The 144,179-nt window shown below is 42.0% G+C and overlaps 2 protein-coding genes across 58 annotated transcripts in view; one reads left to right on the forward strand and one right to left on the reverse strand.

Moving 5' to 3' along the window:
* Window positions 1-14,256: 14,256 nt before the first annotated feature.
* Zmynd11 (zinc finger, MYND-type containing 11) lies at window positions 14,257-102,243 on the forward strand. 53 transcript variants are annotated; one of them, XM_087590159.1, is made up of 16 exons: window positions 14,257-14,528; window positions 48,534-48,668; window positions 67,345-67,504; window positions 75,792-75,836; window positions 78,419-78,580; window positions 89,109-89,186; window positions 89,689-89,781; window positions 91,466-91,553; window positions 92,062-92,117; window positions 92,926-93,003; window positions 93,681-93,799; window positions 96,128-96,335; window positions 96,722-96,958; window positions 97,564-97,836; window positions 98,041-98,226; window positions 100,079-102,243. In XM_087590159.1, the coding sequence occupies exons 2-16, from the start codon at window positions 48,553-48,555 to the stop codon at window positions 100,199-100,201; spliced, it is 2,022 nt and encodes a 673-aa protein (XP_087446285.1). In that variant the 5' UTR covers window positions 14,257-14,528; window positions 48,534-48,552; the 3' UTR covers window positions 100,202-102,243.
* Window positions 102,244-117,683: 15,440 nt separating this feature from the next.
* Window positions 117,684-144,179, reverse strand: part of Dip2c (Dip2 acetate--CoA ligase C) — a 384,823-nt gene continuing 358,327 nt past the window's right edge. For all 5 annotated transcript variants that reach the window (XM_087590742.1, XM_087590741.1, NM_001415158.1 and 2 more), the window contains 6 exon segments: window positions 137,787-137,848; window positions 131,681-131,738; window positions 129,633-129,707; window positions 126,660-126,834; window positions 124,003-124,126; window positions 117,684-120,854 (listed from right to left, as the gene is read on the reverse strand). In XM_087590742.1, coding sequence (XP_087446868.1) covers window positions 120,602-120,854; window positions 124,003-124,126; window positions 126,660-126,834; window positions 129,633-129,707; window positions 131,681-131,738; window positions 137,787-137,848 — 747 coding nt within the window. In that variant the 3' untranslated portion in view covers window positions 117,684-120,601.

Raw genomic sequence — 144,179 nt, forward strand, 5'->3', positions numbered from 1 at the left:
AACAGTACAAGCCTTCAAAGTCATTGTTCCAACTTGCCTCTCTATAATTTAAGCAGGTAGATCTCTATAATTTCAACGAGAACCTGGTCTACACAGAGAGTTCCAAGTTAGCCAGCTATAGAGTAAGTCCCTGTCTGAAACAAACAAACAAACTAACTAACAAACATGCACACACACACACACACACACAGAAACACAGAAACACACATACTCACACACACACACACAGAAACACACACACACTCAGAGAAACACTCACACACACACACTCATACACACAGAGAAACACTCACACAGACAGATAAACACTCACACACACAGAGAAACACTCACACACACACAGAAATACACACACACACACAGAGAAACACTCACACACACACACACACTCATACACACAGAGAAACACTCACACACAGACAAACACTCACACACACAGAGAAACACTCACACACACACAGAAATACACACACACACAGAGAGAAACACTCACACACACACAGAGAAACACACACACAGAGAAACACTCACATACACACAGAGAGAAACACACACACACACAGAGAAACACTCACACACACACAGAGAAATACACACACACACACTCACACACACTATAGGAAGTTGAGTTTAATAGACTAGAAAAAATTATTGTAATAAATGTGTTTGTTTAATCATCCCAACTGTGTACTAAATTGTTTCTGACTTCACCTTTCTTTTGAAAATTAGCTTATTTCTTTCATTGTCAAGTTTAACAAGTCTTTACGTGTAGAATGTCATGAGAGAAACTGGGCCACTATTTTTGCCGTGAAGGTTGGATATGTCACTAGTCACACATGCAAAAGTGAAAGTAAAATTAGCACTAACAAACATACTTGTATTCCAAATGTAATTGGAAAAAAATGTCACCTAGGAGAAAAAGATTTTGATAAGACAGCTCATGTCACTAGGCATAGTGGCACATGCCTTTAATCTGAGCACTCAGGAAGCAATCTGAGAACTCTTGAGTTTGAGGCCAGCCTGGTCTACAGAGTGAGTTCCACAGCAGCCAGAGTTACACAGAGAAACCCTGTCTTGAAAATCCAAAAATAGGGGTTGGGGATTTAGCTCAGCGGTAGAGCGCTTGCCTAGCGAGCGCAAGGCCCTGGGTTCGGTCCCCAGCTCCGAAAAAAAAAAAAAGAAAAGAAAAAAAAAAAAAGAAATTCCACAAACGAAACCAAACCAAACCAGACAATTCCTGTTAACAGCTGAAGGCCACAACCTCCCAATACTTTATTGTTCCTGCTCCTTGTCTGCACCATCAGCCGCCCTCTCCTCATTAGAATCCAGGCCATTCCGGCTCCTTGAAAAAAATAACAAACAGATCCACCAATGCCCATTTGGGAAGCTGATGGTCCTGAAGAGTAAATGACTGGAAGAGTTATTTTTTGTTTGCTTTTTATTTTCCTTGATTCACATAAATACTGTATATCGATTGAGGTTTTGTTTTTTTAAGGTTTTTGCTCATTTTCACTTGTGTATAAAAGCCTTTATTTTTTATTATATTTTGTTTATTTGGGGGGGGTGCATACTTTTCACAATGTGTGGAAGTCAGAGAACAACTTGCAAGAGTTGGTTCCTTCATTCCACAGTGTGAATAGGAGCGGTGGAGACTGATCCCAGGCTAGGGAGCAGGAACCTTCTCTCCCTGGCCCTCTAAAGACCTTCTTAATGATGTGAATCTTTTACAGACAATTTAAAACATTTTGTTCTAATGAGCGCTTTATTTTGTTTTTTGTTTTTTTTTTATTTATTCATTTAAAGACAGGGTTTTACATATCCCAAGCTGGCCTCAAACTTGGTGTGTAGTTAAGAGGATGGCCTTGAACCCTCCACTCTCCTGCTTCCACAGCCTGAGTGCACCTCGATGACAGAAGGTGCTGAGAATCAAACCTGGGGCCACGAATATGCTAAGCACGCACTCTGCCAACTGAGGTATGTTCCCAGCCCAGAGGAATAGAACCCTTAATACAAAACAGGGAGTGTCCATGTGCATGCGGCATTGAAGTATATTCTTTACAATAATGAGGAATATATCTAAAGGATACTCTAGAGGGAATAGTAAGAGAGGGGAAAAAGTTACCAACTTCCTGGACTCCAAGAGCCAGTCTAAGTTAAGTCATTTGTCACCTCTGGGTTAAGTTAATATTTGTTCGTTCAAATCAGTTTCAAGCCTGGTTTGGTGGAACAGACAATAACCACTTGGGAGACAAGTCAGGGGGGTCAGAAGGTCATCCTTGGACGCATTTGTAAGTTCAAGACCCATCTAAGAGACATGCCTCAAATAAACAAAAAAACAAAACAAACCCTCCAATACCCGCCCTCCAACTCAATCTCTTCAAGAGTGCAAAGCAAGAAAAAGTTCTAGGTTGGCGAGGCTCAAATGAGCTGACCCAGGAAAGGGCAACTGTCTGCTACATAGTGACCAGAGAACATTACTTTATGAATACAGGCTCTAGTTGTGCACGAGATTTAACAAGCCAACCTAACTGATAGAAGAAATAAATAAGGCTTCTTAATGCAACTCTTCACCAACACATAAAAGAATTTATCTTCATGACCTGTATCATGTAATACTGCTGGATCTGCCCATCTCAAACATTGCCCGACTTTGGGACATTGTTTATTTTTGGGGGGTCACATGGACATGGCACAGCAGGCATGTGGAGGTCAGAGGACAACTGGAAGGAGCTCGTTTTCTCCATTCACCATGGGGATCACAGGAACTGAACCCAGGTCTTGGAAGCAAGTGCCTTTACCCACTACCCTGAAAGTTGTGTTTGAGGGAGACGTGTCAATTCAAGCTTGGAAACTAAATGTAGTAGAACCCGTGGATCTCTGGAACTGGAATTCATGACACATGCACACAGATTCTGGATAGTTCCATAGGCAGCAGTGGGAGTCCATACAAGCCAGCTATACTGACTTGCTATGGAGCAGTACAAATTCCTATTCGGGGAACTTTAATTGAATGCTGAGAAAGAACAGAGCCAATGCAACAGGGGCTATATGTGACAAGTAGATGGCAGAGAAAGATGGTAGGAAAAGTATCCCTAAGTCAGTCCTTTGACATACGTCTTATGACTTGGGTGGGTCGAAGTGTAGTGATCTGAGGGTTCCTCATGCTTGCGGCCGAAGGGCACAGATGGCAAGCATTTGCATTCTCAGACTTCCTCAGCACATGCCTGTGTCCTGTTTCCTTCAAGGTGTTCTTTCTGAGGTGAAAAGCTCATCTGATGTCTGCCTGGTGATTTTTATTTTTCACATAATTTATATGAAATGCTATTCTGAGGAATTTCTTCTAATAAGACCCAACATATTCTTAAGTTACCCATTGTCCTACAGAGAACAGCAATAGTTGGTTTCACATTTATTTTATTTAGAGATGGGGTCTCATGTACCCCAGGCTGGTCTTAAATCCACAGTGCTGTGTGCCCGAGAAAGACCTTGAACTTCTGCTTCTCCTGCCTCCCTCTCTGAAGTGCTGAGGTTACAGGTATGCAGGGATCAAACTGACGTGAGACAAGTACCCAGCATCCTAGTGTGGCCCACTCTGCTGTGGGCTACATATCTAGCCCACACTTTTTTCCCTTCTCTGAACCCTTCTTATTTTTCTGGATCACATTCTAGGCGTGTTTCAATATAGAGGTAATAAGATCATTCATTGCGTAGCAGTGTTAGTGAGAAAGTAAGACGGAGTTTCACCATCCAGGGGAAGAACAGAAATACAATCTGAGACTGCTACTGCTGGGATGAACCATGAAAAGCACTATGAGTTCCTCTCTTTAACTCACACAAATGGTTTCAGCTTGACTCTTTCAACCAGAGTGTTGTTGTTCTCATATGAGAATGAATCTGTTCAAAAAATTTTGGATCAGAAATACCTTTTCATGTATTATAGGTTATGGTTGAGGATCATTGAATTACTAAGTGAGTGTAATTTATAGAAGAAGTTTTCTAAAAAAAACCCCAATATTTCATGTTATGGCAAGTTAATATGATTATAAAATGCTTACAGGCTCAAAAAAAGAAGAAGAAAGAGCAAACCACAGTCTTGTTTGCCAGAGGTTAATATATTACATATTTTGTATTACCATCTGTTTTTTTCTAGTTAGTACATATGTACATTTCTATATGGTATAATCATTTTCTATAGTATATATTCTAATTGTTTTTATTCCTAGGGCATTTTAACCTTTATGAGATAATTCTCTGAAGGTTACATAAAACTTACCATGTTAATAAGTGTTAAGTCGTGTGTGTGTGTGTGTGGGGTGTGTGTGTGTGTGTGTGTGTGTGTGTGTGTGTGTGTGTGTGTACATGCATGCCCCTTTGAATCCGAGGAGGTCAGAGAAAAAGTCAGTTCTCCCCCTTCTCCCGTCATGTTGAGCGGCAAGCACCTTTACCTGGTGAACCATCTTGTTGGCCCCTTTGCTGTTACATTTCACCTTGCTGACATGATAAACCACTTAATAAAATATTTCAAGTTGTGTTTTAACTCCTGGCAACTAAACTCCTAGAATAGAAACCCTTGGCTAAGTATTGGTTAGAATTAAATAGAGGTTTTCTTTTGTTTGTCTGTTTCCTGGTTTTGCCTTTCAGTGCCAAGACTTGAAATCAGAGCCTCGCACAGGCTGGGCAGGTACTCTACACTAAGCTACGTTCTCAGCTCCTCGATTGTTTTGATAACTAGCATTCAGAACATTAGTAAGTCCATAGAAAGCTATATAATATCTCTCAATATTTCAACCAAATATATTCAAAGCTCTCCATGTGTTTTTAAAACTATTACAGTCACAAGTCAGCCAGAGAGTGAAGTGGGTACAGGTGCTTGCCACCAAAACCTGATGGGTCAGTTTTATTCCCTGTGTCTGCTTTATAGAAAGATAGATCAGACTCCCTAAATTCCTCTGACCCTCATACATGTGCCATGGCATGTGAACACATGCACATATACAGACATACTAAATAAAATAAAACAGATAAACGATCAGAGCTGGAAAGACGGTTCAAGAAGAGCATTTACTGCTTTGACAGTGGGCCTAAGTTCAGTTCTCAACACTCATATTTGGTGGAACAAAAGCTGCATGAGTTCTAATGTTCTCTCCTGACCTTTGGAAGTATTCCACATATGTGTATGTACCACCACCCCATGTACACAGACATACATAAGAATTGCTAATTAATAAAAATAAAAGAATACTACTGCTAACTTTAAAAGCCAAAACTGTGCTGAGTTTCACTTTTACTTTCGCTTCTTGCCTGGGTGTATTTCCAAACAGAGATAGGAAGATAAATTGGTACAAAGTTAAAAAAATTTAATTGACCCCTAAAAGCCAAGTGTGTAAAATTAACATGACCTTTCCAAGCCAGAGGGAAGAAAAGAAAGGACTTCAACTGCCTGAGGCTGCCCCATAGCTGACGTGGGCCCAGAAGTATCAGGTTTCTTCTCTGGCTGTCGAAGGCACGCAGCTTCCTGTCTTTGAGATCCTTCGAGCAGTCAAATTAAGAAGAAGAAAGTAGGGTTGTCCAGCCTTGCCCTGACATTGTCATCCCGGTAAGACACATTGGTCCGTGAGCGCCGGTACCAAGGGTCTGAGGGAATCCCGAGACTGTAATCGTTCTTTAAGAAAGTACAACACAGCTCTACCTTCCATTAACTGCTTTCCCCTAGACTTTAGTTTCCTGACATTCCACCTAGGCGATCTAACACGTTTAATACATTGTGTTTTCCAAATTTCATCTTACTGTTTACGTGTGTTGCTTATGCACATGTGTGTGGCATGTGAGCGTACATGGTACCTGGACATGGTTGTGCAGATGAATGTGCCTGTGTATGCATCCCAGGCCAGAAGACCATGCTGAAAGTCTCTCTCTCTCTCTCTCTCTCTCTCTCTCTCTCTCTCTCTCTCTCTCTCTGCCTTATGGCCTTGAGACAGGGTATATCTCTGAACTGTACACTTGCTGTTTGGGCATGGCTGTCTCATCAAAGAGCTCTCAGGATCAATTGTCTTTGCTCCATACTCCTGAAGTCTCTCTCTTACACACACACACACACACACACACACACACACACACACACACACACACGACAGAGAGAGAGAGAGAGAGAGAGAGAGAGAGAGAGAGAGAGAGAGAGCAATGCCTCACTTTTTTTTTCCACGTGGGTTTGGAGATTTGAACTTGGGTCCTCATGACTCTTTCTATGACTCCAGCTCCTGTTAGATTTTAGTCTTCACTTTTCATAAAATTAATAAATTAATTTTCATAAAATTAATCACCAGATGAATAATTCCTTTTAAATAATAAAAGGGAAAGCAGAGATGCAGATATATACTATATGCCTGCTTATTTCTAGAGGACGATTGAAAAAGCACTATTTATATTTGCTACCTTCTATTTCCCCATTCCTTTGGGCTTCATGTTTTTTCTCTCTCTCCGTACTTTGGAATTAGAAATCAGCAATGTTCACTGATGGCATCAGTTCTAATTTTCTGTCAAGTATCTGAGTGTAAGAGTCTATGATTAGTTTAAGAGACAGAGAATATCCTTTGAAACAAGAAACGATTCCAAAGGCAGAAAAGGAGAGTTCTCTGGCTGATGTTGTCTTAAATAGGAATTTCTATAGGAAGAAAACTATTGGTCAATTAGCAAATCTCAACTATAGATTTGATGTTCTTTCAAAAGACTTGGGTTTGGTTTTCTGTGCAATGGTAGTTCACAACTGACTATAACTTTAGTTCTGGGAGATCTAACTCCTTCTTCTGTCCTTTGAGAGTATCAGGCCTGCAAGTGGTACATAGATATACATGTAGGCAAAACGCTCATATAACACTAAAGAAAAAGTAATGTCAATTGTCACCAAGCTTGAGGAAGAGAATAACAATGAAATTTTACTACTGTAACAATAACCACAATAGTATGTAGTTTTGTTGGTGGTGGCAGGATTTGAACCCATAGCTTTGTCCACATTAGGCAATCATACTGCTATTGAGCTATATCCATTGGTTTGGGTTTGTTTGTTTATGTGTATGGGTGTTTTGTCTGCCTGTATGTCTGCACATGATGTGTGCCAGAGGGCACCAAAAGAGGATGTGAGATCCCCTGGAACTGGAGTTACCGATAGCTATAAGCCACCATGTAGGTGCTGGGTATTGAAGCCCAGGTCATCTGGAAGAGCAGTATCTTAGTTAGGGTTTTATTGCTGTGAACAGATACCATGACCAAGGCAACTCTTATAAATGGCAACATCTAATTAGGGCTGCCTTACAGGTTCAGAGGTTCAGTCCCTTATCACCAAGGTGGGAGCATGATACAGGAAGACTTGGTAGTTGAGTTCTACATCTTCATCTGAAGGCTGCTAGCAGAATACTGAATTTCAGGCAGTTAGGATGAGTGTCTTAAAGCCCACATACCCACATGACACACCTTCTCCAACAGGACCACATCTCCTAATAGTGCCACTCCCTGGGCTGGACATATGCAAACCATCACAAGCATCAAGTGCTCTTAACACTGAGTCATCTCCCTAGCCCCCTGTAGGGATTTTAAAGGCACAGAGACAGGGATAGTACAGACTGCTAACTTGCTATGTAACCAATTTCTGTAAAATGTTACATTCGCAAGGGCTCCATGTGGTTAGATAGCAATATTGGCTAAATACAGGTGTTCCTCCCTCCCTCTTTCCCCTCCTCCCTCCCTCACTCTCTCATTTTTCTTTTTTTCTTTTTTGGAGGTGGGGACCGAACCCAGGGCCTTGCGCTTGCTAGGCAAGCGCTCTACCACTGAGCTAAATCCCCAACCCCCCCTCTCATTTTTAATTTAAGTGTATGAGCCCCAAGAGAGTCAGCTGTCTAGCTCCCCAGTTTTGGTGTCTTTTATTTTAATGTCCACTCACTACATACAGTCCTTCCTAATGGGACTGTCAGACTAACTTTTCTCCTCCTCAAGCTTGGAAAGGTGTTGAAATGTATCCTGAAGAGGTCACAGCAAGTCTAGAGGAGCACACAGAACAGATCACATGGGGAAAGCACAGGGGAAAGATAGGTGTGTCTTAAATAGAGCCTAATGTCATAGGAATGTGGGCTTATGAGCTGAAGGGAGGTGGCCCACGCTAGGAAGTTTCAGAAAGATGTGCCCAGTCAGGCAGGGCTGTCTTGTCTTCTAGGTAGTCATCACTTGTGACCTAGCTAGGTCAACAGGTATAGAACCCAATCTTTCCTTGTGAAAAGATTGTTCTAGAATCTTTTCTGCAAGTCCAGGACTCTCCTCCCTAACTTAGTACCCAATCAAGAATCATCCAAAGGGCACAGGCAGTAAGCTATTCTCTCAGAATGGAGCTCTGAAAACAAGGATTGACTAACAAATTTTCAGGCTTCACTCTACGTGTGTGTGTGTGTGTGTGTGTGTGTGTGTGTGGACATGCTGGCTAGTGAGCTCTGGAGCTCTTCTTTCTTCCCAGTGCTGTAACTGCAAAGGCACACTACCATAGCAGACACTTTATGTGGGGGTCTAGCAATCTAACCCCGAGTCTTTGTGCTTGTGTGGCACTTGACTTATCACCTGAGTAATCTCTCCTACCCAACAGGGGCTCTCCTTCTCAAGAAGGCTCTGACTGTGGTGACTCAGCATTTTGGACACCCAGGGTAAAGGCATTCAGACTATCTGCCTCTGAAGTCTGTCTTCCTCTGCTGTAAATGTTCCTGTGAAGAATTTCCCAGGATGTGGCAGAGATGTCCAAGTAAAATCTAGTCTAATTCTGGTTGTTTGACAGGAAGGGAACAAAAAAAGAGTTGGAAACCAAGAATGAGTGTAAATGGTTGTTTTAAATGTTATTAAATAACTGTTAGTTATTAATTTGACCCAGTGAGTCCCTTCCCCAATAATTGAGGCAGAATCCTATGAATTTTTTATTATTTATTTATTTATATTTCAAATGTTGGACCCCTTCTCGGTCCCCCTTCTACAAACTCCCAACCCCTCCCCCTCTCCTTTGGCTCTAAGAGGGTGCTCCCCCACGCTCACACCCACTCCCACCTCACCCCTCTAGCATCCCCCTTCTCTGGGACATCAAACCTCCACAGGGGCAAGCATATTCCCTCCCACTGTGTCCAGAAAAGGCAGTCTTCTGCTACATATGTAGCAGGAGCCAAGAGCCAGCCCATGTATGCTTTGGTTGGTGGCTTAGTCCCTGGCAGGTCTGAGGAGGGGGGCTAGTTAGTTGATACTGTTGTTCTTCCTATGGAGTGGAAATCCCCTTAAGCTCCTTCAGTCCTCCACTAATTCTTCAACTGGGGTCCCCAGGCTCATTCCAATGGTTGGTTGTGAGTATCTGCATCTCTCTTAGTCAGGTGCTTCAGGTTCTGCTCTAATTTTTGTCCCTGTATTTGTATGTGTGTCCTTTTTGGTCTGGGTTACCCCACTCAGGATGATATTTTCTAGTTCCATCCATTTGCCTGCAAATTTCATGATGTCCTAGTTTTTAATACTGGGTAGTATTCCACTATGTACATGTACCACATTTTCTGTATCCATTCTTCCACTGATGGATATCTGGGATAGTCTAGCTTCTGGCTATCACAAACAAGACCACTATGAATCATGTGTCTTTGTGACTGGTGGATTCAATGCCATCCCCACCAAAATTCCAACTCAAATTCTTCACAGAGATAGAACAATTCTCAACTTCATATGAAATAAGAAAAATCTCAGGATAGCAAAACCAATTCTCAACAATAAAAGAACTTCTGGGGGAAGCATTATCCCTGACCTCAAGCTGTACTACATAGCAATAGTGATAAAATAGTGATATTGGTACAGAGACAGACAGGTCAATCAAAGGAATAAAAGTGAAGAACAAGAAATAAAGCTACACACTTATAGACCCTTGATCTTTGACAAAGCCAAAAATATACAATGGAAAAGAAAGTATCTTCAATCGATGGTGCTGGTCTAACTGATGGTTTGTATGTAGAAGAATGCAAATTGATTCATTTTTATCTTCTTGTACAAAGCTCAAGACTAAGTGAATCAAGGACCTCCACATAGAACCAGATAGGCTGAATCTAATAGAAGAGAAAGTGAACACATTGACACAGGGGAAATTTCCTGAACAGAACATCAGTGGCTCAGGCTCTAAGATCAACAATTGACAAATGGGACCTCATGAAACTGAAAAGCTTCTGTAAGGCAAAGGACACTGTCAATAGGACAGAACAGCAACCTACAGATTGGGAAAAGATTTTTATTAACCCTATATCAGATAGAGGGCTAATATCCAAAGTATACAAAGAGCTCAAGAAGTTATATTCCAGAAAACCAAATAACACAATAAAAATGGGGCACAGAGCTAAACAGAGAATTCTCACCTGAGGAATCTCGAATGGCCAAGAAGCACCTAAAGAAAGGTTCAATATCCTTAGTCATTGGGGAAATGCAACTCCTATGAATTTTTAAAATCAGTTTTAGCAAATTACTGGGTGAATTACCCCTAGTCTGTTTTTCTATATGCTATAAACGAAGAGAACATGAGTTTGATCCCCAGAACTAACATTTTGTTTACAAATGTTAGCCTGTCGTAGCACATGCTTGCAGTCACAGATCTAGGGAGATAGAGACAGGTAAATCCCTGGGCTTGCTGACTAGTTGAGATAGCCTATTGAGTTCCAGACCAGTAGGAGACATTGTCTTAAAAAGGTGAACTGTACCAGAGGGATGGCACCCAAGATTGAGTGCTGACTTCTACATGTACAATTGTGCATGCATGTGATCAAACATCTACACTCACACTCACCTACACAGCACCACCACCACCACCAAGTATCAGAGCAAACAGCTGAAGAGTTAAGGACCAATGGTTGTGGAACTCTGAAGTTCATAAAAGTCTGTGCTAATGAGAACATAACATGCAATTAGTAACCCTCCTTCAATTACAGAGGGAGCTGACTTGGGGAGAAGTTGCTACTTGCCAAAAGTTATGTAACTAGTTCAAGGTGAAGCCTGCTGAGAATGGAGTTTTGACAGGCATCCCTAAAGGTGTATATGAGGGCTAGAATGGCTCAAGCCCTGTCCTATAGCAATTGACTTAGAGTTAGAGGATCAGAAATCTGCTCTATATCTGGCTGTTAGACAGGAAGGTACTAACAGGAGTTGGAAATATACCTGTGATATTCAGGGAGCAGCCTGTGTCTTCAAGTCTCTTTGACTCAAGTAGGGGATAGAGCAGAGCTTGCTTGGTGTTACATATTTAACAATCCTTAGTTCATTTACTATCCTTAGCTACTAGTTTACACATAATAGTCACAATATATCTACACATAGCACAATCTCTTGACCTTGAAATTGTAATTCGTATACATTAAGAAAAACTACAGGCAGGGAAGGTGGCTCAGTGAATAAAGGGCTCTCTATGTAAGCAATGAGGACCTGAATTTAGATCTCCAGCACCCAGGTGACTGCTGAATGTACATGGCTCTAAGCCCACACTTGGAGTGAGGGGTGGCAGAGACATGGATTAATGGGGTTCTTGGTCAGCCAATCTATTGAAAAGTGCCTCCAGGTTCATTGAGAAACCTTGTCTCAAAAGACTCAGTGGAGAAGCAATTGAGTAAGATATGCTGAGGTCAATCTCTCCCCAGCACAAGCCCATACACCTTCACACACACACACACACACACACACACACACACACACACACCCCACATATACACCACACACACACACGTATGCACTACACACATACGTACACACATGGAAAAAAGAAAAAGTGTAAGACAGAAATGACAGATCTTCTGGCATTATGTTATTAAAAGTATATCTTAACAGGGCTTTTCTTTCCACTGAGACGACCAACCCTCCCTGCAGCATTTTTCATTTAACTGGTGCTGTGTACCTGGATATGTGGCAATGTAGCACAACAAATTAGCTTGTGGTTTGGAGAAGGAAACGGGGAAGATCTCATTAGATTGAGCTCTAGGAAAGTTGCTTTGTAGGAAGTGACGCTTTACACTAGTCACCCTACCACCACAGCCAGATGCTTTCTGTCTACTTGCTCTCCACAGTGCGCTTTTTCTTCTGAGTTTCTGGAGTTCTACACTAGATAGATGGTGCTACACCATGCCCTTGAGTTTACGCTCTTGGAGGAGAGCTATCGAAATGACTCAGGGTTTATGTCATCCACCCTTTAATGCAAAGCAGAGCTATAAAGCCAAGAATAACAGTAAAAGCAAAACAAAAACACTGCACTTCAGTGGCAGGGGTGCCTGAGTTATTAATTACTACAATTAGCAAGAGCTCTCAGAACTCCACAAGAAATACTGAACTTTCCTAAGAAAACAAAAACAAAACTCAGGGGAAAGTACACAAGGAGTAACTTCTCATAAACATATTTTTGAGTGAGACCACACTTGGTTTTGATACAATTTATACACCTTCACAGTCAACTTTATTCGTCTCCGTGTGACTTTCTTTAATACACCCTTCCCTGACCCATTCCTGGAGAATTTTGGACATTTTTTTCTCTACTCAAAATCTCACAAATATGCACCTATATGACTTTTCCTAGTTTTGGAAAATATTTCAGTTTTTCTATGACTTAAGTCATTTGGACTTTGTAAGAAAAAAAAGTATAAAGTAGGAATATAATTCACTTCCTCAACAGACAAAATTCCCACTCTTAATTACTCGAATAGTCTCTGCTTTCTGTATTTCCACAATTTTTCTCAAAGCCGAATGTGAAAGAAGCAACCTGCTGAATAGAAATTTTGTAGCATAGAGTGTATCGGTTGTGGCCAAGGAAGAATGGAGGGCTGTGTGGGAGTCTGCCAAACACATGTAGATTGATGCAAACCACCCCTCAACTCTGTCATTCTTCCTGTCTCCAATTTCTCCCCTCAGAACCTTGACCTTATGCCTTCTTTCACAACCCAGTACATAAATCCAGGCTATGTCACAGGTTGCACGGAAATGACTATATTACTTTGGTCTTCCAGACCTTCTCCCAACCTCTAGCCACTGGCCTTCTGACTCACCCTCATATCTCACACTCACCTACCCAGCAGACAGACAAATGCAGTTAATAGAGCTATTGGGCTGGGAAACTCAAGCAAAGAAATAGGAAATCCTATGGTATATATAAAAATAGAAGTTATTTCTATTCTGTATAACTGGGGTGGGGGTGGAGGAGTTATTTTCTTTCCTAAAAGGTATGATTCTGACTTAAAAAAAAAAAAGTTGGGGCTGGGGATTTAGCTCAGTGGTAGAGCACTTACCTAGGAAGCGCAAGGCCCTGGGTTCGGTCCCCAGCTCCGAAAAAAAAGAACAAAAAAAAAAAAAAAAAAAAGTTGATTCAGTTAAAGAAGTGGTTCCCAGTCCAGCAGGCTAATCAGATACGGCATGATTTTCCCCTGGGCAGCTTTAGCCCATTCATCTAGGTTTAATGATGACTTTTGAAATACACAGTTCTTTCATGCCACCACACAGGTGGGTCCTGGGGCTCTAACTCAGACCTTCAGGCTTGGTGGTGAGTGCCTTTATTTGCTGAGCAATCTTGCTGCCATATTTTATTATTTAAATGAATTATAAATATTTCATGATCTTTGAAGTGGAAAAACAAAAAAGTCAGAAACAAACACCAAAAGACCAAACACTACTTACTCTCTGAGATGCTGGTATCAACGGCAGGGCTGTTAGCAGTTTGAAAGATCACATTTGACTGGTGTACTTCAAAAGTCAACTCAATGCTGCACTAAGTAATTTCTAACTTAGAGATCAGAATTGTAAACAGATGGATAATTTGTTTAAGAACCCTGGATATCTAGGGGCATCTCCAGTGATTTTTCAGGTACATATATCCAATGAGAATAGGGACAGGCAGTCTTGGCTAATGGGTTTTCCCTTTTAAACTCCTAGCAGGCAAAGGTTGTTAGGACTACGTATGACATCTGTATGTGCTTTTATCTCTGCAACTTTTCCCCCAAGACTTTTTAAGCCACATAGCTTAAGGGCTCTCCTCTGATTAGATCTAGAATTGCTCACTAGAAAAGATAACCTAGTTCTCACAGCAATTTGTAATGCTCTAACCAGAGTGATAATGGGTGGTCCATTCTCTCTAAACATCCCATTTGTGCATATTTGGGACTGGGGAACTTTGCAACTCTTTTTTTTTTTTTTTTTTTTTTTTAATCACAGGATTGGGAAGCGTGGGATACTATCTTACCCACTCGGGGCAGTACACCGGCGAGTGCCTGTCCAACACGGAGCCATTAGGAGTCAAGCAAAGTGCGGAGCGGGTCTACACCGCAAGCCGCAACGCAGCCCACCGGGCTTGGCCGGATCCTAACAATGCTACCCTCGCGTCTCGGTGCTCGCCTCCAGCGCGCCTGCACGTACGTAGCTTACACGTGTGTGTTGATATGGAGTTCGTGTGTGGACCCCTTAGAATATGCTGAAACCGATTTCTCAGAGGGGCGCCGGACACAGGTCGAGGGAAGGTAGGAGCGGGTGCGGCGGGCTCTCCCGGCCTCGGGGCGGGGAGGCAGCGCGGGCCGCGCAAGTCCCGCGCCGGCCGCTAGAGCCCCCCGTGCGCGGCTCGGCCCAGGCCCCGCGCTCGCCCGGTCCGGCCCCGCGCGGGGAAACACTCAAGCGCACACAATGAACTCTGAGGAGGCCGCGAGCTGGGCCGGCCGCCGCGCCCGCACCGTGTGAACCGCCTCTTAGTGGGGATGCCAACTTTGCCCCCCGGGCGTCCTCTGCAGCCCCGCAGGCCCCGCGCCGCCGTCGGGCTGAGGAGACGCGGTGAGTGGAGCGAGAAAGCGAGAGAGCGAGCGAGCGAGTGAGGGAGCGCGCGCGGCGGGCCAGGCCTCCAGCCGGCGCGCGACGCCCCGGCCGCCTCGCCCGGCTTCGCCCCGGCGCGCGCTGAGGCGTTTTCTGTAGTGGAAGTCGCCGCCAACATGGCGCCCCTCGAGCCCCGAGCCCTCCGCGCTGAGCCAGCGGGGGGAGCCGAGGAGGAGGGAGGAGATGGCGGGGAGGAGGAGGCGGCGGCCTGCGTCCCCCCCCGCCCCCCGCGCCCGTCGCCGGCTGAGGCCCGAGAGGCGCCGGGCGGCGGGAAGGAGGCGGCTCCGGAGGGAGGGCCGGGCGCGGCGGCGGCGGCGGCGGCGGCGGCGGAGCGGAGCATAATGGTGGGGAAAGCTCGGCGGCGGCGGCGGGGCGACTGGGTGGCTGGGAGGGTGGAGGCACCCTCGGTGGTGGCGCGGCCTGTGCTGTGGCGGCTGCCGGGACCGCAGGCTCCCGGGCGGGCGGCGGCTGACGGGGGCCTCAGGGACAGCCCCGGGCCGGTGAGGCCTGAGGGGTGGGCGCGCTCCCTCTGTCCAGCACCTTTTACCTCAGGCTGCCGTGAGGAGCGGGCCCGGCGTGAAGGCCGCGGACAACCGCGCGCGGCCTGCTGGCGCCGGGAAGCCGCGGAGTCTTGTGAGATCCTCCCGCCGGGTCCCCGCGCCTCCCGCTTGGCCAGGCCCTGGGGCCTTTGCGCGGAACGTGTAGCGGGCGGAGGGGAGCAATGAAAGCGAATGTTCCTGAGACCCGAGACCGGTGTCCGTCGCTCTCCCGGGGCTGCAGGCGAGCGGGTTGCGAGGCCTCAGCTGCCTCAACAGGTCCTCCTGGCCGTCCTAGGGGATCAGCCGCCTTGTGCCCACGCAGAGCTGGGGAGAGAAGCTGATGGGGACGCTGCCAGTGGGGCTGTGGCCCGAACTTTCTCTTGCACGGTCTCCTCTCTTGCCTTTTTTCCTGGGCCGAGCCGAGGGGTCTTTTGCGGTGTGTCCGTGGGACTTCAGTCGTTGGTGATGTGTTTGTGGTGTTCAGTGTTTGCCGTGTGTCCGTGGTACTGACTGTCCTATGTGATTTGTGTGTAGCACTCTGTCACGGGCAGTATGCACACAGTACCCTGTGTCCTCTGATCTGTCTAAACGCCGGCCTCTGCCTCCGTGCAGCTGAACTGTGCACTGTATCCGGAGAGTGGTAAGATGTGTACATAGCATTGTGTGCGGTTGAGTATGCCGTAAGCTTGTATAGAGTATCCAGTGTCATAAAGTGTTACAGAGTATCTGGTGTTAATAGCCTTTGCACGACCAGTGTGACCGGTGTCTTATACTGAATACACACGCAGTACGTGGTTTCCTGTAGAGTTGTGTACACAGCTACTAGTGTCATATATAGTGTTTACGCAGTTACCCATGTTTGGGTATGTAGGGGGCATATACTGTACCCAGTGTCTTATGTGGTGTGTATCCAATTGCTGGTTTCACTTGCTGTATACATAATGACTGGTGTCGTGTGTTTTTGAGCTTGGAGGAAGTGGCCAGGTGACCCAATGAGGGAGAGGTCACCCCAAAGGCAGTAAGTAGTTTAAGGTGTTTTTGTGAGACTCTCTGGCCCAGGCTCTCTGCTTCACCTGGGAGTTAAGTTTCCTGCAGTCAATTGTGTTGTATGCTGGTAAAAACATTTTAAAAAATCTCTAAGAGACACAGAAGGTAAATGATTAAAAAAAAAAAAAGGAGAAGAAAACAAGATATGTGATACCTTTTAGCTTAATTATTATGGGATACATAATGATTGGGGAGAGGGGGGTGGTGCCATCGATTCCAATTAGTGTCTAGAAGTTATTAGAGAGTGTCTGGTTGTACTCAAAAAGTTTGAATGTTTTGTGGCAGGCAAGATGGTGTTTGTACTTTTTAAAATCTCTAATGTGTTGGATGGGAAGAAGAAATGTGAATTTATGTACAGGCATATTATTTTCCTGGTCTTTGTTTACATTGTAGTCAGTATTTTGGCTGGCTCTAAGATGAAGAGGCCAGAGAATCAAAGATCAGAAGACATGAGATGCGATTATGATCACGTCAAAATAAGTTTCTTGTTGAACTCCGCTGTACTTTATACACTATCTTTTTCTGTATAGGCTGTTCATGTGAAAACTGCATCTCTTGTATTCTCCAAGGTTTGGTTCTTTTTTCAGTTACCATTCACAATAAATGCTGTGCTTTCTTTATAAAGAAAAATGGATTAAAAATGTTAGAACCACACTCTAATTCTACTTAAATAGTCTTCAGATATCCCAGAGTTGGTGCTCTGGGTGAATGTCCATTTGCATGTTTCTGTAAAGGACATAGGTTATTTCACCCCTTTGTAACCCTCCCTCTATGACCCTTTAGATGGTTCTGATAGCGTACAATAGAGGCATTCATATCCTGGCATAACTTAGTTGAGATGCTAATTGGAGCAAAGATTTTTTGACGTTTGTAACAGAACTATCACATGCTGTTAGGACAGTGGTTGCTTAAAGCCCTAACCAGCTGTTGGGAGATTTTTATTACCCTCTTTAGCTTTCAGTTGATTGACTTTTTTTTTCTAAATAATATAAAAAAATTATTAAATCTAAGCAAAGAGAATGTGTCATGAAAAGGGAAAAAAAACTAGCAAATGAGCAGCAAACTTGAGCCTTTCACTGGTTGCAAACCTTCACTTGAACTTAACATTAATTTTTTCAGGGTGATTAATTTTTGTTTTTGTTTTTATTTGAGTCATGGCATAATGATTAAAACCACAGACCTAGAGGCCCAGTGACTTGGGTTTGAATCTCCCTTGGGTCATTTAGTAGGCTCTTGGCAAATGACTTAACTTTTTGCAGGTTAGGCAATGAAGAACAAGGAGTAACTGAACCAACCTCACAGTTCTTGTGAGGATTAAGTCGTTCCGAAGCAGTGCCAAGCTCCCCAGGACTGTGAGGACAGGTTGCACAGCTGAGGTCCTCATTGTGGAGCATTGTTTCCTCCTCGACTTAGGACTTACAGAGCTACAACCAAAGCTGAGCTCCCATCTAGTGTTCTTGTGTTCCCTGCTAAGCCTCTAGTATCTAGCTTGGAAGAAAGTTGTTATTTTCTGTCCCCTGTATTTAATCAATTTGATGTTGCTCTAAGAAAGACTGTGTGGATTGGGCACTATCGATAGTTTGTAAAGTTGCCTAGAAGTGGCCATTTTGGTGCAAGTTAAGTACATACAACTGGCTTTAAAAACCCATTAGCTCAGAACATGGCTCAGATGGTGTCTGACAACTTACGTCCTCTTCATTTTGAACTTCTGTTTTCTGTAGTGGAGATTATGTATGGAAACTTTCTAGTTTTGTTGTTACTGTGTATGTTTATGCATGATGTGTGCCAGTGTGCATACTGTGGCATGAGTGTAGAGGGCAAAAGACAACTTGCAGGAATGAGTTCTCTCTGTTCTGGGGATTGAATTCAGAATCGACAGGCTTTTATGGCAAATGCCTTTACAGACTGAGCCCTCTTGCTAGCTCACAACTTTGTAGTTGTTAGTTTTTATTTTGATACATTGCTACTTTGCTTCTCTCAGTGTACCCTCGCTGTTGCTGTTTTTGTTTTTCCTCCCTCCTTCTTGGGGTTTTATTTACAAATCATATAAACACTAGAAGGGACACACACACACACACACACACACACACACACACACACACACACACAGCTCCCAGAAGCAATTTTAACAATGGTTGTTTTTGGTTTTTAACTCATTACTTCCGAACCCCTGGTATTCATCATCCCTGACAAATACACATAGCTGAAACAGAGCATTGAAAGTTATTTTTAACCATTGACTGTACAATGTCAAGTTATATGTTTTATATGGCTTAAGTAGATAATCTGCAGAGAACAACTGTGGCCACCCTTTCACCAGCTCATTCTGGAGACCAATTCCATTTCTCACCCATATTTTTTTCTAAGAATTGATAAGAGACGGAAGGCAGCTAGTTTACATTTGCATATGGCTCTCCTACAGTGACCATGAACTGCTTGCAGTGTCTGTTGTCTTATTGTCCCAATGAAGCTAGGTTGTGCTGTGGTGACTAACACCCCCCAGCCAAGGACCTGTGGCTTCCTTGGTTCTCTGTTGAAATGTAATCACAGAAGTGAGTACCATGAAGTAAAACATTGCTGTTTCTCCACCACTGTGCAGTGTTCTCCTACACCGACTCACTTAAACAATTGTATACTTTCAGCTTAACTGTATAGAAGTCTTTAAATATGGGAAGTTGACTGCCTTATAGCAGTGTGCTCCCCGTTGCACTGTTCATGTGCATGCCTGTGCACAGGAGTACATGTAGGGATCTGTGTAACAGTGATTGTCAGAGATCCCTGGGATGCTGGGTGACTGACAGGAGTGGAAGCTGCAGAAGAGAGAGAATTTAAATTCCTGAGAGCAGTTCTTTTGAATAATCTAGCTGCTAAACATGCATGAAATGGTTGATCATTTTAAGTTTTAAGGAAAGGGAGAGAAGAGGGAGGGAGAAATAGAAATATAAGCTTGCTGTTATTGACCTTTTTCCATTTAGAAAATTCTAGTTAGTTTCTACTGTGGAAATGTTATATAAGAATCAGAGTAAAAATTACTTATAAATAGAAAGCAATAATCTTTAAGTAAAACATATATTGGAACATTTAAAAATACTTGCTTAGTCCATTGTGTATTCAAGTAGATAAAATTAGGCAAATTGTTAGAGGTAGATACTTAACTGGACAATTTGTCTATTAAGAATAGGTTAGTCAGATGTTTAATCTTGCAGATTTTTATGTTGTCTTCTATTCAATAACAGGTTTTTTATTTTTAAGTCAGGTCCTTTAATGGAGACTTTAACACTTGGGTCAGTGTTCTCTCAGTAAGATGCAGGTTAAGACCTTAGCGCCTGTTAAATAAGAGGAGTAGAAATCCCTTATGTTCAAGTGCTTAAGTCATCCATTTACTATGCCATTGTAAAGATATAGCTCTTTGGCTGTGTGGCAAGCTTCGTGAAGTTTATTCCATGAAGTATTTGCTTTATGAGTGGCTACAACGTGCCTGACTTTATTTCAAACCAACAATAACCAAAAAAAAAAAAAAAAAGTAGACAGTGGTAGATACTGGTAGGCCAGTAAGCCAGGCATAGTGTTGTGCACACATTTAACCTCAGTATACAAGAGGCAGAGGCAGCTGGATCTCTTGAGTTTGAGACTACTCTGGTCTACAGAGAGTTCCATGACAGCTAGAGCTACACAGAGAAACCCTGTCTCAAAAAAAAACCAAGAAATGAACAAATGAATAAGTGAATGATAGACTAGAATTTGTTTATTTCATAGATATGGGAAAGTTAGATTTATGAACGGGCCATAGGTGAATTAGAAAGGGTGTGTTGGAGGTTGGGGATTTAGCTCAGCGGTAGAGCACTTGCCTAGCGAGCACAAGGCCCTGGGTTCGGTCCCCACCTCCGGAAAAAAAAGAAAAAAGAAAAAAAAAAAAAGAAAGGGTGTGTTGCTGACAACTTGCATATATTTTTAAACTGAATAATATTTTTATAAACAAATTAGTTTTGTTTTAAGGCATACTTTAAGTCCATAGTTATGCATAACATAAGATCACATTGAAATGTTATATTGTATTTTGTAGAAATTAAATAGTATATACTTTTCGATATATTTATTAATGCATTATTACTTATTAAGACTTTGCTTTGTATCAGATACTTGCTAGATACTGAGGTAAATAAGATAAAAAGTTAAAGTAACAGTTGAGACTTTAGAGTAACAGTTATCAAGCCAGTGGAATAAAATGTAATGAGAAGTAAGTCCAGAGTGCTGCAGTGTGGATGAGCTGAGATACATTGTATTTGACTTGAGATTCTTTGGGAGGTCTTAATATTGTAGATGTCTAATTTATTCTAGTTTGTAACCTTGACATACACTAATCACTTGTGGTTTCTTCTTTTTTTTTTTTTTTTTTTTTTTCTGAGCTGGGGACCGAACCCAGGGCCTTGTGCTTGCTAGGCAAGCGCTCTACCACTGAGCTAAATCCCCAACCCCTCACTTGTGGTTTCTAAAAGCTACTTTTTTATGTCTGGTGATACTGCTCTGTTGAAAAGCAGAGCCGGAATAAACACCCAGGACATGCTTCCCCAGATATTATTGGAGCAAGTAAAGAAAGGTAGATCTATTGAAGATTGTTAGTGCTTTCTTCAACTACTTTAGTCTGTCAAGTAAACCTAAAATATAGCTTAAAGATGGGGTATCATTTCCCATAGTTTTAGCATTTATCATGGAAACATGGAAGATCTATGCAAATTTTAAAATGAATATATGTTGAGAGTCTGTAACATAATATTCTCATACAGTGTTTGAAACATTTGTAAAATCAGGAAGACACTAAACTTCCTGGACTCAGGTATTTCACCTTGCAGATTAAATTGCTTTAAAAGCCTACTTTGTGAACAGTTTTTTAGGAAGATTTCTTTCCTTATAAATATGGCCTATGGCAACACCTTTTTTTTTTTTGGTTCTTTTTTTCGGAGCTGGGGACCGAACCCAGGGCCTTGCGCTTCCTAGGTAAGCGCTCTACCACTGAGCTAAATCCCCAGCCCCGGCAACACCTTTTTATATTATCATTTTTTAAGGTGTTGGTAATTGAGGACTTACCATACTAGGCATGTTATACATCCACATATCCCTTACAATAGTGTCTTGAAGGAAGTAGTGGGATTTCATAGTAAAGGAACAAGCTTCTATTGCCCAGAGTCACAGAGGTGTAAGCAAATTGGTTTGAATTCAAACTTAGGAGCACCAAATGTTCAGGCCATTGTTCTTCTCAGTCTAAGTCCCATAAACCTTCCGGGTTTTTGTACTGACTCACCTGTCTCCCTGGAAGACCTTTATAAATCTAGAAGGACAGGCAGGCAGACATAAGACTGTGAGACCAAGCTCATTTGAAAAAGTAGGAGTTGGAAAGAAAAGAATATTAGAAAACTGATAATCAGAACATTCCACAAATAAAGTTCGGGTTAGTTCCAATTTCTTTGTTAATGATAGCTAGTAATATAAGAACAAGCATATATAATTGGTTCATTTTCTTTCCGTTGCCATAGCAGCTCATATTATGGAGACACAACTTGGCTCAAGTTCAGGAGTAGTGAGTGGGGATACTTAAATCTTTATATATAGTAGGAGAATCATGCTTGGAAATACTTGGCATGAGCTCCAGGGCTAAAGCCTTGCTGTCTTAGGAGGGGTAACCTTTGTCTTGAATCTTAGCTGTCGCTCAACTGGGTAAGTTAATTTGGACTGAAATCCTAAGTTCTGGAAGGTTTCTCTGCACGCTAAGCCTTCAGATGTCTGCAGGGTATGTTCTGCTGTCCACAGTGAAAGGATGTGATTCCCGGAGAAGCACATGCTCTAAGGAGGGGATGCGCAGCATTGCAGCATCCAGAGCCACGCTCCCCAGGCAGTCAGCAGTGATGCTGCAGTGGGATATTAAATATGATTTTCTCATTTAGTAGCTATGCAGAAGTTTTCAGAAAGAAGCAGTCCCTTAATGAAGGCTAATTATGGGGAAGCTTTCTCAACTTGAAAGCTATTGAGTTTTTTTCTTTTTCAGTTTTATTTTTGTTATTTGATTTATCTGCTTAGTATTTTTCTGTCTTAAAATTGCATCGGAAAAGCAAATCCTTAATTTTTAATTGGATTTTTATATGAAGCCCTTTCCCAATTAACATAAAGTTTATCTATTTTAACTGCTTGGGTATTACAGTAAAAAAGAGAGCCTAGCCTATTGGGGGGCGGAATTAATTTACCATTGGAGATATGTTTTAAACTACAAAGGAAAAAGTCTAAGGTAACTTGTTTTCTACTGTGTTTTTGTTAGCATTTCTCTTTATATACAGAAATATCAAGTTAAATATCACTACCAAGATGCCTGAAGTTTTTGTTTTAAAATTTCTAAATATTTTACCACTCTGCATATACATGTATGTGTGTATCTGTATGTGTGTTTGTGTGTGTGTGCATGCGTGCACGCGTGTGTGTATGTATATATACCTTCTGCACATAAAATCTTAAAAAAAATCACTTGCTTCTGATTGACATTTCAGGTAAGAAACTATCATTCGAATCATTTGAAGTTAAAGATTTATTAGACTTGTTTAAATAAAGTTAGCTTTTTATGTTAATTAAAAACTAATTAGACATCAGTTTAACTCAGAGTTAGACTTTTTCTTGTTCATTTGTATATTTTAAATGCTAATGAAAAGTATCCTAGGTAAGCCTTGCTTATAGTAAGGTTGGAACCTCTCCGATTTTCAGGGGAATTTTAGATGACAGTGCTATAGGACTCACATTAGAGAACCAAGAATAATCTATCATACTGGTTCTCAGTCGTGGATGAGCATCTGAACTATTTGTTATTACTATTGCCACAAAAATGTTGATTCAGAATCTTTGAAGGTGGGACTGGGCTCTAATTCTGTAAAGCCCCATGTTAGTTTCTAAATTAATCTCTCTCTCTCTCTCTCTCTCTCTCTCTCTCTCTCTCTCTCTGTGTGTGTGTGTGTGTGTGTGAGTGTGAGTGTGTGTGTGTGTGTGTGTGTGTGTGTGTGTGTGTGTGTATCTTTGAAAACTCCTTTTGGGGATAGCTTACTGAAAATGATATATCCTGGGACCTTTGGCTCTACTTCTCAGGAATTGCTGAAGAATCAGACCTTATATGTTTATCATGTATGCATGAGACCCCAGGTTCTATTTTAGCACCAAAAGAATCAATGGATCAAGTATCTAAAGGTGTTCACACTCTTCCAGGTCCACAAAAGTTCAAATGCATGGCAGGCTAGCTTCAGAGGAAGGATTTAGGGCATGCACCACTGATGAAGCACTCATCACAGAGTCAGAACCTGTTCCTCTTCTGACTGTGTGGTGCCGCCCACTTGCAGTCCACTGTCTGCAGTGATAGCCAAGCCCTGCCTCTTCTTTTAGAGGGTACCGACACTTTTTTTTCTGTAAAAATACTTTTAATTCTGGATCAGATACATTGAATATTTATATTTCTTTTTGTTGCTGTTAGAATTTTATTTAAATGAAAACATTCTTACAAAAGAATATTTTTACGAAGGAGTTTTTTGTTTTGTTTTGTTTTACAAAATTTTAACTTGAAATTTTAACTGAAAATTTTAGATGGCAGTACTGTCTGGTTTTGTATTTGTTTCTAAGTCCAGGTACTATTTCCTGGATGGTTCTCAGTGCTATAAGGAGGGCAGGGAGCCTGACTTTGGGTTCACAGACTGTGATTTACTTGGAAGAGCTGGCATTCTGTGAAAAGAAAGGCTCAACTAAAGATTGGCCACACCAACCTGATTTCTATCACCTTGGTGAAGAGGGACCACAGGCTACTTTGGCCTCTCTGTGTCAGTGCTCTGTGAGATGGGAAATGTTACAAGGCAGTAGTCTGAGCTGTCCACAGTCATTTTCCTTCCCTTGGAGATGATACTCTTATTAGGACATTTTAGGGTATATATTCATATTCCAATTTTCCCTTGTAAGTTCTTTTTATAAAAGTTTCCATGTTTCCCTTAAGCATTAACCAAGGCATTCAGTTATTCATTCAATAATAACCCCCCCATGTGCAATTATCACTGCTATATTAAATAAAGAATTTGATGATTGGATTTAAAGTCTGTGAGTGGGCTGAAGGTGTTGCTCAGTGGTAGGGCACTTGACCTTAATTTGAAAGGCACTGGGTTCAATCCCCATTACTTCAAGCAAGTAAAAAGTACATGCATGTATCATGTTGCATGCATTTGCTGTTTTGATCACATTCATCCCACTTTTACTGTCATCAGTCCCATGATTTGATTTCTTTGTTTTACTTTTACAAAGTTCTTATCTTCGTATTATTCTTATTACTTAAGGTTTTTCTGTTACTGTCTAAATTCCTTGACTTAGCTTTTAAACTTTGTTAACCATGCCCAAAGTGCTGTTTGTAGAGTAGGAGGGTTATGTGAATGTATAGGTTGCCAAAAGAATCAGCTCTTCATCTTTGCAGTGTCTGTTTAGTACAAGCAAAACTCTGATTCTCTTGTTCTGCCCACAACCCACTGGACACACTGTGGAGTAAATGATTGGACCAACAGCTGTGGGATCTTGGACGCCTGCTCCAAGGTGTGTGCTCACCTGGGCTCTCCCAGTCCTACCTCAGTGCTCTGATTGAAATAATAGTTCCATTTCCCACAGTGACTTGAACTTCGACTTCTCCTGCCCCCACCATTCTTGTAGCTAACACTAGCTGCCTTTTCAGGAGGCCAGAGGCACAGCCACTGAGAAGTGACTGCTTCTCTGCAATCCACAAAGCTGCTTCCATCAGTCAGAGCCCTCAGCTCTGTTCTGTGCAGCATCCCTTCCAGGAACCTCTGCCGAGTCTATGAGCATGCTGCCTCCCTTCCAGAACACTTCCCTTCATTGCCAAATGAAGCAAAGGAAACAAAACCAAACACCAGTAAAAGTCTTTACTGAATTCTATGTCCATTTCTAGATGCTTCTTTTCCCTCCTTCAGACAGCTCTGTTGTCTGTAAACACCTGTCTAAAGCATATCTTTATTTTCTTTACTTTTCTCATCATCAGCAGACCCTATCCTGCCTCTCTCATTTTTAGACTAGATAGGTGATCTTTGAGTTGTGAAGCTCACAGATCACTGCTTTCTTTCAACAGCAGGGTATTCCTGGGCCGATCTCTCCCTGTAGCCTTCCTTTCCTTTGTTACTTAGTGCCACACTTTCTTTTCTGTTCTCTCTGACCTTCCAACTGCTCTTAGACCTTTCTGCAGCCCAAAACTGTAAATGACTGGCATCCATGCTCTGCATTGTGCTCCCCTGACTATCTTCCTTCAGAATTACCTCTCTGGGTATGTGTTCAGGCCATACAACCAGCCACATGCTTTCAGCTTGAACAACAGAGAGCTTGTTGACTCAAACAGACAGTCAGCATTACTAAGTCTTACTATCTAATAGTACTGGAAATTCAAAGGGAGGATGGACTCTCTTTTTTTATTGAATATTTTATTTTTTACATTTCAAATGCTATCTATCCCCTGTCCTGGTTTCCCCACTGGAAATCCACATCCCATCCCCCTACCCCCTGTTTCTATGAGAGTGCTCCTCCACCTACCCACCCACTCCCACCTCCCTGCCCTGGCATTCCCCTACATTGGCGCATCGATCCTTCACAGGACCAAAGGCCTATCCTCCCATTGATGTACAGCAAGGCCAGAGGATGGACTCTTAAGTAATGCATTCAGCAGCTCAGAGGGCCACTCTTTGTTTATTCTGTTGCTCTCAGCATAGGCTTTATTCTAAGGCTGGTCTCAGGGTGGTAAGGTACCCAGTACTATGTAGAGAACAAAATGACCATTTTTAGACATTTTAGAAGTTTAGATTTCAAAGTATCACTAGCATACATCTCTGCTGACTGACACAGCAGTGACTGAGACTCGGCTGAGTAAGATTCCCAGACAGCTACAGACGAACTATGTGAGGCCAGTAGCTGCTAGTAGTTCAATCACTTTACTAAAACCTCTTCAGTGATTTCCCCTTTCCCGTTGGGTCTCAGAACCTTTATAATGACTTAATTTTTTTTTTTCAGTAAACTGTCTCCTTATGCACAGACAATCTTACTGTGGAGTAATTTCACTGGCTTATACTAAGCATGCTAGGGAGGGTGGGGGTGTCTCTGAATCAGTGTTCTTTCCTCAGGAAAGCCTGCATTGATCCTGAGTGAGGGCATAGAACATAATTAGCTCTTAGAGTGTCTGTATACAAAGCACCCAAAATTATGATTTGAATGAACACAAGTTGATCAGTTGATTGACTGGATATTGTATTCTTGAGTAATTAGGAAACAAGATAAATAGTACAGAGCTATAAACTGCCCTCCACCACACCAAGCAAGGGTAAAACCAGAGTTGGGTAGGCTCAGATAGCATTTGCTAGGTCACTGGATCACTGTTTTTAAAATGTTAATATCTATAGTTTACTTTTAGAAGAATGAAGTGTTAGTAAAACATAATTAAATGTAGTGTTAATTTACTATTTTAATATCTCGGCCTGTCTTAGTTTATATTTTTGGTAGTGAGCCTAGCCTGTAATGGCTGAGTCATCTCTTCAGGTTCTGTCTCAGTTTATATGGAAATGAATTTTATGTTCTTACCAAGTCTTATGCTTAAATTGCACATGATGTCACTTAGGAGATAGGCAGAGAGACTGATGATCTAGGAAAATACATTTTTAGCCAATAGAATGTTTGTTAGTTACTTTGCCCTGTAAAGCTTCAAAACTACTGTAGGAGAATATTTGGGAAATGTAGTCCAAAGTGCAGGAAGTTTCCCAGGTTTACCTCAGACTTTTCTGTAAGTGGGCCGCATCTAAGCTAGATTAGTACTGTCCTGGTAAAGTTGAGAAATTAGTTCGTCAGTGGGCTGTGGTCCTCTTAAGACAGAATTGTTTTAGAAAACAATATACCTTCATAAGACACAATAATTAGACATATTTAGTTTCTTGGAAACTGATTCTTTTCTCCTCTTCCAACCTTGCAAATTCCTCCACAACAAACTTTGAATCCTCCTTACATACAGACATTAGCAGTCAGCCATTGTAGATGAGCCATTGTAGAGATGCAAAAAGGTACAAATCTAGATGACATCCTTTCAGAATGCTAGGAAATACATTCTAACCAGAGTGTTTTGAAGCCCAACAGCAGAACAGTGGCTGTTGGCAGTTAAGCCTTTATGCATGCCTGTGTCTGCTGTTGCTATATTCACTAGATTATGTGCAATAATTGTAAGATCTCAAGTCATATTTCTAAAGATGCTGTACATTTTGAGATAAAACAATAAGACAATACCAAGACTAAAATAAGATGGAAGCCTGTGTTCTTCAGACGTGCCCCAGAGTTGACGTCTGAAAGCATGCCTTGTGACTTTGGGGCAGCAGGCAGGAGCTCTGGTGCCCCATCCCGCACCTGCTTGTGTTTGCTGTTTGGTCTAGGAAATACTGCTGTCATGTCCTAGTATTTATCCTCCTGCTTATTCATATTTTCTGTGGTAAAATGAAATACTTTCAACCTCATTACAGTGTATCTGTTATATAGAATGATAATTATTTTCATGTAGTTAAAGTTAATAAAAAGAATATGTACTTATTCTAATTTTGTCAACTAAATAATTTATTACTTCTCAAATGATTTTAAAATTAATTTATTGAAAGATGATTTTGAATAAAAGGTCAGTACAAATCGGCAAAAATAACTCACATATTTCTTTAGTTAGTGACAGATGATTGATGTTGACTCACTCTCCTCTGTGAGTCTCCCTCCAGTGCATTTATCATGGTACTAATATGTGTCCCAGTGAGTCATGATCTGAAGCACGAGATTGCTTCTGCCTCTGTAGCTTTGAAATTTAATGTTATGCAATCAGCAAATTATAAAAGATCCTTTTTGAAAAGCTGAGAAATGAAACACTTTGGTAATTTGGTGTAGACTGGTGTAGTTGCCACATAACACATGAATGGCCAGTTAAGTAGACTTAAAGAAAATGCCAGCATGTTCTACCTCTTGTATTTTTTAAATTCCTGGGTGGCAAGGGTTATTTCTTCTCCACTAACTGAAGGGAATCCTGTTGAAATTTTAAGGTCTGAGTGATTCCTGGTTTAGAGAGAGTGACTGCCCAGAGCTGGCATGACTGGCTGGAAATATCTCAGAAAGTGTTTATTTCTTTTATCCACTGCTTTAATGTGGTTTCAGAATGCTGGTACTGTTAAACTAGTTCTTCAGTAGATTAGCTTATGACCTCGTAACTGATCTCCGCGGTGGTTGTATTCTGTCAAGTCCCCACACGCTTACCCGGTGTAGGCCTGGGATGCTGCTCCACTTCCAAGTCACGTGGCCTCAGGAAACCCTTACTCTGAGACCCCAGGGTAGGCACAAGAAGCCCCTATGAAATTCAGTGCTTTGACTGAATACTCTTGTTTGGGACAATCCTGGATATTAAAAACTATGTTAATGGTGTACATTTGGAAGCCAGCATGGACATTCCTAGTATACCATGTAGTCCTGGATGTCCTGTCACTCACTGTATACTAGCCACCAACTCACAAACATCCACCTGTCTCTGTCTTCCACATTCTAGGATTAAAGGTGAAGTGCCATCACCACTTGGCTGAATTGTTTAATTCTTAAAGAAGTCATTTATTTGGGAAGTTTAATTTTTAAAACATCATACTTGCCAATTAGGTTACGTCAACTATTACCATATTTTAATGTCTTATTTACACAAGCCATGAACCTATAACTTGATAACAGCCCTTGTTTCTGTTTATATGACTTAATTTTTAGCATCTATGTAACACATACTTTAGTTTAATTTCTATATTAATTTTCTTAGGTTAGCAAATAAAATGATGGGTTTCATCACGGCCTCTTCTTACAGTTGTGTCACGTTGTTCTTGCTCCTGTCCACAGCCTCCCCATGAACCCCTTGCTCTGTCTGTCACCGTCTCTCATTTCACATCTCCCTGCCTAGTTGTTCACCTGTGCACACATGTATTTAAATATATGCCATATGTAATTTTGGGGTTAGGTTCTGCACATAAGAACCTATCATGAATTTATCATGAGCCCAGCTTACTTTGCTTAACATGATGATTTTTAGCTTAATTTCTAATGAAAAGTAATGCTGTTGTGCTAGCTTAAAAGCCTCTGGTAAGCAAAACAATGACTTGTGTATTCTTAGATGACAAGAAACGGTCAATTTGGAAGCAGATTAGTAGAGTCCATGTTCCTGAGAGGCAGCATACTTAGAGTGAGGCATATCTGATGGTTTCGTTTGAGTTCTCACAAAGCTCAAGATTGTGATTCTGAATGCTTATTGGAAAAAGGCAAAAAATATAAGAGCTAAACTAAAACTCAGGCAGAAATTGTATTCTGTTGGTATTTGGATGGTGTGAGGGTGACTTTCTTGCATGTCTTTCAGAGCGCTTTCTGTCATTGATTTCTTGATATTGGTGACAGCACTGAGAGTTTAGATTAAGTTTGTTTTTAAACTAAAAATTATAATTTATATAATGTATTGCTAGGTTCAGTTACTATGAAAGTTTGCTACCTAGGTCTTGGAAATAGAGGAAAAATGAGTTTTAAAATATATTACAAAGGGTTGAAGAGATGGTTATTCTAGCGCACTCTTCCAAGAGGACTAAAATTGGGTCCTAAATACCCTTGAGTGGCTCACAACATCCTGTAACCCCAGCTTCAGCTCCAGGAGATCCAGTGTCCTTTCCTGACCTCTGAGAGCACCTGCATTCATATTTGCATACTCACTCCCACAGACAAGACACATAATTAAAAATTAATAAAAAATAAAAATGTAAAATATAAGAAAACATACAGCAAAAATATGATTACATTACAAAAGAGTCATGTAATTCTTCCACCTTTGTATGCTTAGAAATTACAGTGATTTATGTGTGCCTGTGTGCATGCACAGATTCATTTGCAGCATTTACAAGCTAATTCTTTTGATTGGATCATTCACTGACCTGACTAGCTTGCCATAAGAATCCACCTGTCTACACCTCCCCAGTGTTGGGATTACAAGTGTGTACCACTGTGCCCAGCCTTTTACATAGGTTCTGGGAATCAAACTCTGGTCTTCAAGCTTGTGTGTCAAGGTCTTTACCATCCAAGCTGTCTCCCCAACCCCATTACTGTAGTTCTTTTTAAAAAGTTAATAACAAAAACAGTTAGTAGCTAGTGTGTGTGTGTGTGTGTGTGTGTGTGTGTGTGTGTGTTTGTGTGCGCACATGCGTGCATGTGAATGTGTGTAGTGTCTTATTATGTAGTTCTGGCTATCCTGGAACTCACTGTGTAGACCAGGCTGGCTTCAGAATCAGGGAGATCCACCTGTCTCTGCCTTGCAGACACTGGGATTAAAGGTGTGCACCACCATGCTCAGCTAATATTAGCAAAGTGTCAGAGAAAGGAAAGAGGCATATTTAACACTCAGCAATCAGCTTTTGAAAGTACTTTGTTAATTTGATAACTTTTAATAGCTTTGATCAAGTGAAATAGCAAAGTGACCTCTCATTGTTCTTTTTAGCTGGTTTTATTCCATTATTGGCTGCCCACAATTGTTCAGCCAGTGCTGTACAAGTGGCAGTGCAGATGGTTTTACCCATGAGAGTGCTGGGCAGAGTAGGTGCATGCACGTTTGTGCTGGTTTCTGCCACATTGCCCTCCTCTAAGGTCATGATTTTTAATGTGGAGAAGCCTTGTCTTCCTGTCGTCTTGACACCAGTACATTGGCAGATAACCAGTTTCACCAGCCTCATTCTTAGCACTGGTCCATTAAATGAGTCTACAACTTCATTTCTCTAATTATAAGGGGAATTAAGTAGCTTTCCATGAGTTTCTAAGCCTTTTGTAGGCTTTTTCTGTTTTCTGCTTTTTCTTATGTTTTGCTCATTTTTTCTTTTTCTTTCATTTTTATTAAAAAGGTAGAGCTCCATTAAATATTAGGGATATTAGCCTTACATTTGTGGTGCAGGTGACAGTGTCCTTATCTGCTTACTTATCCAGTTTGCCATTTAAATAACTCATTTGCCTTATTCATAATGTACTTTGAATGTGCCGGAGTTTGATTTTGGTACTAAGTTTTTCCTTTTTTAACTTTTAGATTTTATGCTTAGTTTATGGTGCTAATGGCTCACAGTTCCGGTCAGATTTTCTTGCCCTTCCCTAGTTTCTCTGCTTCAGGGTTTTGGGTAACAGGACCCCCCCACCCCCTTTAACATTAAAGGGCTTCATTTACATTTTCTAGTGCTCGACAGTTCCATTTTCAGACTCTTGGCTGGATTTTTCACTCATTCTTTTAAGTTTTATTATTACTCATAACCACATCATCTGTGACTTTTGCAAGAAGTAACAACTTCTTCAGTTCTGATTAACTTCTTGAACCTCCACTTCTCTAGCATGTCTTGCAGGCATGAGCCACCACCTCACGTAATTGTCCTTTGTGTAGTAGTAAGCGAGAATAGAGATGGTGGCCATCCTTGATGCTTTCCTCATGTTAGTAGAAGATTGTCAACATCTTAACATTCTGCCAGCTTTCAGGCCAGTATGTGTATATTAAACAATTATCCCTCGATTCTTAGTTGTTGAATGATCCTTACGTAAATTTGCACTGAATTCTGTCTGGTACTTTTTCAGCATCTATAGAGATGATGATATTCTTAGTTTCTTTAGTATCCTGCTAGATTTTCTAACATTAAATATCATCGCTTTTTTAGAATAAAACTTCCTTTTATTTTTTATTATTATGTTTGCCAACATTTTATTTAGAACATTTTCATAGGTAATAGCTAACTTGTTAGTTTCTTCATAAGCTGTTTGTATGTTTCTTGGTGTAAGAATTTTTTAATAAGTCTAAAGAAACTGACTTTCTACTTCTGAGTTCCTGTCACTCTTGTTCTGTTGTGGATAGGAATTTTCTAGTTTTCCTCCTAAAGTCAATTTCCCATATTGAGTTCTATTTTCCTGGACAAGACAAGATCTCAGGTTTTCCTTTTTCATGGCTTATTAGTTTATCTTTGCTTCTTCCTGAGAAAAATTATATAGATCATGGAGTTGTATGGTATTTGGATGGCTGAAAGTGTCTCTTGTCAACCTCCAGTTAACTATTTAGGTGACTTTGAAATGTAGGTAGAACTCAGCTTGTCAGTATTGGAAGGTAGGCCCTGGGAATGTTGCTAATCCTCTGAGCCCACTTGTCTTAACCTGCACCAACTTGGAGCCTTCCTGTCTGCCTGTGCTCTGCCAGGCCACACTGGCCTTCCTTCGCAAATGCCGTGTTTCTGAAACATGTTGCTCAGAGATACATCACACGTTCTTCTTTGTTTCTCACTGTAAAGTTTTTTAACTTTGTTGACAATTATATCAACTTTAATTTTAAACCCTTTAAGCTCAGCATTATTTTTAACATTTCGTTAGCATTCTTGTTTGCAAAAGAGCCACAATATGAAAACTCCTGAGAATTGATAAATTAATTTTTGACTTTTGATTCCTTAGTAAATTCTTAGATAAGACACTAAAGTGTGACTAGCTAAAGAAGTAAATTCTGTTTCACCAAATTAAAACCTTTCTGTGCATCAAAGGACATAACTTAAAAAACAAAACAAACAAAACAAACAAACAAACAAAAAAAAACAAGTAAAGAGCTAGGTGTGGTACATACTTGTAATCCTACCTGACAGGAAATTGAGACAGGAAGATTGAAAATTGTAAGGCCAAGTCTGGGTTACATATTGAGACCTTGTTGTGTGTATAGTGGTGGGGAGGGAACAAGAGAGAGACAAAGTCAAAATGGATGAAAATAAATGGTGAATGCAGCATGTAGAAAGGAGGAAACTGTAAAGCGTACACCTCCAAGAGGGGTTAACACCAAGACAATATAACTCCCCATGCACCAACTACATAACAGTTAAAATGGACAAGCAGTTCACAGGACATTTCTCCGAAGAAAATGATGGCAAAAAGCCAATAAAACATAAAAAGATGTTCAGTATTACTGGATATTACAGAAATTGATAAATCACAACCGTAGCCATAGACTATTTAGCACCTATGCAAATGGCTGTCATTTAAAAATAAGAAAAAGTAAATTAAAAATTAAATAAAAAATTAGTGTTTGTAATGATGTGGGGGAATTAAATAGCTTACATTGTTGGTCAGGGTGTCATGGTTTGGCTATGTAGAAATCAGTTTTTTTTCTTTTTTTTTAATTGGATATTTTTTATTTATATTTCAAATGTTATCCCCTTTCCCCCACCAAACTACCCACCCCTTCCCACCTCCCCATCCTGACATTCCCCTACACTGCAGGATCCAGACTTGGCAGGACCAAGGGCTTCTCCTCCCTTTGGTGCCCAACAAGGCCATCCTCTGCTACATATGCAGCTATAGCCATGGGTCTGTCGATGTGTACTCTTTGGATGGTGGTTTAGTGCCTGGGAGCTCTGGTTGGTTGATATTGATATTCTTATTGGGTTGCAAGCCTCTTAAGCTCCTTCAATCCTTTCCTAACTCCTCCAATGTGGACCCCATTCTGAGTTCAATGGTTGGCTGCGAGCATTTGCCTCTGTATTTGTCATGCTCTGGCAGAGCTTCTCAGGAGACAGCTATGTTAGGCTCCTGTCAGCATGCACTTCTTGGCCTCAGCAATATCATCTGGGTTTGCTGGCTGTATATATATGGGCTGGATCCCCAGGTGGGGCAGGCTCTGAATGGTCATTCCTTCAGTCTCTGCTCCAAACTACTTTGTCTCCATATCTCCTCCTATGAACATTTTTGTTCCTCATCCTAAGAAGGACTGAAGCATCCATACTTGGTCATCCTTCTTCTTGAGCTTTATGTGGTCTGTGGATTGTATCTTGGGTAATTCAAGCTTTTGGGCTAATATCCACTTATCAGTGAGTGCATACCATGGGTGTTTATTTGGGATTGGGTTACCTCACTCAGAATGATATTTTCTAGTTCCATCTATTTGCCTATGAATTTCATGAAGTCATTGTTTTTAAAAGCTGAGTAGTACTCCATTGTGTAGATGTACCACATTTTCTGTATCCATTCCTCTATTGAAGGGCATCTGGGTTCTTTCCAGCTTCTGGCTATTATAAATAAGGCTGCTATGAACATAGTGGAGCACGTGTCTTTGTTGTATGTTGGAGCATCCTTTGGGTATATGCCCAGGAGTGGGATAGCTGTTCTCAGGTAGTGGAATGTCCAGTTTTCTGAGGAACCTCCAGACTGATTTCCAGAGTGGTTGTACCAGTCTGCAATCCCACCAACAGTGGAGGAGTGTTCCTCTTTCTCCACATCCTCCCCAGCATCTGTTGTCACCTGAGTTTTTGATCTTAGCCATTCTGACTGGAGTGAGGTGGAATCTCAGGGTTGTTTTGATCTGCATTTCCCTGATGACTAAGGATGTTGAACATTTCTTTAGGTACTTCTCAGCCATTCGACATTTCTCAGCTGAGAATTCTTCGTTAATCTCTGTACCCCATTTTTAAATAGGGTTATTTGATTCTCTGGATTCTAATTTCTTGAGTTCTTTGTATATATTAGATATTAGCCCTCTATCAGATGTAGGATAGGTAAAGATCTTTTTCCAATCTGATGGTTACCCTTTTGTCCTATTGACAGTGTCCTTTGCTTTACAGAAGCTTTGCAATTTTATGAGGTCCCATTTGTTGATTCTTGATCTTTGGTGTTCTGTTTAGGAAAATTTCCCCAGTGCCCATGTGTTCCAGGCTCTTCCCCACTTTTTCTTAGATTAGTTTGAGTGTATTTGGTTTTATGTGGAGATCCTTGATCCACTTGGACTTGAGCTTTGTACACAGTGAAAGGAATGGATCAATTTGCATTCCTCTATATGCTGACCTCCAGTTAAACCAGCACCATTTGTTGAAAATGTTGTCTTTTTTCCACAGTTGGTTTTAGCTCCTTTGTCAAAGATCAAGTGACCATAGGTGTGTGGGTTCATTTCTGGGTGTTCAATTCTTTTCCATTGATCCACCTGCCTGTCTCTATACCAATATCATACAGTTTTTATCACTATTGCTCTGTAATACAGCTTGAGGTCAGGGATGGTGATTCCTCCAGAAGTTCTTTTACTGTTGTGGATAGTTTTCACTATCCTGGGTTTTTTGTTTTTCCAAATGAATTTGCAAATTGTTCTTTCTAACTCTATGAAGAATTGAGTTAATCCTGCCAATCCATGAGCATGGGAGATCTTTCCATATTCTGAGATCTTCAATTTCTTTCTTCAGAGATTTGAAGTTCTTATCATACAGATCTTTCACTTGCTTGATTAGAGTCACACCGAGGTATTTGGGACTATTGTGAAGGGTATCATTTCCCTCATCATGTTTATCCTTTGAGTAGAGGGAGGTTACTGATTTGTTTGAATTAATTTTATATTCAGCCACCGTTGTTGTTTATCAGGCTTAGTAATTCTCTTGTGGAACTTTTGGGGTCACTTAAGTTCACTATCATATCATCTGCAAATAGTGATATTTTGACTTCTTCCTTTCCAATTTGTATCCCTTTGACCTCTTTTTTTTTTTTTGTTTGTTTGTTTGTTTGATTGATTGCTCTGGCTAGGACTTTGAGTGCTATATAGAATAGGTAGGGAGAGAGTGGGCAGCCTTGTCTTTTCCCGTATTTTAGTGGGATTGCTTAAAATTTCTCTCCATTTAGTTTGATGTTGGCTACTGGTTTGCTCTATATTGCTTTTACCATGTTTAGGTATGGGCCTTGAATTCCTGATCGTTCCAAGACTCTTATCATGAAGGGGTGTTGAATTTTGTCAAATGCTTTCTCAGCATCCAATGAGATGATCACATGTTTTTTTTTCTTTGAGTTTGTTTATATTGTGGATTACATTGATGGATTTCCATATATTGAACCATCCTGCATTCCTGGGATGAAGCCTACTTGATCATGATGGATGATCGTTTTGATGTGTTTTTGGATTCAGTTTGCGAGAATTTTATTGAGTATTTTTACATCGTTGTTCATAAGGGAAATTGGTCTAAAGTTCTCTTTCTTTGTTGTTTTTGTGTGGTATAGGTATAAGTGTAATTGTGGCTTCATAGAAGGAATTGGGTAATGTTCCTTCTGTTTCAATTTTGTGGAATAGTTTGTTCAGTATTAATAATAGGTCTTCTATGAAGTTGTGATAGAATTCTGCACTAACCCCATCTGGTCCTTTTGTTTGTTTCTTTTTTCCTTTTCTTTTTTTTTTTTCCGGAGCTGGGGACCGAACCCAGGGCCTTGTGCTTGCTAGGCAAGCGCTCTACCACTGAGCTAAATCCCCAACCCCTTTTTCAGCCTTTTACTGTGAGATAATATCTGTCTTTGTCACTCAGGTGTGTGTCCTGTATGTAGCAAAATGCTAGGTCCTCTTTTCATATCCAGTCTGTTACTCTATGTCTTTTTATTGGGGAATTGAGTCCACTGGTGTTAAGATATATTAAGGAATAGTAATTGTTGTTTCCTATTATTTTTCTTGTTAGATGTGGAATTATGTTTGTGTGGCTCTCTTCTTTTGGTTTTGTTGTAAGAAGATTAGTTTCTTGCTTTTTCTAGTATGTAGTTTCCTTCCTTGTGTTGGAGTTTTCCATTTATTATCCTTTCTAGGGCTGGAATTGTGGAAAGATATTGTGTAAATTTGGTTTTGTCATGGAATATTTTGGTTTCTCCATTTATGTTAATTGAGAGTTTTGCTGGATACAGTAGCCTGAGCTGGCATTTGTGTTCTCTTAGGGTCTGTATGATATCTATCTAGGATCTTCTGGCTTTCATAGTCTCTGGTGAGAAGTCTGGTGTGATTCTGATAGGTCTGCCTTTATATGTTACTTGACCTTTTTTCCTTACTGTTTTTAACATTCTTTCTTTGCTTTGTGCATTTGGTGTTTTGACTATCATATGACGGAAGGAGTTTCTTTCCTGGTCCAATCTATTTGGAGTTCTGTAGGCTTCTTTTATGCTTATGGGCATCTCTTTCTTTAGGTTAGGAAAGTTTTCTTCTATAATTTTGTTAAAGATATTTACTGGCCCTTTCAGTTGGGAATCTTCACTCTTTTCTATACCTATTATCCTTAGGTTTGGTCTTCTCATTGAGTCCTGGATTTCCTGGATGTTTTGGGTTAGGAGCTTTTTGCATTTTTCTTTGACAGTTGTGTCAATGTTTTCTATGGATCTTCTGCCCCTGAGATTCTCTCTTCTATCTCTTGTATTCTGTTGGTGATGCTTGTGTCTATGACTCCTGATCTCTTTCCTAGGTTTTCTATCTCCAGGGTTGTCTTCCTTTGTGATTTCTTTATTGTTTCTATTTCCATTTTTAGATCATGGATTGTTTTGTTCAATTCCTTCACCTGTTTTGTTGTGTTTTCCTGTAATTCTTTCAGGGATTTTTGTATTTCCTCTTTAAGGGCTTTTACTGGTTTACCTGTGTTGTCCTGTATTTCTTTATGGGAGTTATTTATGTCCTTCTTAAAGTCCTCTATCATCATCATGAGATGTGATTTTAAATCCAAATCTTGCTTTTTCTAGTGTGTTTGGATATCCTGTATTTGCTTTGGTGTGAGAACTGGGCTCAGATGATTCCCAGTAGTCTTTGTTTCTCTTGCTTAGGTTCCTTTGCTTGTCTCTCGCCATCTGGTTGTCTCTGCTGTCAGCTTGTCTTTCTGTCTCTGACAGTGGCTTGACTCTCCTGTAAGCCTGTGTGTTAGCACTCCTGGAGACCAGCTTTCTCCTAGCAGGATGTGGGTACAAAGAGCTGTGTCACAAGGTCAGTTCTGCGCTAGGCATCCTGTCCCAGACTGCTCCTAGGTTCCTGTGTCCTGAGGGCTCCAGGTGGGTTCCTTCTTTGAAAGAAATGTGAGCAGAAGTATAGTCTCCCCTGAGCTCTCAGGTTTGTCCATACTTCTGAGAGTCCAGCTCTCTGCCCCATGGTGTTAGGGTACAGAGAGCTGTTAGGACTAGGTCAGCTCTGGGCCCAGCCAATTTTATAAATGTTGCTAAGGTTAAACAGATCTACTGTGAGATTTTGCAGTTCCTTTTCTGGGTACATCCCCAAAGGAATTGAGCACATACACTTCTGCCAGTGTTGTTGACAACTAGCCATTAGCAACCACTGTGTTCATAGATGGATTGATGGATGAACAAAGTGTCACACACAGAAGATACTGTGAGGGATGGGAAGAAGGGTACACTGATATCTCCTGGAGCAGGTGGGCTGGAAAACATGACAGTAAGTGATATAAGCCAGATGCAGGCCACACACTGAGATCCACCTGTGAAATGAGTGCCTTTGTTACACACACCCCAGCCCACTAAGCTGAACATTTCCTATCTGTACAGTGAATGGCTTATGGCTGATTGCTCAGTAAAAACCAGCTGTCGCTTTTCTAATTTGTCATTGCAGTTTTACAATCCAGTCATTCAGTCTGGATACATCCTTTGGACATGCAGATCACTGTGGTCTGGATATCAGATATGGATTTTATCCTCTGGGATTCACTTCACAACTCTTTATTTTTTAAAAGGAGAAACTTACTTTTTTACAAGTGGAGCTTGTGGAAAATTATCAGAGTTGGGCCCTTTGATTAAATACTGGTGGTCTTATCCGAGAAAGGTCTCACATGCGTGTGTGATCATTCTGTGATGCTCAGCACTGCTGAGGGCTCTGCTACCAAAGACCAGTGGTAAGTACAGGCCCTCTGGTTAGACCATGACAGGGAGCCAAACAGACGTCTAGTAACTTACCTAGCTTGCCTGTTGTGCTACTAGCAATGGAAAAGATTCAAGCCAGTGTAGTTAAATTTAATCCCAGCACTTGTGCAGCAGAGGTAAGCAGATCTCCTAGTTCTAGGCCAGCTTGTTTTACAGGACAGCCAGGGGTATACAGAGAGACCCTGCCTTGAAAAACCCAACTTTGAAAGACTTGGTTGTGTTCAATCTAATGTGCAGATAACCTAGCAGGGCATCCACTCTGAGTTCTTTGCATCCCTCCACACCAGATGCTTGCACACATGGAATGACCTAACTGCTTGTTTTGGAAGTTCTTGGAGTACTTGAGATTTACTCCTCTTAAGACATGATAACCAACTTTATTATTTTGAACTAACTTTATTCTTTCTCTGTCCTTTTTTTTTTTCAAATTAAAAAGTAGAGGTAAAATATACTTAACATAAAATCTGCCATCTTAACCATTTTAAGCACATAGTTCAGTGTAAAGGCATCTCGAATGCTGCACAACTGTCCTCAGTGACACCCACACCACAACTCACTAAGCAGCAGCTCTGCATCCCCTCACGCCTAGCTCCTGGCAGCTAAAGGTTCATTATGATACATTAAAATTAATTAACCTTGGGGGGACTGTTTACTCAGGAAGCATTTATTTACATCTATTTCATGGTAAAGGTTATCAAAGACATAGTGAAAACTTAAAATAGGTGTGTGCTTTAGACAATGATAAGTTAGCATGATAGTACACACTTGGCATCCCACCATGTAGGAGGGTGAGGCAGGAGGATCACTAGTTCTAGCCAACACCCCGGGGCTATCAAGGCCCCCAACTAACTAAATGAAATAAAAAAATTTAAGGCTGTTAGTACATGTCAAATAATGGATAGGAATTGGCATTGGGCTGATGGTGTCGTACATGTAACTTGCATACACGTTTTAATAATGACAGTTGTGAGACACGAAAATAGGCTAAGCCAACGCAAGAAGCCAACTCCAGTATCTTGAACAATTTAACACATATTTATAAATATATCACTTTTTTTGTTGTAGAACAGAGAAACTTTTCAGCAAAGCACGCTAATTCATTTGGCTTCCTCTTTGGTAAAAACATATTGTTTCGTTTACCATCATATTCAGAAAAAAAATTCCACTCTTCCTAGTTGGCATTGGCATTATAATATGTTGATAACAAGCAAAAAACAACAACAACAAAAAAACAAGAAAAAAGTAAAAAAAAATGTTTTTAGATCTTTCAGAGAAATGAGGCCATGGTGGCCAAACTTAGAAAATTGAGATAGACAGGTAAAAAAGTCTAAGCCTTCCTAGAGCTGAAGTCATGAGCAGGACTCTGGGTGGAGACAAAAGCCAGGGTAGGACTGCCAGTCTGCCGGACTGCCGGACTGCCGGACTGCCAGACTGGGCAACTAGGAGTGTGAAAACTCCAGGGGAACCCAGAAAATGCCTTCCTGAGTCTGAGTTTTGTCTCAACCAGGCTGTCACACTGAGTATCAGAGAGAAATTCTCTGTACTTAGGGCAGAGCAGGACAGAAGGAAAGAGAAGTTATCAAATGTGCCAGGTGCTCCATTCTTTTATTATTATTAATAATTTATTATCTCATATATTACATCTCATATATTGCAGTTTCCCCTCTATCCCCCACTTCCCTTGTCCCCTGCCACTTCTTCCTCTGTCTTCAGAATTTAAGCTCCTCCATGTGAGCCTTACCAGCTGTGTTTTACCAGAGATTAGCCAATCTGGAGGAAGGGAATTGGCTGCTTCATTTCATTCTTATAACTTGTGTCATGTGAGGGGAGTGGGGGACTGAAGTGCTGGTGGCACTGACAGTCCAGTGACACAGACTTATGGGACTGAGCGTGCTCCCTTCTCTGCCCTCAGCTCCATGAAAAAGGCTGTCAACCATAGCTCCATTTGCTCAGTACACTATGCCCAGTTTTCAGGAAAAACAAAAACCCATAAAACTTAACAAAAGGCAGGAGTATAGTTTGGAGAGACTAAGCAAAAATCAGAACCAGAACCAATGTAGCAAGAATATTGAATAATAATCAGACGGGGCATTGTTACAAATCACAGTTAAAATGCTGAGGGGAAAATGTATGCAGCACATAGTAATGAGTGGATGATGTAAGCAGAGACACAAGTTCTAAGAAAGACAAAAATTGCTTATACAGACAAGCAATGTAAGAGAAATGCAGAATCCCTCTGAAGAGTTCATCAGTACAGTGGGCAGGGCAGAGGAAATAACCTCTGAGCTTCAGGCTATGGGAGATTTCTAAACTGAAAAGCATATGAAAAAGATGGGACTAGTAGCTTTAAAATAGAGCATTTAGGAGCATGGGCACCTCCAGGAAGTGTAGTCCATGTGAGAAGGTAATATAGGAAAGAGAATGAACTTGAAATCATATTTGAGACAACACTTCCTAAAGAATTTTCCCAAATGGTACACACTGAAGTACAAGAGGGGATGTGCTGCAAGACCCACACCAAGGAATGAAGCTTTAAACACTAAATCAAAGTGTCTTGAAAGAAGCCATGCAGGAAATACCTGGGTAAGATCAAGATGCAAGGTTAATGCATAAAAATTATTCATGTACCAGCAATGAACAAGTGTAATTTAATATAAAAACATATTGTTGTTAATATTAATATGCCAAAATTGAAATGTTTGGATAGAAATTTAACAGTATCTGGGCATGGAGTGCACACCTTTTATTCCAGACCTTGGGAGCCAGAGGCAGATGGTTCTGAGTTTGAGGTGAACCTGATCCACAAAGTGAGTTACAGGATAGCCAGGGGTACACTGTCTCAAAAAAATCAAAAAGGGGGGAAAAAGAAAGAAAAACCAAAGAATATTAACAATATATGTTCAGACTAAAGACTACAAAATTCTAATATTAGATAATTAATGAAAAGATATGGCTAGGAAGGCTAGTGTCAAGATGTCCCTCCTTCCAAGATTGATTTGTAGATTTAATGCAACATCAGTTAAAACCTGAGTCAGTTATTACATGGATATCAACAAACTGATTCTGAAATTTATGTGGAAAGGCAAAAGACCCAGAAGAACAAAGTAAAAAAGAGAGAACAAAAGATAGTTACCAACTAGAATCTTAGTATGAAAACTTTGCAATAAATGAGATGGAGCAAAAGAACTGACAATGGACTAGAGTAGAGAGCCAAAGAACAGACCTCAGCACCTGCCAAGAAGTCGAGGCTATGCCGGAACAGATGAACCTCTGATTGTAAAAGTGAATTCAAATGATATTAACTAAAAGTAATTGAATATGGATCATAGATCTCAATCCTAAATGCAGAACTACTAAAGATCACAAAACCTCTGTGTTCCTTCTCTGTTGATAGGTACTGTCAGTGAGAGAGAATTGATAAGTAGAACTTGGTTAAAATGTCAAAGGTTGTCTTTGACTGACATACAGAGAATAAGAACATAATACTACAGACTCAGATAAAATGTTTCCAAAAGATGCCTTTGATGACTTTTAATCACATACCCAAAGGGGCTGGGCAGGTAGCCTTGTCATAAGTTGTAGCTGGTCTTTGCTACTTTGTGGTTCTTTTTCCCATCCTTTCCACCCCTCTCCCCGCCCCATTTCACCCTCTCTCACTAGGTAGGAGAGAAAGAAGGAGAGAGGGGGAAGAGAGAAATAGAGATCCCTGAATATAAATTCTTTCCTTTTGTTTCTTCTTTGAATACAACTAGTAACAAACCTCAGCCAACCCTATGTCTCTGGATTCTAGCATTATATACCTTCTGAAAAGTTCCCAGAATTCCACATGTCACACAATCGCAGAAACTCTCTGCAGCTGGCAAACAATGCTTCTGCTAAAGCACAAGGCAAATGATGGTCAGCGGCCGCAGACAGTCCGAAGCAGCTCCATATCCCCACGCCTGGAATTAAGACGAATGCACATTTTTATAATATTTCTGTGGTTTTAAAGCAACAAAAATTCCACAATTGTCACTACAATAAGTAAAGTGCTTCAGAATATGAGTTTCATTCCCAGAACCCAGCTGTAGTAGCATTCTGGGGAGGTGGAAACAGGTGGTCTCTGGGCTTAGTGGCCAGCCAGCCTAACCTTGGGTAAGTTCCAAGTCAGTGAGAGACGACTTCTCAAAAAAGATGATTAATGCTCCTGAGGAGTGGTACCAAGGATGTTCTTCAGCTTTCATATGCGCGCACACACACACACACACACACACACACACACACACACACGCAGGCATGCATCTGTACCCCTCAGATGCAACAATACAAAAATGAAAGTCAACAATAAAAAAACCTAGTTAAGAAGTACGCAAGGAGTTTTCCCTGGATGGACACTGACTAAAGCAGACAGGAAAGGTGACAGACATGAAACATGGATATATGTTTAACAAATGCTATTAGGGAATAGCAAGCCAAAACATCATCACTGAGTGTCTGTTGTCTACCTCACAGTCCTGGAGCTTTTGTGCCATGCTGGGAAGAGTGCATGATGGCTCAGCTGCTTTGGAGGGCAATCTAGCAGAGCTTCGACTTTTTACCAAACTGAAAACACTCTCACTATAAAATTCAATCTTCATACCCCTTGCTGTTTGCCCAAATGAGCCAAACATTTTATCGGTGCACAAAGCTGCATGTAGAATTTTATAGATGTTTTATCCATAGTAGATGAAACTTGTGTGCAACCATGGTAGCCTTTAGTAGATAAGTGGGTAGAAAAACTTGCATATAGCCACTGGAATAGTATTTAGTGTTGGCAGAAGCTATCAAGCTATGAAAAGAAGCCTGTGTGATTTCAACTTCATGTCATTCTGGAAAAGGTGAATTGTGGGACCACTGTTCCAGAGGTTAGTGGAAGAGGCAGCAAGAATAGCTGAGACATGGAGAACTTAAGGCAGTAAAATTATAGTGTGTGATGTCACAATTGTGTTTGCTTGTCATTGAACATATGCCAAGACCTGTAGAGTGCATAAAACCTTGAACTGTGGACTTAGTTTGGCAGTGATGTCAGTATCAGTTCACCAGTTCTAGCAAGTCTCACCATCCTGGTGAGGTGCTGACGGCAGTAGTGCCTGAGGGACAAGCGGTGTATGGAAATTCTGTTATCAACCTAAAACTTCATCAAAAGTATTTTACATTTTTTTCTGGCCTGAGTATAGAAGTATTTACAAAAAAAAGTAACTATAAAGAAACAAATGCCTAGATTTCTGCATCATTTTATTTAATGCCTATTAAAGGGCAAAGAGGAAGTATTTTGTGAATAAAAGTACATAAAAAACCTCTGACGCTGCACAGTGGTATGTGGCTATAAGCCCAGGACACTAAGGAGATGGAAGTAGGAGGACCAGAAGTTTAAGGTCCTACTTGGCTACACAGTGAGTGCAAGGCCACCCTGGGTAAGACTCTGTTCTCCAGAACCAAAATCAGAATTAATATGTAAACAAGAGAATGGTGTGAATATATAGTCATAAAGTAAAATCACTAATCAACAAGGACATTTCTTACATATGTAAGTTACAGTGAAAACCATGGAAACCATGCGACATTTAAAAGTTTTTATGTAATATCTGGAATAAATATTTGAGTATTTATTTTATGTAACAAAACCCTCACATACCAGAAGTAAGTGAGCGCACATTTGCTGCGGATGCTAGCTGGAGTCCTGTGTCATTCCCCTGCCCTGCACCCATGCTGTCCTCACTGTGTGCTTCTCCCTTGTTACAGCATGGTCTCCGTTCATACGCATTCATGATGCCTTATTTAATTTTGTTTTTATTAATTTTTCCTGGCTCGCTGTGTTCTTTTTTTATAATGCTGTGGTGAGACTAGTGTACACCTAGAGACTGGGAATTGTGGCAAATGCAGATGTCCGAGGACACAACGGCAGCATCGGCTGGGGGCTTAGGGGGCTTAGGGAACTTACTTGAAGGCTTCTGCTTACTGTTTTAAGCTTCAGGCCTCTGGAAGATTGTTCCCACGCAACTTTTACTGAGAGGAGTATATTACATTCCTCATATGTGTTGGAGCAAATAAAAGGTTAAAGATTATCAGTGATTTCTGCACATTTTCTGACCTTTCTCTTTAAAATGAAGCCTTTCTCTGGGGTCTTATAACATAGCTGGAAAATCTGAATTTAATATTTTATATGGAAAGGTTAGCATGCTTGAAACTCTGCTGGGTACCTAGAAAAACATTAGACGTAAAAGTTAATGAGGCAAACCCTTTCTTAGTTAAATAATTTTTATTCATTCTTTTGAATTCATTTTGCTCTTACCATATCAGCACAGACCTTGAGTGGGACCAGCTTTTATATAGGGCCCAAGAGACCTCCTAGGATGTTTGCTTTTTGTTGACCGATGCCCAACTGTCATTCTTTCCTTGGATCAAGTCATGTTGTTAATAGTTCTTACTGGATTAGAGGTTTGTTCTTTTCTGCCTGTTGCTGTTTGCCCACAGTACAAGAGAGTGGCTAGTATATAAGTAGGGCACAGAGAGTGAATGTGAAATGAGTGAGTGCAGATCTCCTGAGAAAGGGCAGCTGAGGGATGGGTCACAGTTCAGCAGTAGAGCACTTGCTGAGGATCCATGAGGTTCTGGGCTTAAGCCCAGCACTGTATTAGCTTTTGAGATTTCTCTTTACCCAGAAATAATTGAATAGTTGTACTTAAGTGAAATACTGTCTTAATAGGCACTTAATAGGCTCTCGTTTTGGCACTTTCAAGATGTGCCACGTACTCTGCTGGCAGTGTTCCACTTTGACTCCCATAAGCAGTGACTGCCTCCAGGTCTGGTGTGATGTGAGTGACAGCTTGTCTGCTGTTTGTCACGGGGTTCACATAGCTCTTGGAAGGCCCTGATTCATTTTTGCATCTGCTTTCCTGAGATGAAGGCTGCTTCAGTCTTTGGTCTTGCTTTTAATACTTTACAGGAAAGTATGGTGCCCCTATGAATTTCTGCTACTTAGTTCCCATTAGTGCATGATTGTTACAAAATAATCAGTATTCTCAAAAGTTACCTTCTTTGTTAATTTTTCTGTAGATATGAATAAGTTATTTTTGATAATTTATTGAGACAGTGTCCCTCTAGGTTGCCTGGGCTTGTGGTGCTCCTCCCACTTTAGCCTCTAGAAGCTGGTATTGATTCCACGACTGCACTGCCAGATCCACTTATACCATATATTTTAAAATGAATTGCATGTTAACTATTATTATCCTCTTATTATATAGAATATAATGTTCATCCTGATTTTACCAAAATACCCCCTTAATTTAATCTGATACTGTTTCACACTTATTCCTCCCTCCTTCCTTTGTGTTATAGCCTACACACACACACACACACACACACACACACACATATATCTGCCTAAATTTTACCCATGCTAGAAGCAGTATGATCCTTTTCTGAATTCTCACAAGAAGTTCAGGACCATTTGTGTGGTTGTTCTCTATGATCTTGTACTGTCCATGTTAGATTCCCTGTCAGTTCTGTTTTCCAGCCAGGATTGCCGTTCTGTACATTTCAAATGTCTCCTGGCTAGCAAGCTATATGAACGAGGCAGGTACTGTTGTTGAATGCTGTATGCAGCTCAGGCAGCTGGGCTTGTGCGTCTGTGTCTAAAGGGCAGCAGGACTGGGTGGCGCTGTGCTGTTGTATCTCACTGAGACTCCTGCAGTTTCTTCCCATGGCATCCTTGTGCTATTCTCAAGCTGGCACTCCTGAGCAAACACTGAGACTGAGGTGTCTGCTCTCCAAGTAGAAGCATGGTAAGCCATGCTTGTTATTTTTATTATCATTCAGTTACAGATCTACATTTATTCAAAACAAAATAATTTTCCTTTAAGCCTTGAACACCAGCATTTTCGAGTGCAAGCATACGTTCATGTCGTGTGCTGGGAGGCTAGAGGATAAGAAGTGTTCTACTGTCATTCTCTGCCTTATTCCTCGAAACAGTTTCATACTAAACCTGATGGTCAGCAAGTCCCAACCCTCTCCTTGCTCCATCCTTCCTCCTCCTGCTAAGTGCTAGGGGTCATGGGCTCCAAGGGCCACACCTGCCCTTTGCATGGATGCTGAAAATTTGAATTCAGGTCTCATTCAGTTTGGTCAGAGAAGGAAAGAGGTTGTGAAAAAGGATGGAGAAAGAGAGACACGAAAGTCTGGCACCTTCTCTTGTCAGTCAGGGAGTACAGTGAAATGCTAGAACAAGTGCACCACACTTGTTGTCTCCTTGAAGGGAGCAGCAGCTGTAGGTGTGCAGTGCCTGCCTTTCTGTTTGCACTGAAGGCCTAGCATACAGATGTGTGAAGTGCCTGTTTCATTGATCCTGAGTCTGGGCTTACCATGAAGATGAAGCAGAGATTCAGTAGGTCTTCATTAATACTGTCACCCACCAGACACTGAACTGTACTCCATTCTTTCTTGCCTGAAGATAGATGGAAAGGTATTTGGAGACTTGACAGCCATCTCCTTCAGCCCATCCAGATACCAACATTTGAATAATAGTGATATTTCCTAATAATGTGATTATTAGTTCTGAAATGAACACCTATTCTGGCAGTTGGGTCATTACTGATAATTTGTGATCTGGTATCCTAGCTCTTGGCCTTTCATATTTTACCTCAGAACAACTTGGATTCTCTATTCATTGTTTGTTTCTTGCTATGCAGTTCTGACTGGCATGGAACTCACTTTAGATCAGGTTGATTTTGAATTTGTGCTAATTCTTGTGCTTCCACCTCCTAAGTGCTTGGACTGCAAGTGTGCTGCACCATGCACCATCACCATGTCTGGCTAATGCTTGTTTTTTTTTTATACATTGGTTTCATATGTATATAAAACCGAATTCTCTAAAGCTATGATCATAAAAACCTGAAATACCAAACAATTATGACCTATAAATTCCATTGTGCACTGCTTGATTTCACACAGTGTAATGCTGAAGTCTGGTGTGGTTTAGAATAAACATTAAATGCCTTTATTTATCTATTGATTGATTGATTGACATTGGAAAGAGGTAAACTTCTCCTAGCTTTTTAAGTGCCTTTTAAAGTGATTTGGATTTTAGATTATTCTTTATAGAGGTAACCAAGTGAATGCTTGCTTTTATTAGGTAGAAGTGCAACTTGAAAGGTAGAAAATGGAAAGCCACAACACCACATTTCACTTAAGAATGACCAGCGTCAGGCAGTGCTGTGACTGTGGCTCCTGTGTTGGAAATTCCCTCGGTAATCCATGTTTTCTGCCTTATGTTTTTATATATTGCTACAGCTAAAGAAGTAAACAGGTCATGGCACGTTTAACAAAAAGACGACAGGCGGACACAAAAGCTATCCAGCATCTTTGGGCAGCCATTGAAATTATCAGGAATCAGAAGCAGATTGCCAACATTGATCGTATTACAAAGTAAGTAAATTTAAACAAAAGCACCACTGTAAAGTCCCCAAATGCCTTATCTTCTGTGCAGTTCATACAAGGAACTAAAGTGACGGTTGCCTTGCAGAAGACTACAGAACAGGAACAATAGCAGAAACACATATAGACAATTTGTATTTAGAAGCCTTGTAAATGAATGTTAGCTAAGTAAAGATCAGTATAGTCTGCTTATAGTAGATTTTCAATTATACATTTTTTTGCCCTAAGAAAATTTTATTTAAAAGGATTATTAAGACATTTGCTTTATTGTAGTGAAGCTGTCTAAACAAAAGCTTTTGTTCATGGCTTATCTCAATGGAGATGAACAGGCTTCATATAGTAAATAATATTTTGAGTACTTTATAACTAGAATAAATGAGATTGAACACACATTCAGTTAAAAAAGAAAACTCCCCTTTCCTTTTCTCCTTAGTTTCAGTGCTATTTGTCTTAGTAGACAAAGATTCAGTATAGCAAAACATCTTTTTGCTTATTTTGTATTATGAAGGCAGTTAGGAGTTTGATTCTCTTTTAATTCTCTGAATGCTCTTTTAAAAGTAAAGCTGATGTAACATTTTAACAGCTTATGTGATTTTTTTTTTGTTAATTTGAATAGAATCTTTTAATTCTCATCCTGCCTTATATTTGTTAGATGGTATCTAAAAATTAAAAGTAAGAGATTTATAATAGCTGACTTACACCGTGCTTTGGAACTGTTATTAATAGGTAATGGAGTTGAACCCCATGCATTCTTAACATTGTCCCCATATTTGAAGATGAAGAGGCTTCCTGAAGTCAACTGCAGCCCTACCTCCTTTGGGCTAAAGAAAGAAAACGATGCCCCCAAATGTGGAAAAGATGACTAAATAAATAGTACATTGCTTTAATTATTACTTAATACATATTTTATTTTTAAAAAGCAAGCACTTTGAGAGCTGGTAACTAAGTACAGAATAGCGGGTGATACTAATACAGATAGTTTTCAAAAACCGCCGGCTGGGGATGTAACATGGATCAGTGGTAAACGCATATTTCACAGGTGAGACCCTAGGCTCAATTCCCTTCCCTGGGTTAAAAATAAATCGCAAACAATAAAGATACTAAGTATGTCCTTGAGATTTGTAAAAGCCATAGCTGAAATTTTTATAGCAGAACATTGAAATTAAAAAATAAGATCCTGTAATTTGTATCAAAAATTTAAGGCATTCTTAAGCGTGCACATTTGAACAGTTTCAGTTGCTCACATGGTTACCTCTCTTTTCCTTTGTGGTGTTTCTCGGGCATCTCAGGGCACCTACTAAGCACTCCAGGAGTCTCATCAGGAGTGCTGCTGTTAGGCTGGGTGACCTGCTGGTGTAGGAGGGAAAGGGCTAACGCTTTTAGTAATCGTGCATGCATCTGCTGGCTACTTAACACATACGAGTGCATGTTTGGCATAGGTGAAACTAGTGAACACCACAGAGACAGTCATTGGGACCATACATATCTCCTTTGAATCATGGATCATAATGAGATTTGACTTTTCCTCTTTTTTCATCAGTATAACTTCGAATGGTAACCCAAGCCATATTTACTTTTTGCTTAAGCTCTATAATTCTTAAATACAGATAAATTTGTTGACCAGCAGGTGGTCATGAATTATAAGTCTCCTCTTAAAAATCCATGAAGCAGAGGACTGCCTAGGAAATGCCCCACACAGTGCCTTGCCTCTTGGCTGATGCCACTTCCCTGGATGTCCCACTGCGTGAGGCTGGCTAGGAAGCAGCACTGGTGGTGGCAGCAAGTAGGTCTGCTCTGCGATCTGGGATTCCTGCTCTGCACTGTTAGAAGGTCAGGAATCAAGATGCTCCTCTCCCTTCATGTCAGAACACAAGGTATCTTTTAAATTTAAAATTACCTTACTTTACCCAAGCCCCCCAGGCAAGTTCCTGTTAAGACCTTGTTTGCTATTTCTGTGACTGGTGAGCAGCCCATTGTTAAAAATTAAGTAAAAGACATGCATTAAGAGTTCTGGCCTTTGACATTACTGGTGTATAGCCTGGTATTTCCTTAAGTATCTTGTCTAGTCTATGTAATGCTGTGGTTCTGCCTGTATCTTGTTTTCGTTATTTTAATCTATAAATTCCACAGCCATCTTCATTCTGATTCTGTCACTGTGCTCTGATGGCTCAAGTGTGACCCCACACTTGAATTCTTTGAATTTCATGGGACTGTGGCTGTGGGCAGGCTGTATAGATGGACTGTGCTCTACTGTAGGGACACATGTTAATGAAGACATTTCTACTTCTGAGATATTTACAGCCATTCATGCTAGATCTGAGTAGTAGTTTGTTTCATCTCTGTGCTTCTAGCTAGAGTGTTTTCCTGGGGATAAGCTTCTCTGTACCTGCCATGTGGTTGCATGCATAGTTCACAGCAGAAAAGGATGTTCCCGTTACCATGTTTAAAAATGGCATTCTTACTTGATGACTGCGCCCTTCTAAGTACCATTGGAATTCACACACCAACTATGTTTGTCATGCTTCCATCCATTTCATGTACCATATACTTTTACACATAAGTGCACACGTGCTATGGAATTCACACATCAACTATGTTTGTCATGCTTCCATCCACTTCATGTATCATGTACTTTTACACATACGTGCACACGTGCTATGGAATTCACACACCAACTATGTTTGACATGCTTCCATCCATTTCATGTACCATATACTTTTACACATAAGTGCACACGTGCTATGGAATTCACACATCAACTATGTTTGTCATGCTTCCATCCACTTCATGTATCATGTACTTTTACACATACGTGCACACGTGCTATGGAATTCACACACCAACTATGTTTGACATGCTTCCATCCATTTCATGTATCATGTACTTCTGTGCACACATGCACACACACTATTGCTTATTTTTTATTTAGTATGCTGGATTTTGTTTTGCTGCACTGTATCTGTGATTTTTCTGTTTTTATTTTAGCTTTGAGATTTTTCTCCTTTGCGACTTTGTTCATTCATCACTGGTGTGGTCTGCTTGAACTTGGGCCTTCCTCCTCCTCCTCCTCCTCCTCCTCCTCCTCCTCCTCCTCCTCCTCCTCCTCCTCCTCCTCCTCCTCTTCCTCCTCTTCCTCCTCTTCTTCTTCTTCTTCTTCTTCTTCTATTTTTTATTATCTTTAATCTTTTTTTTTTGCAGCCCAGTTCTTATCCCCATCCAAGTCTGCCCTCTGATTGTTTCTCAACCCGTACCTCCTCCCCCAACTCCAAGAGAATGTTTCCACCCTGCAACCCCCACCCCACCAGACTTCCCTCCCCACTCCCTGGAGCCTCAAATCTCTTGAGGGTTAGGTGCATCCTCTCTCACTGAGCCAGGCAATACTCTGCTGTACAGGTGTTGGGACCTCATATCCGCTGGTGTATGCTGCCTGGCTGGTGGCTCAGCGTCTGAGAGATCTTGGGGGGTCCAGGTTAGTTGAGACTGCTGATCTTCCATGGGGCCACCCTCTTCAACTTCTTTCAGCTTTTCCCTAATTCAACCACAGGGGTCCTCTGACTTCTATTGTTTGGGTATAAGTATCCGTGTCTAGCTCTTTCAGCTGCTTGTTGGGCCTTTTGGAGGGCAGTAATGCTAGGCTCCTGTCTGTAAGTACACCATAGCATCAGTAATAAAGTCAGGCCTTGCAACCTCCCCATGAGATGGATCCCCAGTTGGGCCTGTCACTGGACCTCCTTTCCCTCAGTCTTCTCCATTTTTGTCTCTGTAGTTCTTTTAGACAAGAACAATTCTGGATCAGTTTTTGACTGTGGGATGGCAATCCCATCCCTCCACTTGATGCCCTGTCTTTCTCCTGGAGGTGGACTCTACAAGTTCCTTCTTCACTGTTGGGCATTTCATCCAAGGTCCTTCCCTTTGATTCCTGAGAATCTATCACTTCCCAGATCTCTGGAACATTCTAGATGGTCCTCCCCCCCTCCCCCTCCCCCCTCCCCCTCCCCCTCCCCCCTCCCACCTCCCCCCTCCCACCTCCCACCTCCCACCTCCCACCTCCCACCTCCCACCTCCCAAGGTTGCTTGTTCCCATTAATTCTGCTGGCCCTTAGGCTTCACCTCCTGTACCCTAATGCCTGATTACGTCCCCCTTTTTTCCTACCCCTCCCCTCTCATATCCAGGTCCTTCCCTCTCTCCCTCTGCCCCCCACCCCCATGATTGCTTTCCTCTCCCTTCCAAGTGGGATGGAAACACATGGGATGGTGTACCTCTGAAGTGCTTTTCTTCATTGACTTTAAGTTTGGGTCTACATTTGAGGTTTGTTTCCTTCTGACTGATAGTTCTGTAGCTCATGGATTTCATGCCTTACCTTGCATTTGAAATAGTAGACTACAGTTTTCCTGATTTGCAGGTATATCCTGGGTGTGTTCACCTCTTCAGCCACAGCACTTCATTTGGATTTGAAATCACTTCTTGAATTTGCATTAGATCTTTGTGTCTAAAATTCCTTTTTGTGACGTGTTTTAATTGGCAGAAATATGGCCTTATATTTTCTTAGTTTACCTCTTGCCCTACACCAAACTACCCTATCATGCAGAAAGTCTTTGTACCTGACTCCCTGGGTGTTGGCATGTCCATTTCCAGCATTCTGCTAGTGTTTTACTGGAAGGGAGCTTAGGCTACCGAATCCGAGCACCGACAGTGCACATCATTCTCCTTTCCCGTGAGAATATGAAACTCCACCTGGTTGTCACTGGTATTCTGAGATTGCCCTGGGCTTTGTACTGAGGGGTTAGTTATTGGCTTATATCATGTACTTGAAAAGATTTATTTATCTTTATTAGTGTCTATGAGTTTTTGTTTGTGGTATGCATGTGCACTGTGTGTATGCCTGGTCCCTGTGGAGGCCAGGAGAGGACTCAGATTCTCTGAGTAGTTAAAATGGCCTGTGGATGCTGAGCCCTAAACCCATGTTGTACTGTACAAGAGCTGTTAGCCACTGAGCCATCCCTCTGGTCCCCCTCCTGTTCTTTGAGGCATCATGTCAGGGAGGCCTTCATAGCAGGCAGTTTCAAATATGGTTGTAACTCTGGGACACTTGTCCTCACCTGCTTAGAAGGACAGTATCTGTCCAAGAACTAAAAAGGGGCTTCTTGATAGAGACCCTGAGTAAAATTTGACCTGTCAGTAAAACCATTTTGCATTCATAGGAACTGATGTTTAATTATCATAAACTTCATATGAGTCATTATCTTACTGTAAAGATTGGTCAGTTTAGGATTATCTGCAAGGATGGCTAGAAAAGCAGTCCTCTATGCCTGCAGTGTCTGTAAGTGTGAGAGATGAGAGGATGTGCACGTCTCTAAGGGACAGTTGGTACATGCGCACACACCTCTTCTGTGTAGTTTGGTTAGGTGTTCTTATGACAAGGCTTGGAAATACTTGACTTCAAATATTCATTCTTTTTTTTTTTTTTTTTTTTTTTTTTTGAGCTGGGGACCGAACCCAGGGCCTTGCGCTTCCTAGGCAAGCGCTCTACCACTGAGCGAAATCCCCAACCCCTAATATTCATTCTTAAACATGTATTTTAGACATATTCATGTGTTTAAGGTATTAGTTCTTATGCATTAGATTTAAATCAAGGCACAAAGTATGAGGAATCCTATGAATAGAATCAGGCACCGAAGTGGAACTTGGATTTTTGAACCCTGGTGGTTCCTATATTGTTGCTCCTGGGTCTTTAAATGATCTGGGCATTAGAACATTAGGAAAAATAAGGTGCACAGCTCACCATCTTTCCTCCATTATCCAGACAGAGAGCTCACATCTGCCTTGGATAGTTGTAGCAGTCTTAGGGGGTCACGGTTGTTCCCAGTGGTTATTGAAAGATAGTTTAAGCACATCCTGATGAAGTTAGTATGGATTATTCTCATCTCTACTGGCATTGCTGGCCAGGGAGAATGCTAAGGCAGGGACATTTTACTTTCTACTGCCTGCGCGAGAGACAGCTGTAGTGATTACTGGCCAGGTTTCTTCCCTGCCCTGAGCACTTAGCGCTGCATTTCTAGGGCTATTTGGATAGGTGACCTTGTGCCACTGGAGGTCAGAATTGATTACATGTGCTGCTTACTTTAAGATCAAATCCCAGTCAGGAGGTAGCCTCTTACACCTTGTGACATGTTTGGCATTGACATTTCTGAGTTTTCCTGGACTTTTTGTCACTACAGACATATCAAGACCTGGACTGTAAGTCCTCTTGGTGCTTAGGCTTCCTGTGGAGGTCAAGTAGACGCATATTGCTCACTTAATAGAATTCTGTGACACCCTGTTTGTATGGGATGTGTCTCTTTGTGAGATTCTATTCCCTCTGGATTATCAAAGAGGAGAATGACCATGGCGTAAGTAAGCCTTTAGACCTGTTAGCTTTAGCAGCTGTGTCCACCTCACTGTCCTGCTCATGAGTCTCAGGAGGCCTCAGTGTCACTTCTGCATCTTCAATCCAGTTTTCCTGACTCTTTGTCTCAGAGAGACTTGTAGACACTTTATCACTGTTACAATTATGGCCTCATGTCACACTGGGCTGTCACAGGCTGATTCTCAGTTCTGCAGTCACGGTTGCTTCTTTTAGAGGGGAGACTTTAGGCCACTCCTCTTGCCTTAGAAGCTTGTCTGTTTGCATGAGTTTGACATTCTTTGCGTGTCTGTGAATTTAAAGACAAGGCACCTGAGAGCACAACTGACCACTAAGGAATAAAACAGCAGTACCAGGTGTGGCAGAGTTCAGCTTGCTCCCGAGGGTCAGAGGGTAGTGATGTGTAATACTGCAGACTTCATCTGAGGGAAAGTTGCAGAGAGTTTGGAAGGCCTTGAGGATGGAGAGGCAAAGCATAGATTGTCTGGATCATGGGAAGTATTTGTAGTATTTGAAGGGAGATGTCAGGTTAGGAGTGTGTTTAGTGTCTGTACTGAGTTATTTAACTACTAGTTAAAGAGGAATATATAGCAGGGGTTTTAAAGTACAGACAGGATTAAAATAAAGCACACTCATTTTCTCCTTTCAAGCTAGGTTAAATGGTTCCCTATGTCTGAGTGTCTGCTTTCTTACGTGCTACTCTGCTGTTTCTTTCCATTTTCCTACTTGTGGTGCAGTCCTCCTGCCCCATCTCTGTCCCTTGCTGTCACTGGGTTAGTGCCAGGGACATCTTTCTGAAGTGGTACTAACTGTCAATGTGCCTTATTCTTGCTGACCTTTTTCTTGTGGCTCATGGAGTCCACGTGCAGCGTGCCTTACCCAGTGACTCCACTGTCACAGATTTTGTCTGCATGACTCCATGCCTTACCCCTGCTGCCCCATTCCCACTGCACCCTGACAGCCCTGGGCTCCCTGTAGGCCTGGCCAGCTTATGTGCCTAGATTGGTGTTCTCGGGCCTTTCTGTTTTTCTCCTCAGCCCCATGATTATCAGTCACCTCTCTGATTTTCACATATGATTGTATTCTTAGACATCTCTTGATTCCCATGGTACGTAAACCCAGAGCCCTTCTCAGTTACATCCATCGTGTCTGCTTCTGTGTGTAGCCTCTTCCCACTTGATATTTAACCCAAAAGACTGTTCGCAGGCATGTGGCAGTATCACTGGTTCTGTATTTTGTATTTTCCCTCCATTTGTGATCAAAGTCATCAGATGAATCCTTTCAAAACGCAGAATACACAGTCTTCAAAATCCTGGTTTTGGTATAGCCAACCCTGACCCTTCTTTCTATTTTCATAGTCATTTACTTAAGTTCATTTTTATCATGTCTTAAAGTTTCTTAGATTTTACAAGTATTTGCTGACTATGTGTATCTTAAAATAGATCACATCACTCACACTGATGTAAGTAGGGAGTACAGCAGTTGGGACAGTAGGGATAATGAATATTTGGGCTGGGGCTGGAGCTCAATAGTAGAGTGGTTGCCAGTGTGCTGAGGCCCTGGGTTCTATCTCCAGCACTGCATGTACACACACACACACACACACACACACACACACACACACACACACACACAAACACACACACACACTCACACACACACTCACACACTCACACACACACACACTCACACACATACACATACATTCACACACATATAGACATATACACACATACACACACACACTCACACACACATACACACACATACACATACACACACATACATACTTGTGTGTGCACTCATAAAATACTTGGAGCTGTTTGGTTGCGTTAACTGAGGAAGTAATTTCAAGGAGGGCTGTTCTAATGGATGTCATTTGGTGGCATTTAATTTTCACAATTCAGGGGTTGATGTCACTCACACACCATCATTGCTGATGAGTACAGTGAGGCTTAGGATCAGGAAAAATTGTGTAACATTATGCCAGATGTTGGGCTCAAATCAGAAGTCTGGTTCTCTTTCCTCTTTCTCCACTGGTGTTGCTAATGTCTCCACTGTATAGATGGCCTTTTCTTTTTTTTTTATTTTATTTTTATTAACTTGAGTATTTCTTATATACATTTCGAGTGTTATTCCCTTTCCCGGTTTCCAGGCAAACATCCCCCTCCCCCCTCCCCTTCCTTATGGGTGTTACCCTCCCCACCCTCCCCCCATTGCCGCCCTCCCCCAACAGTCTAGTTCACTGGGGGTTCAGTCTTAGCAGGACCCAGGGCTTCCCCTTCCACTGGTGCTCTTACTAGGATATTCATTGCTACCTATGAGGTCAGAGTCCAGGGTCAGTCCATGTATAGTCTTTAGGTAGTGGCTTAGTCCCTGGAAGCTCTGGTTTCTTGGCATTGTTGTTCATAAGGGGTCTCGAGCCCCTTCAAGCTCTTTCAGTTCTTTCTCTGATTCCTTCAACGGGGGTCCTATTCTCAGTTCAGTAGTTTGCTGCTGGCATTCGCCTCTGTATTTGCTGTATTCTGGCTGTGTCTCTCAGGAAAGATCTACATCTGGCTCCTGTCGGCCTGCACTTCTTTGCTTCATCCATCTTGTCTAATTGGGTGGCTGTATATGTATGGGCCACATGTGGGGCAGGCTCTGAATGGGTGTACCTTCAGTCTCTGTTTTAATCTTTGCCTCTCTATTCCCTGCCAAGGGTATTCTTGTTCCCCTTTTAAAGAAGGAGTGAAGCATTCACATTTTGATCATCCGTCTTGCGTTTCATTTGTTCTAGGCATCTAGGGTAATTCAAGCATTTGGGCTAATAGCCACTTATCAATGAGTGCATACCATGTATGTCTTTCTGTGATTGGGTTAGCTCACTCAGGATGATATTTTCCAGTTCTAACCATTTGCCTATGAATTTCATAAAGTCATTGTTTTTGATAGCTGAGTAATATTCCATTGTGTAGATGTACCACATTTTCTGTTAGATGGCCTTTTCTAGTTTTTATTTCCTTCTATCATTTGTTTAACTTTTTACCAAGATGGCTTCAATCTTACAGAGATTCATGTGCTTCTGCTTCCTAAACTCTAGAATGAAAGGTGTAGTCCACACTACCAAGCTGCCTCATAGAGTTCCGTATTAGTGTGATTGGATCCAGTCTTTTCCTTGACATTGTGTGCTCTTGAAATATTTAAGAATTTCTTTTATTCATCAAGAATGACAACTCAGGACTGTAATCTCAGTATTCAATAGACTGAGGCAAATGATTGCCTTGAGTTTTAGGTCAGCCTAGGCCAAAGAGTGAGATCCTGTCTCAAAAACATAAATAAATAAAAAAATAAATAAAAATAAATAAATAAATAAATAAGCACTTCCTTTTCTTGCTTTACAAAAGATTTATGTGTAATTATGAGCATATGCATGGGTGTGCACATGAGTGGAGATGTCTGCAGAGGCCAGAAGAGGCTGTCAGATCCTGTGGGACTGGAGTCTAGGCAGTTGGTACCCACCTAGTGTGGGTGCTGGCGTTTGAACTCAGATCCTCTGGAAGAACATTACATGCTTCTAATCATTAAGCCAACTCTTCAGCTCATAATTCCTCTTCCTCAAGACAACTACAAGAATACTCTCTACAGTTTGTATTACAACCATAACAGCTGTACCTCTCACGGTTCAGTCTTTAGTCCATCTGTTCTCTGTAGCCATTCAGAATCTATCTAGTTTTATTTCTCTCTGTAACTCTTCCCTTTTTTAGATCTAGAGACAACTGTAAAAAACAAACAAAAAAAATGAAACAAAACTAACAAACTGTAAAAGTGCTAAAGAGGGGGAAGAAGGATTGTGGGAGGCAGATGGCTCAAGGATATAAGAAACCCCACAGAATCAATTAACCTTAGCCCATGCGGGCTCACTGAGACTGAACCAACAACCAGGGAGCCTGCATGCGTGGGTCTCACCTAGGCCTTCTGTGTACACATTATAGTTGCGTAGCTTGGTAATTTTGTGAGACTCCTAACAGAGGGAGCAGGGCCTATGGCTGATGTTTGCCTACTTTTTGGATCCTTGTCCTCCTACTGGGTTGCCTTGTCCAGCCTTAATATGGGGGAAGTGCCTAATCTTATTGCAACTTGATATGCTGTGTTTGGTTGATATCCCTGGATATCCCTTTTCTGAAGGAAACCAGAGGAGGAGTAGAGGGGAAGGGGAATGGAGGGGTGGAGAGGAGGGCGAAGGAGGGGAGGGAGGGGAAACTGCAGTAAGGGTATAATATATTTGAGACCTGTGGCAGCTCATGTCATGGGATAGTTGGTGGTTTATTAGCAGTGCAGCCTTCCTTACTGCTGCTCCATCTTGATGGGTAAGGGACTCTTTTCTTGACTTGGGTTAATTGCATACCTAGAGCTAATGACCAACATATGCAACAGTCTTCACTGGCCTTTGCTAAACACTGAGGGTATATAGACTGTTTGACTCATTGATTTATCTTTAGCAACTGCAAACCTGCAAACCAAATTCTCCTACCACCTTTGCCATTAACTAGTTATCTTTTATTGAGAAAGTCATCGCCTTCCTTTAGGAAACCGACATCCTTTGCACCCAGTGTCTCAGACTAGCAAGTGTCATGACTAGGCAGCATTCCCTGCTCTCTCACCACTGTTCTCCTTGTTCCCCTTGCTGGTGGTTGTCTGCCTTGTTCCAAGTCAAACATCCTGGAGCATTCCTAGTCTGAAAATGAAAATCAAAGATGATCTTAAAGATGATCTTTGGTCTCGAGCCTTCAAATGGTATTGAACAGGTTTGCATTTCAGATGTGAAGCATCAGGAATGTTCAGCTGGGAAACTTTATGTAAAGATTCCACTTGCAGCTACCAGCATTTCTGACAAGGAATGTTTAAATTGCCTTTCTCTATCATGGTTTGTTTGTTTGTTTCTTTGTTTGTTTTGGCCAGCATGGTTTGAGATCAGTTTGTGAAGATAATGGTAGTTCATTCCAACAAGATATCCACAATTAGCATGTGGTAGTGAAGACATTATTTCCTAATTGGAAAGGAAAGCAAATTAAAAGATGTCACCTACACCACGCAACAACTCTACTCTTTATCGGAAGCCCAGGAATGCAAACAACCTGGCCCAGAGCTGCTTGGGGACTTTTGGGGAGGGTATATGGTGGGGGTCTGGATTTGGGATGGGGAAATGCAAGTAAAAGTGTGTGTGCGTGTGCGTGTGCGTGTGCGTGCGTGCGTGCGTGTGTGTGTGTGTGTGTGTGTGTGTGTTTGAGAATGTACATATGCTCAGTGAAAACCAAACTTTTAAAGGAAGTAGATGGGAAGTAAGAGTTGGCTTGGACTGAGTGATAGTCAAGGGCTGTCAGAGTGGACAAGGTGTCTCTGCCTCTCCTGTCCCTTGCTGTCTTGTTGTTTTGCACCTAGTCAAGCTCAGGAGCAGTGCTGACCCGCTGCATTCTCATTTAGTGAGACACAGATCATTTAGTATTAATTACCATTTATAGTTAGTTCTCTCTTTTCCACTGAAGACTTTTCTGTGCCCAATTATCCAACAGAAGACAGTGCCTCAGTCGCATAGGAATTGTGTTATCTTAATGCTTTATTCTGAACGCTCTTGCCGCCTGTGCAAAGTGTACTCTACTAGGTGTTGTGAATGGAAATGTAGTAAATGACATCAGGAAGAAATTTATAGATAATTTAAACAGAAGGCCTTACTTTGTTTACTTCTTTCATCAGTAGACAAGATGAAGTATATGATTTTGCTGTGACCATTTTCTTTTCTTTTCTTTTTTTAATGTCTATTTTCTTTCTTTCCTTTTTTTTTTATTATCTTGAGTATTTCTTATTTACATTTCGAGTGTTATTCCCTTTCCCGGTTTCCGGGCCAACATCCCCCTAACCCTCCCCCCACCCCTTCTTTATGGGTGTTCCCCTCCCCACCCTCCCCCCATTGCTGCCCTCCCCCCAACAATCACGTTCACTGGGGGTTCAGTCTTAGCAGGAGCCAGGGCTTCCCCTTACACTGGTGATCTTACTAGGATATTCAATGCTACCTATGAGGTCAGAGTCCAGGGTCAGTCCATGTATAGTCTTTAGGTAGTGGCTTAGTCCCTGGAAGCTCTGGTTGCTTGGCATTGTTATACATATGGGGTCTCGAGCCCCTTCAAGCTCTTCCAGTTCTTTCTCTGATTCCTTCAACGGGGGTCCTATTCTCAGTTCAGTAGTTTGCTGCTGGCATTCGCCTCTGTATTTGCTGTATTCTGGCTGTGTCTCTCAGGAGAGATCTACATCCGGCTCCTGTCTGCCTGCACTTCTTTGCTTCATCCATCTTGTCTAATTGGATGGCTGTATATGCATGGGCCACATGTGGGGCAGGCTCTGAATGGGTGTTCCTTCTGTGTCTGTTTTAATCTTTGCCTCTCTATTCCCTGCCAAGAGTATTCTTGTTCCCCTTTTAAAGAAGGAGTGAAGCATTCACATTTTGATCATCCGTCTTGCGTTTCATTTGTTCTAGGCATCTAGGGTAATTCAAGCATTTGGGCTAATAGCCACTTATCAATGAGTGCATACCATGTATGTCTTTCTATGATTGGGTTAGCTCACTCAGGATGATATTTTCCAGTTCCAACCTTTTGCCTATGAATTTCATAAAGTCATTGTTTTTGATAGCTGAGTAATATTCCATTGTGTAGATGTACCACATTTTCTGTATCCATTCCTCTGTTGAAGGGCATCTGGGTTCTTTCCAGCTTCTGGCTATTATAAATAAGGCTGCGATGAACATAGTGGAGCACGTGTCTTTTTTATATGTTGGGGCATCTTTTGGGTATATGCCCAAGAGAGGTATAGCTGGATCCTCAGGCAGTTCAATGTCCAATTTTCTGAGGAACCTCCAGACTGATTTCCAGAATGGTTGTACCAGTGACCATTTTTCATAGATGATATTAAAATTAAAATTGTCAAACTATATAATTTTAAGACTATTTTAATTTTAAAATGAAAAAATTACTTATTTTGTGTTTGTGCATGCAGTCGTGTGTACATCCACATGCCATGTGAAGGTCTTATGAAAGTCAGAGGACAACTTGGGGCAGTTGGTTCCAAGTTTCTTTGAGCAACCTAACAGCAGGCTGTGCCAGCTGGACATGAGGGAGCATTGAACTAAGGTGTTGGTCCAGACTGTCCAGCATAGACTTAGAATAAAGTGTTACATGGCCACCAGAATGGTGACTATTCTCGAGCCTTAGAACCTGTAATGAGAGTGGAGCTGTTCACAAGGTGTGAGGCATGCCCCCATGGACTAGTGTTTTGATGGACAGACTCGCTGCACTTCTGGCAGCCATTTTCCCTTGGGTGGAAGCATTGTTTTCATCTGCGTGCTCAGTTCTCAGTACTTCCTGAAGCTGTGGTGCAGTGTCTGAGCTTGCCTCACTATTGGGTTCTTAAGTCTCAGGGAAAATGGTCCTTACAGTTTCTTACTTTCCTAAAGGTGATAACCATTTCCTGTTACAATTAACTGTATGTGTTTGTTTGTTTTTCTTGTGGGGGTGGAGGGCCTTCCACAGGCAGAATTGGCTCAGGGGAGAGGAAACATCATAAACATTTTACAGCTTGTTTGAATGCATCCACAGTTGTAAAGCAGTATCCAAGGCTCCAGACAGTGGGAGAAAAATTGTAGGCATGAAAGTGAATGGAAAAGGTGAAAAAACGGTATTAAGTTCAAAGAAATTGAACATATCCTTTAAATAGGTAGACACTTCTCCACTGTTTGATGACTTTTTATACTGAGTCAATTGCAGTAGAAGACTAGAAGGTCTCAAGCTGTTCCTGACACCTCCCAGTGCATCAGCTGTCTTCTTGGCTCATCAAGCTCTTTTGAAGCAGGTTTTCTTCAGGTGCGCGTGTTCAAGGCAACACACTCCTCTGTGTAGTAACTGTGTGTTCTGGCCCAGTTATTGCCATTTCCTTTACTTTTTAAGAGAAGTGAGAATCCGTTACTAGAGTTAGCTTTTCCAGAACAGTAGGGAAAGGGCGAGCATCTCGAGCTGCTAACTAAAGATGCTGTAGTTACTGAGTAAAAGGTAGAGGTGTTTCAGCCCATGCTCCAAAGCAGTCTGAGGGCAAAGCCCTTCAGAAAACTCATTATCATGGTGAAACCCCCTGGATACAAATGTGTCAAGGAATAGTAAAATGCAACAATGTTTTTCTTAATTTGGCTGTCTGGGACCAGAAAAGGAAAGTCCTGAGGATGTCTAGTTGGCATCATAAGCCACTTTGCCAGTAGGCTGTCTTTAAGCATCTTATGGAGCGGTGGATAGTTTAAGAATTCCCTGAGAAAAACTAAAATAAGGCATTATTGCTACCTGAGATGTGTATTTTACACAAGTTCTAAATGAAACAGCCCAAGTAGACAAATTTAGGAAAGACAAACCTAGGTAGTAAGGCAGTAGCTCAGTGTGCACCATAAACACTAGCTAAACCATACATAGTGTGTAAAGTCAAACCCTCTTTAAGTCAGTCTCACACTCTCTGATTGCCCCATGATGACATGAGTGGAAAATTCCCTATATGATCCCATGAAGTGGCCCTGTGCAGAACACAGGCACACTAATTGCAAATAGTAGTACATACATTGCCTTCAGATCATATTTATGTGCAAAGAAAAGGTTCCTGTTCAGGCTGGGTCCCATCCCAGGACTCTCGTGTATGTGCAAATACGTTAAAGTATGGAAGAATGACAAATTGGAATGGTTTCTGGTCCCAAGCATTGTGTAAAGGGAGGTCTGCATGTGTGTGCTGGGGTTCTTAGAACTGTGCAGAACTTGCTAGGTCCCTGGGATATGCACTGCTTTCCAGCTTGTCTAGTGCATTTAGTGTAGGTTGCTGGCTCCCCTGCCCCATGTAGAAATGGCCAGTTTGTGTAAATTTGCCCACTGGTAGTGTCACTTCTGGTTTTGTTGTATGCTTAAAAGATATTCTCACACTAGTGTAAGAAAGTCTCCAGTGCCTCCCTGCAAATGCTTTGTTTCTGACCTCATTTAAACCTCATATGTGTACAAGAGTACAGGTGCCCATAGAGGCCAGGAAAGACTCAAGTCCCCTGGAGCCATAGTTGCACGTGGTTGTGAGCCACCATGGGGGTGCCAAGAATGAAGTGGGGTCCTCTGTAGGCATCATGAGATCTTAACCACTGTGCCATCTCTCCAGCCCCTGAATTACATTCTTAATGAATTGTTTTACTTTTGGTCTACTAATGAAATGAATGTTACGTTTATAGTTCTAAATATTAAATTTTCACTGAACACTTGGTTATAGTGTTTGCTTTTGATATTTGAATTATATAAATGTACTAGCATTCACAAACAGATTTAGCGTTAGACTGTATATTCAGATAACTTTTGTGAAAATTGTGCATATACTAGTTTTTATTTATTTGCTGTACATTTCAAAAATTATTATATACTAGTTCCTTTGCTTTTGATTATTATTATGGGCTAGAAGAGAATTTGACCACTGAAAGTACAGCAAAAATCAGCCTCTGACCATGTCCCACCAAGTTGGTCTTTCTGAGGAAGCTTTTTGACCACCTTTTCTTTATATCTTTGGAAAATGAAAATTTTAATTGATCAGAGAGTCAAATTTTGATCACTTATATTGCCTTACAAGACTATAGCACCTGTATTTTGTGCTGACCTGAGTGAGGTAGCAGCTTGGTCTTCTTGCGGCTCCCCTTTTGCCCTGTCAGTGTGCCCTAGGGAGGACTGGTTTGCATGGGTCTGTTTTAGGGCATCACTGTGCCCATGCATATGCTTTTAGTTATTTAGGTTTTTATTGTCAATATCATACCAGACAATGAATGGATATTCTACAGTTAATGCTTAAAGCATTTTGTTGTGGGTCGCCTATATTGTGTTTAATCCTGTCCCGATGCCCTCGTCCATCTCCTGCTCCCAGGTCTCCGGCGTGTGCACGCTCATTTTCAGCTTCTGCTCTGCTTGCTTGCCATCTTGTCATGTTTAATGTACTTTCCGTTTTTGTTGATTCTTTTGTTTCACTGTTTGTGGTGTTTTAATGATAACTTAAAAACTTCTTGTGCTGTTATTTATTAATTTAAATACTCTCTAAGGTAGCTTTTCAAAGCCTTTGGCTAAAAACGTGGGAGAATTAGTGTGCTTGCACTCATCTTCCTCCTGACGTTCTCATTCATTAATTGTCAGAGACTCTGTTCTGTTCTCTAATCATAATCTCCACATTCCTTCCCACCTTACTCCTTCACTTAATTGTAAGACAGAAAAAGGGAATCTGTAAAAGCGAGCTGTCTCCTACACAGTCGCCATCCTCCCCAACTGAAAATGCAGGGCTCGGCAGGACCCTTGCCTGGCCTTTCTCCAGAACAAGGACACAAATTCCACTTTTGAGTCAAGGAGGTCCTTAAATGCTGGATTTTTATTTTCTATTTTCAAAATCATGATAAAAACTTTTCTGTCCTGTTTCATCTCCTTGAAGTCATTGTATTACTTTCTTTTCTTATATGGGTAATTCTCCATGAAGAGTTTGAGACAGTCAGCTTTGTCTTATAATTTGATTGATTTTTGTTGTTGTTGTTTTGAGGCAAAGTCTTACTTGTTACCCTAGGCTAGCCTTAAACTCACTATGGAAGTTTTGTAGTCTAACCTGTCGTTTAGCTCAAACTCCTGAGCTAATGCATCTGAGGTTACAGGCGTGCAGCCCGTGCCTGGCTTTATGGTCTGTTTCTATGGATTGGCAAAGGGCCTGTTGAAGATGACTAGTTTACAGAAAGACAGAATGTTGACGTTTTCTGGGTTTTTGTTGTTGTGTTTGTTTTGTTTTCTTTTAAATGATTAGAAATAGAAGAAATATATAGACTTGTTTGAAATAAAATAAAATCAGTAATCGAGCTTAAACTAAATGAAGTACAGATGGACATAAGCAAACTGTGAAATGGAGCGAGTGTAGCTGGTGAACACAGGATTTTCTATATTTCTTTTTTTGTGTGGTTCAGTGAGGTTTGAAACTTATTTTTTATTTAAAAAAATACCATAAACATGTAATCAACACCAGTGTGTACATTTTGCTTTTCTGATGATGGCATGAGTCCATGTTTTATTTATTTAATAATGATTTACATAGTTCTATACATTCCTTAGTTTCATATGCTCATCGGTACTATTTTCTGAGTTTTAAATACAAGTTTTTTTTGTGTTGACTTTTTTTTTATTGAATTTTTTAAATTTACATTTCAAATGTTATTCACTTTCCCAGTTTCCGGTCCATCAATCCTCTATCCCCTCCCCCTTGAATACAAGTTATTTTAAAGATTTAAAGAGTTCTAAAGCCCTAGATTGAAGATTGTAAACGTCTACCTTAGAGTCTTCAGGGTCAAGGCAGTAATGCTGAAATTAAACTGATTGTTCAACTCAGTGTGTTCGTGCTTTGCGTTTGTTACTGGACTATTTCAAACCATCAGTGCTCCAAACATACGGCTTAAAACAGCGCCTGTTCCTTAGTGAGCACGGTGAAAGAGTCAATATATTGTTAGATTGCCCTATCCTGTGTGAAGGTGAAAGAGTCAATATATTGTTAGATTGCCCTATCCTGTGTGAAGGTGAAAGAGTCAATATATTGTTAGATTGCCCTATCCTGTGTGAAAGTCATTTGACTTTTTGTAGTTCCCTTTCTTTTTAATTTTGTTTATAGCTTTAAAAAAGTGCTTCTGTCTTTACAAATGTTTAGAGTGTGACCGACACTCCGGACACTGCAATGGCTGAGGACAGTGTTAAAGAACTGCAGCATGAAGGGCTGGCACAGTGCTTTACTGGGGATGAGTCTTTGATTTAACTTGGGATGCGTTTAGAAGGAAACTTTGAAGAGCTGGAAATAAAATCTTTGCCTGAGTCATCATTTTCCATGAAAAAAAAAAAGCATCATAGAGTTGAGGGCTTGGACACTTTTGTCTCCCTCCCTCCCTCCTTCCCTCCTTTCATCCTTCCCTCCCTCCCTTCCTTTATTTCTTCCATAAATGCAAATCATAATAAAAGAAGAACAAATGGGCCTTCCATTTCTTGATCTTCCTCCTGTTTAGTTGTCATTACTGAGAAACTCCTCTAACTGTGTGTCTCCTCTGTGTTCAGGTATATGTCCCAGGTCCACAGTAGAAACTCCTAACTGTGTGTCTCCTCTGTGTTCAGGTATATGTCCCGGGTCCACAGTAGAAACGCCTAACTGTGTGTCTCCTCTATGTTCAGGTATATGTCCCGGGTCCACGGCATGCATCCCAAAGAGACCACGCGGCAGCTGAGCTTAGCTGTGAAAGATGGTCTCATTGTGGAAACTCTAACAGTGGGCTGCAAAGGTTCAAAAGCTGGCATTGAACAGGAAGGATATTGGTTACCAGGAGATGAGATTGTAAGTATATTTTATTTGATAAATTTAGAAATTGGCACTTTGGGTTTTTTTTTTAAGTATTAATATAACCTAGAGAAATTCACTGTAGAAATTTAATAATTCTTAACATTTTTATTAACGTTAAGGCTCTATATTGATAGCTTCCTTGTGATTCCTAGAAGAAGACTAACTTTTACAAAAATCTTCCTTATCTGTCTGTTATCTTGCATCTAAAAATACAAAATTAAGCTTGGACAGCAGTGGCACACAGCTGAGAGGCAGAGACAGGTGGATCTTTGTGAGTTCGAGTTTATCCTGGCCTACAGAGCAAGTTCTAGGACACCCGGGGCTTCACAGAAATACCCAGTCTCAAAAAAAAAAAACAAAATTAAATTGAATTAAAGTAAATGTTCTTATAAATAATGGCCTTTTCTGTGCTTTCTTCAGCTAATATTAGTTAAAAAATATCTCAGTGCAGGACAGGGTTCTACTGCCTCGACAGCTGGAAAGGGCCTGCTTAGGAAAGCCGTCTCACTTGGATGGCACCAAATCCCGAGTCAGCTGTGAGGCGGGCTTTCATCCCCAGTACCAAGGTCCCAGATGCTGAGTGGCTGGCCGTGGTCCACAGAGGCCAGTGGCTTCTGTAGCACTGGGCTCTGAGCATCAACCAAGCAGGGTGATTAGAAGGTGGCTTCTTTCTGTACCTCAGCTCGCGCCAGCCGTGACTGCTTTACTCCATTCTTAGCTCCAGGACATGATCTCAGGGTGAAGGACACATACAGAGACACTGTTTTCTTACCCAAAGAGTGATTTCATGTGTAGTATCTCTATCTTCCCATCATATTTGTTGATATTTTAACCAACTAGTTAGAAAAGCTTTCATTATTATAGTAAACATCTTTTAAGATAGTAGATTTCAAATGTATGTTTTGGGGATTTGGTAATATAATCCTCTAAAAACTTAAACTTTTAAAAAATCTTATAAAATCTTAAAAAGTGATTCATTGTGGCAAAATTTCCTGAAAGATTTGACTTCATTTCATTTTCTGGTAACACGACAGACAAGCCCACAGATTGAGTGAGACCGACTGTAGAAATACCTCCTAGTGTTTCTGATAATTCTAAATGTAGGAAGTTGTTCAGACCTAAAAGTCTTGTCAATTTTACATATATGTCAGAGCCTCAGAAAAGAAATCCATGTTTCTACAAACAGAAAACAAACAAGAAAAATCATTACTTGTGTGTATAGTTTGGTTTGTGACCTGGGAATATTGCTGGAAAGAAGCAGGACAGTTGTCATCAGAGCCGCTTCCCATCAAATCTCTGCTGTAGCTGGAAGCCTTGTGGAGTAGGTTACACGGCTAGCCATGATGAGCAAAGGTCGAAACTGAGAGTCTAGAGTGAGTCAGGACAGTCAGACAGGATAGGACACTCTGTCCCAGGCACTTGTGCTCTTAGAGATTCAGAGACTGTGTGGAGAGTGCCTGAGGGGGGACGTGACCAGTAACTGAGCTGGCTCTGCTCTTGCAGTTGTGGGTCATGTGGACATAGTTCTTAGATCAAGGATTTGCTTTCTCCTTTAAGATAGGTGTGTGTGTGTGTGTGTGTGTGTGTGTGTGTGTGTGTGTGTGTGTGTGTGTGCTTTAATATGTATATACTTATATATGTACTTTTTTTCCTCAGACTGAAATTTCTTTAGTTCATCAAGCAATTAATTAGCCTATATATTTCCCATAGCTTTAGGTTCTAGATTCCTTTTTATTTTTACATATTTTCTTTAAACATTTTTATAATCCTCTTTCTGTCTTTCTTTTACTAAATGAACTCTTAAAGTAACAGCAACTATATAGGTTTAATGCTAATTAGTTCTTATTCACAAGCAGTTCTATACTAAACATGCATATGTAATAGAACTGAGTATCTCAAACTTCTGCTTATGAAATATGTAACTGGAAAGACTCCAAAGTAAAGTACTTATGGGCTGGGTTAATGTCTGTCCTAAGCATTTCTTGCTTACATGTCTGGAATTGTTTAAAATTTTGTTGATCCTTAATGTAATGTGGGCGTACTAATATTTATTTCATTTGCTTAAGGATTATCTTAGTTACTGTTGTATAACTGTGAAGAGACACCATGACCAAGATAATTCTTATAAAAGAAAGCATTTAATTGGGGCTTGTTTAAAGTTTCAGAGGGAGTATGCAGCATGCAGGCATACAGGCAAGGGCGCTGAGTGCTTATATCCTGATGCACAGGCAGGCAGGCAGGCAGGCAGGCAGGCAGGCAGGCAGGCAGGCAGGCAGGCAGGCAGGCAGGCAGGCAGGCAGGCAGAGAGAGACACACACTGGGCCTGGTGTGGCCTTTTGAAGTCTCCCAGCTCATCCACAGTAACACACCTCTAACACACCTCCTTCCTAAAAAGTTTAACTGGGAATCAAGCATGCAAATATATGTGTGTGTAGTGGCCTTTCTCAGTCAAACCACTACAAGTATTGAATGAAAATCTGTCCATAAAGACCACACAAATATACCCAAGGCGAATATTTGACCAGTAAGTAAGGATGGAAGCAAGATCTCTTGTGCAGAAAGGCAATAGAGTTAATAATAATTTAGTGTGTATTTCTAAACAGCTAAAAGAATGGACTTTAAATAGTTATGTTAATTAGCCTGGTTTGATCATGCCATGATATATATATATATCAAAGTATCACACTGTACCCTATAAATTTATAATTATTACTTACAAATTAAAGTTTAAAATACTTAATGTGTCTGTTGACAATATAATAGAAACATCAATTTTTTAAAAATGATCTATTATTTTTATTTCATGTGCATTGGTGTTTTGCCTGCATGTCTGTCTCTGTGAGTGAGGGTGTCAGATCCCCTGGAACTGGAATTACACATAGATATGAGCTATCATGTGGGTGCTGGATATTTAACTCTGGTCCTTTAGAAGAATAGCCAGTGTTATTAACCACTGAGCCACCTCTCCAGCCCAGAAACATCAACTTCATATTGATCATGTAAACAGAGTCATTTGCAGACTATTTACATTGTAACCAGTATTCTCCATTTTAAATCCTGTGAAGAGCTTGCCTTGAGAAGACTGTTCTTACGAAGGTGTAAAGAGAAGGTGACTCGTCGACTACACGAGTATCTTACTGCCTGGTGATATACCGCTTGCTTTGCAGTGAGTGACCTGATGTCCTTGGGATACTCACAAGTTCATGTGACTAACTTGTCCCCTGTAACACAATATGAGATCACACACTGCCCAGGAATTGTGCATTTGCATTAACACTTGTCATCTGCACACAGAGGCAGGTCTAAGCTGTGAACTCACAAGTTAATAAATACTCTTCACACCACAGACACTACGTATGTTATATAAAGGGTCTCTCTGCAATAAAGAGTATACCTCAAGAATATTTGGCAGGAAGAGCCACATTTCCTCATTTGCATGGAGTTCAGTGGGCCAGGGTCTGCATACCAGCATTTGGGACTTTACAGCTTCACTGCTTCGTGTGTGATTCCAATCACTTTGGTATCCTAAAGCTTGTTTTTAAACTGTGGTATGTTGAACACTTCATTCAGAGTTGTGCTAGACCTTAGTAAAGCAGCTCTTTTATTTGAAGAACAGGTGAGAATGTTCTTCCTTTACCTCTGAAAAGAGCATCTGTAAGACAGAAATGGACAAACAAGATTATTTCTTGAGTCTCCGGCTATGTCTCCTGAGGTACTTTATATAGCAGAGGTTGGACAGTGCTGGTTTTCCCTCCCGTCAAGTGTGGAGAAAGGAAGGCAATGCGTATAGTTTCCCTTTCTCCCCCGTACGATGATGAGCATTGATATTACATTGTTAATGCTCTCCCAGTACCTTTTCCCTAATGCCTCGTTTTAGAACTTGAAACAACGTTATAAAATGAATGTTGGACCATTCTTTTTATTAAGTAAGCAATCATATCCTAAAAGCTCACACCTGTATGGAACTCTGTGTTTGAGGATGCTGGCATATTATAATCCTGTATCACTAAAATTCCTTCTTCCAGCCCAGAAATACTCTCAGACGTTTTTCACTGGTGACCTCACATACAAATTGCAGCATCCTGGGTAAAAATGCCAATTCTATTGGAGAGACTATGGTAAAATGGTGCAGTGTCTAAGCATCTTCACGGTGACTTCCCATCACGCTTACTTCCCATGCCTGTATGAGATGGCAAATTGAAACAGCAATCATTCATAACAAGACTACTCCTGTCTTTATGGCTGCTTACAGAGTAGTTGGTAAATAAGTAGAAGTGTACCCACCAATCTGTTTTCTACATGACGGACACTCAGCACTGAGAAACACTTGGGAACTCTGTGTTCATCTAAAAACTCCTAGACTCATAGTAACGGAGAGGGCCCAGATCATTCCTATACATGTGGTTTCCTTGGCTTCGGAAGTTCTGTCGGCAGGCGGCACAGTTAATACTTTGTTATGCCAATACCTTTTCTTTTTTGAGTTTTTAAAGCTAGCAGTGCTTTACTGGCACTGTGCAAGACGGGCCCTGTACTGCAATAATTAATGAATACATAATACACACACTCACATATACCCGAATGTACACACACCATACATGCACACATCATGCTCATGTTCACGGATGCTTATCAATCCTCTGATTACCCTGAACACAGGATTAGGGGCCATATTTAATCCATATTTCTAGCATGTCAACCCCCCCCCCACACACACACACTCTTAAATTTTGAGAACTATGTTTCTTGGGCAGAATTTTGCCATTAGCTAGGGGAGTGAAGTTTAGAATTTACTAGTCATTTTTAATTAATATAAGTTAATGCCTCACAAATTAACCTCTTTGTTTATAAAGTGCTTACCAATGGTGAAAAGGTGTTTCCAAGATACTTATTGTAAATAGGAAGTAGGTGGCCTTGAGTTTTGGATCATTTGCAGATAAAATATATACAATATGTATCTTGAAACCAGGTGATCATTATGAACTATTGGTGATTTCCAACTTTATTGGCAGTCCCCTGGACAAGGCCGTACTTTTATTTGTTAAGTGATTTTGATCTGACAGTAAAGAATTTGGTTGCCAGTGTTGACTGTGACTTAAAAGTCTTACGTAAAAAACTGTTTTCTCTTTTCATAGACCTGCTGGCTTTGCACTCAGGATCTCGATTGTTCCTAGTTCATTTCAATGTAAATGTAGGGACTCTCCCGAGAGCCTCACACTGTGGTTTTGTGAGGAACCCTTTTTCCTCTCTTGCCTTGCTGCTGGTGAGGCCAGACTAATTGCAGATGTGACTAGACTTTTGCTCCCACCTGCTTCACCCTGAGGACTTTCAAGTAAATTGCTCCTTGATAGCAGGACTTCAGGCTGCTCTCAGCCTCAGAGACTGTTTGAAATAAAAAGGAAGCATTTGACATTTTTCTCTGTATTTTTTTGCTTCTCCATTATTTTAGGTTTTGTATTTTGTGGTTTTCTAAAGAGATACGGATTTTTTTTTCTGTTGCTCCTGGCTTCAAAGCCTCCTTTATTCTTATTAATTGCACTTTTTATTTACATTTCAAATATTATCCCATTTCCCAGTTTCCCCTCCAGAAACCTGCCATCCCACCCACCTCCTGCTTCTATGAGGGTGTTCCCTCACCCACCCACCTACTCCCTCCCTCCCCACCTCCCCGCCCTGACATTCCCCTACACTGGGGCATTGAGCTTGATAGGACCAAGGGCCTCTCCTCCTGTTGATGCCCAACAAGGCCACTGGAGATGAGGGTATTTTACTGTAATATTACTTTAGTAGTGAATGGGCCGAAACCCCAGCGTTAGTGACACTTTGGAAGAATGTCATCATCAGGTGTTTCCAACGAAAATGGCCAGCTTACAAGAAGTATTCATTTATAATTATCTTGAAATTTAGCTACGTTCACACCTCTTAGGTAAGGCATTGGTTAGAAATGATGGTGTGCTCCTCACAGACCTTATTGCTTAAGCCACAACAGGAGAGGATTCTCTGACCCCTCTAGCTTCTCTCTTGAGGAGACATGTTGAAAGGCTGCTGAATTCAAGCTGAACTGGACATTTCAGAACATTGTTTATATGTAACATACACATTTAAGTAAAGTTTTTATGAACAATTTAGATTTTTTGCTCTTTTCTGTTATAGTTATATTTGTCATTAGTTCATTGTTTTCAATACCTTAAGCAGAAATTTCAATGCACCTTTGATGCTATTGGGGTTTTAAAATGTAAAATATTTTATTCTCCTTATGTCATCTATATATGGAATTAAATATATATTCTTTGAATATTCATTCTCAACCTCAGATTCAGATACAAAGAGAACACCCTTTCTTTGCTGAGTGTCAAGTAAGTGCTGATAATTACTAGTTAATTAGAAACCAGTTGCACCAGAGTTCTCTGTGATGTCATACCTTGGCTTACGGAGACGTGATTCTCTTGAGTCTCTATTTGCTCAACAGGATTCTGGGTAGTTCTATGCTTCTCACCATGTGATGTCAGACTACAGCATGGGTTCCTACTTTTTGGTCCTCTCTCCCCTGAATTCTGTGTCATTGGGCAATACTATAATTTGTTTTCAAGATTTAAAATCACTAACAATATGTAAGCATCAAGTCCTTACCTATAAATGATTAACTGAATTCATTAACAGAATTAAACTAAGCCTAGAATGGTAGAGTATTCATTTACAGTGTATCTACACTAATGCTCACCATTTATATACATGCTCAGTAGTGTAATGGGTTTCTGCTCATGAAAACATAGTGAATTAAAAGGTTAAAACTGCCTTTGGCTTATTGAAGAGCCTTGGCCAGAATTTGAAAATACCCTTTTCCAACAGTTCTTTAAATGCTTCCCTTGGTTCGTGGCTAAACGTGTTTCTGAGCTTCCTTTTTATCCCTGAACTGGAGCTAATTCTATCTCCTATTCTACCTTGCTCAGAGAAGTGCTGTGAAAATCAGATATGACAATCACGTCTGAAGTGCTCGGAAAGAAATGCAGTCATGTGGTTAGAAGCCTGTTCTTCACTCAGTTCCTGTTGTGTGCAGAACATGGACAGTAACACTGGATATGGTCTCCTGAGCACTCGGCTGTGCCAGACCCTCTTCTGCACACTGTGTACTGTGAACTCGCTTGTCTCTTACCATGACACGATAAACTAAGAGCTATCGTTCTGTTCATTTTACAGATAGAAAGTGACACACAGAGGAGCTAAGCATTCTGACCAGGACCATACAGCCATGAATGTCGGGGCCAGGATTTGAACCAGTTGGGCTCCAGAGTGATAACCACACTGTAGATTATAGGCTGCTACCAGATGGAGGAGCCTTTTCTCCTAGGATTGAGGACAGCCTGTGTAAATCACACTGCTAAGCATGCAGCTTTTTGACATGATTAAAATAACAAAAAGCATTATCATCATATGGGTATATGATGAAGTTAGTAATACCCATTTTAAAAGCTTACCCACATGCCTGTAATCCTAGCCCTAGAGAGTCAAATCTGTCAGTTCCAGTCCTGTTAGTGAGACCTTGTCTTTAAAAAAACAAAAAACAAATAAAAAATAAAATTAATTAAATTTAAATGTTTCTGCACTTTGGTTCATTTATGATGTATCCCTGCAATTATTTTTATAAGTGTAGCATTAAAAATGCACACTTCTAGGATTGAGGACAGCCTGTATAAATTACACTGCTAAGCATGTATATGACAGTGTGTTCAGTGCAGACACACTGTAAATGAGTTCTCTACTATTTTAGGTTTAGTTTAATTCTGTTAACAGTTTCAGTTAATCTTTTACATGTGAGGATTTGGTGGTTACGTATTTTAGTGATTTTAAATGTTGAAAATAAGTGGTGAGATATTGAATTTACCACCCTCACATCCATCATTCTGATCTTTTCAGAAGGCTAGCGTACTCCAGTTTCAGACCAGTCAGACATGCATTTGTGGTTCTGTACTGATATGGAGGTGTGGACTCTGTCAGTGAGGTGTTTTCCTAGTGTGCCTGTAGGTTTCATGTGTATGAGTTCCCAGAGAGATTCTCTGTGTCTATCCATAGCCTTCCTCTACAATTGTGACAACCTAAGTTTGCATGCTACTATCTTTTCATTAATGACCAACTCATTAACAGAATTTTCTGTTAACATTGTCAGCCAAATAGTATGAATAATACTTCAGATAATAAACCAAATGTAAAATCCTTTTGCCCCATATTACCCAATATGAGCAAAATTGTGGTAGAGACCAAGATTATCTTGTTTTTATTTTGAAAGGCCTACAGTACGCAGCCTTTCTCCAGGACAGCAGCCCCAGACAAGGTGAACTAATTTTGCACTATGTTATTTTACTTTAACTCTGCCAGTTGGTTTGTTTTTTGTTCTTTTATAGCTTGTCTAGATCAGATCAGTTCTTCCAGACTTATGTGTGCAGACTGTACTGTCTGTATTGCTGCAGTTTGAACTCTGTCAGGGTTGGTAGGCTTGCTCTTTAACAGGGTTATTGCTCTGAAGTGGCATCTACACGTGCTGCTAAATAGGCGGCTTCCAGAGCATCTGATGATATCTGGTGGCACCAAGTACAAATGTAACCTCAGAATATGATATTGATGGGAGGCAGCCTCACCATTTAAATGATTTCTGTTTACTAAAGACAAGCTGGGGGTAGCTGGCCTATGGTCCACATGACTCATTTATACCTCAGAAAAATTTAATAGATTTGAAATCCAGGTACTTTTGTGCTTGACTTTTGTCTGTTTTATGTATTCTGAATAGCTTTTTGACATGATTAAAATAACAAAAAGCATTATCATCATATGGGTATATGATGAAGTTAGTAATACCCATTTTAAAAGCTTACCCACATGCCTGTAATCCTAGCCCTAGAGAGTCAAATCTGTCAGTTCCAGTCCTGTTAGTGAGACCTTGTCTTTAAAAAAACAAAAAACAAATAAAAAATAAAATTAATTAAATTTAAATGTTTCTGCACTTTGGTTCACTTATGATGTATCCCTGCAATTATTTTTTTATAAGTGTAGCATTAAAAGTGTAGAGTTAGGCCACCAACATTGACAGGTCCATTTCAGTGTCTGTTTCAGAAGTAGGTAAGAAGTGTAGAGTGAAGAGAGAGAGAGAGTGAAGTAGAAAAGCTGGAACTGCGTTCTTCCTTCCTTTTAACATCCCAGGACCTACTGTTTGACCCCTCATAGGAAGAGGAATTAAAATGAAAACATTAAATCATGAAGGCTGACAGTTTTTATTAAGTCAATATAACTATTAATCTCTTTGGATATTTCTAAGCAGCTGTAAGAATTAAATACTTTGTTTTAAACTTAGGACAAATTTTTTAATTAAAAAATAGAATAGAATTTTGAAACCTACGTTTATCATATGTATATATATAGTTAATATAGTACAATGTTTTGAATATAAAAACAAAATAGGTATTATACAATGTATGTATGAGTTGTCTATCAGAAGTAGGTACACCAGTGTCTAATTTTGATTCAGCTAAGCACTATATACATGTCTTTGTGGTGTCCCTGAGTCAGACATGGTAGTATAGATTTTTTCTGAGTTTTTATAAAATTAGAGTTTGCAGGGGATATACAGCTTCAGTGAGGTACAAAAAAGTTCCTATTTTTCTTTATTGTTCTGGTCAGTGAAGACCATCAATTTCTTAATGAAATGTAAACCCAGAAAGCTTACTTTCTAGAGAATTGAGTATCTACTCTGGTCATGACTCTGTGTGTGGGTTGGAAGGCATACATTTTGAGCGTTACTGGCTCTGTGCTCTGGTGGCATTCACATGTGGCCAAAGTAGTCAGTGTTTATTGATTGTTAGTTTGAACCCCATTTGCTGGGATAATCTTAGTATCTGAGAAAACGAGGAAGCCACTCATCTTTGGAAAGAGCGCAGATATGCATAGAAATAACTGGTAGCTGAACCCAACTGTGGAAGGCCAGGACCCCACAGGAGTAGCCGAGGAGGTGTTAGCCTCTGTCTTTCCCTTTGTTCATTTGGATTTCATTTCACACCGACAAAGGAAGGCCAAGACTTAACCTTTACTCTGAAGTGTGATTTGAGGAGAAGGGAAGAACATTTATAAAGAATGGATTCTAGGCTAAGAGCAAATCTCACAGTCTTCCTATACCTGTTCCTTATACTCAGCCTGCCCTGCTGTACAGGCCTCACAACTCAGACATGTTGAGAAATGCTTGTGCAGCCTCCCTGATTGATTGCTAGGACTAGACACTAAGAATCGAGCCTTTTTCCTCTTGTTTTACATGGTAATCAATCTCTTTTAGATGGTGTCACTAAACCTTTTAGTTTTACATTTTTGGTTTATTTTTCCAAATTCAACAGATCCTAAATATTTGTGATCTGTCAAGATATGGGCATTTTGCTTAGTTGTTGTTTTCAATTAAGTATTGAATACAGTGGCTGAGAGACAAGCACAGTGGGCACCACCACTCTTGACCACACCTTTCCCCGCAGTGTCCACACTCATTTTGTAATCTGTAAAAAGCAGGACAAAACAGGTTTGTTTGTTGGAAATATAAAGGTCCTGGTTGATGTGAGACACTCAGGTTATAATAGACATCATTTCTTAGATTCTAGTTTTAAAGGAAAGGATTAGACCCGGGGCTGGCTCTGAACATAATTCACGTCAGAGTTGTTGCTGTCAGACCACTATACGGTATGTCTGATTATTGACACTACAGAGGAGAGAATCAAGTTATGAAGAAGTAAATTTCTAGGTATTTTCTCTCGTTTTTAACACATTAAATGTCGTAAATTGTTTATAATGCCTAACTTGTGATGGACTTTAGTTTCAATTTTGTTCTTAGTTATTGAAGATATTGACAAAATGTCATACAAAATTATTTTGTATTTTTTGTAGGACTGGGAAACAGAAACTCATGACTGGTATTGTTTTGAATGCCATTTGCCTGGAGAGGTGTTGATATGTGACCTGTGTTTTCGTGTGTATCATTCCAAGTGTTTGTCTGATGAGTTCAGGCTTAGAGACAGCAGTAGTCACTGGCAGTGCCCAGTTTGCAGGGTGAGTACCTATGAGCTTTCATGTGCTGTCAGAGGGTGGAAATTAACGAATATTAGTGTCACCAAGATGCCCCAGGTGGTCTTGCCAGGTGAATGATGGATCCTGGGGGTGGGGGTTACTTGCTGAAATGACTGACGAATGAACACAGCACTCCAATGGGCATCACAGAGCACACCCCATGTCTCAGGTTGTACATTTTAGAGAATTTAAATCACATAGAAATATCTTCACATATTTTACACCTATTTCTAGGTCATGTGACTGCTTTAAAGGCTAGCCTTTCCGAATATGAACTGTTTGCCACATGGAGGTCTGTTCAATACAGATTTTGTAATGCGTGGTAGAGTTGATGGGCACAGTGTTGGAGTGCTCTTGGTCAGCGTCCCACCCTATAGCGGGGAAGGTCTTTTTCTTTCTGTCCTCATGACGTGGTTTACTTTTTGCTTATATTTTCTGTGGAGGGTGAAGGGATGGGACAGTTACACACTAAGAACTTTAATTAAAGTAAAATGCATTGTGCAGTTGGTACAATACATATTTTATACAGTGATTTCCTCACTGAAGAATGTGCATGCTGTGAGACTGTAGTGTGTCTGTATATGAGCGACGAGTACTGACTAAATACTGCATTCCCAGGGACTGGGGATGGTGAGGGTACAGACTTGTCTGATTTATAATTTGTTTTATAATTTGTGTCGCTCAGCTACGTACGTACGTAGCTGGAACCACTGCATTGGTTGCCTGTAAGGTCAATTCTGAGTGTGCCTTAAATAATACTTCAGTCATTGGAATGTTTATTTAATTTCTTAAAAAATGTTATTTTTTTTTAACATCAGTCAAAGATTTTATCTGGACATGATCAGCAGATGTCCAGACCCATCTTAGTCCTCCATAGTAACCAAGCTGTTGGTTACCTCAGCCATCTTCACACAGGCTTCCCTCAGTTATTGAGGTCTTGATTACTTGAGCCCACTTAGCTTAAAAAGTAGAGAAAAGGCAGTTAGGATAGCAGTAGAAAACTGTTTCAAGGTAAATTATTAGGAAATGGGAGAAGGGATCAACAAATAAGCCTGGCAGTGCCAGTGTCAAGGCTGAGCCTGGAGATTCTTCCAGACTCAAACACACGCTGTCCCCAGGAAAGTAGTGCAGGGGTAGCTCAGACACCGTTCAAGCAGGGGCTGTGTCACTCGAGTTCTGTGTTCGTGGATTTTGATCATGCTTCTTAAAAGCAAATACATATCTCTTATCTTTTAGGAAATAAACCTTGACCTCTCACAAGGAAGAGTTGGGCCTGGTGGCCCGGGCCTGTAACCCAGCTACTCAGGACTGCTGGGCCTACAGAGTAAGTTCAGGGCCATCCTAGGGAAACCAGTGAGGCCCTGTCAGCAAAAAACAAGCAAGCCAGCCAGCAAACAAAAACTAAGAGACTTTTATAGAAACTCAGCAGGAGACTCCTGTGCAGTTCCCCTGTCCTGTGTGTGAGCCTGGATCCAACCCCTTTACAGAACCCCAAAGGAGGAGAGACAGAGTTCTAAAGCAGTAAGAGAGCAGGGAGAGGGAGACGCCTGACCACACCGCCAGGCTCTTAGCCTTCATCGTCAGTTCTTACTGTCATAGTAAGGGATCTCGGTAAAAGCACTGGCTTTTGGTGCAGTTGAGTACAATGGGGTTTTGCATTATTTATGTAAGAGAGAGGTGGAATCATTCTGTGAAGACAGCAGCATGTATGAAGTTCTGTTGCTGTTTCTTGTCCACAGTGCTCTGCTGGGTTCTGATTGGTTGTTTGCTTGTTTGTTTTAACTTCACAGTAACTGGCTGACAAATGCATGGCAACCTCATTTTACTTTTGTTTGTTTTTGTTTTTCCTTGCTCAGTTAAGATGCTATCATGATAGGAGGATATAATTGCACTTATGCAAATGACACTGTAAATCATAAATCCTGTAAAGTGTGTGTTTATAGCCTAGACTGTGAACTGTCCCCAGCAGACACAGGAAGCCCATGCTTGAGGCCGAATTTGGGGGATTTCACCTTTAGTTCTGAAGCCTCCAAAGAAACCATCATTTTAAAGTTCTGTTGTTTTAATAGTTATGTTCATGAAAAAAGAGAATTGGCAATGATTATGTTTCAAGTGTGAAAAGAACAATAGCCTTAAACCATAATGGCGATTTACATGTGTATCCGGTGAAGTGTTTGGTTAACATAGTTTTTAAAACAAAACCAAAATTTCTATAAAAGTACTGTTTAATATTAACAAATCCATGTCCAGATTGAAATATTCTTGGACTCAGGAAGTTTTGGGTTCACAGACTAAAACCCTAAAACTGTGGTTCCAATCAGAATCAACTTTCCAATCTCTTTCCCTCTGATGTTTGGGGAATGTTGGATAATTATGCATACAAACAAGGAATTTTGTAGAGAAGAACCTTATTTCCAGTCAGGCAAAAGTAGACCAGAAGTCAATCATTACTACAAAGTTGTAAGTTTAAAGCAACCATGTTTCTAACTATTGGTAGAGGTCTACAGACTTTGTCCTACCCTAGGACCCACATGGGTGACCCATCACTAGGAGTGGGCTGTCCCGACTGTCAGCCGTTCTGCCAGACCAGTCACTTGTGTCTCAGTGTCAAGTCTGAGAAGACAATGTGCACCATTCTCAGTCAAAGTAATTTTACCACTTCTCATGCTTAACCTTAGGAATCCTACATCTCAAAGACTGTTCCTCTGAACACCTGCTTTCTCTCCAGTGTTACCTTGCAGACAGCCAGCTGCTTAGAAAGTAGCCCATGAGTATCTGTCTAATCAGGTTTTACCTTGAGAGAAATGCCCCCAACATCTTGTTATACATTCTTTTTCCTGTGAAGTTAAAATTGTTTTTGAAAACTTTGCAGTATTCAGCTAACATAGAAATAAGAAAAGAGAAAGTCACAGAATTCATTTTCTCTAGGTGATGTTCTTCAGACGTAGGCTGTGCATGTCGTGTGTGTGCATTATGTGCATTACTGGATATGGTCAGCTTGTCTCCAAACATCCTATGTGCACAGCTTACAGGAGAGAAAGCACAGGTCCCTCATCTGACCGGCTCTTACATGTGTGCCTCCGTGTGCTGCCCATCACTGACAGCCCATCACAGATGCACTCATGGTGCCTTGTGAATCACACTCAGTTCTTATCAGCCATTTGGTTTCTGTCAGTTGTCTCCTTTTCACTTCTCTTCATTTTCATTACTGTTCCCAAGTTACAATTCATTTTCCTCTTTGATGCCATCCATAGTTTGTGGTGGGCGTGTGTGTGTGTGTGTGTGTGTGTGTGTGTGTGTGCGCGTGCGTCTGTGTCTGTGTGTGTGTCTTTGTGTCTGTGTACTGCATTCTTATTAGCCTGCTAGCATCTTGGGGGAAAAAGAAATCACAGGACTGAGTGATACCTGTAAACATTTTTAGACTAAGAAAACTTGGATTCCAAATAAAATCAGGAACTATGGTTCTAGTCAGAATCATTTTTCAGTTTACTTTTTCCTCTTAATGATTTGAGAGAACACAGAATATACAGATAAGGAACTTTTGAGCATTGTCTTAATATACAGGCACTGTGGTCTGCCACTGAGACCTGCACCACCACTTGCTGGGATGGCACCGTATTGCCTTTTGGCATAGTGCTCCCTGTTAATCTGTAGTGGAGGGGTCTCTGGTGCTGTCCAGTGTGAGCGTCCAGCCGGATGTGGCTACTGCCAGAGCAGATGGTGTTGTCTTTAAACATTCATACTTGGAACCCTGTATAGCCCTAAGAGAAGCATCTTCTCATGTGAAGTATCATCCTTGTCAGAGTGCTCTGGCCTTCATCTCCTCATCAAGGCTTACTTCACAAATTCTAAAGGAGGTCCAGGTAGTGGGGGCACACACCTTTAATCTTAGCACTTGAGAGACAGAGGCAGAGGCAGGTAATCTATGAGTTCGACACTGCCCTGGTCTATAGAGTGAGTTCCATGACAGCCAGGGCAACACAGAGAAACTTTGTCTCAGAAAGAAGGAAAGAAGGAAAGAAGGAAAGGAAGAAAGAAAGAAAGAAAGGAAGAAAGAAAGAAAGAAAGAAAGAAAGAAAGAAAGAAAGAAAGAATGAACAATTCTAAAGGTAGACACAGACAGTCTCCTAGTGTACAGATTCTGTAGCAAGCTCTGTCTGTGAGAGCAGTAACCTTACTATCTGAGAGAGGGACACTTGCTCTCTATCCCTCATGAAGCATCAGAAGACTAAGAGAGGAGCAGTACCATGAAGCAGGGAAAATGAATGACAGACTGAGATGGGTTTCAGAGGGACCCTATCTTCTCCCTTCTGTTAATATTCTCCTTTATAGGTTCCTTCTGGTTTTTTGACTAGGGGTTGTAGATTCATGGTCGTGCTGCAGAGTCAATTTATAAACACATTTTACCCTGTGAACTCTAGTGTACATTGGTAGCAGTTAGCACACTGAGTTGTTATGTGATTGCATAGTCGGTGAATAGCAGGAAGGCAGTAGTCAGAAGCCCCTTGCTCCCTTCTCTGTTTCTGGGCCTCAAATGGAATACTGTTTGAAGATTTGCCCATAAGGAATAACAAAAATACCACTTTACTGTCCATCATGTCATATGACTAAACTTTTTATCCCATACAGTGTGTGTGTATGTGCACCACACAAACATCACACGTACCACACACTGTATACGCATACTACATACCACATAATACAGATACACAGATCACAACACACCAGACATTTTAAATATCATGCATGCTACATACAAATCCTAGACATCTCCCCCACATACACACTAACCACACTCTACACCAGACATCACACACTAGATATTAGTCACTAAAATACATGCACAGAACATATATCACATGCTAGTTTTGAATGAAAGAATCCACTTAAAGCATGAAATATAAGATTCCTGTAGGTTCTTTATAAATCTGGAAAGCACTCATTCCTTCTTAAATATATACATGGCATTTTTCTCTGTGAAAAAAGTTTGTATGAATTGCATGGTAAATTAATGTAGCCTAGTAAAATATGGAAACATAAGAAATGTAAGAAAACAAAAGATAAATGCTGCTGCTGATTATTATTAATTATTAGTATATAATGCCTTGGGTCTGAGCTACAAAGCTCCTTGAGTTTGCAGCCTATGGCTCCCTAGCCCTTGGCCTTCACTCTAGAGTCCACTGAGGACTCTAGCCCAAGTCTCCCTGCTGTCACAGCTTCTTCTGAACACATGCCAAGCAATAGATTCTGCCAAAACGAAGAAAAAACCTTAGAAGTGCACATGTGGATGGGTTGGAGGGATGGCACAGTGCTTCAGAGTGTATACTGTTCTGAGGTCCTAGGTTCAATTCCCAGTTCTCCACAATAGTCAGATCATAACTGCTTGTGGTGCTAGCTCCAGGGCACCTAGTATCTCTGCCCTTCTCAGACCCTGGCCTTTTAAAGTTAACTTTAAGTCCTATGCTAAGCCTCTGGTGTCTTTCTGTCCCACATTGGTTGCGATGTGCCCATTAGGCAGGTGGACATCAAAGGAACAGAACTTGGCTACGACTAAACTAACCACAGAGTGTGTGTGTATGTGGAGGAGTAGCAGGGGTCGAGTGAATGCTCAGAGGACCTAGTGTGGAAGCGAGCCCCACGGACTGCAGAGCTGAGCAGAGTGGTCTGCAGTTCATGCTGCAGTGAAGTGAGAGGTGAAAGCTGTGTGGATGCAGCCCCTCCTATGTATCTGCTTAGAGATAGCTCCTCTTGTCTGCTCAGCCCACTCTATGAATGTGAGTGACTTTTACCCCAAAGGAAATACCTTTGCTTTCAAGCTCCATATTAACAGACATAGGATGGATATTTGGCTTTTAAGTAAAATAGATGTAGAAGCTGTTGTTTTTAATGGTGATACTAAAAATAATGACCATTGATTGCATTAGTTTAAAGACACCTGTATCCTATAAATTTAATTAAAAGAGAAATAGAAAAATTATTTTTAATATGATGCTGACTGAACCTTATTCTGTCATAAGGTGGCTTTATTGCTCTCTATGGGCTTAGCCAGACAAAAAAGAAATAAGACCTCTGGAAAGAGGAGAAGCTTTCAGATTGAGTCTAAGACAGAAGCTGTGAAATCCTGGGTATAGTTATCTAATCGCTGTCGAAGCTACCTAAACCCACTCTGGTAAGGAAAGAAGTCACCTGGTTTATACATTGCATTTCCATGGTAATCGTAGCAGTGTTACAGTAGACAGGCACTGGGTGGTAGGTCTGGGGCAGCAGTGTATTAGATCCTGCGACTTCTCTTTTGGAGGCTGGGTAGCAATTATAGTTTTTCTATAGATTTATTTTCATGTAATATGTTTGGTGTTTTGCCTGCATGTATGTCTGTGCACTGCATGTCTGCCTGGTACCCACAGAGGTCATAGGAGCCCCTGGGACTGGAGATGCAGATAGTTGCAAGCCATCATTATGGGTCCTTGAAATCAAACACCAGTCTTCTGCAAGGACAAATGCTGTTAATAAATAAAGCCATCGAGTCCTCATGAAGTTTATCAAAATGCTCAGGCCTGAGAAGATAATGCGTAGGCTTCCCCTGTAGTGATGGATATGATCTTAAGCAAAACTTCTTTAGTGTTGTAGTACCGTTGAACAGAAAGTACATAATTTCTCCTTGTTCACAGCGTAGAGTAGACGATGTTGTGTAGGAGGGATTTGGAGCTCTGCAGGCAGAGGTCTTACTGTCTGCATGTTTCCTTCTTAAAAACAGAAAACATAGCTAGGAGTGTATTGGCATAAAACAGAAAGGAGAGTGGGCGGGAGGGCTCAGTGGGTGAAGGTGGTTTGCTGCCAAGCTCAGGGACTTAAGATCCATCCCCAGGACATAAGATGGTAGGGGAGAGAACTAACTCCCTCCCCTCATCCTCTGACCTATGTCAGTGCTGCATTTGGTAATCCTGCAGGACGGGCCTCCTGACCAGGGAGGGCCATGACAATGAAGTCTTATGTGCTGTCAGTGAAGGAGGTTAAGGCCTGCCACTGGAGACCAAGCATAACCTTCAAAGCTAGTGAGGGGTTAGAGAGACACAGGGTGGCTGTCTGTTTAGTGACTCTGACAGTCATGCTTGCTTTAAAAGCTGTTCCTCCATGGGTTGGAGTAGCTTTTCCTCTAACCATTAAAATGCCTGGTGGTCTAATGGTCCAATACCTACAACCCTTGAATCGGTGCCTCAGCAGGCAGCCCTGTCTTTGTTTCCTAAAGGTACCTCAGCAGTCTCGTTCTGCAGATTTTTTTCTTTTGGGTTTTTGATAACAAGGTATTTCCATATAGTCTTGACTGTCCATATAGTCTAGAACTCTCTATGTAGACCAGGCTTTTCTTGAACTCACAAGGAAAGCCTGCTTTCCTCTGCCTCCCCAGTGCTGAGATTAAAGGTGTGCATCAGCACACATGCCTTCTGTGCGTTCTTTTATAAAATACAAGACCTGAAATACACCTGCTAATGGGGAGAAAACCTACAATACCCTTGGGTATAAGAGCAACTTGCAGTCTGCATTTTGTTCCCATTCATCCCTGGGAGAGGGTCTGCTTTGGTTGAGAAGCACTCCCCGCCCACTTTGGGAGACAGATTCTATCACTCCATGGTCCAGACACGGCTCCGTGGTCACTACACCAGTTAGTGTGTATGAGTGAGAGCAGTCTCAGTGTCTAGAGGATTTCTTATCTGTTGGCAGAAGAGAGGGTTTGGGTTTCCTGTAGGAAGTGTGCACTCCACAAACTGGTCTGCCTGTGGAATTCTTCTGGGTCATCCCATATGACCAAGGACACTGAAGTTGCTGCTGCTGTAGCTAAACTGAGCCCACAAATGCTTAAATCAGAGCTGCCCTCCACAGTGTGTTTGATGCATACAATGAGTAGCAGAGCAAAGCTGAGCAGAGATAGAAAAGACAGGCTCAGGTGGACTGCGACAAGACGGTGTTGGAAGGCTAACTGCTTTACATGTACACAGGAGCCCAGCCACAGTGGAAGGTAAAGTGCTGCCTCAGTGTGTGTTAGCCTTTGTTTCTTTAATGACCCTGGCTGGGTATGGGTCACACTGAGGACAGTATGTAGATTATAAACACCTGGGTCTCTACCTTCAACCAGCTTGATCTGAACCCTGTGAGTGACTTACAGACATTGGGAATTTTTCCCTGAGGAGAGGTGTACGTCAGAAGAGCACACACAGCTCCTCTGTGGCATCCAAGTACCACACAGGGCATGTTTCAGCACAGCTGGTATTGTCCCTTCCCGTCTGTCACGGGAGACTTTGCTTGCTCTAGGACTTTATATAAATGGACACTGACATTGTATCTAAAGGCTTCTCAGCTGGTATCGATGTGATAGACTAAAAGGGATTGTCTAAGACTGAGGAGAACTTGTCAGGCAAGGGTAAGAGCTTCCTGAGGTAACATTTGAAGATTGTATCTGAAGGCGTCTGGTCACTGTGCACTGGATGTTACTAAGGGGGTCGGCCCTATCTCTTTGGCCTTACCTGTCACTTCTCAGGCTTATGACATCTTCACTTGTGACTGCAGCCAGATTCAACAGAGGAAGAACTAGTTGTCATCCTCTGTCCTACTGTGTACTCCAGTGAAATGAAAGTTCCAGACTCAGACTCTTTCCCCAGGTAGCACTGCTGTATGTGGCTATGCAGATAAAGCCCAAAAGAACTGAACACAGACTCTTGTAGAAGGTGGTGATGGGGCAAGTGAGGGAGTGAGCTCCCCGGACCTTAGTACAGTTTCCTTGCTGTTACAGAGTGTTTTAAAGACAGAAGAATCTAGTGAAGATGTTTTAGCCCTAGTGATATTCCAATTTCATGTGGAATTTTTGCACATAGGAAAAAACACTGTGTTGCTTTAATTTGTATGGTACTGGCATCAGAAGGACTTGGGTTTAAGTCAACAGAGTGAACTATTCCATAAGATTATGTTTAGAACAAGGGTGCAGAGATACAGTTCAAAGAGCTGAGGGCACTGTTGCCAGCCAGGTGGCTGCCCTTAGCCAGCTGGGCTTGAGTGGGGTTCAGAAAAGTCAGCTGCCCCTGCCCTGTTGGATTCCTGCAGAGCAAGCTTCAGGAGTCAGTGTCTGTCAGTACTTCAAGGAGGGCTGTTGTGTATTTCCTTGAAATGAGCTACCTACCTTCAGACGGTAACCCAATCAATAGCATTTCAAGACTCCTTGGTAACTGATGCCATTGTGGATGACTGGACATTTCCCATTTAGTGAGGCTGATCATTTGAGGTCAGCAGAACTGATGGTGAATCCACAGTGTGGTAGAGTAGACCCGACAGGGTGGCCTGCCTTGGAGCATGTGTTTCCATGCTCCCTTTTTACGGGATGCAGACTTGTTTTCCTGAACGCTGAGAAAAATTTCATCGCGTGTGTGCTGCGTGGTGGCATAGGCCACAGGGCTAAGGGGGAGAGACATGGAGTATGCTTCACTGCCAGAGTCCAGGTGAGGGGTGCAGGTGGAAGAAAAGCTAGGCCCTCGGTGGCAGATGTCTGAGGGAAGTAGGACACTATGTACCTGCACGACCAGCACTCAGCCAGGGGGGTTCAGTGCTGCGAGGTTCAGGCCAACCTCGCTTACACAATGAGATCCTGTTTCAAAAAATAAAAGAAATACCTGACATTGTTCCTTGATAGTAAAATAGTCAAATTGTTATTAGATATTTTTATATGCATATGTAGTGAAACTGGAAATATATCTTTTCCTTTCCATGTTTAGCATATTAAAATTACTTTGTGTGTGTAAATAATTCCCTGCGTGTATAGCTTCCTGGCAGAAATGATATTAGCAGTGGAAAAATCATAATCTAGTGGCTGAAAAGGTGTGACATTCATTAAAATAGGGCTGGACTCATTCATCCTGCAGCAGTGTGATAGAATGGAGCTTTGTGTGGTGTGGGCCTTAGTTCTGACATAGGGACATTTGTCCAGGTTTCTAAAATATCTAAAAAAAAAAAAAATAACATGAAATCTGAAATACAATTTTCTTGAGAGATAAATAATCTAATTAATAAAAAATATATATTTCTATTAGTTTTGTGTATGAGTTAATCGTGTCTGTAGCATGAAAAACTGATACGTTAGTGTACCCACCATCACAGTTCATCAACAGATTAGTTTTAACAAAATATGATATAAACTGTCAGTATCAATTTAAATGTTCTCTAAAAGATTTTGACCACTGATCTTTGGTAAACTTAAGAGATTCTCTGTTACATATATTATTTCCTTTCATTAGAATATGCTTTGAAGTTAAAATACCAAGAAAAGGGAAGATTTTCATTTGTTAGTCACTATGTCAAGTACAACAAACTTTTCAGTTCCCATCTTTTTGAGGGAAATACTACTCACATAACTACCACAGACGCTGTCAAAAGATGGAAATTATAGAACACATTATTGCATGCTCTAGTCCTTTTCCATATGGACATGTGAGTGACGGGCTTGTCTGGCCTCTTCTTTCTCCCCTAGAGCATTAAGAAGAAGCATTCTAACAAGCAGGAGATGGGCACCTACCTGAGGTTCATCGTCTCCCGCATGAAGGAGCGGGTGAGTGTGCTCTGGCTCCTTGCACTGTGGCTCTTGCAGTGGGAACCATGACAACTTCTGCTGACATATTTGGCTATGGTCTAGTTTGGTTTCCAAGACGAGGTCTCTATATGTAGCCCAGACTGGATTTGAATGTGAGATTCTCTTGCCTCTGCCTCCCGAGTGCTGGGATCAGAGGTGTGCACTACCTAATTTGGTTGCTGTTTTACTCATTATCTATAACAAATGTTTCTGTGTTGGACCGGACTTTGCCTTTTGCTTTGTATTTATGTTTGTATTCAATTAAAATATATTTAAATATTAATTTATCAAAATGAACATTTGCTTTAGTTATTGAGCAAATGGCATTTCTTAAATAGCTCTTCTGTCAAACCTTGAAGAATGCCACATTACATTAACTGTACACATTCTCCATTAGTTATAAAGAACGTCTAAGATTAAAAGTATTTTCCCTGTTAGGAATTTGCATTTCATGTCACTTTATATATCTAAACCCTTTTAGGCTATAGACCTTAATAAAAAAGGAAAGGACAGTAAGCACCCGATGTACCGGAGACTGGTCCACTCAGCTGTGGACGTCCCTACCATACAAGAGGTAATGTGGCTCCTTCCTTCCCCTTCCCTATGTCTATAACTACCAGGTGAGAGGGTAAGTAGCAGCATGCACAATTGTGTACCATGCATACTATACATTTGTGCCACTATTCCTGCTGATTGACACATTCCTGCCTACAAATGTCACATCCTATAATGCAAAGTGTGCAAGGCATGACTGAAGTACTCACAGCTCCTGACATGTTTTGATGACAGGAAGCACATCCCAGCCCGGGCAGTGTGACTCTTTATGTAAATATTGATTCTGAACTGCTCATTGCTTCTTTGGCAGGGCACTTGGGAGTTTCAGGTAGAATGGATTTACTGCATTGGGAAACCATAAAATTAGGGTGAAAGCTAGAAGTAATTATTAGATCTGTGAGAATTACAAAGTTACTTTTGACCATATTTACCTTCTCCCCATCTGTTCCCAGACCCAAGCCCTTCCTCTGCCCACCCAACTTCTTATCCTTTCTTTGAACCCGTGAAGTCTAATTTGTGCTGCCCATGTATCCCAGAATTTACTTTTGTCTTTGTGCTCCATTATAGAGCTTGAGGATCTAAAGACAAAGTCCTGCTCCCCACCCTGGACTCCTATACCCCACTGCCATCATCCCTCCCATGAAGGTTTCTGGATCCTGTTAGGCTCTCTGTAAATTGGGATGATGCCGTCTGGGCTAGTGCTTAGAGTCCTGTAAGGAAAATTAGCAGAAAGACAAGAGTTCTATGATGTTACCAGTTTGTGATCCAGTTTAAAATTCAAAATATGAATCATGATTTAGAGCAGAACTCACTAGGAAGTGCTCTGTGGGCATCATGACTGGGCAAGCTCCTAAGCAGATCCAGTACCTGGTGTTCACCAGCCCTTTAGAGACAGACTACAGGAAGGGACAGACTACAGACTAATGGAAGGGAAGCATCAAAACTGGCCAGTGCCACATGCCCTGTAATTCTGTGTAGGATGTGTAGGTAATGACCTAGGAGAAGTGGGAATTCGCATTGAAGAAAGGTCAGTTGAACTAGTACTGTACAGGTAAACAGCTGTAGGAGTTGGGCCCAAGAAAGGAACATGGTCTGTGACCATTCCCTCGAAGATTTGGCTCTCTGAGCTATTTTTATGCCCAAATCACTGGGATTCAGAAATTCTTGCATTTCCAGGTTGCTTATCTCTATAAAAAGTACTTGAAAAAGTTTGGGCACCTTTCTACAAGGGGGAAATACCCCCCAAATTCTCTTTGGCTACTAAAGGCTGGACTACAAAGAGTGCATTGAAGGAAGTCCTTTTCTGTTTCTCAGTAATGTAGAGAAAGCCATGCATTGACTTGGTCTTTAGGAACTCCCGAGACTTCACTACAGGCTAATGCCTGGTCCAGGTCCAAACCTTAGAGGTTTGGTGCCTGTTGTGAGGCTCATGGCTCCTCCTTCCAGTCTTCATCCAGCTGCTAGGAAGATGGGAGCATATGTGGCCCTGCTCTCTTCTTATCATTTTCTATTGGCAGAGCTCAGAAGCAGCTGCCACCACAGCTGCAGACGAGGCATGGCAGCTGTGCAGACACTGTGGGAGGTTGACACTGGCCACAGTGCTACCTGTGGCGCTGTCATTCTGACAGGCAGTGGGAGTCCTGCTGTGTCCCCTTCTCAAGCCTTGTCACTCACGCACATCTGTCCTGTCTTTTACCCCACAGAAGGTGAATGAGGGGAAGTACCGGAGTTATGAGGAGTTCAAGGCTGACGCACAGCTGCTTCTCCACAACACAGTGATCTTCTATGGAGGTTCCGTCCTTTTTGTCTTTGTGTACAGTTTGAAAATATTAAATTCTATCTTCAGAATATCTGCCACAGTTCCTTGTAATCATACATGAGTAATGATGTTGGAATTTAAACTGATGGGTGCTTCTTGGTGTGGCTTACAGAGGTGACAGCCAGTGCCCTGTGAGGGGAAAGCGTTCTTTTGACCATTTGCTTTCTGGTGCTGAGGATCCAGCCCAGGGACTTGTGCGTGACAGTTAAGCACTGCACCACTGATCTACATCCCTAGTGAAGAGCAGTCCTCACACCCATATGCTTTATCTTAGCTAAGAGGGCTTTCCAACTAAGATCTCACTCTCAGTGACAAGAAATCACTCTCTAGTAGCGGTGTTTAATGCAAAATGCAAGTTGCCTGTGCCACCTGAACAGTCTATAAAGTGTATTTTGAGATGAGTCTGTTGCCATTTGGTGATGGGCTCAATGGCAGTGGCTTCTAGAGTACTGATGACAGGTTGTTTATCTTCAATTACAGCAGACAGTGAGCAAGCGGACATTGCAAGGATGCTCTATAAAGACACGTGTCATGAGGTACTTAGCATTCACACCTAATAATTAAACCTTTGCTATAATCCAAGTCTTCAGGCTTCTGCCCTTCCTCGCTCCATATCTTAACTATGGCACTTCCTTTGAATGTAACTTGGTTTTCATGTTTGGCATTTGGAAAGTAGGTAAATAAAATATTTCTGGAAAAGCTTACAAAAGATGTTATGGCAAATTTACAAAAAGATATTAGTAATTTTGAAGCCCTGCTAGTTGCTGATGTGAGTGTTGGTGAGGTGGTGAGATGTGAACGAGCTGCCCTCTGCAGCCAGAGCCATGTCTTGAAATGACAGCCACATGGCAAAGCCAGTTAAGGCAGAGAACAAAGTCTATGTGCACACAGAGAGTGAAGCATCTGAAACTTATTCTTGTAAAAGATCTCATATAAGGAGTTTGATTTCTTCTGTTCATTTCAAATTCAGCTTTTCTTCTTTCACTATTAAACAGTCTTATTGGATCACTCCCGAGGCAGGGGGAGGGAAATGGTGATGCAGGTATAAATCCCGGGGCACGGAGAGCTGTCTGCTGGAGAAAGGTTGGAGACAGGAAAAGGAAGAAGTATCCCGTACAGTAATGAAGAAAACGCTGCAGGCAAGGGCGGGCAGTGGGCACAGCAAGGGAAGGGACTGTCGCCCTGGCCTGGGAGTGCAGGAGTCTCACTGTGGCAAGGCCTTCTCTCATCCTGAGGTGTTAAGTTGCAGTGCACTAGATTATGGAAGGGCCTGCGATCACGTGCTGCCACCCCACACAGCCGCATCTCTCCTGCCGCGGCTCAGATGGTTGCTTTGCCTTACAGCTGGACGAGCTGCAGCTTTGCAAGAACTGCTTCTACCTGTCAAACGCACGGCCCGACAACTGGTTCTGCTACCCTTGCGTATGTGGGATTTTGTCATTTTCATTTATAGAGAATTGTTTGGACCAGTTACCCCCTTTACTTACGGATGCTAATACGTATGAAATATATTTACATCATATAGTCCATGTGATCTTAATGAGTATGCAACAGTGTTTCTCCATTCTGAATTCCAAACAGCACTTGGTAAGACCATGCCCTGGGTCCCTGGATAAACCAGAGAGTGAGCCTTTGCTCTTCTTCTCCTTTTGAACAATGGACCTGTGGCTTTACCTCTATCTGTAGCTCCACCATTTCCTATGAAATGGCAGAGCCTGTGGGCATTTGGGGGCAGTATCCCCAGTGCCTCTGACATCAGGTGGACTTAGGAGGCCTCACAATCAGAAAAGTCTCTGTGGGGCCTAAAATTCTCTTGGTTCCTAACACACACCTAGTATGCTCTGCTCACTGCTGTCATGCATGGGGCTCTTGCCTTTAGAGGCAACCTTATCCCAGAGTCTGCTTCACTTGGGAAATAGTCTATAATTCTGTTTTCTCTCAAACATATGAATTGTGGGTACTTTGGTTGATGTCAAAAGAAAAATACTTCTAATATGTCTCATAGTTAAAAGGAAATATCCAATTAGATTATGTCTTACTTAATCCATGTTTCTCTACTTAAGTAGTTAATATTAAAAGAAATAACGTATCATTTTCAGATACCTAATCATGAGCTGGTTTGGGCTAAAATGAAAGGTTTTGGGTTTTGGCCAGCCAAAGTCATGCAGAAAGAAGACAATCAAGTTGATGTTCGCTTCTTTGGCCATCACCACCAGAGGTAATTCCTGAGCTCGTGCGGTAGCCAGAGCTGAGCTTATGAATGTGTGGGTGACTGTTCTGAGATAGGAGTTCCATGTTTGTTTCAAATTCACACATGTCTGTAGCTAGTAATAATTTATGTAAGTTTTCAGTATTATTGTAAACAAATTTTCAGTGGGATGCTTGGTCCTCAGGTGCAGAGCAAACTTGTGCTGAAATTGAACCCATCATGCAGGGCATGGGAGGGTCCTCAAGCTCAGCGCCTCCCACTGTAAAGATGCACAGGTATTTGCGTCTCTCCATGACCCTACTCACAGGGAAAAGCAATCAATTCGGGATCACAGCTTCAGTCAGACATGTGGCCAAGCCCATGAGTACAGAGGAGAGGGACAGCACACATGGTCTCCATTCCCAGGCTTGAGTTCATAAAGCCTAAAATCCTACATATGTGAATACATAAAATGTGTGTATCTAAACAAAGAAGCTGACTGTGATACACAGTATAGTTCTCACTGTGAATTAAGGCCCTAACATACTGAATTAAGATGTTAACAGTATTCTCCTAAGTCTTGTTACAATTAGTCTGGATTAGAAAAGTGAATGTAACTTTGGAGAAATCCCATTAGAGAGTTCAGGGATAAAGCCAGAAAAGGTTCCTCTAACTGTCACAGATATTAAAGTCGAGTCACAATAAAAGTCAGCCATCTGAACATCTCCTTAGGGCTCAGTGTCTTGGGCAGAGGTCAGTAATGTTTGGGAAGCTTCAAAACAAAGGACTGTGTTTATCATTTATCTTGTATCCAGTGTCTCCACGAGTGTCTTGTCTTGTCACTTGTGGAGATGCATTTAGCAGACAGAACCTCATGATACAGTGAACAATTTTATACAGAGTGAACGTTTTAGCTTGGATGAAGAGGTGAGCTTAACATTAGAAGCTTCACACCTCATATCGAGTTGGTTTCAGGTTCTCAGAGGGGCACTGTGTATGTGCCAGGGCAGTCAGTGAGTGTCTGTCAGTGTGTTCAAGTCTTTGTACTGACTTCCTTTATCCAGACACATGGGCCGGGCTCTCCTCACGCAAGTTTGAAACGGATGTAAACCCAGCACCTAGCCCGCAGTGGCAGTGAGCAAAGTGAGGAGTCATGGTGTAAACACAGGAGGAATGGCCAGGCTTCTCAATAGACCTGACACTCTACCACACAGTGCAGAAAGAATTCTTGATCTGGATAGAACATGAAGGATTGCTTGGAACACACAGTAAAAATTCCATCTTATTAAGAGGATTTGATGTATTTAAAATAAACCGATTGTAATTGTGAATTCGCACCAAAAGAATAGGTCTCATGAGGAGGCACTAGTTGCTAGTTTTGAGGAACGTGTTTTTGGTAGTATATTGTATTACTCATAGGAGGCAGAAAAAGTAAAGTGAATGATTTTGGAAACACCTCCCTCCCCATCCCAGACTGTTAAGATGTTGTATCCTCCAGGAGAAGCCAGTTGTTGCCGGATACCTGGGGCCTGTTGTAGTGGGTATTTCTAGGATCTGTAAGATGATCAGTTACTTCGCACTTGTCAGCTTCCTTAAGGCAGCCAGACCTTTTGTTACAAATTGCTAGAAATGGTATAACCCCAGCTGGGAGCCTGCAAGAAAGATGTTCGATAGTTTGGGGTCCTTTGTAGTAAGTCACAGAATCATTACTATACTAGCCTTAAATTGTTAAGTGTCTGTTCCTTTTATTTTTTTGTATAGCTCTGAGCACCCAGTGTTAATGTAAACTGCACCTTATACATGGAAATGTTTAAATTAGGTTGAGAATGTAAGGGAAGGCTCATGCATCCTGGTAGCTGACCAGACCATTCTGCACACCTTATCACTGAAGCTGGTCACTAATGTACAACAGGAGCTCAGGACTTCCATAGTCTAGATTACCTTTACCTCCTGTCACCTCTTTAGCTCAGTTACAAAGGCAGAGACACCGTGTATCACCTGCTTCCAGTCACCAGGCGGTGTGTGTGTGTGTGTATTTTGAAAACTTCTGTGCATTTCGAAATGGCTCCATTATGCTGATCAGCATATAGCAGCGTGGGTCCTGCAAGCCTACATATCTAAGACAATGGGTAAGACTTTAAAAAGTGTCTAAGCAGTGTCGGGCTGAGCTGACAGAGGGACTCTGAGCAAGTCAGCGCATCCTGGGAACTGGTTCCTCACCTCCAGTCTTCTGAGTGCCAACCTTTGTCAAGTTGCTGTAGATACGCTTTACGGAAGGAAGGCCGAGTCCACACCATGCTCTTAACCCTCCCCAGCACCATGGTGGTTTCTAACTACACCACTCACTGCTTCCCACAGGGCCTGGATTCCTTCTGAAAACATTCAGGACATCACAGTCAATGTTCACCGACTGCATGTGAAGCGCAGCATGGGCTGGAAAAAGGCCTGTGATGAGCTGGAGCTGCATCAGCGGTTCCTCCGTGAAGGGAGGTTCTGGAAGTCTAAGAATGAGGACCGAGGTGAGGAAGAGGCAGAATCCAGTATCTCCTCCACCAGTAATGAACAGGTGAGCCACCGGTGTCGGTAAGAAGGTCCTGCTGATGCTGCTTCTCCATGTGCCCTCCTCACTGTCATAAACAGGTTTTGACATCTTCTTTCCCTTTCCTACAAACATCTGTAAAGTTCTCTGCACAAGTAACCAAACCAGTGCAAAGATGTGAGTGGGTAGAAGCGACCTGGAGCCTGACCCAGCCAGTGGGAGGAGAGTAAGTGCGCCGCTCAGCTCTGCGGGTCCACTGGCTTTCACCACAACCCACAGCAATAACGAAGCAAGTGGCTGCTGAGTGGATGGAGGACTCCCTTCTCTCCTGAGGGTCCACTACAAGTGTTTTCAACACAGAGGTATTCCCTAGTGTGCCAAATAATAAGATACCACTCTTATAATGCCCACAGCTGAAGGCCACTCAAGAGCCAAGAGCAAAGAAAGGACGACGTAATCAGAGTGTGGAGCCCAAAAAGGAAGTAAGTTGCCCGCCTCACAGTGTCCAGGTGGCAGTCGAAAGAGGAAAGAGTCTCAAAGTACGCTCAAGACAGTCAAGTAATATCCGTCAAGTTAAGGCCCAGTCTCCCGACTCCTGTCGTTGTGGACTGCTGCTCGACCAGCACGCGAGTGCACAGTCTCCATCCCCAGTAAGCAGCCGGGGAGCAGAGGCCGGGGAGCAAGCAGGGCGCTGCTGCGTTCCCCAAAACCTGGTGTTTTCATGGCATTGTGTAGAACAGCAGTTATCTGATAAACCCATCATGCCAACCAACGCTAAAGCCAAGGAGACCGTGGTCAAGCTTTCTTTTTCTGTATGAACGGAACATGATTTAAAGTTGTAAATCTAGATACATGCCAGACACATCCAGGGAGGTGTGATTTAGGACTTTAAGAAATGACTAAAGTTGATCATGATTTTACAGTTTACAAACCAAAACTTTAGTTTACTTTAAAAGTAAAATCCATCATGTTATAATGAAGTTATAGAGTTTTTGTTTAGAATTTTCTTAAGCTATTAATTCATTAATTCTATAATTTTTCATTCACTGGTTGGGGCTGGGGAATGTTTTTTTAGTTGTAATAAAATATAACAAGAGACCAGCTTAATTACCTGCTTGGTAACAACTCTGTGTGTGTGTGTGTGTGTGTGTGTGTGTGTGTGTGTACACACATGCATGTGTGCATACACTGAATTTTTTATCTTAACTGAACTGGGGTGAGTTATATTACCCTGTTTTGCTTCTAAACACTTTAGGAACCAGAGCCAGAAACGGAAGCAGTAAGTTCCAGCCAGGAAATCCCCACAATGCCTCAGCCAATTGAGAGGGTGTCAGTGTCAACCCAGACCAAGAAGTTAAGTGCCTCTTCCCCAAGAATGCTGCACCGAAGCACTCAGACGGCGAGCGATGGCGTCTGTCAGAGCATGTGCCACGACAAGTACACCAAAATTTTTAATGACTTTAAAGACAGGATGAAGTCGGACCACAAGCGTGAAACAGAGAGAGTGGTGCGGGAAGCGCTGGAAAAGGTGGGGCTGTGCATTGCTTGGGGCGTTGGAGAGTGGGGCAGCTTCTCACAGGCGTGGCTGAGCCAGTATTCCTCGTAGTCTGTGATTAGTAATCCTTCCTCGCTAACATCTTTTATGTGAACCAAAATAGTGGGAACAGAGCCTAATCCCAACAGCAAGGCCTTGTTTACGTGTGTGTCTTATCTGTCACTGTCTTCATTTCAGTTGCGTTCTGAAATGGAAGAAGAAAAAAGACAAGCTGTAAATAAAGCTGTAGCCAACATGCAGGGTGAGATGGACAGAAAGTGTAAGCAGGTGAAGGAAAAGTGCAAGGAAGAATTTGTAGAGGAGATCAAGAAGCTAGCGGCCCAGCACAAGCAGCTCATTTCTCAGACCAAGAAGAAGCAGTGGGTGAGTACACGGTCCCCGCTGCTCCTGGGAACGTGGGCGTATCTGCTGTGTGAGGTCAGCTTAGAGGGAGACATCTGTAGTGTCCAAGCTGATGTGGGTGCACCCAACAAGCTGTGTCCTTGTGCCAGGCATTTCCGTTATGGTAGCTTATAGAAGTTGCTTCCTCTTGCTTACAGTAAGTGTATGTCATTGGTCAGTAGGACCGGAAGTGTCAAGTCCTGTTTCTAAGCCTCTCTTCCCCTTGGGATACAGGCCCCTGCACACAGTCCCATAGTCCTGAGGGAACTACCTCGTGGGAACAATTGTTCCTTAGCTCCTACCTGGTTTTAATGTAGATGATATTCTATATAGCGTTTCATGATAACTCTTCCTTTTGCCCAGCTTCTATTATTAAGATTGTGTAAATATAAGATCTTGATGGAGTATGTGGTAAGAAAAAATTGTTATAAAGACTCAGCAAGGGCATCTAGACACATGCACAGAAACCTGTATAGACACTTGGTGGGAGGATCTGCTGGCTGAGGTGTGCTCAAGCAAGCATCAGAAGGTCCAGACGCCACAGTGGTGATTCTGTTTTACTGAAGACATGACTCTGAGTTCACAGAAAATCAAAAGGAAATAAGAGGGGATGCTGGAGGACTGCTCCTTAGCCCTCGCAGACAGGAGCGCAGTGTACACTTCTGACTTGGTTAGACAGGCATTTGAAGGCTTCTGACACTTAATGTTGATTGAAGCCCCATGGGGGCAGAGGGAGTCGTCCTAAATCAGGATCCAAACCCCAGCTTTCTGCTCAGCATGTTGTCTGCCACCATGGTAATGACTCATACCGGGGGACAGAAGAACACAGACAGATAGATGCCAGGTGTAGGGCGGTGAGAAGCATGCTGGGAAACTTAGGTCCCCCAGAGCATCTGCCGGGAGACCAGGAGGTGAAAGAAGTTAGTCTGTAGCTGTACCCCAAGATTGAAATTCCGACCTGAGTGGCTAACCCATGCACCTACCTCACTCTACCGTCCCAGCAGCAGTGCGACAGGAGCTGCCATTGTTGATAGAGCAAAATCACAAAACTCAAATATTAATTTTGACAAAAAAATGAAACAACTATTACAACCAAGAGGAAAACTGGAAGGTTGAATTTTTATCAGCCCACTGTAAGAGAATGTTCTAGGTCCTCCTTTGTGACTCTAGGTCACCATCAATCTGTCAGCCCCGGTGCAGAGGACCTCTCTAGTCTTGTGGGTTAGAGGCACAGCCTGGTCACTCTGGCTTTGCTGCTTCTCCTCCCTGCAGGCATCTACAGTGGTGCAGCCGTTAGCTCACCAGCCCTGCCTGCTTAAAATTCAAGCAAGAACTTTCCCCTTGTGTCCTCTCCACCTCTGACAGTCTGGCCTCAACACTCCCTGGTGGAATAGTGAAGAAAGGGTCTCTCTAGGTCTGGGTGTGGCTGTACAGTCCTGTGGTCCCCTAAGGCATAGGAGCCCAGCATTTAATCCCGAGTGCTGGGTGTCAATCGTGTATGCAGTAGAGGGATTCGATGTGTGCGAGAACAGAGCTGCACATGCCCCTCCTTAGGACCTCAGAGCTGATCAGGAAAGTGAGGGAGGGAAGAGGTGCAGGAGGGCAGGGAAGAGCTGACGTGGAGCTGGTGGAATGCACCAGAAGAGACCCCGGCTGATGCAGTGCTGGGAAGACACCCGAGCTCTTACCATAGGGCCCAGTCCTTCCACATAAGATCCTCCAGTGCACATGCCTCTGTGGGCTAGCCTGAGCCACAGAGAGCTTTGCAAGCCTTAATAGCATAGCGTTCCCTGAGCTGTTGATGCTGGCCTCATATGTGCCCCCTGCCCTGCAGTGCTACAACTGTGAGGAGGAGGCCATGTACCACTGCTGCTGGAACACGTCCTACTGCTCCATCAAGTGCCAGCAGGAGCACTGGCACGCAGAGCACAAGCGCACCTGCCGCCGGAAGAGATGAGCCTGCCTGCCACCCTCACACACAGCGGTTTTTGTTCCCAAGAAGCCAAAATTGTTTAGAATTTGCTTCCCATTTTGCACCAGCCTTTAAACACTTTTCGTGGTGAAATTTTGCACAGTAGTTTAAATCTTTTGTTAATGCTCCTCCGGCATTTTTCGGGGGCTGAAGTAACATCAATGGAGGGTATTACTCTAAATAAATCTAATTGAGGATTTGTTGCATTTTCAGCAAATTTTAAAAACATTTTTAGGTTTTACAGAAATTTTAACCTTTAAACAACAGATCTTAAAAAAAAAACACCGACAGGTGAATACGAGTGAGTCTAACAGAGACGGAACAGAGCTGAATGTAAGAGCAGCAGATGCTTCAGAAGAACAGACTACCTGGCCGTGACCTGGCCGTGACCTCGCTGAGCTGGTGTTGTGCAGCTGGCTCACGCTCACAGGCCTTGCCTGTGGCTGTGCTGGCGGCCTGTGATTGAATATAGGGAACAGGGTTGACACAGCAGGGCTAGCCCTGCATATTTTTTCTTAAATATTTCCCAATTGTGTTTTCATTATTTCTTTTCAATATATAACTTTTATAACAAATTATTAGCTTTGATCTTGTAGTTTAAAATTGCAGGGAAACTGGGGTAATCTTTTACTGAGCTGGATCTTAGAGAAAAATGAATATTTAAATTTTAAAGTTTGCACATTTCATCTTTGTCCCGAGTGCTTGTAACAAAATCAGCAGCAAAAACAAACATCAAAAGCCAAAAACTACCTGTACTCAGAACACGGAATTACAGCTGAGGCATACAAGTTTATAACTGAGTCCCCTCCCTCCCCGGTGCCACCCTAACCCAGCCCTGTGTCTCCTCAGAGGAGAGAGCACTTGCGGGTCACAGAAGCCGTTGTGTTGTAGGGAGGGTCATTGCTACTAACGAACTCCATCACTGTACACAGTGAGAATGCATGCTACTTTCCTTGTATTAAAGATACCGTGATTTGTATAAAGTCTGTATTCTGCGGGGTGTCTGGTTAAGAAGCATTACTGGTAGGAATGGATCGATAGTTGAATAACATTTTTTTATACATAGATATATAAAAGACAACCAGGAAAATTAAAATTCTTTAAAACTATCTCACCAATTGTTTTTGTTCTCCTCCAAGACCCACCACAGACCAAGCCAAATTCCCACTTTACTCTTTAGTTATTTTTGAGGTTAGAGAAATAATTTGTAAATATTTATTTAGACCTTTGATATTTATTAAAGCAATTACTCACAACAGAAGTGAAGGAGTCAGGAGAAAAGCCTTTAAGACAGTTTTCTCCGGTCCATCAGGGTCACTCTAAAGATGAAAGGAAGGAGCGTCTGTGAGACCTCCTCCACCGGTGCCCATGCTATTGCAGACGGTGTAACTACTGCCACACGGGCTCGCTCTTTTGTACAACCCACCCATGGCCCATGAGCTCCCGCCAGGTTTTCCGGCAACTGCAATAGCTCGGCACCACCGCCCCCTCCTCGCTGCCGTTCCCATCCCTGCTGCTGCGCTGCCTGAACAAGGACACTTGACAGTCTTTGGTTGTTTCCAGGTTGTCAGACGTCGATCCACCCCTGTGAGAGCAAGTCATTGTGGGAATATTTTGGTGTGAAATCATTCCAGAGTATGTACTATTTACCTGATAGCTGCATGAAAGTGAGGTTCCTGTTACTTTGGCTTCTTGTCTCTGTCGACACGGCTGCACATTTCCAAGTTACTACAGTGTGAAAACTGTGTGTTAAAAAAAAAACAAAATTAAAAAAAGAGATTGTGGCCTGGTTTTGTAAAAGTTTTAGGTAAAATTACAATTGATTGTTTTAGGAATCATTAAAATTTTCTGCAATCATAAAGCTATATCAAGGTGTTGAGTTTAGCCACTCTGCACATTGTAAGTACCCATCGTGGCTGTCCAGTTCTATGATGCGTTCTGGCATTTTGTAAGCTGCTCTGACTAGCAATATATAGATTTCATTTACTGTGTTAACATTGGTTAATAAATGTATTTAAAAAACCCAACAACTCTTGTCAATACCTGCTTTAGTTCAGGTACTGGTGCCAGACACAACACAGCTGCCAGTTGCTCAGGGTAACGGTGAAGCCAGTGTCGGGAGCTGGTTAAGAGCAATGACTGCTCTTGCAGACGGCCAGAGTTTATCCCGAGTGGCCCCTCACAAGAATCTGTCACTCCAGTTCCAGGGAAGCCATGTCTTCAGACCTCTTGTGTACACCAGGCACACACATGGTACCCACACTACGCAGGCCACACATTTGTACACATAACTGCACACAAGGGGAGACTTAAGTGTATTCTGTGCAGCTCTTCACTTCGACATTTATATCGGATTCCACGGGTCAGGGCAAGCCATGCACTCATGCCTGCTCTCGACGGGAGCCCTGAGCAGCAGGGACATCTTGCTCTCACTGGGGATGGCAGATGGTGCCGTTTTACCAGTCTACAGCCTTCATTCTAACATCAGCCCTTCTTCATGTAGTTTCTGTGTGGTTTCAGCACTGCCATCCAGAAGTGGAATCATAGTTAGAGAGCTGGTTTCAGCTTGAACTTCCTGTAGGAGACTGAAACTTCCAACAGTCATCACACAATATTTTACTTTGTCTTTGTCATTAAGCATCAAGCTCACCTGTGCTAACCCAAAACAAAGAAGCAAACACCTCACACCCTCGACACCAACCCCAAATCTAGACCTTAAACAGTTGTGTTCAGAAAGGTTTTCAACTGAGAAATCCTTAAGTAACAGGTATGAGCCCATGACAGTGCAGACAGAGTGACAGTCTCACTCTAGCCAGCGGAGACCAGAGTTGAGTCAATGAGGTCCTTGTGCCTGGAGACAGAAAAGCAACTCGCATCTCCTGGTGCTTAAAAACCTGCAACAGGACCCTGACAGAGTGGCTGCATTCTAACGCATTAGAAGGAAGCCTTTCTGTTAGTCTAGCCACCAGCACCCTCTCTGACGGTCAAGATCAGGAAGTATAGACAGGTTAATTCGAAGTGATTTGATAATGATCCTAGGTGTGCTTGAGTGAGTCACAGAACTCAGTCTCAAATCCATGTTGGCTTAACTGCAAAGTCCATTTTTTTTAATGCATCTGCTGTGCCAGACTCAAAAACTTAATGACCGTCTGACAGTTGTCAAGAAGTTGAGCATGCTAAGTGATACCTGTCACCTCAGCTGGCTTCTCCACCCCATCCACCCCTCACTGACTAAGATGGTGCAGCAAGCAGCTCTCCCTGTGTCATCACCCGGCCTGATTTAGAACTGCACAAACCCAGTGTCAGATGGCCTTGTTCATGCACTGTCAGGTCCCACACTCAGCGAGGCATCCCTGACAAGTTCTCAAGTGCTGCCACTCTGAGGACCACAGATGAATTACCAGTGTCGGGCCGTATACCAGCGTGCAAGACATTAGGTTTTACAGAAATTCTATAGCTGCCTCATGCCCAGAATCCCCTTGTCCTTCAGGTTAAGAATTGTTGACCCAGTCAAAGTAGTGAAACGTTACTACACAGAGAGGAAATGGAATTACTGTAATGGAGGTCAAACTGCTCAAACCTACAGACACCTGCATAGCTCACCCGGGGACTGCAGACGTCAGGATCTGTGGAGTGGGTCTGCAGCTTGGGAGGCTGGAGGTTTGCTTGTGACCTTCCAGGTAGTACAGAGTCAGCTGACCAGAGACCATCACTCTTAAGAGATAAGTTTTGAAGTTGTGAAAACTCGGATGATGAGTGTTACTGCACCAAACTCCATAAAACAAAAATGCTGTGACAGGGACATAGAATGCTACAGAACTATAGAATTCTACAGAACTTTAAATTCCTTAGTAGGCATATTATAAAGAAAAAAGAAGAAAAGCACAACCAGGTAAAATTAATGTTGTATCCCATCAAACATTTATAAATATAGCCTAAGCTTACTACTATTATGCTTACTATTAAGCTTACTACTACATATTCCAGACAGGCCACAAACTATGTGACCTTGAACTTCTGACCTTTCATCCTGTGCTGTCAGAGTGCTGAGATCACAGGCACATAACACTGCCATCAGCCGTAGTCCATTCTGAGCATGGAACCCAGGGCTTTCTGTATGCCAGGCAAGCTGTGCCCTCAGTCCTAATAAAAAATTATGCTTGAGGCCATTTGCATTCTTAGTTTGTAATTAACCTTTCAAAATCTACTTTTTTATTACTTCCCCCCATTGTCTCCACTGAAACTAGCTGCTAATGGCTAGCTGAACCAGTGACCAACGGCTTCTTCTGTCGTAGACAAGTACCAGTCTCTTCTGACTCACTGTGGCATTCACCAGCATACACATTTTAGAATGCTTAGGAACTGCAGAGAAAAAAAAATTAACTCTTGCTATAGTTTGAACCTTTTTGAGGCTATTGTAGTCTCAAATTTGAGAGCCTGGAAACTGTCTGGTCACCAAATTCTAAAGGAAAGTGAGAGATATTCCCCATCCCAATGGAAACCTGTAGTGTGACAAGGATTAGCCTTGAGGGGGTAGGTAAGGCAAAATTGTACCTGCAACCTCTAACGCTAGGTAAGACAGACCCACAGGGAGATGAGCATGTGCGGCCTTCTTGTAGGGCCTTACTGAAATCCCAACACTCAGAGACCCGGCAAGACCCAAGCAGGATGTGGAACAACAGGTGAGTGTGGAAGGGGCTGTTGATGGGAACAGACAGAAGATGAAGGCTTTGGGGAAGAGACCAAGATCAAGACCTCATACGGTTGTTGGCCGTTCCCTTAATTAGGAATGTTCCTCCTTGGGGTGGGGGCAAGTGTCATTCAGGGGAGGTTCATTCTCCTGATTTTAGGAGGAAAAGGGTGACAAGACATCCTTTGTACCCAGCCCTCATGCACAAGTAGAACATTCAGGCTGTATTTCACCACTCTTCAGGGATCCAGGAGAAGACCAATGCTGTGACCCAACATGGATGGGCTTCTAAAACAGTCAAGGGAAAAAATACAGAGAGAATTCTGCTTGGCAGGAGTCAGGGATGGAGTTAGTAGTGAATGGACAGAATCCCAATCATGCAAGAAAACAATCATGTCCAGCGAACAGCAGCAACGTTGTGCAGCTCCCCAAAGTGTTCATCTAGTGGATCTCACCCTGTCCTTACCAGGATAGAAAAGACTAAAAGCAAGGACAAAAATAACAATGAACGCAAAAGCCCTCACAAATACACCTCACACCGAGAGACCAGCCCACTCCCACCAGGACTGCTGTTCCAGCATCACCCTTACTGCAGCCTCCCCTACAGACTGCAGGGGTGGAGGAAACCTCAGGTACGATTGACTTCTGTGTCCTGTGCCTCCTCTACACAGCAACACAGTCGTTCTTCTGGTTGCTGTGAGAAAATACCTGGCAAAGCAAACGAAGGAAGGAAGGAAGGAAGGAAGGAAGGAAGGAAGGAAGGAAGGAAGGAAGAAAGGAAGGAAGGAAGGAAGGATTGATTTATTTCTGGCTCACCATTCAGGGTTTCAGTCCATCATGACAGAGGAAAGGTACAAAGACAAGAGAGAGGAGGCGGCTTCCTGGCATGTATCTGCAGCTGGGGTGCAGCTCACTTCCCCCTATTTATTCAAAGACCAATGCCTGTCAGCAGTTTCTACCCACATTCGAGGTGGATTCACCCTTCTCTACAAGTAGCCTCTAAAGCAGCAAACTAAGTCCAGTAACAATGGAGATTAGCCATCACATAAACACCCAGACTGGCAATCTACTGTTCTGAATGTCTGTGAATGTGGCATGCTCAGCCAGCCTGTCATCAGAGAATTTACAATGCCTGAATGAGATGTACAGAAGATACTGTGAGAGACCAAGAACATGTCAGCAGTACATTGGGACATGATGCCAGGTGACTGCAGGTAATTAAAAAACATGGGAACCAAAATCACAGTTAGAGGACAACTGATAGACAAAAGGTAGACGCCAAGCAGGACTGTCAAGGATATAAAGAAGCCAAAGTCCTCACCCACCCAGAATAACCAAATGTCAAATGAGGATTTGGGACACGGCTCAGTTGACAAAGTGCTTCCTGTGATAATTTAAGAAGTTGTTTGGGGGTTGGGAATTTAGCTCAGTGGTAGAGCGTGTGCCTAGGAAGCACAAGGCCCTGGGTTCGGTCCCCAGCTCCGGGGGGGGGGGGGGAGCTTTTCCTAATTTGCAAAAAGAAGAAGTTGTTTGATCTTCAGAACCCGTGTATAAAGACCAGGTGTGGTGTTATACATCTGTAATTCTAGTGCTGGGAATAAAGACAGGTGGATCCTGGGAGCTTTCTGCCCATAGAGCCTTGTCTATTAGGCAAAGTCCAGCTATGGGAAAATCCTGTCTTTAAAAAAAAAAGTAAAAGAAAGAGATAGATAGATAGATAGATAGATAGATAGATAGATAGATAGATAGATTGATATTGTGTGTGTGTGTGTGTGTGTGTGTGTGTGTGTGTGTGTGTAAAATCAGGTAGTCACTTCAGGAACGTTACTTCGAAGTTACTTGGAAGCATTATATAGTATAGCCACATGGTCCAGCCATTTTACTTCTGAGCATGTATACCTCAGAGAAAGGAAAGCACAGGCGTCTTAGCTATGTGCACTTGGTCACAGCAGCGTTGCCCATCAAAGTCACAAGAGTGTGTCCCAGAAGCCAACCAAAATGTGGTGTGCACATTCTGCAATGGGCCAAAGGCATGCAGTGCATCGTGGGTTGCACAGCAAGAACATTCTGCTGAGAAAAGAGACAGTCACAGTAGTTCACATGTTTCATGGTCCCAGTTTTAGGACATTTCAAGAATGAGCAAATCTGTTTAAAAAAGGGGGGTGGGGTGGGGTGGGAGGTAATAGGATGAGACTAGAGTGAGATACAGTGACTGCCACAGAAAAGAGCCTCTCATCCTGGAGTGAGTGGCAATTGCTCTGAAACAGGTTTGTGGTGATGGTTACTTTCCTCTAAGATGTACAAAAAGCAATTTAAGTTCAAGTTTTATATGGCGATGATATATGACTTATTTCAATAAAGCTGTTTATAAGCATTCTCGATCATGACTGTAAAGAAATTTACAACTTTCTTTTAAAAAAAGTTGTTATGTGGGTGTCTGTCAAAGCAGAAAAGAGTATTCAGTCTCCTTGGTCACATTGAAGTGGACACAGGAAATATGAAGGCACTTCTGTGTCAATGCAGAGCAAATGGTTCACCAGGTTCATTTCACTGAACATGCTGTAAGTCAAGTTCCGTGGTGCCTTGTCTAAGAGAAGAGACAACCACCATTGATGTACCAAGAGCCAGTGTGAATACCTCAGATATGATTTTAGCCCTTGAATACACACTGGCCTGATTAACACTAGACAGGAAGAAGTGATGGGGTAAGAAAAAGCACGATTTGGAGCTATGCAGCATTTTGTTTTAAGCACTGGGCTTGCCTAGCGTGAGAGAAACCAACATTCAATCTCCAGCACTCAAAACCAAGCATGGTGGTGCTCCTGTAATACTAGCAATGAACAAACGGAGGGAGGGTGACTGGGGATTCAAGATTACACTCAGCTCTATAGCCTGAACCACATGAGACCTTGACTTTTAAAAGTTGTCATTTGAAAAAGCAAAGTGAAAGCATTGATATCAAGACAGGACCTTATGATGTGTCTCTGAGTAAAGTTTTAAGCACCAGCAAAAAGATAGAGGAAGATTCCCAACATCATACACAGAGGATTCAGTTCCCAGTTAATAAAACCTGGAACACTAGAGAAGCAAAGGCCTCAGTGACAACAGAGATACAAGTGCAGCCATGTGTTTAAAATAAATGCAGAATGAACTTGTAGCCAGCATCTTCCTTAGCTCAGTGAGGAGAACAAGGTGTGCGACTCTGGGACTCCCAAAGTCACCAAGAACAGAGTTCTAAAATCCAATTATTAATAGTTGAATTAAGTCTGTCACTGAGTAATAATACATCCAGAGAATTTGCTTCTCTCTGGGTCAGAGCAGTCTTTTTCTATAATTCACAGTCTGAAGTAGCTTACAGACAGTAAGAGGCAGACTCAGGACGGCAGCAGCCCTTATTCACCCATAAGAACTCATCTTCTGTCTGGGAGATGGCTCAGCCAGTAAGAACACACAATGCTCTTGCAGAGGACCTAAGCTCGATCCCCAGGGCCCACATCAGGTGACTTAAAACCACCTGTAACTCTAGCGCCAGGGCATCTGACACCTCTGGCCTCTGCAGCCCTCTACACTCACATGCACATACTCACACATGCAGAACCAATGAACTGAGCTTGATCCCTAGAACTCACGTGAAGACGGAAGGAGAGAGCTGAGTCCATAGTTATCCTATGACCGCCTCATGCCTGCACACCGCATGGTGGAGACACATATACACACTGGAAACAAAAAGACATGACAAATTAAACAAAAATTAAAGCTAGCCAGACATTCTACCACAAATGGCACCATCTCCAGCACTGCAAAAAGGTAAAAGAAAAAAAAATTCATTTGTAATATTTCTTGTGAAGTTTGAGGGGTGTGAAGCTACTTTTCAGCAGAAACATGGTAACTTGGCACAATGTTATTTAAACGTGCAACCATCCTTATAATAGTAAAAAGTAAATTCAGAGTACCAATAGCAAGAAAAAATGCTTTGGGGGGGCTATTGGTATTTTTTTAAAGCAATTGGTGTAGATGAAATATGAAGTACTTTCAAGTAATATCTGTCAGAATGATAGATGTGTTTATTATTTGATTTATTGATCTCATGTTTGGAAAGCCATTGAATATATGCACTTATCACACAGGGAATGAATGATGTGATGTTAAAAGTAGGATATGGCTTCCTCACCCAGGCTAGATCAACTGCCAGATATCCTCCCACGCCCTACAGCCTGTCTGCTTTCTAAGAGGTCTGCAGTAACCAGGGGCACAGGAGGCCCACCCTAACCAGAGACAGCACTGCCTGCCTCTAAGAGGCTGGCTCCAGTCAGACACCCAGGCCAGTTAACACCATAGATAACCAGAGGGCAAGAGGCAAACACAAGAACATAAGTGAAAGAACCTAATGCAATGTGGCTCCCACCATAGCAAGTCCAGGATACCCTAACATGCCTGAAAAGCAAGATAATGACCTAAAATTCTATCTCATGAAGATAATAGAGGCCTTTAAGAAGGATAGAGATAACTCACTTAAAGAAATACAGGAGAACACAGGCAAACAGGTAGACGCCCTTAAAGAAACAAGTAAATCCCTTAAAGAAATACAGGAAAATACAAGCAAGCAGGTGAAAGAATTGAACAAAAGAGTCCAAGAACTAAAACTGGAAATAGAAACAATGAAAAAATCACAAATGGAGGCAACCTAGGAGTTGGATAAGTCAGGAAAGAAATTGGGAGCTACAGATGCAAGTATCACCAACAGAATACAAGAGATAGAAGAGAGAATCTTAGGTGTAGAAGATACCATAGAAGATATTGACACATCAGTCAAAGAAAATACAAAATGTAAAAAGCTCCTAAACCAGAATATCCAGGAAATTTAAGACACAATTAAAAGATCAAACCTAAGAATAATAGGAATAGAAGAGGGTGAAGAATCCCAGCTCAAAGGGCCAAAAACCATCTTCAACAAAATCATAGAAGAAAACTTCCCTAACCTAATGACAGATGGCCATAAATGTACAAGACGACTACAGAATCTCAAATAGATATTGGATCAGAAAAGAAAATCCTTGTTGCATAATGATTAAAACACTAAATATACAGAACGAAGAAAGAATATTTAAAACCTGTAAGGGGGGACAACAAAGTAACATATAAAGGCATATCTATCAGAATTACACTAGACTTTTCAACAGAGACTCTAAAAGCCAGAAGATCTTGGACAGATGTCATCCAGACCCTAAGAGAATACAAATGTCAGCCCAGGATACCCAGCAAAAATTCTCAATCACCATAGATGGAAAAACCAAGATATTCCATGACAAAACCAAATTTAAACAGTACTTTTTTTTTTTTTATTAATCCATCCCTACAGAGGATACTGGAAGGAATTCTCCAACACAAGGAGGGCAACAAAACACCAACAACAAACATAAGAAATTAATCATTTCACAACAAACCCAAAAGAAGAGAATCATACATACACAATACCACCTCTAGCAACCAAAATAGCAGGAACCATCAGTGTTTAATAAATCTCAACATCAATGGACTCAATTCCCCAATAAAAAGATACAGGCTAACAGACTGGATAGGTAAACAGGAGCCAGCATTTTGCTGCATACAAGAAGCCCACCTCATTGACAAAAACAGACACTACCTTAAAGTAAAAGGCTGGGAAATTTTTTCCAAGCAAATGGTCCCAAGAAACAAGCTGGAACAGCCATTCTAATAAGTATAATAGACTTTCAACCAAAAGTTATCAAGGGAGATGGAGGACACTTCTGTTCAAAAAAATCCAACAAGAGGCTTAATCCTGAACATCTATGCCCCAAAGCAAGAACACCCACATTTGTAAAAGAAACTTTACTAAATCTCAAAACACACATTGAACCTCACACAGTAATAGTGCGCAACTTCAATGCCCCACTCTCCTCAGTGAAACTAACAGAAGTTATGAACCAAATGGTTTAACATATCTACAAAAGTTTCACCACCAAACAAGAGAATATATACCCTCTTCTAAGTTTCTCATGGAACCTTCTCTAAAACTGACCAAATAATTGGACACAAAACGAGCCTCAATAGATTCAAGAAGATTGAAATAACCCCATGCATCCTAGGACATCACCACAGACTAGGCTGGACTTTAATAACAAAATCAACAGAAAAGCCCACAAACTCATGGAAATTGAACACCTCTCTGCTTAGTGATAACTTAGAGAAGAAATAAAGAAATCAAAGACTTTGTAGAATTCAATGGAAATGAGGACACATCGTACCCAAACTTATAGGACACAGTGAAAGCAGTGTTAAGAGGAAAATTCATAACATGAAGTGACTTCATAAATTAGAGAGATCCCATACAAGCAACTTAACAGCACACCTGAAAGCTCTAGAACAGAAAGAAGCAAATACACCCAAGGAGTGGACAGCAGGAAATAGTCAATCTCAGAGCTGAAATCAACCAGTTAGAAACAAAGAGAACTATACAAAGGATAGAAAGAATTGGCAAAACCAAAAGCTAACCAGATAAATCAACAAGATAGACAAACCCTTAGCTAAACTAACTAAAGGGCATAGAGACAGTATCCAAATTAACATCAGAATTGAAAAGGGAGACATTATCAATGGGAACATAGGAAATTCCAAAAAATCACCAGAACCTTCTACAAAAGCCTATACTCTACAAAACTGGAAAATTTAGATGAAATGATTTTCTAGACAGATAACATGTATGAAAGTTAAATGAAGATCGGGTAAACTATCTAGACAGTTTCTAATCCCTAAGGAAATAGAAATAGTTATTAAAAGTCAAAACCTTCCAACAAAACATCATCAACAACAACAACAATGCCTAGGGCCAGATGGTTGTAGTGCAGAATTCTACCAGACCTTCAAAGAAGAGCTAATACCAAACTGTTCCACAAAATAGAAACAGAAGAACAGAATCTAATTCATTCTGTGAAGCCTACTCGGACACCTAAACCACACAAAGAGTGAGGTAGCCCAGACCTATTAAAAAAATACATGATATGTACTCACTGATAAGTGAGTATTAGCCAGAAAGTACAGAATAGTCACGATGCAACTCACAGACCATAAAGAGATACAACAAGCAGAAAGGCCAAGTAAGAATGTTTAAATCTCATATAGAGGGGAAGAAAGCAGTCACAGGAGGCAGAAGGAGGGAGGGACTTTGTTAGGAGAGGGGAGAAGGAGGGAAGAGGGAACAGTATCAGGTATTGGGGGAGGACAGGAGAGAAATATGCAACGTTGTGGGGTGGGAGGTGGGGGGAACTTCTAGAAAGTACCAGAGTCCTGGGAGGTGACTCTCAAGACTCAGTGGGGTTGACATTAGATGACATGCCCAACATTGGGGAGAGGGAACTTGAAGAGTCCACCTCCAGTAGATAGACAGGCCCTCAAGTGGAGGGATGGGGTTGCCAACCCACAGTCAAAATTTCTGACCCAGAATTGTTCCTGCCTAAAAGAACTGCAGGGACAAAAATGGAGAAGAGACTGAAGGAAAGGCTGTCCAGTGACAGGCCCAACTTGGGATACATCTCATGGGAGAGCACCACAGCCTGACACTATTACTAGAACTATGATGTGCTTACAGACAGGAGCCTGGCATGGCTGTCCTTTGAGAAGCCCAACCAGCAGCTGACTGAGACAGATGCAGATTCTTACACCCAACTATTGGACTAAAGTTGGGGGCCCCTATGGTTGAATTAGGGGAAGGATTGAAGAAGGAGAAGGGGAGGGCTTTCCCATAGGAAGACCAGCAGACTCCCCAGGGAGTTCACAGAGTTTAAGCCATCAACCAGGCAGCACACACAGGCTGGTCCAGCACATACATAGCAGAGGACTGCCTGGTGTGGCCTCAGTGGGAGAAGATGTGCCTAATCCTCTAGAGACTTGAGGCCCAGGGAAGGGGGATGCCTGGTTGAGGGGAACACCCTCTCAGAGGCAAAGGGAAGAATGAGGTGAGCAACTGTGGAAGGGAGAATGGGGTGGGGTCAATGACTGGAATGTAAATAAGTAATTAAAAAAATAAAAGTAAGAGGTTCAAACTTGCAGGCTGCCCAAAGACAAGGACTGCGAAGCATTCAGACAATACTGTATCATTCTGTTTGTTGTGGTACCAGAGCATCAGTACAGGGCCTCGTGTGCTCAGCCAGTGATCTACCAAGATAAGCCATAAAGAAACCAAGGTGTAAACTGGAGTGCATGCTGCACTGCTGGGTTAAAAGGCACTATGGTAAGATCGACTTCCACAGTCAGCCTGTATTCACCAACACTGGAAAGACACATCAGAGGTAATATAAATAGTTAACCAAAACAAAACTTTCTCACTGACTGCTTCAGAACTGCCACATTTGAACCAATCTGAACCACAAATGTCTCAATTCCTACTTAAAATTTTATTCTTTGTACGAAATGATTTGCTGTTCCCCTAACAGCCCACATGTAAATGTTGAGCTGTTGACCACCAAGTAATGGAGATACAGTTCTGTTACTCTCTTTTTCAAGTGTATCATTTTTACCTAAGAGGTCTCTACACACACACACACACACACACACACACACACACACACACATACACACACATATATATATATATATATACCTACCTACTGATAAAGGTTTGTTTGTCCCAAGTTAACTTTTGATCCAAATGCAAGAGTTCGTGGCCTTGGTGTTTGTTGAACCCTTACCAGCTACACAGAAGAGGCCCTAAGGAGAAAACCACCAACACTATGAATCTGAGACAAGACCACCCGAGGGCAGGAGTGACATTATACACTAACTGATGAGCCATCTTGTCCCCCTTCCTAGACAACCTGAAAGATGGATCCTTTGGGTGATAATCAGTACCCGTGGATTATCGAGGCTATGTGCTCTTTGAACCCCACCTTCATCTCTCTGTCACATCTAAGGAACTCATTTTGTGTAAAGTCATACAAAGCCTTTCAACCTTTATAAAACAGAACAAGCCTTTTTAGATGCTAATGCCTGAATGTGTGAAGCAAACTTTAGATGGGTCAGAGGGAATCATCCACATTGTAGAGATCACAGGACCCTTTCAAGTTGCTTCTCAACAGCAACCATAAGACAGCACCTCTAAACTATGGCCTGGGGAAAAAATTGGCAATTTTGGGAATCTCTTGTTTTCTGTGAAACTCGAGGTCTGGGTTATTATCCTTTTTGTGTGCTACAACCCTGCACTTCTAAATGAAGAAACAAGGGCTATCTGCACCAAAGGGGACCCAGTGCTGCTGTACCTGCCTCTAACAATCAGGAAGTTCCCACCAACCCCAGGACCACCTTTCACTCACTTGTACATCTAAGCTTAGCCAAGCCCCACACCGTTCTCGGGGGGCTTTGGGTATACTCTATGCTAATCTGAAGAAACAAAAATATTACGTCCTTGGAGCTGGGGATATGGCTTGGTCAGGTCAGGTTTCTTTGCTAAGAAAGCCTAAGGAACAACAGTCAATCCACAGCACCAACATACGGAGCCAGGCACAGCCTGGTGTACTTTTGTAATCTCAGCACTGGGCAGGCAGAGAAAGGCGGATTCCAGATAGACAGCCTGATTTAAAAAATAAGGTAGAGAATGTCTGGGAAGACTAACAACATCAAACTCTGGCCCCACAAAACTGAAGAACACACACTCACACAGAGCCACAGGGACACACACAAATGTTACATCCTTTCTGTTCATCCCACTGCCCTCTTGGGGGTTTTCTATCAGGAGCCCAATTTGCACAGCTTCCTCACTGCCTCACATATTTTAACTGGAACTATTCAAAAGCTAGGGACTTATGAACTGCATTTTCTGAGCTGTTCCAGAAACCATGATGAAAAAGGACCAAGTCTTGCACAAGTTCCTTAAGCCCAAATGGAAACTCTTACACATGCATTCAGTGGACCTAGAGCTAAAACTTTATTTATTTATTTATTATTTATTTTTGCATAGGGTCTCATTTAGCACAGGCTAGCCTTGAACTTACTGTGTAGTCGAGGATGACCTTGAACATCTGCTCTGTTTGTACTGAGTATCTAGCCTACTGGTATGCACCAATGTGCCTGGCTTAAGGGTATTTTTATAATGAACAGTGGGCAGGAAAACATAAGTTGGCTCCATTGAAATCACTAAAATTGGGGGATGTTAGGATTCCTTCACACCGATAGTAAGAGGTTAAGGGAGTGACCCAGCAGCTCCGTACTCACATTTGATTAGATGAATTTGGAGACTCCTGCATGTCGTGGGGAAAGAGGACACAGCTTCCCCAGAGAGCAGTCTGCACCGAGACTTCTTTCACTGCTCGTGGTCTTGAGTCTGGGAATGCTTCATTCAACATCCGTAGCACGGTCAGCATGCGTGGGAGTGCAGTTTAAGTGAGTGTTGACTGACATCCAAAAGAGACAGAACTTGAGTTAAACACTTTGACTCCTCCTTCCCTTCAGTTCATACTTTACCATCCCATGGATCATTTGATGACTCCCCCAGGAGATCAGTAAGGGGGTGCATACACAGCAGACATGAAGGTGAAAGGATGTGTGTCTCTCCATCTTAGCCAAGTAGCCAGGCATCCTAGGGTGTGGTATCTGATGCCTCTTCTTTCTTAGATAGACTGACTGCCTCTGGGATGAACCCTGGTGAAATAGGCACCATCTCACCAAGTTCACACAAGGTGCCTTTAGATTTCTACTGTTTCTACTTGGAAAGCCAGAACTCAGTGAAAATGACCTAGCCATTGTCTGGCAGAGGTTAGATACAAGATCAGTTAGTCTTATTTCAAGGAAAGGAGCCAAGAGGGAATGTTCTGTGGGAAGCAGAGTCAAGATATGACACAAGTCCTCAATCCAGCCAGGTGACTTGGCCTTGCCCATCATGGAAACACATTATTATAGCAAAGTAACAGCTCACACAAACATTGGCACCATGCCAAACCATTCGCCGAGGGAAAGAAAAATACTGCTTGTATGTTGCTTGGTTTTGTTCACCAAAAGGATCAACCCAAATGATCAAAAAAAAAATCAGTGAGTCTGCCACTGAGTGGACCTACCAGCCTTGACGTGGATGTGTGTTTGCCCTAGGGAAATGAGAACATGACATCTTCAGAGGTTTTAATAATGCAAAGATAACCCAAGAACTATGGGAAATGTCATTAAGGATTCCACCAAGACATTCTAGCATAAGATAGAAAACAATATTTAAATGAGAAGAGTGATCAGGAGGTCTACCTACAGATGAAGCAAGTTATCGTGGCCATCAAAACTCATGTGGAGGCTGAGGGATGCTGCTTCATCCCAGAACCTCTCCCATAGCAGTTGACCCACAGTTTCCACGTGGACGGACAGACTGTTGGATCTCAGCATACTGAGATGTCACAGGGGATTCCTAGGACAGAACAACTGATCAATAACCACAGTGCTACAGAACATGCCCTAGAAGTGTAATGTTGTCCTAGAGGGCACAGAGTGTGCACACCACCACAGTAAAAGATGCTACATGTGCAAACATCAATACAAACACAAGTCCATAGGCTGGATCTTAAGTGGCCTCCTTCCGTAGGCACAATTCTCATGGTCACCTAGTTTCTACTTGACCAGTTATCAGAGTTGCCATCTGAGAAACCTGGGCCTCTATAAAAGCACCCTTCCTTGCAAGAGTCTGTTTTCCCGTGATACTGCCAGACAGGTCTTGTACGTTTTGCATGCTTAAAGCAGCATGAATAGTTGTCGTCTCAGGTGTAACCAGGGCATAGGCGAGTGCAACTCCAACACAAAGACTTTAAGCTAACCCTGTGCTCTGCACAGATGCACTTCAGTTCTGAGCCTGTGAACTAGCTCTGACTTCTGTGCAGAAGCCAGCTGTAGTTAATAAAGAAAAAAACGGAAAAAAAAAAAAAAACTTAGCTATCACTCTTCAGGAGATGGGCATCTTGACATGTGTACACAGGGTTTCTCTCCTTGGCCTGGAACTCAAGGGTCAGGCTAGCAGGTGAGCCCCAGAAATCCTGCTTCTGCTTCCTTGGTGCCAGGCTTAGAAGCACATGTCACCATACATCACCATACCCATCTTTCACATTATCATTTATGTGTATGATGTGCACAGGGGTGTGGATTACGGTGTGCCGGCGGATGTTAGAGAACAACTCTGTGGAGTTAGGTCTCTCCTGTAACTCACATGTGAGTCCAGGGATTGAACTCTGGTTGCCAGGCAGTGTGGCAACGGCTTGACCAGCTAAGCAATCTCTCTAGGCTCAGCTGACCTTTTAGAACCATCAGGTTAAAGATCAGGTAACTAGTCAAGGTTTTCCAAAGACAAAACTGTGAAGCAAAAGATAGAACTTTTGGTTAAAACCAAGCAATGACAGTTTGCATTGGAAAGAATGTCCAGACATGCAAAGTTCCCCATGACACAGAACATAGAAGGGTTCACACACAGGACATCTGCTTACTCTGTCCCAAACAGTTACCAATAATCGGTACACTTGCAGCGAGATGTGAACAAATATATTCAGATGTATTTAAAAGAATTAAAAAAAAAACATTTCACAAACAGTTGTTGCCATAGGAACTGCTGTTAACTAGAAATACCTACATTGAGATTTACACGTCATTCAAAGCAGCAGCATCTGTACTAAGTTATGCAACAAGTCGTGTAAACAGAGTCAGATACATTTCCCAGCAGGAGTCACCCCTTCCTGACATGGAAGTGATCTGTCCCAGACATCGTTTTTTTGTTTTTTCAGGGTACCAATTAAGAAACTGCTATTTTCAGAGCAACAAAAATAAAAGCTTTTATTTGTTCATTTGAATATAAAACAGGCGTTATCACAGATGTACAAAGCGTACTGGTGGTTGAACATACAAGAAGGTTGCTGTCCTTTGCACATAAAAATTTTGTTTGAAACTGTGATTGGTTGAGTACACGAGTTTTCTCTAACCAGTCACCACACTCTGAAATAACGCTGCTAACATTCAACTGATAAAGGGACCGTCCCCTTGGGTAAAGTGTCAAGCAGGGTTAAATATGTATAATAGACAAGCACCATGAGGAATCTGCTCCTGCTCGATGGGTCTGTGTCTCAATGTCCTTGTGTACCCTCTTTTTGTGCAAGTTGATTACATGGTTTTGGCTGACTCCAAAAGCACATGGTCACAAGACAAACATTTTTTTTTTAAAAAACATTCTCATGAATGATTTATCTACAGTACGGTTTCTAATACACAACGATCCTTCTTTATTGCTGAAACTGGTGGTACTTAAGTGTCTCCTTTCCTTTTTCTTGCACAACTAAGCTTCCAACCCAGTCCACCAACTCTTTCAAACCTAAAGTCTCCTGTCACAGATGACAGGATGCAGAAGAGACCTGCTGGGATCGGCTTTTGCAACCTGTGCTGCAGCCTTCGCCCTCCTTGGGTGTGAAGTTGATGTGGTGAAAAGTTAAGAGTAGGTTTTGAGTGACATTTGCTTTGCTTCCTCACATCAGCCAGACGGAAGGTTTCCTATACTCTGCAATGGATGGTTACCAATCAGTATCCTATCTGAAATGTTAAACCAAGTTCCCTTTGAGAGAGGGGTGGGGGGGGAGGGCTGTATGGGGGGTGCAAATGCATGTGTCAAAAAATTTTCCCTATGTGGCAGGGATTTCCCCTCCCTGGAAGCTGCAAACTGTAGGAATGTGTATTTGAAACATGCAGAAACATATAGCAATGAGCAAACAATATTTGAAAAATTAAATGATTTATGGAGATGAAGAATGCTTTACATATGTAAATTTTAAAAGAAATGTACCACTTAAATAACAAACAAAACCAAATCAGCCTTGGATCTCAGAAGTCAAAGAAAACTCTCTTTTAGCAAAGGACTTACTGTTGGCAGCACGTAACTAAGGCAGACAAGGAGTTCGCCCATAAAGCAATCAGGAACTCATTTCTGTCTAGCAACAATTTTAGGTTTATTTCATACGGGGAGCCACTGAAGCCATACTGTGCCAGCCATACTGTGCCAGCCATACTGTGCCAATTACAAAGTAAACATTGTCTTGTATTGCTGATACCTTTCTCCTTGGTCAGATGCAGACAAGGATACTGCGGCCAAGCTGTGCACATGAAAATATAGGCACAGGTCACCAGGGATCAGTTCCCCAACAGCTAGCACAAGGATGAAGCTGGCAGGACTCCTTGCTGTTTTAAGTCCCTGGAATAGTGGCTACTCAGGGCCAAGCTAGGAAGTTCCCAAGATTAGAGGATCAGAGTTGGCTGGGTCTACACAGTCAAGAAGACATCACACATAGCTAGCTTTTCCCTCAAAGGTGTTCTGGACATCTATTTGCTTGCATTGGCCACTGGAAAGGGTAAATTAATGACACCTGATGCAAATGACTACAGGGTGTCAATCTTTTCATATCAAGGGACAACAACAACAAAAATTATAAAAAGTGACACAAAAATGCTAAAATAAAATAAAATTGACATTATGCAACAAATTCTTGCAGCTGAGAAAACAGTGCTGTTTGCCAACCTGAAGCCCCTCAATGTCATTGGCACATGCTGGCACGAAAGCATTCACTGTCGTCCTCACAGCAAAGGAAAATATAGTGCACGTTAGCATTAAGTCCCTTCACCATCTCAGAGACGGCGGTGACCCCACTTGCTGGTCTCTGGTCTAAGACAGGGTTCCTGGCTCTGCGATTGCTCGGAAACAGCCACGTGTGTGTGAGTACAGTGGAGGGCGCACCATGCAAGTGACAAGTTCTGCATTTAAACTTTAAAATCTCCTTTGTTCATTAGTGAATTTATAGTTCATATATATATATTTGTTGTGATACTATCCACGCAAGATAATACAACACTTTTTTATATTAGCAAACATTACAAGACTTTAATATTCTTGAATGTTTTTTCTCTTTTATACTTCTAAAGAGATCAAAATAAATTAAACATTTTGTACATAATTACATATTGAGGAAGTTAACTTATTTTTATCTTTTTAGTTTAGTACAAAGATATCTGCAAGATAGTTGCCGAAATACCTTATTTATAATCGATCCTCGTTCTATGTTAACTTCAAAGGCCATAAACTGGCCTCTGCTTCTTCAGCGTGTCTCTGACAAAGAAAGCTGCTAAAATCTAATCGGAAGGTGCTACCTGGAAGGTTCTCGTACCTCAATAAACTCTCCTAGAAGGGTGAGATCTAGGGATGGCTTAAATTAGTAACAGATCCATGTCAGTAAGATTCCATGACACATTAAAACAGAAAAAACAATTCTTTGTCACACTACATAAATTGTTTAAAAGAACCCATTTGAAGGGTAGAATATTCTTTTTAATTGCTATTTCGGCTTAACAAAATACCACATTTACGAAGAGAGCACTTCTTATCCAATAATTAAAAAACAAAAAAGAAAAAAGGAGGAAAGAAAGTTCTTAAAATGATCTTTTCCAGCAAACTGAAGGCAGTGATCCAAAGTCCTTCTGAGCAAAATCCAGCATAAATTCACATTTCATCTCCATGCCAGGGCGATTGCTCCTAGAAGTCCTACCCCAAACCCCCACCGTATCAGGCTCCTCCTTTGAGTGTGGCCCGAGTGTCTGTATGTCTCTGTGGACACTGAGAAGAAAAGAAGAAAGAAAGAAAGAAAAACGGTCACGTCCGTAGAAAGTCTGTGGAAACCAAGGTGATGAGACTACATGTTATAGGCCACGTAGATGGGATCCAGCTGGTCGGCCAAGAACCCGTCCCGTAGGTGCATCCGCTGTTTTTCTCCCCGGGAGTTGATGGGGATGACACCGATGTCTACCACGACTACTACGCCTACAATCAGGTAATGCTCTTCCAGGACCACATTGGTCACCAAGGGAACCAAGTCCAAGGCTTCCTGCTCTGACCCATCCAGTTCAACCACAACCACTAGCAGGTTTGTCCAGGTAAAGACAGCACTAGAAGACAGAGAAGAAAAGCACCATTACTGGGGGGACTCTTTTACATAATGGTAACACTTTGATCTATTCAGATCTGCCTGAGAGATTCCACCAATCTCCTCAGACTGGCACATCTCTTTGAGCTGAGTCAGCATATAGCCTTTCCAGCAATAACATACCTCTTCAGATTTTCTTCTTTCTCTCATGGTGTCTGGATTCCAGTTCTGCTACTTTATAGCAGCCTATCACTGGCTCTTTCAGGCTCCCAGTTCTGCTTCTGCAGGAGTTCGAGTGGGAGCAGGAAGCACTCTCAGCCCAGCCCTCCCATTGCCTGGTTCTTGGGCTCAAGCTCAATATAGAACATGGCCAATGTGTGTGAGCAGGGTGATACTAGCAGAGGCTATATAAATGCTGGAATTTTCTGGGTTGTTATGATGTAACTGCTATTGGCAGACTAGAGATGTGCCTGAGCTAGCCCCAGAGGATAAGGTACATGGAGGGCAGAGCCATTGCATCTATTTCCAGTCAAACAGCACAAGGCGACATGAGAGCGTGTTAGCAGTTCTGTCTCTGAGTACTGAGTTGGAGACAACAGTAAACTAATTCATACAGTGGGCGTTTGTTTGGGGAAAGCCTCCTGAATACTCTGCCTAACTGCTGAAACATACACTTAGTGCTTTACCACTCAAAACTATTAACCTCGTGGCACTGGCTTTTAGGACTGATTAAAGATCCTGGGATGGACAAGCTCCGGTACACAGATCTGCTTTTATGTAGGAACCAGAGTGCTGAAGGGTGGGAGGAACTATATGAATAAGCCAGAGAGTTCCTGGTAGGAAGGAAGGGGGCACATGAGGAAGGGCGGCAGATTCAGAAACAATCCCATCCGCTCCCCCTGCCTGCCTAACAGTCTCGGTCCTAGCTTGGGATGACACGTATTTAGATGCACTACTTCCCTACAAGCACGAGACTAAGTGCAGTGGAAAATAATGTACATTCTACTCAGCATCGTCAATATGCATGCACTGTGCTCAACGGGAGAATTACATAGAGCTCGTGACTCCTGCGCCCCTCAGAGAAACTTGAAAGTGGTTTCCAAGATGTGCTGACATTTCATTCCCTTGAAGCCCTGTGAAATATTGGTTCCCAAGGCCTCCATGATACATTGTTGTGTCTGTGACCAGTGATCAAATACATCTCCCAGACAATTTGGGTCACATGGTATTATGGCGTCTAAAGTATATGCCACTGTCCTGAAGCACAAGGCACAGCTCAGCTACCCATGTGTGGAACGTGAGATTTGCAGTCATTCCAGGGTTTACCAGGAAGAGGGGAGAGGGATGGAGACCTTCTAACCACCACAGCTTTCTAAGGGGGCTGTTATCAACACAGCAAGTCCCCTGTTGAGAAATAAACTTGGTTGGTGTAGTGGTTTGAATAAATATGGCCCCCATAGACCCATAGGCAATGGCACAATTAAAGTATTTGGCCTTGTTGGAAGAAGTGTGTCATTGGACGGTGGGCTTAGAGGTCTCAAAATCAAGCCAGACCTAATGGCTCGTTGATTCTTCCTGTTGCCTCTGGATCCAGAGGTAAAACTCTTACAGTACTATGTCTGCCTCTACCATGGGGGTTAGTGAGGAGGAGACGAAGGGAGAAACTCTAAGAGGTCCAGCAGGAGAGGAGAGGACTTCTGTGACTCAACAGTTCCCACGAGTCCTAAATCCATCAGAATCAAATCCCTTGACTCATAAGTCTTTCCTCCTGGGCGTCTATAAAACATGAACTGGAGGCCCTGTGACCACATCAGTCAGACTCAGCTCAGTAGCCACACTGTAGGTAATGCTAGTAACACTTCGGGGACAAAAACTCCCTCTGAGTTTTCCAGCATTCATCGTGTGGTAGAGGACAAAGGCAACTAGACCGAGGCTGTGGATGGCACTTAGAGCCACATAGGTACAAATGAGGTCAGCCCTGGCCCCGTGTCAGGTATCAAGAGTTTTTATTGTCTTTTGCACTTCTGCCATCCGTCCACAGTAAGGAGGAGACTCTGACAACTGGAGCTTCTGTCCCAGTGATGCTTAGGATAAAACCCAGGGGGAGTTTGGGGATGCTGAGCATAGAACTCAGGGCCTTGGGCAGGCCAGACAAGCACTGGAGGCCTGTGTTGCCAAGGACCTAGAACAACAAGGTGAAGACAGAACATGTACATGCGAACAGGATCTCAGGTACTTTACCAAGAGCTTAACAATCAGATTCAGGGCTGTTACAAGCGTCTGCCTAGCATGTAGGAGACACCAGTTCTAAGCCCAGCACCACAAACATAAAATAAATCTGCCTGTACCATTCAGGTTCAATACACGACAGTAAGTCTGAGCCTGTGTTTGGAGACTTCAGAATGAACTAAGGCCTGAAAACTACTCAAAGCTACTTATTCCTGCGGGTGCTTCCCCTTACTGGCTGTGGCCTAAGACTGCAATTGGTCACATCGGGCTCTGTGCCAGGAGGGAGTCTAGTGCACTTAGTGAGTAAACACCTCGTCTGTCATCAGGTGAGTGAACAAACCTACACTGGAAAGCATGGAGTCACTTCATTCTGAAAGACAGCAGGAAGGTGCTAAGCAAGCCTGTGGCTGCCATGAGTAGACTGATGACTTGCTCGAGCCGCCTTCCTTTCCCCAAACACAGGGAAGGTTAACAACTAACATTCCTACTCTCGGGCCACTGTGTACAGGGCCCTGTGGCTTAGGCTTTGGTTTAATTGAAGCATTTCTTACCTGACACACATATCTAGCCATGCTGACTTTTCCCATGGAAGTAGAATACCTCTCATTACCAAGTATCAGTGGAAGGCATGTGTGTTTTATTTGTTGTTTTAATTTGTGAAAACACAATACAGAGGACTGAACTTCACACCTATATAATTGCAGAATACAACAACTTGGTTTCCTGGAAACACTATTTAGGCAAAAACTCTCTGGTTTCCAGTCACCTGAGATGTCCTAACAGAATAGTTCATTTCTGTATTGCCCTTACCCTGAGGAAGGCTTACCTTGAGGAAACACTCCACCCAGTGCAATGTCTTGTCTTAGGGAATTCCTCCATACCCTGTGGTCACTAACTAGGCTCCCGACACCAGAACAGACAATGCCTTCCCGTCCTCTTACCATTCTGTGACACTTTTGTGGGCTCTGATGACTGAAGTCTCTATGTCTATTGGGTGGTACCTCATGCCCCGCAGCTCCATGGCTTCATCCAGTGCTCCTACCACATAGAGGGCATCATGGCGCTCTGTTCAAGAAGAAACCAAGAACCAGTCAAGACCTTTGCTTTATTCTATTTTTTTCCAGAGTGACATAAACAAGGAAAGAAGATCCAGATTTAGGGATGGTCAGCTCCTTTCTCCTGGGGAGTGTCAGTTGCCTCAGGCTCGGACATTCTTTTTTATCTTCCCAGAGGCTGGATGTCTAACCACCATGTCTCTCTCTCTCTCTCTCTCTCTCTCTTTTTTGTTATTTCTTCTTAGGGGTGTGTGTGTGTGTGTGTGTGTGTGTGTGTGTGTGTGTGTGTAGCCACAGGTCAATGTCAGGTGTTTTCCTCTATCACTCTCCACATCATTTATGAGACATGATCTCCCAGTGAACTTGGAGCCCAGAAATTCAGTAATTCAGCTAGGCTGGCTAGCAAGCCTTAAGGATCCTTCTCAGCTTCCCAGTTCTAGTGATAAGGTTCTGCCTAGCTTTTCTTAGATGTTCTGTATGAGCGTACATTAATTATACTAAATAGTAAGTTGTATTATGATGCTTTCACATAGGTATACAACATGCCTTTCCACCACCCTTCCTAAGCCCTTTTAGTTTTTATCCCAGCCTGCCTAATTTTTGACGCTGTCCACTGGGAATAAGCCAGTCTTCTTTTGACTCTGTCCACTGGGAGTAAGCCAGTCTTCTTTTGACTCTGTCCACTGGGAGTAAGCCAGTCTTCTTGCGGATCAGCTTCCACCATCAGATATAAGATCACGTCTCCATTAGTGATCCAGGGACTTAGCAATGACTAACGGAGCTAACACCAGTTGACACTTAAAAATCTGAGCTTCGTGGGATTGAACTAACAAGTCCCTCAGTTGTTCTCCATCTACCCTGAGGCAGGATCTCTTCCTTAAGCACAGTTTGCCAAATAGACTAGTTCAGCCAGCTCCAAGGCTTCCTAGTCTGACTCCTGTGAGCTGGGATTTGAGGAAGGCTACCATGCCTACCTAACACTTATGCTGACTCTGGAGGCCAAACTCTTTGTTTTCATTTGCTCCCCAGGCCCTGCAAGAGTTACTTTTATCCTGCAAGAAAACATTATAATAATGAAAATGTGGTCAGCCCTATCTTTGCTTAAAAATAAGAATTCTATCCTTAAGTTTTAACTGGGTAATAAGTATGCCAGGGAAAACTTAAAAACAAACAAATACCATGAAGTAAGCACATGAACCTTTCCTAGTTTACACAGACAAGCAAGACCTCCTCTACTTGCATCTCCTACAATAGAGCTTTGTTTTCTTGCTCAGAGTGTAGGTTCATGCCATCATGTGGACCAATGAGGGGAAGACAGCAACCACACTCCCTAGGGCTTAGCTGGCCACATTCTACAGGTTTTCCTTGAGGCCTATAAACTGATACCCTGTTTTACAACTTTGAACTTTCTATCCTTGATTAAATGAGCCTGTGACTGCCCATCAGGAAACTGCCACAGCAGCAAGTTCTTCCCCATCATGCAGTTCTCAGGTTAGCAGAGTGCTAGCTGATTTAGGAAGCATCAGAGTCTAGGATCTCACCTGCCCAGGATTTTGGTCTCCCCATGACTCTAGAAGTTTATGGTAAAACAGAGCGGCAAAAAAAAAAAAAAAAAAAAAAAAAAAGACTATGGGGGGTTGGGGATTTAGCTCAGTGGTAGAGCACTTGCCTAGCAAGCGCAAGGTCCTGGGTTCGGTCCCCAGCTCAAAAAAAAAAAAAAAAAAGACTATGAAACAATCAGAAATGAATTCTCAGGACAGTTATTTATTTTTCTGTGTGTCTGTGGGTGCACCTGTTCAGTGTCAACACAGGATATCTTCCTTCAGTTGTTCCCCACTTCACTTTGTGAGGCAGCCGGGTCTCTCAGTGAACCTGAAGCTCACTAATTTGGTTAGGTTGGCTGGCCTGTGAGCACCAGGGATCCACCTATTTTGCCTTCCTTGTCCTGGGATTACAGGTGTGTGTGTGTGTGTGGTTGTACCTAGAGTTTGAGTGCTGGAGACCTGAACTCAGGTCTTGCTTCTTGAATAGTAAGCACTTTGCCAAATGAATTATCTCCCCAGTTATTTGAATACATATTGAAAATTTAGCTCTGTCTACTGCATTTATATTTTAACCTGCCTGTGGATACGTGGTCATATGTATTCACAGTTGTATACACTTATGTATATGTACACGAGTGTGGAAGCCAGAAATCAGCTTCAGATTTTTTTCCCCCTTGGTTGCTAGTCACCTGTTTGCTGAGAAAGGGTCTCTCACTGAATTTAGAAACAATCTGTCTAGGTTGGTTGGCTAGATGGCTCAGGGAACTAACTTCTAGTTCTAAGATCATAAGAAGCACACATGTGAGTTCTGGGGACTAGACTCAAGTCTTATGTTTACATGGCGAACACTTTACCCAGTCCGTACTTGTCTCCCTTTCAAAGTCAGGCACTTTCAGATGAGTAAGGGTTCTGGTGAGGCTCCCAAACCTCAAGGTCATTTTCAGTGTTGGTCAAATTCAACTTCTGTCCAATGTGTAGCATCTTCCAGCCTGGACTCACCTCCATTTGCATCTGTGAGCTCAGTTCTCCGCAGGAAGCCCAGGTAGCCTGTTCGGGCCCAGATGGTCTGGGTGTCTCCAAAACTCAACCGGGAGTTGAAATGATCGGACTGCAGAGATTCATCTCCATAAATGGTAAAATAGCCACTGGCATTGTGGGCGCTGTGGACCCAGATCTACAGACAGAATGAAATATTGTTGTGCATGAGCTTCTCTGTCCACTCAGCCTTCTCTAGGGAAGAGAAGTTAACTCTCTTCTATGCAGTAACTTGTTTTCCACAATGGCTAAGGCTTCCTTGGTTCAGTCTGAATACAAGACAATGGTGTTTTTGGCCAACTGTTGGGTTAGTGGGGTTGGGAACCAGGAGTACAGAGACCCACATGGTTCTCTATAATAAAAGTACTATGTGAAAATAAGCTATAACCACAGAACCAAATAAGCCATTCATTCACCCGCTGAAAATTTCATTAAAGCAGATTACAGGAAGATTTTAAAAGTGAGCAAAGTTGTATGAGTTTCCTTATGGCTTTTCAAATGTGATGGCCATTTCTAAGAGCAAGTGGGAAGATGCTCAAGGCTCTAAGATTGTGCCTTTCCCCTTTCCCTTTCACTTGACTAGCACACCTTTTGAAGCAGACTGTGATCAAATAACACAGAGTACAGTGAAGGGGCAAAGTCAACAGAAAGGACAGGCAGGTGAATGTGGGGTCTGCAGCAGCAGAACGGTTAGGTAGAGGCTGACATAGGTGCAAAGCAATAGCTGTGGAAGATGTGGATCCACATGAAAGGCTGGGGAAATATGGAGCCAACACAATCCCCAAGGCATCTGGATAATGCATCATGGTGACAATACACAGGGCCAGTGCCATGAGGAGGGCTTTCAGGTTATACTGTTTGCAGCATGGGCATTCTGAGATTGGATATTTTGTTATTTTGCTAACATCGAAATATGACTGAGTACCTTGAAGTGAGATCTTCATTTGTACTGTATACCATTGTATCCCAAGACCCCAGATTAATATCTTGGTCCTAGCAGACTTTACTAAGCACCTGCTGAAGTAATTAAAAAGTAACACAAAGAAGGACAACATCAGATGAGGTGGTGACAACTGTTTTCTGTTCTCCAGTATGCAATATTTCCTTGCTAAAACAACTGTGATGGATTATAACTGGCAGTCAGCTTGGGTCTGGAATTTCTTTGGAGACAAATCTCTAGGCACATCTGTAAGTGGTTGTCTTGCAGATTAACTGAGGTGGACAGAGCCACCTGAATGTGAGTAGTTCCACTCCTTAGGCTTCATTCTAGATGACAAGAAAAGAAAGCTAGCTGAACACCATTGCTCCCACTGCATTTAGGATTGTAGATGTAATGGGACCAACAGCCTTCAACTCCTGACATGACGTCCCGGCCATGACAGATCTCTGAGACCATAAGCCAAAATAAACTCTTCCTTATTTTGCTCTTGTCACAGCATCAAGACAAGTTACCTAATACAACGTCACATAATTCAGTTTCAAAAGGGGAAATAGAAGCCTGCTATTTCTAACACCGTCAAGTAGAAGATGTCAGGGCAAGACACATATCACCTACTCTCTTATGTGCACTCTGAAAGGTTGTGCTCACAGAAAGCAGAGAGCTAAACAGTTATCACAGGTGCCTGAGCTTGGGAAGGGATTCGGGGAATGTTGGCTGAAGGGTATTAGCCTTCATTTAGATGATGAAGGCCTCCTGGGAGAAGAGATTGTGTCCTTTTGGCTTGAAATTTGGTCACAGAACTTAAAATTTCTCACCATACACAGAAAAAGTAATTTTATGAGGTGATAGGTGCATTGATTACTTTGAATGTAATCATTTTACAATGCATAAAACTACTAGTACATCAAAAATATTATATGCACACCTTGACTTATAGACTTTATTTAGCAATTATGGTTCAATCAAGTTGGAGTAAAACTATATTTAAAAAAAAGTCAACTTCCTAACATCTCCAGTCCTTGTTGCCCTGGGAGGGGACAGAACATCAAGTAACACTTGATTAACCTAATTCAGATCATTTTTTTTAAATCACAGGATTCAAACAAGGGTCACAAAGTAGCCAGACAAAAAAGGGATGTGGAGAGTAAGAAGTGGTTAGGACTTGACCATGAGTCATGTATCTTATCCACATGCTCTGGGGCAAGTGTTCCTGGGTGGGCAGATACCGCGCTGCTGCTGGTGAGATGTAAGATAGAAGATGCAGGTATGATCACACACAGGTATCCTAAGCTGGGTAGCTAAGGCATAGGCAGGGAGGGAAAGGGGAGACTTGGGCTGTGTCATTTGCTCCTGCCTGTACCTTCTCAGAGAAATCTATCCATGGAGAGAACAAGAGAAAGGACAAGGTCAGACACCTGACCTCACCAAATGGTGGTATCAGGACCCCACTAATTTCAGTGCTGAAAAACAGGCTTGGAAGCATGATAAGCTATTTCCCTCCAGTCATACCTTGCCAACAGCATGAGGGGACCAAATGACAGGGTGTGGATGTCATCACAAGTAACATAAAGCACCAGTCTTTGCTCTCTGATCTAAAACACACGACTAATCACTACTTTGATATTTTTGGGCCTTTAAGTTTCATGGCCATCCTGCTAGGTGGAGCTCTGTTCACTTGTAGGTTCCAATAATTTCCTGGTGAAGGAGTCCTTAGAAACAGGGAAGGCTCATGAGAGCACTCTGCAGAGTGGATCTGTAGAGATGAGACTTGCTGTGCTGTTGGAATTCTCTGATGACCATGTCTCCTGTGACCTTGGGGGTGTACACGCTATCATACCGAGCTTTCCAGCAATGACTGGATCTGGAAAGCACAGCTCTAGCTCCTCCCTGGACACCATGGCTTGCCCTGTGCGAGCAGCATGGTTACGGACGATAGTAGGTGCCAAAGCAGAAACAGGCCCAGAGGACACATCTCTGGAAGGCTCTGTGTGACTCACCTCTCCAAGGTGGGAGTCCCCCAGGGGGCCTTTCGTTTCTGGATTGGCAATAATGATCCGGACTCCAGGAAGTATCTGTGTGGGTAAACAGAGGAGACAATTTCTGATTGTGGCTAGAAAGGCAGGCAGGCATGAGACACTCTCCATGGCAACTTGCCTCAATGCCAACCGGCCATTTTCTTTTTCCTAAGAACATTTGGACTGCATCGTGGCATGAAGTTAAGTGCATGCCATTACCAAAGAGTATTCTCACTACCAGTGCTCTACAAGTCTACAGTCTGGGGCACTTTAAATACAGAAATCTGATTGTCAATCATATCTCAAAACTGATAAATGCTCAGACCTGACCATTTAAAAAGGAATTCTGAAGCAAAAATTATGTTAACAACATTTCACCCAGTCTGATGTGTAAAATAGGAATTTGCCACACTGATTTAACAGCATGGCATATAGAAACTAAGGAAGGAGGCAGGGCCAGAAGCAACCTGAACTTGAGGAATTGCAGAGGGGAGTTTGTAGGGATGTGTGTGGACTAAATGGAACCAATCTCCAAATGAATCTTGGTAAATGATTCAACAAAGGATGTTTTTGTGGTTGGTAGAAGTAAAAGTGGGTGGGTTGTGATAAGACTGTCTGTGTGCTATATAACCTCCTGCTGGACCCATTCCTACCGATGAACCACTTTTATATAGATACTGATATAATAAGTCCTTCTTCCCAATGTACATTGAACCTAGCAATAGTTTACTGTATCACATTGAGAAGAACTCAAAAGTCCATTCTAACATCTCAGATTTTCTGAACTGAGGCAGGTCATATATTAACTTTCAATAGTCAAGTTGAAGCAAGACACTCTGTGGTAGAAACTCATGTCATCATATCTGTATATAACAGGCCCTATAATTGTGTGGGGATAGTGGTTACCACCTTTCTACTCCAAGAACCACTTCATTAAGGGATAGTTCTTGTAGTTATGAACAGATACTAAAAGACCTACAGCAACATATGCTTCTTTCAGAAGTGTCTCCAAGGGCCTAGGGAGATGACTCAGTGAGTATGAGTTTGCTTTGCAAGCATGAGTTCAAATCCCCAGCACCCCCACAAAAAGCTATGCATGGTTGTGCATGCCTGTGACCCCAGCATTGGGGAAGAGGGATGAGTACATCCCAACAGCTCTCTGCTTAGTCAAACATGTGGTGGATTCTACTTAAGTGAAGACCCTGTCTGAAGGCAATATGCAGAAAGTAATTGACAAAGGAAGAAACCCAATATTCTGCTCTAGCTGTGTGTGTGTGTGTGTGTGTGTGTGTGTGTGTGTGTGTGTGTGTGTGTGTGTGTGTGTATAAAGGAGAATGAATTGGCATTTGGGTCAAAGAGGAAACAAGCATGTAAGTTTAAATATACTTTTTAGTTCTGTCAAAACTGTAAACAATGTGACAGAAACTGAGACACATTATCCACACACTTCTTTAGTGTAATACCCTGATTTTGAACTAGATTACTAGGATAGAACAAGAATCAATAGAATAGTTCACAACTTTTGCTTGCATTAGGTATGAACAGGCGACTAAATAGTAGCCAATAGTTTTTAAGCTTAAGACAGTATGAGAACCTTCTCAAGGTTCTGAAAGTCTTTACTCCTCCTGAGGGCTGGAACATGGGACTAATAACTGACTTGGAACAAGCACATTAAAACTTTGGCAAGCCCTTAGAACATTGCCCATAGAGAGATAGGTAGCAATCAGGCTTCTAGTGGCTCCAACACAACATAGCTTTGTTATTGTTGTTGTTGTTGTTGTTGTTGTTGTTAGTAATGATAATAATAATAATAGTGGTGGTGGTGGTGGTGGTGATGATGATGATGTTATTCAAAATACTATTATTGCTTTCTGTACTCATAGTCAAACCATCCTGAAACAGTATCTTCAAGAAAGCCTTTTTTTCCGGGGTAATACATAGTCTGAGAGCACATTTCTTCACACATTAAAGTCTATTCATCCTTACTCACCTTTATGCTGGGATGAGACTTTAACACTTTTAATACTTACTTTTCCAGACTCCATCAGAGGTAAGCTGTGAGGGGATCCCCTTTCTACCAACCGGACTCTGTAAGTAGAAACACACATCACTCAGTGGGCATTTGGATCACACTACTGTCTTTGGCCACCGTTAATACGTGGCTTGGGCTTGGCAGGTTATTAGGGAAGTAAATTGTTAGCAAAGGTGGAAGCCCCAGAGAGGGCTACTGATAGCAGAGGCAATAATGTCTTTGCAAAGACAAATGGCAAGAACACATCAGTAATGGTCACAGGGAAAGGATATGGAGCCACATTTGCTCCATCTGTAAGACAATGGAAAGATGTGTCTGTACTCAGAGTGGAAGGATGGGCACTAAATGACATCCTTAACCATGACAGGGGCCCAAGTGTGACCGTTAGGCCTGCAGTTGGTATAGTTATGCTTGAATGTTGACATGATGTTGAGGAAGGCAGGGTTCTCTGGATTCACTAGACACAGTTGGCCTACTAAACTAAGAGTGCCTGAGGTGAGAAACAGAAGGAGCATGGTTTGGGTCTACAGCATAGTTAACAGTAAGCTGGTCTGGAGACTGCTGAGAAGACCTTGACTGACCATGTCCTGAGCTGTCTCATTGTCCTTCCTGGGGCTCCATCTTTCAGGCTTTGTGATCTTTACTGCTCATTTTTCCTTCTCACCAGTTAAACAAGGATTAGATACTATTCACTTACCTGCAAAGCAGTGTGTGTGTGTGTGTGTGTGTGTGTGTGTGTGTGTGTGTGTGTGTGTGTGTGTGAGGCCAGAGGTCAACACCTTCTACTTTATATTTTTCAGTCAGATAATTTCACTGGCCTGGAACTTGCTAAGTAGGCACAAGTAGCCAGAGAGCTCCAGAGATCCACTGTCTCTGGCTTCTCAGAGCTGATAATATAAACATGTGTCATCCTGCCCGACTTTTTGACAATTTTTGTTCACACAAAGAGAAAGTGAGTGTTTTCAAGCACTTGAACAGAAAACACAGGTTGGAACTGTACCTGGGGAAAAAAACAGAGCTGGGAGCAGATTATAAGAGATCTTCCCTTCCTAAGCTTTATCCCATATTCCTCTAAGACATGGAAGGCATAAGGCCTCCAATCCTACATGCCTGATAAAGACTTGGCAAGGGCCATGGGAGAAGGAAAAAGCAGATAGAAGAGGCATTGGGGCCATAGTCTTGTTGTCAACTTGCTATGACCTACAGCTCTCCCAGTTAGGAGCTGGGCAATGGGTACAGCACACTCATTTTTACGAGACAGTGACCTCTGACAGATGACTTTCCTAACAATTGTACATGGGTGGTCACACTGCTCTGTGTTTTGTACCATTCTTGATCTGGGATCTTATTGTTCCTCTGGCTGAAGTTGACAATGATGTCAAATCACTTTGTAATTGTACAATTCCCAGAAAATCCCAGAATATATTTGGAAAAGTAAAGAATCCCAAATTCATGTTAGCATGAGCACACACATACACAAAACATACCTGTGTGTATGCAACAAACACGATACTCTGAACACACTAACAGGAACAACATACATACACATACACACACCCTTACACACATGAAGTCCTCATTTGCTTGTTGCACCTTTTTACAATCATGGGCATATATGTACCACCTGGATAACACACTACCAGATGCTCTTATGTTTTCAGTACATAATACCCTCCAGCATACATGATCTTAAGTGCACATGTACAGCACGCCTACATCACACCACACACATGCACATGCAGAACTCAAGCCACTCACATAATGCACACCAGGGCCCAAGCTAGCATACGAGTCCCTGGGCCAATAAGTGTCTTAGATTTTACCCTTGCTTCTCCTACTGCGCTGCTGACTAATATAAACCCACTGAGATGCCTTTTTTCTGTCCACTGCTGTTAGGAATCTTGATATCCAGTTATTCATCAGGTTGCAATTACTCTAGAATCCATGCTTTTCTTTCATTCCTTCCTGCCTGACTTCCTCCCAGGATGGTTTTCATAAAGCCCAGGCTAATATCAACTTGTTCTGTAGCTGACTTTTCTGGTCTCCCTACATCTACCTCCCCAGTGTTGGGGTTACTGGCATGTGGCACTTCCTCCAGTTTATACAGTGCTAGGCATGGCATACAGGGTGTCTTATCTGTTAAGCTAAGCAGATGCTCTAACTGACCTACACCCACAGCACTAGAATTCATACTGCTCTAGCCATACCCTCTAATCATGACTTCAGGTTACACTCCAGGATGGAGTCTAGATCTTCATAATAATACTGGGCTAAGATCTGACAACCCACTAAAACTGAGTCGTGGAATATATGAGGAATATTTTTCTTTTCTACTTAAAGATGAAACAATTCAAGTGCTTAAGAAAAGATCAAACTGAAAGATCAAGTAACTATGAATTCATTTTAAATACACAGTAAATAATACCTTTAAAATTAATAACAATTCTCAAATAGCCCCTGAACATTTTTTCTTTTGTATATGTGGGAACTAAATTTATTCTGGAGACTGGAGGACTATGTATCCTCATTATGTGAGGCAGAAATTTTCTCCATGGCAACCTGGCTACAAACACTGATTGCCAAATCCCTAACATTGGGGCTACAAGAATAAAATGGGTATTAAAGACAGAGGCCTAACACCAAGCAGATGTGGTTAATGAATCTATTTAATTCCTTGCTTCTAAAGGGTGGGCCTACTGAGATCTTGATCTCAATCTCTGAGCTAGTTTGCACCTATCTGTCCTCTTCCCTTCTTTCACTCACGGTGCATTCATAGCATACTGGCAAACTAAGCTCCCCCAGGTTAATTAAGTGATAATTGGGCAGGTATCTTGACACTCCCAAGTGAATGTCCCATTAAACCAATTGGTAAAGTAATTAATCCTTATGACAGAACTCACATAGGTGTAATGAGAAGACAACTACCCTACTTTCATAGGAACACCAGAAGAATTACGAGAACTCTGTCTCCCTGCCTTCCAGCTGTTGGTGCTGTGGACTGGGATACTAGGTCCTCTACAGGGAAAACTTATTATCACTACTAGAAATCTCTACCCTCTCTCTGTACAGCAAGGGTCCCAGCAAGTTTCAAGTACCCTAAGAACCTCAAGTTCTTCTTTCCTCTGGCAATTCCAGGTACCCACAAAGACTCATTTTATTGTGCCCATGCTAAGCATAGGGAACTTGAGACCCCAGAGCTTACACCTTGTCATAAGCAGGGAAATCTTGACTCAGACCTGTCTGAACCTGGAACCCTATGTCATAGGAGCTGCAATACAAGTTGCACTTTACCTTTGTCAGTCAAGGTCAAAAGTAATGCTGAAGATGTAAAACCTGGGTACTATTTTCTTCTAGGAAGAGGTGACTTCTGTGGGGAGGGTGCAGTATTTGAGCTGAGAATGACAGTATCAGATTCTCAAAGGCTCTGAGGGAAAACCCATTGGAGAACACCGACCATAGGAGGATGCAGAGGATGCAGATGGGGCTGTGTCTGGATATCAGGAAGGTGGACCTCCACTGACTATAAATGAGGGATGAGGATGAGAATGAGATTCTGTGCAACAGGCCAAGGAAAAGGGGCCTAGACAGATGAAGTGAGGTGGGCAGAACAGATTTCTACAGCAGGCCAGGCAAGCAGGAACATTGTAAATTCCTATTATCTTGAAAAATAAAGTGTAGAGTGGCTGAAGAGATACCTCAGTCAACTTGAGGGTCTCAAGCACTCACTCACATCCTGCAGTGGGAATTTAAGGAGAGCCCCACACTGTGGGAAAGAGCTGCTGGGGCAGAGAAAGAGTAGCAGGTACCTCAACCAGACAGAGCAGACTGAAAAGGCCTGAAGCAGGCCTGGGTGAAGAAGGTGGAGGGTATGATCCCGAGAGATATTCTGGTGACTCAGGAATAATCCTCAGTTTTTCTCTACTATAGAAGAGAACTGGTTATTTCAGGGAAACAACACTGCATCATATCCAAGCTCTATGATGATACCTGGGCCGTCCACCATGCTGATGGGAGGCCTGGTGACTGCTCGGACACAACCCTTCACTTTAAGGTAGCCTGAGAAGTTGTGGCCTAGAAGTCCATCAAGGGCAAGATCATTTATGATCATCACAACTGATGACATTATTCAGTGAAGTTTAATGACACATGACCCTGGAGCAATTTCCAGTACGCTTACTGTCATGTCTCTTTGTAAAATTATTTTAATGTGCAAAGCAGCCTAGGCCAGGAAGACTATTATTACTGACTTGAAATTAGGACACAAGCATGATTCAGAAGGCCTTAGTTAAGATCATAGAATTGAGTGATTGGAAAGGATTCATCTTTGACCCAGGCCTGCTGCTCTTTCCAGCAATACAGGACTGATCGAATGGTAAATATGATCACTCACCACCCACTATACACCCTTAGTCATAGCTGTTTCCCCACACGCTGCCCTTTCTGTATGAAGATTTGTCACAATGAAGACAACTGGGTTAAAATATTAACAGGTAAAGATAGTTTTTGAGACAGTCTGTCTTTTCTCAAAAGAAAATCCCCAGATCCAATTTTAGGCTTTCCCCAATTGCCCAGATACTCATAACCCAGGAGGATATCCAACCACAGTGCACTGAGAACTCTGATCTTTCTGGATTTGGGAGGACAGTGGGAGGGCAGATTTCCTGGAGGGTCACTAGCACGGGCACTCTTTCGGTAAGGTATACAAACGAGACATTATTGTTCAGTAAGGTTTACAGTTAAGTGGATTTGAATTCAGATGCAGAGGCTCCCACTTGGGCACCCTCACCTCTGACCCTGGGACAACTTATTTTGTCCTTCCAATGCTGGTTCTGAGCTTAGAAAGTGCTCCAGATTGAACTCTGAGCATCCAGAACCTGATTCTGTAGAGGACAGTGGCGAGGGGAAAGTCATTTTCATTGGTCCCTAGCCACCATGTAAGGGACTTTAATGACACAGCCTCTAATATCTGTGATCAGGTGAGAGTCTAACGCAGAATCATGCAGGCCAGGCATATGTTGCTGGCTTCTGATTGGTGCTGCTATTTTAGTACGAATTCCATGAGCTGCAGGGCATGAACAGTCCCTTATCTCTACCAATTACTTGGCAGCATATCAGAAAAGGCTCCAGATATGGGCCAATATTGGGAAGGGTGCGCAAAGCCTTGTGGGAGTAGGGAGTGGTGACTACCCTGGTCTCCTGAAGTGGCATGTTTCACCTGGCCAACAGATTTGGATTCCTTGTCAGTCTGCCCAGAAGATGGTTCCTGTTTCAGCTGTCTTCTTGGTCAGGCAGGCCACCCATGCTCTCATCCTCTCCCTAACCACACAAACACTCTTTGAGTTTTTTCCCATGTAGTACAAGTTTTGATAGATGAGTGAACTTCTAGAAAACACAGGGTAAACAACATGCTACGGGGTGTACAGCAACACATTCGTGTGAAAGTAACCACCTGTGAAGTACACCCATCTATGCTTATATCTGCACACCACACAACAACAATGTTGTAGCATTTCCATGGCCACCAAGCAGACCATAAGCCATTTCAATGGGAAGAACTGATGATAATATCATAACATTATATCATAACTGATAATAACAACATTTTTTCTTTCCTCTTGGACATCTCAATAGATTCTTCTAGTCGAGGTAGGGCTTCTGCCAAAAAGTCGTATGTTGTGTGGCCCCCTGCCTTGTCTTCCTGAGACATAATATAAAAACACAAATGGGCACACACCAATAATCCCATTTAAAAATCTGTTTGGTAGCTTTGCAGAAAAGGTAAATTCATTTCTACTTTAACTGTTTCATAAAAACACCAACATAAGGTGCAAATGTATACGTCCCTCATGTAGAAATGTAGCTGGAATGTTGACATATATCGTCATGCAGAATGGAATCTGAGATGACCACGACTTTTAGAGACTTCTCTTCTCCCAGGATTTTATCTGTAAAGTTTTAGCCATCGTTCTCAGCCACACACTTTCTCCATGTAATGGTAGTTTAAACAAGTAAACGTGGCTACTTTCACCTCTTGGTTAACCAGGACACATACTTGTTGGGTCACCCACAATGGAGGAAAGGAGGAAAGAAGAGAGAACGCATACCTGTCATGTCTCAGGGCTCTCATGTCAACATAGACAGTGGTGGGGTCAGGTCCTGATGTCCCCTGTGAACAACAACACATGTGGTTAACCTGTGTGCATGGAAAGAAGCTGTGTCTATATAAGCTCTCCTAGCCGTAGGCATTTGCTTGGTAAAAGCCTCAAGCTGGACAAACAACCCCACAGACTAATGGCGCTAAACCTGTAGCTCTCCAAGCAGCCTTCTAACATCTGATTTATCATCTAAATTTCCAAAGTAACACCTTAGGATCACACTGGCCCATCACAAAGCTTGACCCCAGCCATGCATGTATAATAAGAATGCAGGGAGGAACATGTAGACAACATGTTTTACTAGGAAAAGTTTGGCTGCAAAAGCGGGTTGCCAGGATATGAAGTGTCTCTTGCTCAGAAATTTTCACTACATGAATTCAGAAAGGCTATTTTTAGACCTTAAGATACTGAAGCATAAGCATGACAGGAGCTGACAGATTGAGGAGGAAGATACAAGAGATAATTATTTTGTTCCTTGTAATCCCGCTTGTGCCTCTAGCCTCAGAAGGTTATTTCTGTCTGTGACATAAGTCAGGGAGGTTCTATGCTTCTCTAAATCAACTGAGCAGTAAGTACACTGAGCTTTAACACAGCAGTCCAGACATTCATCTTGGCATCATAAAGACCTTCTAAAAATATACTGGGCTGTCTTCTGACCAATGGCCTCTGCTCAAGGAAGGCATGTATTATTGAGGTGATACAACATTTTACATATGAGATAGGTAATGATTAGAAGATTAAAAAACATGGCAAACACAACAGACATAAGAGGGGTGGGGAAAGTTTTGCCTTTCAGAATTTACTTAACTGTACTATATTTCTTTAAGAATCTCAATTTTGTACCAAAGTATGTATAAATATAAAAATAAGAACAATAACAGCTTTGCTGGGTATGGTGACTTAGGCTTTCAATCCCAGTGCTCAGGAAGCAGGAGCAGATGCAAGTGGGTACTCTTGAGTTGCAGGTCAGCTAGGGCTACAGGGTGAGACCCTGTCTAAAACAACAAATCATCACCTTTTTGTTACAACAGTCAGGGATAGTGATCACTGGGGTCCACCACTGTGAGTAGGGAGACACAGTGCTCACAGTGACAACAGTTGCCAACAGTGTTCTTTCCACCTTATAATTATTCAGTGGAGCTGTGCTACAGAGCAACAGATGGAGAAACACTGTCTGGTGAAATGTACAATGTGAGATTCGTAACCATATGTGGTCAACTAAAACCAGCAAGGCCTAGCACAGGTCCTGAGAAGTGGGGGATGGTAGAAAATGGAAGTAGAGCCAATCAGCCAAGGAACAGGGATCACACTCATGGTGACACCATCTGGGTGCTGCTACTCTAGGTGGTACCAAGCAAGCCACAGGCCTATAGACCACCTGTCAATCTCTTCATTGCACTTGCAGCTTGTCTCAGTGCTGGAAGCCGGAGTGGCAGGAGGTAAGGAGGTGGGTGTATGCTGGTGTGATGAACAGAAAAGTCCCCTACCTGCTCGGCCAGTGTCCACAGCCTGTGGGGCTACAAGCAGCAAGAGCGTGGGGACAAGAAAGGAGAATATACCAAGCCGACGGGCAGGAAGGACACAAATAGGAGAAAGACACACAGAACAACGCAACAATTAAGAATGGGATGAAGAAAAGGGAAGGATGGGGTGGGGAAGAATGCAGAAAGCAGAGAACAAAGTAAAAACAAGATCAAAACAATGTTAAATATGGAGACCATTAAAATTAACCACTATACTGTTAAAGATGGGGGAAAAAACTGAAAAGATGTCAACACATCCACACAGCACAAAAGAGAAATAGAGGATAGGCTATGGCATGTAAACTGTCCCAGGACCTTTATCAGTAAGGTAGACAGTGCATCTCAAAAGTGACTTTAAGGTGCTTTCCGTTTTCTCTTTCCAATGACACTTCAAAGTCTATATTGCAATGGCTCACTCTAATGACTTCATCAAGACAGTTTTTAAGAGATGTGTGTGCATGTGTGTCTGTGCCTCTGAATGTGGGCACTCACGGGGGACACAGGTGTCAGATCTCCCTGGAGGAGATTGCGAGCTGCCCACCGTGGGTGCTGGGAACCAAACTCATGCCTTCCGCATGCTCTTAACCTCTTCATCTCCTTAATTGTAAGTTTTTCACAACAGGGAGGAGAAGTCTTTACATGTACAGTTATAGCTTCTCATCCTATTCAAAGATTAGTAAAACAAAAGCATCAAATATGCATTTCTGAGGTATGAAGGCATCAAGTTCCAGGCTCCTAAACTGAATACTTGCTCCCTTCTTTCTTTACACACTGAGTTTGACATTAGCCTAAGTTATAAAAAAACCTGTCTTTAAAAAAAAAGTCTAATTTTTAAAGGGAGAGTTAGGGTGGGACAGGCAAATTTCAAAAGATAGTGAAAAATCTATCTAATTCACTGGCCTGTAATCTGCCAGTCTGTATCATCAGCTGTCAAGCTGTTAAATGGAATGAGACTTACAGGAACCAGCCAAAGACCACCTTGCCTGGTTTTGAAATGTTTCACTGGAACATGGCCCATTTGTTAATATACTATGTATTTTTCTTTTGAGAGGACCCTTCTGAAAAGACCACATCAACACTAAGCTTGACTTCCTCCCTCCGGCCCAGTGAATGCCTCCCTTCAGAGGGAGCACGTATGAGCACTCAGGCTGGCAAAGTCTGATAACTGTCATACAAACAGACTTTGGGGTTCAGGGACCTGTGGAACCCTTCCTACTACTTGAGTGAAGCCTCATAAGATCAGTTTTACTTGGATGACTGAATTAGGACAGAACTTCAGGGCCAAGTGCCTACATTGCATTGATGACCACTTGGCCTGCATCAGGTATTGGGTGACATGCTCAGTCCTGCCGTGCCATATGGGAATGACATACTTACTTCACAGGTGCGCTGTGTGTTGTTTAAATAAAGTAACCATGTAATGGAATGTTGGAATGAATGTCTAGCACGGGACACACTGGATCAAACTTAGATATCTATTTGATATTAATAGCTTAAAACTTTTAGCCAGGCTGTGGGTAAAAGGCACAGTCTAAACTCAGAACTTTTCTTGACTGCAATGAAGAACAAGTCAAATGACAGAGAATACAGGTTCCGAGAGCTCAGACTGGAGTATTAATTATTAAGGACAACATATAGCAGCAGGAAGCAGAAAGTTGTAGCCGCCAGTGACTAACTCCCCAGAGCACACAGAAATCCCTGACAACACTTTATTTTTACTTCTCTCATTTAAGAACATGGCAGAGGAAAACAAGTGGCTTGAAAGCTCAAATTAATTAATCTCTTATTACAGCTATTTGTTTTATGCTGAGAGAGCTATACTGCCCTCTGAGCAGTCCGGTTTTTTCTCTTTAATGACCAAGGACTCTTAGTTCTATCACTGTGATGACTGTATTTCTCTTTGTGGGGTTTTCAAGATTTAAGGTTGACTAGAACTTTTACTATTGATTTAATTCTACAAAGTTATTTATTTATAAACAAGCTTTTCACTCAGATAAATCACTCATCTTATCCTACGTAATAAAACCATCAGCATTCACATTTCAGGGCTTGTCCCCTTAATGAGAAAATATCTGAAGCCTCCTTTGGGAGACGGAAGGACATTGTTTTTCCTTCTCTTCCTTTAATGAAAAGAGGATGCTACTTTTTATATTATATAGCTAATGCAGAGAGAGAGTTTCTTTGCTCTAAATAGCTGTCAAAGCGATGGGAAACTGTTCCCAAGATAGGTTAATAATAATAAAAATAATAAATAAAAAAATAATAAATAATAAAATAATAATAATAATAAACAATGACAATGTTTATAATGGTACTGTAGAAAATGATGTTAAACTGGGGACAGTGGTACACACATTCAATCCCTGTATTTCGGAGGCAGAGGCAAGCAGATCTCTGAGAGCTAGGAGACCAGCCTGAGTTCCAGGAGCCAGAGCGGCAAAGTGAGACCCTGTTTCTAACAAACAAACCAAAACAAAAAAATCTGACACTAAAGTTAATTAAACACTAAAGTAGTAATTTGATATTTCCAATGTCTACTTTTCATCATCAATTCAACAAATGAAAATTATGTAATTTTAATAGTTCAAGATTCTGAGAAATTGTCAATCTTAAAGGTGACAAGTGGCTTATTCTTAGATAGCTCTGTTAATTAGCAAAGTCTATTTAACCTTTCCAGGCCTTTCTCTCATCATAAAAATCAATGATTAAACTTTATCCTTCTTATGTATGGGAGGGTCTAACTAGCAGCTGCCCTAATCAAAGGGCTTGATGTTGATGTATTTGTTAAAAACACTCTGTGTTTTCTTTCAAAGCAAAGCTTGGATGTCCATTTTCTCTTTAAGTACAATTTACTTGAAGCAGATTCATCCTGTAAGGTCATTTTGGAGGAAATTCAGATGTGCTATGCGCTTTTTATATGGGCAGTAAACTCTGACCAAGAAAAGTACTCATTTAGTGGCTGTAACTTCTGTTGAATGCATAGGGTTGATGGTGCGATGACTCCGGTTCCAGCACTTTTCAGAAACCTGTTTGTACTCCAAAGTGACAGCATCAGCACCCGTGACAGTGTGGTGGCCCAAAGAGGGTCATTAGAGAAGCTGTGCCCTAGCACAGCTACTAACAGAAGACATGACAGAAGTGTAGAGCAAGGAAAGGAAGCAGAAGGGACCCGGAATAGGATACAGCCTCTGCTACGTGATGGTGGATGGCCATGGACTATTGTAGATAAAGTCTCAGTAAGCAAGGGCATGATGACTCCATAAAAGAGAGGTGTTCAACATGAGACTGACCACGGTGAAGAGGGGTATGAGGCCGGGCAGTAAAAACAGCTGGGTACCACAGGAGAACAGGTTTGTAAAATAAAAACAAATCCCTAATTTATTCCTTCTGAAGTTTAACTTTAGAGCTGCATATATTTAATTATAATTGGTACAGGGAGGAGAATGCTGTACATGTGCCTTGGTGTGTGTGTACAGGTCAGAGGACAACCTGTGGGGTCTCTCCTTCCACCACAAGGTTTCTAGGTATCCAACTCTGGTCATTGTTCTCGACAGTTAGCCCCTTCATCCACTGAGTCATTTCTCTGGCTGCTTTAAACTATAGACAGGCACACTATCTGCTATATTTGAATATGTATATTGTATATACAATTATAGATGTGCCCATGTAGACCAAGTATTGTTCCTCAGATACCTCACTGGCTTGGTTGGTGATTGGGCTCTAAAATTCGCCTCTGTTTTACCTCTTAGGTGCTGGGATTTCAAGTGTGTATACCAGACCTGGGCTCCTTTATAATATAGGTTTAGGATTTGAACTCAGGTCCTCTCAAGGCAAGCATTTTAAAACTAAGTTGTCACCCCAGCTCTCTCAGATGTGTTTTAAATGGTATCTACCCATGTCTGTTCAGCACTAGAAAAAATTGCATGATTTCATCTTTGAGTATTCAAGGCACTGTGGAGACCTTTTGGTCTGTAATTAAAAAAAAACAAAAAAAAAAAACAAAAACAAAAAAAAACCCCCAAATTTATAAGGTACATAGAAACCTAAAAGGCTAGGAAACTCCACTGGTTTCACAAATGACACCACTAATTTCACAAAACACTGTCCCTAAGGAATAGGCATTTAAAGCCTAGACACACATGGATGAGGCTCCCTTTCTAATCTGCTTAAGTACTGTCTCAGAGAGATTAAGTCTCCTCACTGTAACTAGCTGATTACCCAGAATCTCAGAATCTCAGTGTGCTGAAGGGATATGGGACGGTGATTAGATGGGAAGAAAGCCACTAGAAAGAAATAGCCAATCAACTGACAGTTCACAGTCCTCCTGATACACCAGTGTTTGTGCACGCCAGCGATGCTGGTTCTTCAAAGAGAAGCCTCACCTTCTTCATCACCTTAACCATTTAGGCAGAAGGGGGAAAACCTCAAGAGTGTCTTGGCTTTTTATGTTTCCATTCGCACACTGACCTTCCTCACACTTTATTTTGCACTGTGTCCTGTTCTAAACAGAAATATCACAGGAAGTGATAACGTTTTCTGCCTTCCAGATGATGTTTGTAAACAGCTCTGTCACACAGCTTCATACAACATAACAGAATGTGAATGTCTCCAGGGACCAGGGGCCAAGGCTTTTGTAGCCCCTCCACTGCTATCACTTCCCACAGGCCTTCTTGCTTGTGCTGTCAACCAGCACCTGTCCAAACACTTCTCATCGCCAAGGCACTCTTGATCCTTTTATTCTCACCAACAAATGAGATTACCATTTGCTAGAGTGGGAGGCAGGTAGATCTTTGTGTTGACAGTTTATCTCACTGACAGA

This window comes from Rattus norvegicus, chromosome 17 (genome assembly GCF_021556685.1).
Source record: "Rattus norvegicus strain SHRSP/BbbUtx chromosome 17, alternate assembly SHRSP_T2T, whole genome shotgun sequence".
Classification (NCBI taxonomy): domain Eukaryota; kingdom Metazoa; phylum Chordata; class Mammalia; order Rodentia; family Muridae; genus Rattus; species Rattus norvegicus.

Excerpts from the sequence above, each read along its gene's own strand:
- Zmynd11 (XM_087590159.1), top strand. The coding sequence starts at position 48,553 with ATGGCACGTTTAACAAAAAGACGACAGGCGGACACAAAAGCTATCCAG. Across the intron at positions 93,800-96,127 it reads TTTGGCCATCACCACCAGAG|GGCCTGGATTCCTTCTGAAA; the intron begins GTAATTCCTGAG and ends TGCTTCCCACAG. Across the intron at positions 96,336-96,721 it reads CCTCCACCAGTAATGAACAG|CTGAAGGCCACTCAAGAGCC; the intron begins GTGAGCCACCGG and ends TAATGCCCACAG.